At 37.8% G+C, this 144,179-nt stretch overlaps 3 protein-coding genes and 1 pseudogene across 6 annotated transcripts; 1 reads left to right on the forward strand and 3 right to left on the reverse strand.

Moving 5' to 3' along the window:
* The first annotated feature begins 35,094 nt into the window (after positions 1 to 35,094).
* LOC127425383 (T-box transcription factor TBX1) lies at positions 35,095 to 46,569 on the forward strand. Of its 3 annotated transcripts, none has more exons than XM_051671315.1 (8): positions 35,095 to 35,707; positions 37,089 to 37,479; positions 39,943 to 40,044; positions 40,386 to 40,557; positions 41,943 to 42,098; positions 43,829 to 43,896; positions 44,172 to 44,272; positions 45,516 to 46,569. In XM_051671315.1, the coding sequence occupies exons 1-8, from the start codon at positions 35,521 to 35,523 to the stop codon at positions 45,896 to 45,898; spliced, it is 1,560 nt and encodes a 519-aa protein (XP_051527275.1). In that variant the 5' UTR covers positions 35,095 to 35,520; the 3' UTR covers positions 45,899 to 46,569. The 3 variants fall into 3 exon arrangements, with proteins under 3 accessions (XP_051527275.1, XP_051527284.1, XP_051527295.1); XM_051671324.1 differs by having other exon boundaries at positions 37,140 to 37,479; XM_051671335.1 differs by lacking the exon at positions 35,095 to 35,707 and having other exon boundaries at positions 35,719 to 37,479.
* A 4,172-nt stretch (positions 46,570 to 50,741) lies between these two features.
* LOC127425457 (guanine nucleotide-binding protein subunit beta-like protein 1) lies at positions 50,742 to 92,755 on the reverse strand. 2 transcript variants are annotated; one of them, XM_051671486.1, is made up of 7 exons: positions 92,667 to 92,755; positions 75,990 to 76,142; positions 75,705 to 75,830; positions 75,244 to 75,406; positions 69,277 to 69,369; positions 59,690 to 59,899; positions 50,742 to 51,994 (listed from the first exon to the last, which is right to left on the reverse strand). In XM_051671486.1, exons 2-7 carry the CDS (start codon positions 76,100 to 76,102, stop codon positions 51,728 to 51,730), a joined length of 972 nt encoding a protein of 323 aa, XP_051527446.1. In that variant the 5' UTR covers positions 76,103 to 76,142; positions 92,667 to 92,755; the 3' UTR covers positions 50,742 to 51,727. The 2 variants fall into 2 exon arrangements, with proteins under 2 accessions (XP_051527446.1, XP_051527456.1); XM_051671496.1 differs by lacking the exon at positions 69,277 to 69,369.
* Positions 92,756 to 112,967: 20,212 nt separating this feature from the next.
* On the reverse strand, positions 112,968 to 116,060 carry LOC127425476 (thioredoxin reductase 2, mitochondrial-like). Its single transcript, XM_051671535.1, has 3 exons — positions 115,604 to 116,060; positions 113,862 to 113,959; positions 112,968 to 113,152 (listed from the first exon to the last, which is right to left on the reverse strand). Exons 1-3 carry the CDS (start codon positions 115,604 to 115,606, stop codon positions 113,029 to 113,031), a joined length of 225 nt encoding a protein of 74 aa, XP_051527495.1. The 5' UTR covers positions 115,607 to 116,060; the 3' UTR covers positions 112,968 to 113,028.
* Positions 116,061 to 118,893: 2,833 nt separating this feature from the next.
* Positions 118,894 to 144,179, reverse strand: part of LOC127431254 (thioredoxin reductase 2, mitochondrial-like) — a 29,649-nt pseudogene continuing 4,363 nt past the window's right edge.

The raw sequence follows: 144,179 nt of genomic DNA on the forward strand, positions 1-144,179 counted from the left end.
ACAGTACTTTGTCCTAATGATGTCATCAGAGCCAGGGATCGTGGGATAGGCCCGGCAGACTGAAGGTGGGTTGGATGCCAAACTCTCCATCAGTGACTAATGAAAAAGCCGCAGTCAGCCTAATGATCACTCAGGGAAAGTAAATAGATGGATCCAAAACTCTGACTCCTAATTACAGCGCTTTCCTGTGGAACTCTCAATGGACAAAAGCACCATCAATCCACACGTTTCATCTGTACGACGGGAAAAACATCAGTATAAAATGTCATTAGCTTAACATTCTTTATACAATTCATTATTTAACAAGCTGTACTGTTTAGATTTCGATATAGCAAAGGTGTTTGAGATAGTGTTGGGGAGTAGGACTGAACGATTCCAGTTCCGATTCCTCTGAACGATTCAGATTCCTTAATGGTTCTATAAAACATTTTTTTTAGTATTTTTGAGGAAGAATAATTTGGAAATAAGAAATGCAGTTCCACTTATTGGATTTACTGCCCCCAGACAGTCTGTTACCAAAAGTTGAAATCATTTCATATTGTACCAGAACAATTTTTTCCAAACAGTGATAACACAGACTTTTTTAATGAACATAGTTTATTATTTTTCTTTTTTTTTTTTTAAATACCACCAATAAAAACAAAACTCATAATGTGCTTACACCAAAGTCTTTCTAGCAAGTCAGTCCAATGGCGGCCATCTACGGAACACTCTCAGGCACCTATTTTTCTATGTAAACAAGCGGCATATAAGAGCAGCTCCTATCTACTTAAAAGGGGAAAAGACAGAAATTTCCAAAACGGCTAGTGAAGATTACAATCAAAGAACATATTTCACATCAGCAGTAAAATATGACCACACTGGAATCAAAAATTGTGCTTCTTTACCTCAGATTACGCAAAAAAAAAAAATTGATTAACAGGCGATATCTGTATCTAAAAGGTGATTGGCTATTTAACCTTTAAGGCGGGACTTCCTTCCTACACTCAAAAAATTATTTGTGTCCCTAATTAGAGTTAAGCATTTCATTTAAATAAAGTATATGTAAAAAAAGTAAAAAATTAACTTTAAAAATGTTTAATTAACAGTGCGCAGATGCAGAAAGCGAGTGATGGAGGCGAGCCATTTTGGACAGTTCGGCATGAATGTTTTCCAGGTAAGATGTTTTATAAATTAACAACTGTTGTACATTTTACAGAAACAAATTTATGATGTAACCAAGTTTAGTCATTGTGTTAGATTTGTCGTGACTGCATGTTAACATTCTGGCATTTTTATTTTTGACATGCTAAAGCGAATTAGCTTAGCTTACTCTTTTTACTACTATTTACGCAAATATATAAACAGCACAATGTTTGTGGTTTACAATTAATAACGGAGCTAACTTTTTTTCTCTCCCCTTTTCCTCCCCAATTTTGGAATGCCCAGTTCCCAATGGGCTCTAAGTCCTCATGGTGGTGTAGTGACTCACCTCAATCCGGGTGGCGGAGGACGAATCTCAGTTGCCTCCGCGTCTGAGACTGTAAACCCGTGCATCTTATCACATGGCTTGTTGAGTGCATTACCGCGGAGACATAGTGCGTGTGGAGGCTTCACGCTATTCTCCGCGATCCACACACAACTCACCACGCACCCCACAGAGAGCGAACCACATTATAGCGACCACGAGGAGGTTACCCCATGTGACCCTCCCTAGCAACCACGCCAATTTGGTTGTTTAGGAGACCTGGCTGGAGTCACTCAGCACGCCTTGGATTCGAACTCATGACTCCAGGGCTGGTAGTCAGCGTCAATACTCGCTGAGCTACCCAGGCCCCCCAATAATGGAGCTAACTTAAGATATGGATAGGTATGTATGTGCAATGTTTTCGATAGTCTAATTAGTTAAACAATCATAGATTTGTCACACGTCTGAATGCTTGCTGTTTTTAGCTGAAATGTTCAAATGAAAAACAAAAATCGATCAACTGGAAATGAGTGGAACATCCATGTTTTATGTTAGATTGTAATCATAAACTGTGACCATTTTTATTTATACTGAACAAAAATATAAACGCAACATGCAACAATTTCAAAGATTTTACTGATTTACAGTTCATTTAAGGAAATCAGTCAATTGAAATAAATTCATTAGGCCCTAATCTAATCAATGCGTATGGAAAATTTCTGGGATCTTTTATTTCAGCTCATGAAACATTGGACCAACACTTTACATGTTGCGTTTATATTTTTGTTCATTGTATTTAATCCAAAAAATCTGAAAATCCAGTTCATGTCACCATATATATTTCGGAAACAATACCAGTGTGACATTCTCCCAATTTTTGACGTCAGTAGTACATTCAGGGCAATCTCCTAGTTACAGTAAGCATGTGGTTTATAGCATTAATAATTAATATTATTTAATTAGAAGCATGCTGTATTTGTATTTCTTAACAAATATGTTGATAATCTTTGTTCTCAGTAAAGCAGAAGTAAATGTCCTCCCTTGCCTTGAACAGATACAACAGAAAGCCTGGAGAAGAAAAGAATTGCTGTCTTGACTGAAGTGAAAAAAAAACGTAAAGCGGTAGTGAAAAAGTGGGAAAAGCATATTGCCTTATTATATAAGTGACACGAATTGATGTAGGATTCGCCAATGGTTTCAGAATTTCAAAACAGGTGGCTTGCCCTGTTCACAGTAAGTAAAGTAAGTGTTGTTGATATTTAGAGCTTAAGTGTTTAACTTTTTGGATGTTAAACTACTCTCTCTTATCCCAATTCCCACAAAAATGAATGTCATTATTAACTCACCCTCTTGTTGTTCTAAACCCATATGACTTTGTTCAGCAGAACATGAAGGGATGTATTTCAAAGAATGTTGCGATCACTGATTTCTAAGCAAGAGCAGTTAATAGCAACTTACCTTTATGTTGCACATATTTCAGTAGAACTTGGCAAAGGGTCATTGTTTTATTGTTGTTGTTGTTGTTGTTTCTTGGCCTTACAACTGCAACCCTGAACAAGCTGAGAGGGAGATGGCACAGGCCACCTTGGGGCAATACACAAGGAGCCAGAGGATGTTAAAGGGATGACTGATAGTTTAAACTACATAGCAACCTGCCGAGCATTTGCTTTGGATGTGTACGGATTGATTTATACTCTCAACTGAAACTACCGTTGAAGACTCAACTTCAGATTTTTCCAGAAGGTACTGATGAACTCAAATGAGCAGGACGTTCATTGTACACTTAACACTGAATCAGTGTTGAAGATGTGGATCTCCTCTGCAAAAAAATATTTTTCAAACAAATCACCAAAGACAGGGGAAGGGACAAAAGTATTAAAGTGTTTACCTGAGTGATAATATTTTCATGTTGCTTTTAGTTCTTTGATACCACGCATGGGAATTGTTGTTCTGTACTGTCATTTGTACTGTACTTGAAGTGTTGATTTTTGAGTTGGTACAAAATGGAAATGTGCAGCAATTGTTAACTGCAGTGCTAGAAATGTTGAACAGATTGATAGCGACTGTCCCTTTAGTCAACATTCACTTTCATTGGATCTTTTTTTTTTTTTTTTTTGAAACAACATGAGGGTGAGTAAATGACAACAGAATTTGTAATTTTGGGTGAACTGACTGTATAACACTGAGTTCTTAAAATGTTATTACACCATTTTTCATTTTCTCCTCAAACTAGTTTTGGGGGAAAGGGTGAATCAACCATTTGTTTCAACTGTGCTGGATATTCCAGTTAGTGGTGGAGGCACAACATAAGCTGTGTTTATGCAGTGTTTGTTGAATGTTAACATGAGTGATGGCTGATTAGACCATCAATTTAAAAAGTATCTTTCTTTTTGATTCCTTGTTAACTGTGATTGTAATAAATCTCTCTGTTTTTTTTTTTTTTTTGTTCTGTTTTGTTTTTTTGCTACAGTACAATGTATTGGATTTGATGTTACAGTTTGAGGAGGCACAACATTAAGAATATTCACTTAACAGCTGGGCTGCCTTTATTTCTAAAGTATTGCATTTGTGCAAAACAGCAATTTTCTTACTATGTCCTTTTTTTGTCAGCTTACATGTTTGATATGTTTCATCTGGAGCAATTGGAACAGAACAAATATTTGTGAACCTGTGAAAATGTTGTGAACGTCCAGTTATTTGATAGATTCTAATGAAAAGCTAATGCATACAGCAGGTAACAATTAGTAATTTGAAATTAACAGAGTTTATGTATGACACACACACAAATCCCAGTTCCCATAAATTATAACATTTATTTAATTAATGTAAAATGAATGTAAATTGAAAGCATAATAGTAATGTTAACTCTTTCATTGGATTTATGTGATTTATTTTAATAGAAAATGTACATGTAATTAAAATACATAAGTTTGGGTGTTCCAATTTTGCTCATTCATTTTAATAGTGGCCCGTCTCTGCTAAATAGTCTCTGGCATACACTCATGTGCATCTTCCACTACACGTTGTCATATCAACAACCATGCAGTAAATTACTCTGAATTGTTCAGTAAGTTGTTGATTCACTTAAAAGAACAAGTTGAATAGTATTGCAGGAAACACTGTCTGAGTATTTAATACAGTTTTCTGTTCACATCACTCGAAGAATGCACAGAATGTACAGAACCGTTAACGGAACCACAAGTCGTGAAAATCATTCAGTTCTGGCATTTTTTTTTAAAGTGGACCTGGTTCTTATTCAGCTCTCGGTTCCCAACCCTATTGGGGAGTAACTAACTAAAAGTTCTGACTCATAACTGAAGCTATAGAATTTTTTTTTTTTTTTTTTTTTTTTTTAAACAGAGTAGCTTTTTAAGTAATTAGCAACTTTTCCCAGCGAGTAGCGGTGTAGTCTGACAAATGCTACAAATGCTCCATATGTCCACTCTCTTCTATGGGGTTTTGGGAAGTTTGATTCATTTTAGTAAATCAATTCATTCAAACAGTTTATGGAAATGAACTGATTCAAAAGAGTCTGTGCAACAACGTCTTTAAAATCTTGACAAGCTACAGTTTCATAGTAGCTTCTAAGACTGTTTTGAGAAAATTTGATTAAACTGTTAAATGTGTGAACGAATGTTTGTACAAGACATTGAGAGAGAGAGAGGCAGCAAAACCAAACTAATCCCTGCTGTGGTAAGTGTAAAGACCATACAACGTGTTCATGGAGGTGATGGAATTACACCGTGCCGTCATAGCACACACGCACATACACATTTACATAGGACTCGCACTCATAAAAGCCCCATAATCCCGCTGCTTTGAGGGCTGAGAAAGTCAGGCAGCTGCCGCCAACAAGTAAACGTCTAGAAAATGTTTTGGATGAATACATTCTGGATGAATATGTAAGAGTGTGTGTTTGTGTGTGTATGAGTGTATGTGTATGGACAGCTGTATGGAAAGAAACCGCACACCTGGAGTTTGTGCAGGTTCTCATTACCAATGTGTTTCTCAACCTGAGTGATTTTGCTGAATCCTTCATTCAAGGCTCTCTCTTAAGCAGTGCCTTGTCTGCATGCACAAGGTGTATGTATTGTTAGCTTGTCTCAGAGTAGTCCACGGAACTTTGATGCACTTTGGGCTGCTGGAAGAACATGTCTGGACCGAAGCCTGTACACGCAACCAATCTGGCTCAGCTGTGTTTGCAGTGAGTGAGTGATTAGTCCTCACCCAGAAAAAGACCCACTTTAATTGTCTATTTCACTTTAAGAGTCTCTTAAAGCACGTTTTAGCATACACGTAAAGAAAACTTTACTCTGCAAAGATAATGTACTCTATAATAGAAAGCTATATCAGAAGTACAATAATAAAAAAAAAAAATTACACAGCGAGGACGCAAAATATACTCACACAACAGGGCTACAGGATTGGGATATTACTGTGATTATTTTGAAAAATATTGTGATTGAGAATTGAACTGCGAAATTATAAACAAAATTTTGCCCATGTTCTACTGCCAATAAAAAGACTTGGGCTACCCTTTGAGGGTTCTCACTTGAGCCCTCTTAAAAAAAAAGAACCAAACAGAGACCTTTTTCACTTCAGCCACAAACAAATATTCAAAACATATTTGGAATTACGCAAAAGTAAAATGAAAATGAATCTGAAGTGCTTTAAATAGAATGCGCTCAGCGCACGTAAGCAAACGGAACGGAACTCTGAGCACAAGATGGTGTTGTGGAGAATATAACCACTCTGAAAACACTGTAATAATACACTAACACAATACAGACAGGACAGAGCAGCACACTTAAACTTTGAAGCGAGCAGTGCGAGCAGACTATTTATTAATTTAATAGAATCGCAGCCCTTTAATAACTGCACATGATCATATTTTTAGTTAATGTTTTATATTGTTGTTGAGCTGGTTCATTATCTTCCGATTGAGTTTAAAAAACGGCTCTATTCGAGGGGCTGCATGATGTAAGCCAATCAGAACAGTGGGCATTTACATTGAAGTTTTAAGGAAGTGCTTAGGCCAAAACCCAGCGTTTCAGACATAGGGCCAGAAACAGGGTGCAAAATGATCATATATTACTAAATGATGCTTGTTTTAATGCAAATAAAAAAACTTTACTAACATTATCATTGGACCTCAGGAAAGATAATAAAACTATAAAAAAAAGAATTTTTTCCATAAGAAAATTTGTCTTAAATGATCAATTATAAACATTTAAAGACAGACCTACGCTCTAAGGTTTTTAATCAATAGTATATACTTCTGTTAAAGCCATCAGTATGTGTTATTTCAACTTCATTTTTAAAAACTGTGTTTAATGGCAGAACATTTGGTGAAGAACTACGGTACACAAGATCCTAGTGAGAAAGATCCACCAATCAGAAAATCATGGCCAACATAGCATACATCAAAAGATCTCTGCAGCAAGCAAATTTCTGAAATGTAGGATGGCAGAGGAAGTGTCATTTATATTCATGAATAAAACCATACCTGATTGGACAAATCAGTAATATTCCTTATGATAGTGCTACCTGATTGGTCAGGAGAAACAATAACCCAACTCTATCACCACCCCTACACCTAACCCTAATGAATGAGTCTTCACCTGCAATAATCGTACAAATTTATTGTTTCTATACTTATAATAAACAACTTTAAAATCAATAGTTTTATATTTTTCTGTAGGGATTGTATTTCATTCCCATATTAAAGACGGTAAGTATGCAGTCTTGTCCATTTGTCTTTTCGTCAGATTTTCAAATACTTTTTTTCTTCAAATCAAACTTTGTAATGTTGTGATTCACCTCGGAGCTGACTGGTCTGGTTCATAGCTTAGAGCTATTGTGAAGTATTTTATGAAATCCCTATAAAAGAAATGAAGATGGCTGTAGTAGTAGACAATAAATAAAAAAACGTGAATGGCAATTTATTACTGGTGTTCAGCAAACAGCATGAGTCAATCTTTTCTCTACGGCTGTCTGTCTCTGTTTCTTTCTCTTTCATTCCCAGACGTTCTGTACATTTCCTAGAAAATAAACACACTGCTTATTAGTGCCATATAAATCATCTTCTTCCGTACTGACACTATGTGTCAAACTTCATAACCTCAACCACACAAGAAGCGGATGTAGCCAAAGGTGTTTTACCACAAAATTACTACAATTACAGTGTGGACTACACCTCCTGAGTTACAGAAAAACCTCAAGATCCACTTTGTGGCTTTACCAATATAAAATATTTTCAACCCAGATCAGACAGCTCTTTATCATGTGATTCAGCTTATGTTTGCCTGATAAGACAAAAATGGAAAAAGGATCTTCTGGTATCAGTTCAGCTCCGGGCAGAAATGGTGCAGGCCGGCTGAATGGCCTTCTTTGTTGACACCGAGATTTGAGGTTGGTCATTTGCATGTAATGATAAATGTTGTTTACTTTGGGCATACACACAACTGAGGGCGGCAGGTAAGCGGAATGGAAATGATATACGAATGTGCTTAGCCATTGATTGCAAGTCATACATGCACATACTCATGCATCCACAGTTGTTATATTGCACTGAAGAGGGAATTCTAGTTAATTATAACAGTTTTGCATTTGTTTTGTCTGTGTCAGCCAACACAGACAACTAGAATTTTTAAAACAGTATTTACTTTTTAATATGAATCGATTTTCCAATAAAGGACAACCCAAAACTACAGCTAAGTACTGTATAGCTTACTATAGTATGGTGTGGGCAGCAATGATCCAGACCTAGTTCTTTTCACCACTATGAAGATTAAATTTCGAAATTTCTGCCACAGCAGTATGGATGAAAAAGGACAGCTCGTTTTAAAACCCACCACCCCGTTTAAAAGTATCCCACCCATTTTTCTTTTTTAGGAGACCTGGAGAGGCAGTTATGGGATTTAGGTCACTGAAATCACACAGTACCTCAGTCAGCACACTCCCCAGGAACCCCTTCACCAGGACCAGCACCCTCTTTACCCCCTCCTCTCAATAGCTTCCACAGTTCACACAGTGTTGGATGGAAGAGAGCGCATATTTGTATCTGCTTGAGTGAAGCAGGTAATGGCTAATTTTCAGCTTACTGTATTCAGTATATACTGTATACTGCCTACTATTTTTAGGAAATAGTATTGGAAACAGTATGTAGTATGTAATGTTTCAAACAGTATTGTGCTTTATTTAGGGTTCCTGCTGTTTTTGACCCATGAATTTACATGACTTTTCAATTACTTTTCAAAGGTGTTTGTGATTACTGGATACAGATTTTTAAAAATAATTTTGATTTAGACTGATTTGCTAATGAGTCTTTGAGACCGATTTGTGAACTGTTTCATTTAATTGAAATGAACTGACTCGAAAGAACAATTCACTGACAAATCAAACATTACTATGGCTTCTGAGCTTGTTTTCCTCTTCACAAAAAGAGCAATATTTAGCCAATTACATATTTTAGAGCAAAGGAAAACTAGAAAAATGTATATTCACTATAGTAATTGTCATTCCTTTTTAATTAATATCTATGACTTTTCCAGGCCTGGAAAACTTTCGTGATGTTTCGATGGGAGCCATATGTCCTCAATACATTGCATGTTTAATTCAGCAGGTGGCAGTCAGTTCTCATCTTGGATAAATATGGCATTTTTAAGCCAATTAAAAGCCATTTCTTAACTTTTCGCAGCACTCATGAAATTAGTGTTACTAATAAACTTCTGGTTTATTAGTAACACTAAAAATGGAAGGTCAAGTCTTTTGCATAGCTTTGTGGGATACAGAATTCTATGCGGCTTCGATTGTGTTTTGGTTGTATACTGCACATTTTAGCAAATGCGGTAGTAGTAATCTATGCATCTATGCTCAGTATAAATACTGTATGCTGCTGTATATATAATGCCATTCCAAACATACTGCATGATGTACATTATACTGTTTATTTTCAAAGAAATGTACAGAATGTCTCAGAATGAAAGAGAAAGAAACAAATAGAGACAGACTGTCATAGAGAAAAGATTCATTCATAAAAAACTGACTGATGCTGTTTGTTGCACACAGTACTAAATTACAATTCATAGTTTTTATATTTTGAACTCAAGGCACTAACATCTTTCATTTCTGTAATTTAAAACAACTGCTACTGTGAAACAAACTTTAAAAGCTATTTTACAAACAATATGTTTAATGAGCACAATGAAAAAAGGTCAGGTTGGTCTTGAAGTCCCCATGAAATCGTGCAGTTTTTTGCAAGTACAACAGTGTCCGTCTCATTAGTTTTGAACGTGTGCTTGCTATCACACTCCACATCTCTCTCTTTCACCTTAGCGCATCTTTGAGCTGTGAGCAGGAATAATATTGAGATTTCCTGTTTCCCACAGTAGACCAGTGGCAAAAGGAACCCAAAGAGTTGCCAGCCAGGTAGCTGGAGGACTTAGTAAATCATACTTCAGCCCAACACACACATATGCACACACATACGCAAACACTTTGCTTAGCCCTCTGTCTATTTGCGAGAACGATATTTCCCAGCTCTTTTGAGACATCATGAGACTTGTCAGTCCCTACAGATTGCAATAGTGGGGTTCTGGAAGTAAAAATCTGACATGCTGCATTTATATTGTGTGAGAACGTCTCAGTTACGACTCTAATCTTAGGTCACCGAACAGAGGGAATGAGACGCTGCATCAGTAGCTGACGCTATGTGAACTCCTCTCAGGAGTGATGATCTCTAAAGCTCTTTAAAATCACACCAATCTTTTGGCAGATGATGCTTGATGACTTCAGTCAACCAAGGTTACAGTCTTAACCGAAAAGTTCTCTTTCAAGTCGGTCATTTCTACGCTGCTTCATTGGCTGATGCTATGAGAACTGTATACCACACAGCCATGCTACTGATTCACATGCACAAGGCAATGCCTACTAGCCAATAGGATAGTTGAAAGGCATCAGCATAGTCCCCCTTCATATTAAAAAATAGGGAGGAAAGAGAAAACTTGAATAACCTTGTATGTTAGAAAATATAACAATGACACTACATGCAGGGTAGTGAAACATTGTACAGAAATACTCACCCATGCCATGGCGGGGAAAGAGTACAGAACGGTCAGTAACTGACAGAATAATGTAATGCCTGTAACCAAAAGGGTAGCACACATTAAAAACATTATTGTTCATAATGGCAGTTCACAAGACCAACAAACAATATACAATGACACCAGCCCCCAGAGTAGTGAACACAGATAAATTAACTCTCTTTCACAGCAAGGACTTGGGAAGAGAGAGAATAAACATCCAAGTTATAAACCCTGGCAAAGGTATTATGGGAAACCCAGCCTACAGCCAGACAGTTGTCCTCCAAGAACACACCACACAATATGAGCAAACTTACCGCATCAAATGGCTCGAACGGAGAAACTGTAAGCGCATTTAGTACAAGTGGCAAGTCCCACACTGGGACGGTAGCGGGGCGAGGGGGTCTCAGCTTGCTCCTTGCAAGAATTTAATGACCAAAGGGTGCTTCCACAGGCTGCAACAACTTGTCTGTGTCAAACTAGCCCTGTTTAGAGGCTAGACATGAAGTTTCTACAGCTCCAAACGAAGAATGCCAGATCGTGTCTCAAACCTGCAAGAGCAGATCCCATCTTAGTGAAAATTTTCTATGTGGGGAGAGGGGCATCCAAAAGCTCTACCAGCTCCAGAGACCAAGGTCTGTTGGGCCACTCCGGCACAACAAACAGCACAGTTTCTATGTCCTTCAGGATTTTGCACAACACTTGGTGTAGCAAATGAAGGGGAGGGAATGCATACTTGCATTTCACTGGCCACTTATAAGCTAGGGCATCCAAGCCCAGCGGAGCCTGAGTCATGAAGTACCTGAGGCGATGGTGCGTGGTCTCTGGGGAGGCAAACAGGTCCACTTCGGCTTTCTTGAATACCTCCCAAATACTCTGAACTGCCTGAGGATAAAGTCTTCACACCCCCTGGTTGATTCCCTGACACAGTAGCAAATCCGCTCCACAGTTCAGGTGACTGGAGACGTCAGCATACCTAGAAAGCAAGCTGAGAGCCAAGTGTTACGGATGTCATGCTCGCAATGAATACAATCAATCTCAGCATCCCTTGGGGAGCCACAGGAGTTTGGCAAAAGGAGAGAGGAGGGGCTTCAGCTTTCAGAACGAAAGCTAGCAGAAAGCAAAGCGTCATGAGTTTCATGCATTCACAGTGAACACAATCAGTCTCAATGAGTGCCGCTTATATAAAGCATTGCTCTTGCCCATCAGACAGAGGGATATATTGTTCACAAGGTAAAAACCATTTGCGAAAACTCCATCTTAAAAAAGATGTTGTTAAGCAAACGTCTTTTTCTGTGCACAGACAGGGAGATAGAAAATAATCCACTTGTTGTTAAGGTGTGCAGATTCAATGACGAAGCGAGGATTTGGGCATCCAGAGCGCAAGAAATCTCATCACGAACCTGAAGAGACCCTGTCCGCGATGATGCATGCATCGGAGCAGAGCGTCAAGCGCCATTTGCCAATAGATTAGTGTGATTTTAAAGAGCTTGAGAGATTGTCACTCCTGAGAGGAGTTCCCATAGTATCAGCTAATGATGCAGCGTCGAAGTGATTGACTTGAAAGGGAACTACCGTAATTATGAGAAGACAGCTTGGAGTTTCTACTCAGAGTATCATTTGCAATAAAAAAATTATTTGCAATTCTTTATGGGAAAGCACCAAGGCCCCTAAAAAGTGGGTGGTCATTGTTGCGGTCTATTGGGTTTATCACCCTGCCTGAAACCTGAACACAGCAGATTGCATGAGAATTAATGACTCAAATTTAACATAAAATGGATAGAAGCAGAATAAAATGTGGAGAGACATGAAGAAGGAGAATGCTTTAGAAAAAAGTCCACGTCTGTGTTTCTCACATGAGTGCCGAGGTTTAGTGACCTCAAGTGAATACAGACCCTGGGTGGGCTGTCTTACTCCCTCCCTGAGGTCCTATTCTCCAGGAATAAGAGAGAGAGAGAGAGAGAGAGAAAGCGAGAGAAAGCAATGGCCGGTTCTTTAAGCAGAGCACAGTGGCTAGACACTGGTTCTCCATCTCACCTCCTAGCATTCCTCTAAGCTGTCTCACTTATTACTGGAGAAAATTTATGAGGTCATTTATTTAACTGGATTTAAATGACATAGGTTCTGGTTGAGGAAGCTTCATGCAAACTCCAGGATCATGTGGGCTAGAGAAAACAGACAACCATATAAATCAGCAAGAAAGAGGGTGAGAGGGAGAGAGAGATAAAAACAGAGAGAGAGAAAGAGAGAGAGGATCAGAGAGTGAGAGAGAAACAAAGATGATAACTATATGCAACACTTTTTGCCTTCGCAACCATTTCATTACAGGTCCCAGCACCCTTTTGTTCTAGTTGTATGTGGATGTAAAGAGTGTGTATATACAAGTATGAATAAATGTATGTGGGTCAATGGCGTGATGCTCATTGTTTTCTCCAGACATATTGAATTCAAAAGTACATTAAAAATGCAATTCATACAAAACAATTACTTGACTACCTATGATAAACATGTTTTAAATTCATTTTGCTACCTATGATAAACATGTTTTAAATTCATTTTGCAATTTCAGAGTCATTTTGAAAAAATGTCTGGGGCTTAAAGTAAAAAATGGTGTAAAAAGTGGAGTAAATGTTCGGAAACAGTAAAAAAAAAAAAAAAAAAAAAAAAAAATCTTATTAAAAGCTGAAATTCTTGAAAGAATAAAAAGTAGTTTGGAATAATCCTTTCTAGGTAATTTTCTTTTCACTAATCAAACTTATGACATTGGCAATGTAAACTCCATTGAATTTAAGGTCAGATTTTCTTGCTTCCATGAAGCACACAAGATGCTCCATGGAAAATTCTCAAATCATGCTGGATAACATGGATCAATCCATGCCAGTTTGAGTGCATGCTGTCATAAAAGCGATAGGGGGATATACCAAATACTAAGAAATTCATGTCAATTTTTGTTGTCGGCTTTTCAATCAAGATTGTTATGCTGATAATATAATTTTGAATGGAATTTTAAAATTAGACAAAAAATGTAAATAAGAAAAATAATACATTTTAATTTTTAATGTATGGACCACACTATATATTTAGCAAGTATGTGTGTATACCAGTGGCAGGCCGTGAATTTAAAGTCTAGGCCTTCAGTGTGATTCATGCCATTAAGAAAACACAGTTAAGACACCCTATGCCTTTGGGCATCATACATTATGTCGGAGCTAACTAATAATACCAATTGACATTTTAAAAACACGTCCACGCACGAAAGCCATAACTTGAAACGACACTTAAAAGCTTAATTTTAATTGCAGCATGACTGTTTGTGAAATGAACGTCTCCCGAACAGACATTCAAAATCACAATTTTTCATATGAATCTACCAAGGAGGTCTATAATACCTGGAAAAATCTATCTAATAATATTTGCGATTTAAATGTTGCTTGCAATAAATTTCGTTTCGTCAGTGTCCACGGTTATGCTGCGTTCCATTCAAGTTGGATGTGGGATATTCCTACTTGATATCTCCGACCATAAATGCATTCCATTCCCTGATATTCAGAACTGATGACGTTTAAAGAAACAAAATTGCAATGCTCCCGTTAGCTTAGCAGGGGTTTGATTCTCATTAGAGATGTCTCCTAGCAACCCAACTGATAAACAATGCTGCAGTGCTAGCATTTGTGCTTCAGGTGTACGATTATCAAAAGAGATTATAATGTTTTATACACCTGTTTCTGCAAGCGTTTGTTAAACTTTAGTAAAGCTTTAATATCATGTAATGTGGAAACAAACTCATTTATCGATATTACTTAAAGTGATTGTTTATCACTTACTTTGTATATCTCCCTGAGTGTCGACATATTTGTGTGACATCATACCCCTGCATCTTGGCAAAATTGGAGCTGAGAATTTCTGCACGAACCTACAAGTTGTAATTCTGACTTCAAGATGCATTCCATTGCACTTTTCCTAGTAGGAAGTTGTAAAATCTGACTTTCATAGTTGAATGGAATGCAGCACTACTTTTCAAAACTTGATCCGACACTGAATGCTCCAGCAGCCTAATTTACACTTAGAAAACTCCTGATGTTGCTATAACAATGCAAAAAGCACTTACCAATTTGCTTGAAGTGAAAATAAGTCCTCCTTTCCTGTGTAATAAATTAAGCAATCACATGGTCATGCAGAACATCTCGTGTTTTTAAATCCATAAGGATCTCTTTCTCAACGGCAATACCAGCAGTGATGACAGCCGACTCGTCAGCAAGATCTCGCACTCTTCGCTTTCAAATTACGTCATTTAAGTGTGATTGCGTCACTCTAGGCCAGCTTGAAGGCCTTGACCGGGACATATCCTAAAGATCACACCCACCAAGAACAAATAAATCAATCTGACTGGCTGATAAATCTGACAATCTGACAATAGATGCGCATTCATTTGCACTGTTGAGGGATTCTGTGGAAATTCTGAAGGCCTGACGAGGTGGAGCTCAGACTCACACGCTGCTTCGGCTTTGGAATTCGGGCATGCGATTTGTGAAACAGCTGTCACGCTTCGCTTGTTAGCATCAAGGAATACATTCTGACTGGATAAACTTTTCTTTTTCTCTATTTGTTTGTAGATTAATTAAGAATGGAATGCGATTAAAAATACATAGGCAAAAAGGTGATAGAGAATGAAAGGATGAAAAATATTTATTTATTTGGCATGTTAGGCCAGCAGAGAAGGCTTTGCTGGCCCTGAGAATTCGCCACTGGTGTATACACCGATCAGCCACAACATTAAAACCACCTGCCTAATATTGTGTAGGGCTCCCTCGTGCCGCCAAAACAGTACCAATCTGCATCTCAGAATAGCATTCAGAGATGCTATTCTTCTCACCACAATTGTACAGAGTGGTTATCTCAGTTACTTTAGACTTTGTCAGTTCGAACCAGTCTGGCCATTCTCTGTAGACCTCTCTCATCAACAAGGCATTTCCGTCCACAGAACTGCCCCTCATTGGATGTTTTTTTTTTTTTTTTTTTGGCACCATTCAGAGTAAATTCTAGAGACTGTTGTGCGTGAAATTCCCAGGAGATCAGCAGTTACAGAAATACTCAAACCAGCCCGTCTGGCACCAGCAATCATCCATAAGATCATCTAAACCAATCGTGTGGCAGCAGTGCAGTTCATGAAATCATGCAGATATGGGTCAGGAGCTTCAGTTAATGTTCACATCAACCATCAGAACGGGGAAAAAATTTGATCTCAGTGATTTGGACCGTGGCATGATTGTTGGTGCCAGATGGGCTGGTCTGATCTGAGGAATTTAAGAAGTCTCAAACAGCACAGGTGTCAGAGGACAATAACAACACAGTTTCACAATTCCAGATCCAAAGCTGATGTTTGTGTGTGTATCTGTGTTTGGGTTTGGCTTGTACATTAATGGCTGTGTAGGCAAAGAGTCCTGCATCTGCTTCATGTTTTTTACATTGAGAGAGAGAGAGCAAATGAGAGCAAGAGATGGACCACCCACCGACACATTGACAGCTAGACGAGTGATGAGACCCTTAGGAGATCTGAGAGTCCCATCAAGAAACAGCCACCAAGAGGTAGAGAGCTGCTGTATCTGTTTCTATCTCTTAATTCAAATTCAGATTTCAATGTAGTGTGCTTGATTGGCATGACAAGTTTCCTACAATAAAACATTTTGCAAAATAATTAAAATAACAATATTGCAATTAAAACAAACACTAATATTTACAAATGAAATAAAATATCAATAGCTCAAAATGTATGCATTTCATACATGCATGCATACACTTACACTCATACACAAAAACAAACACATGAAAGCTACTAAACAATCTCCTAAAGATTCCATGCATTTTAAAATGGCAGACGCATTAACAAGTCACATCATTGTTTGTCTGAGCCGTAGGTATGCTTTTCATATACTAAACTTAAAATTAAAGGGATAGTTCACCCAAAAAGGAAAATCCTGTCATCACTTACCTTTATGTTGTTCCAAACCCATATGACTTTTGTATGTTAGTCTCAGTCACCATTCACTTTCATTGCATCTTTTTACCATTTAATAAAAGTGAACGGTGACTGAGGCTAACACTCTGCCTTGTGCGTTGTGCTTCATGAAGGACGAAAGTCAAATGGGTTTTGAACAACATGAGGATGAGATAATTACAGAATTTTCATTTTTAGGTGAACTGTCCCTTTAATGTTGATAGTATAGCCCAGAAAGTATTTAATGTGACATGTTTGAGATCATTTGGAAATCTCAGCACAATTGAGAAATTGTCGTGATCTATAAATATCTTACTTGAGATTACTTGGATCTGTTTTCTCAGGAGAAAAATGTGAGAAGAAAGAGACATCTGCAAAAGTCTGATTTTGCTGTCTAGAGATATTGAGATATTAAAGAGATCTAGCCTAATTTGTTATTTGTCTTGCTTAACAACCTATACAGTCAATGACAGGTTCTTTTAGCAACTTCATTACAAGCTTGTACCTCTGCAACTCCACTTTCCTACAGAAACATCCTAACCTCAGGGCAGGGGGCCTCCTCCCCGAGGCTGACCCCTGCCGCTCCGGGTCAACATCCTCAGCGTGCAGTCAGCCTCTGTGGTCCGGCTTCCTCTCTCCATCGAGAAACCAACACACGCAGTGGCTGCAGCCACAGAAAGAAAACACCCGCTGCTGGTTTAAGCAATGGGAGCTCATCTGCATCAGCAATAATGAGCTTAAAACACACTTAAAACCACCACTAAAAATCCAGCCCTGATTCGGCAAGGCTTCTGAAGCTATCACAGATACATTCATCACGCGGAGTTTATTTTTAAGGGCTAAAATTGGGGGTTTTACAAGCCATAAACATTCTTTACCTACAAGAGAATTAACATATGACATAGACTTTATCATTGAATCATATCTTTAATTAAAGCATACGATTTAAGTTTGTGCCTTTAAGTGTGTGTAGATATTTCTTGATATTTATGCTTCATGCAAGAATCAATATTTAGAATGTTTTGGAAAATCAATTTATGCACCATTACAAAAATAACACCCAACTGTTTTAACGTTTTTCACCCAATAACAGGCTCACGGCAGCAGTATGTAAGATATTGGATATGGGATGCTAACAGGTCTAATCCAACCGTCAGTTTTGTGGATCACTAAAAATGTGTCGCTAAAAGGTCAGGTAAGGACATTGTACACATCAGTAATGGTATCAACACTACACAGCTACTGAGAATGATTAAACAATCTCACTGCAAACCTTACAGATGGTATAGACTGAAAAGACTTGTCTGTGGTGGGACCTCCTTCTATTGTTCTAAAATTAAGTTATTACATGGAATATATGTACTTTAGAAAATTCATCTGTCACACCGCAGGACAATTTAAAATGAACAAGTGAATTAAAAAAGGTGATTAAAAATGGTAAAACCTTAAAAGAAAAAGTGACCAGTTACTGGGCATACTGTAAAACATCGTCCTTAAATTAATATTACAGAATTGTTTGTTTTTATGGTTGTTTAAGGATTTTCAACGTTACGTCATCATGGCAACAAAGTTGCAAAATTGGTAAGCGATTTCTATCACTCTAAAATCATCTTAACATGCCTATTGTTTACGACTTGTGGCTATACTTTTGAAACAGTGACTATTTTAACATTTACGATTGGCCCCATTCACTTCCATTTTAAGTGCCTCACTGGAGAAAAGAAGTGCCTCATTTTAAAGAAAAGAAAAAAAGAAAATGAGGGACGAGTCAAAAAATGTTTTGTGGTAATCAACATTATGCCACAAATGCACAAAAACAGTCAATAAATTAACCTATTTAAACAAACAAACAAAAACAAAAAACGTTAATGGACAACTTATGCATTCATTACCCATAGACATATAGCTAACATAACAGTCCCACAATTACACAAAAGCACAAGTAAACAGACTTTCTAATGATTCAGGAACAAATAAAAACAGTAAAAACATACTTAAGAACACGTTTCCATACGTCTGAATTGACTGATGCAGCACACTTAAAAATGAACAGTGTCGGGCTACTAACTACTGTACTACAAAAAAAAATTATATATACATCAGCTAAGCTGAAATCTACCCATTAGAATACATAGCTAGTTACACAACAACCAATATGGCAAAAGTAGCTTACTACACTTTAGCAACTTCATATTTTTTCACATTTACTGTGGTGGTACCATGGTACTTGGATGGTACTGAATGATCACCACAGGTACTTCAAAGTATACCATGGTGCTACCATGGTACATGTCCAAAAACATGGTTATTTCATGGTGCTTTAAATGTTTTCATGATCTGTTTTGATATTCTTACCTGAAGTGAGTTGTTTACAAGCTGCACATGCTGGTGTTGAATTCAGTGAAGACCTCCTTCAATGCTGGCAAACGGTGGGATGCCTTTGCAAGTTTCATTTCAACTGATTGTTGGTATATATTCCACTTCATCCAGCGCTCCGTGTTCTTAGTGTCCTAAAACACCCGTTAATGTTTTACTAAGTAAGAAACCGCTATGGTACATACAGTTCATTGTGTCAGCAGGGATACATTCACTAAAGATTAACTGAATGAATCATTGAGCTGACTGAATGATTCGAACTGAATGGTGAATCAATTCATGGCATTTTGCTCAGCCCTTGGGCTGATTCTTAAGAGTCGATTCAAGGACTTTATTGCTGGGTAGTTTTTTCAACATATATATTTCAATATATTGGCTATATATGTATAAGAGAAAGTAGGCTATATATTTTAAATTATGTAACTTCAATGTTTTTTTTTGTTGTTGTTGTTGTTTTTTTGCATTTCGCCTAAATAGTAGCCTAATGATGATTTTAGAAACAAATATATTATGTAGTCTCTCAAATAATATCCCATAAAGTCATTAAACAAATAAGTAATATAACTGCATGTACAGTAATTATACAAGAACTGGGTGGAAATATTGTTTAAACATTTTTTAATGGAGTAAAGCATGTTTCATTGCTGGACACTGCTTGAAATGTAATCTAAACTACCCATTGGTTGTAAAAAAATTATTATTATTTTTTTAATTAAAAAAAAATAGCAATTTAAAAAAAAATACATTTTCAGTGGGGATTATGCTACACGATAAACTTTTTGCAATGAATTTGTGAAATTTCTATTCAAAGTTTTAAAAGCAAATGCACTAAGCATTTACAGTTGTCTGTATTTTCTATGTCTGGCTGTTCTAGAGAAGGGGAGGCGGGGTTAGAGAGATTGGAGGAAAAGTCATGGAGAGTCAGAGGCCACTGCCCTGCTTAACATTCCATTAACACTGACAGAAAATCTACAGGCTCTGCCTCTGCAGCCTAATTTGCATCAGTAAACATTCATGCAGCTCCTTGAAAGCACTGTGACTGTGGGCAATGAGCCATGATGCTGGAATATGTGTATGTGCATGAGTATGTGTGTTCATTTCTTGATTCTTGCACCAATGTAAATGACCTATGAATTTCATGTTTACGATTCTGCATATGTTTGCGATCCAGTATATATTTTTGCATAAAGATGTGAATTTGTCAAAGTGTTAAAAGACAGAGAAAGAGAGGATACTTGTGCACTTCAAGGGTGTGTGTTTGCACACATGGGCCTCAACTGATGTCCTGCCACCCAGGTTGCATCTTCAGGTGTGTGAAGGGTGAAGTGGTCCATCGCGCGCGAGAGAGTGTGCAATCTCAGACCTGCGTCCCAAAAACATGCGTGTGTGTGTCCAAACACGTCTAATACAGATGGGTCACCTGATACAACATTAGAGAAGAAGCCCTCCTCTGATGCTCACTGCACCACAACGCACCATAAACACAAACTTGAACCAAAGTGCCATGGGCAAACAATTGAAAGTGTGTGTGCGTGCACTAGGGCTCAGTGAGGACAGCAGATTAAAAATAATGCAGTAAATGTGTTATACGTAGTTTTCCATCAAAATTCTTCACGCATCTGCAGATTTACATAGAGATAAACAAGAAATACGAGAAGCAATTTTATGATATATGTTGTTAAAATATCCAATCTGAAATGAAACAAGAATAAAACAATTTTGAATTTCAGTGTAGGCTATTGAAAAGCATTCTCTTGTGGAAAAGAATATACCACCAGTCAAAGTCAAAGAGTACACATATTCTTTCCTATTACTATTCCACATTTTAGAATAATAGTAATGTCATCAAAACTATGAAATAACACAAATGGAACTTTGACAATCATTAAGTTAACCTCAATCTACAGCATTTGTGGTGTAATGCTGGTTACCACAAAAATTAATTTAGCCTTGTCCCTATATTTTCTTTCAAATAAAAGCAAAAATCTGGGTGACAGTGAGGAACTTGCAATGGAAGTGAATGGGGCCAATCCGTAAACATTCAAATACTCACTGTTTCAAAATTATAGCCACAAGACGTAAACAATATGGATGTTAACATGATTTATTGTGATAAAATCGCTAACCTTATATGTTAAATATCCATTTTTACAACTTTGCTGCCATGATGACATAAGGCTGTAAACCCTTAAATGACCATAAAAACAACAATTTAAACATTACAGCTCAAATAATACACAACTACTTTAATAAAATTATAAGCTTCACATTTCTGCATTTAAACTCTACAAAAATTGGCCCCATCCACTTCTATTCTAAGTGCCTCACTGTAACCTCAATTTGTGCTATTTTTAAAGAAAAGGAGGGACAAACAGAATTGTTTTTTTTTTTGTTTGTTTTTTTTTTTTTTTTTTTTTGTGGTAATCAACATTATGCTACATATGCTGTCGATAGAGCTTAACTATTGAATCCACAATATTTCTTTATGTCAAAACTGTCTTATTTTTTAGATTCTTCAAAGTAGCCACCCTTTGCTTAGATTACAGCTATGGACACTCTGGTCATCCTCTCAACCAAGTTCACAAGGTAAAAACCTTACCTTTATTTTTTTTATTTTTTTTATTTTTTAAGAGCATAATGTTGAGTTCCCATAAGTTTCCATGTATGCTGGACACTTTTTGGCTGCTTTACTTCACTATCCAGACCAACTCATCCATTTGAAAAATGAATAACTAAAGAAAACATTTATTTTAAAAAGAAATTTGCACATGGTAACAATTTATATTTGTCTACAAAACTAATGTCAAGCATTTAAGCCTTTAGATGAAAAGGTTTTTAATATCAGGAGAAAGATAAATTCAGTCAAGTGCTTCTGAACTTTTGACTGACAGTGTAAAGAACGACAGAATCTATGACAATTTCTAGCATTTCTGCATCTCTTCATTGGCTAAACTAGAACAGGGTCCTTCATTTCCCTTTGGATCTGAAAATATCCTTCCCTCTGCACTGCAGATCACTGCTGGACCACAAAGGGGAGCTACACTTTTTTGGAATACTGCACACGCACACACACACACACACACACTACATAAACAAACTACTCACAGACACATGTCCCCCTCCCCATTTTCAAAAACAATTAAACAAACTCAAAAATCAAGACTTTCATTGTGTAGCAGGGTTTATGTAACTTTACGTAATAAAACAGACAAAAGAAAGACTAGAAAATGGAAGGAAATCCCAGAACCGTGCTAAATAAGATCTCTTAAATGAAGCTCAGATCCTTTAGCATAACAACAAGGACATAAACACGATCCAGTAAATATCATCACACGTGGGCTGTGCCAAATATCCCATCATTCCAAGTCCCACACAAAACCAATGCTGTGAAGACGAATGGAGAGAGAAATTGGAGCCAAACATATACTCGCTCTTTTCTTCCCATCTCATTACTGTTTTCGCTCCTCTCGTTTTATCCACATGGGAGGTTACTACAACACACTGCAGCAAGAGGCTTCACTATGTTGTCTGTTTTTCTTTTCTCTGCTCACCCAAGATTTGCTCCATATTTCAGTCTGGGTGAGGGTGTAAAAAGAGGTCTGTGTTGTGAGTTTTGTGTGTCTGGGAGTAGAGAAGGAGACAAAAAACAAACAAATTATATGCTCACACAAATCATTATTCTTTTGACTAGTGAAAATAGAAGAAAATCGTGAAAAAAAATCCCAATGTTATTTTCTAATGTACTGGATATGGGAGAAAGGATTTAAGTGAAGGGATTTAGGGTGACATGTCACGACATTTCTCAGGTACTTTGGCAGGTGATTCACAATCTGTAATGCTGAAATCTGCCGGATGAGGCTGAGAGAGGGAATTTTCTTTTTTTTTTTTTCTTCTTCTTCTTCTTCTTCTTTTTTATGACTTTATTTACTTAATGATTTTAAAGATTGAATGTACAAAATAAATGCAGGTGGATATTGGATGTAAATTTGATTGTTTAAATTTTAGAGCAATGGAATCAATGCATGTAAATAAATAGGAACTTATTTTAAAACTCTGAAATTGAAATAATGATTGCTATCCTTTTTTAATTTATAATAATGATCAGTTTCGAAATTCATTTAAAAAGACATCTTGTTTTGCTTTGTTTTTTTGTTTTTTTTTATTCACATAATTTTTTTTTACATTAGACAGTTCAATTAACTTAGAATTCATTTGACAAAATGGAAGTTAGATTTTTTGCGGAAAGCTTGTCTAATATATATATATATATATATATATATATATATATATATATATAGATAGATAGATATATAGATATATACTCAGTATATACAGTATATACACTTTATTAGGAACACCTGTGCACCTACTTATTCATGCGATTATCTAATCAGCCAATCATGTGACAGTCGTGCAATGCATAAAATCATTCAGATACTGGTCAGGAGCTTCAGTTAATGTTCACATCAACCATCAGAATGGGGAAAAATGTGATCTCAGTGATTTCAATTGTGGCATGATTGTTGGCGCCAGATGGGCTGGTTTGAGTATTTCTGTAACTGCTGATCTCCTGGAATTTTCACGCACAACTGTCTCTAGAGTTTACTCAGAATGGTGCCAAAAACAAAACAAAAACATCCAGTGAGCGGCAGTTCTGCAGACGGAAACATCTTGTTGATGAGAGATGTCAAAGGAAAATGGCCAGACTGGTTCAAGCTTACAGAAAGGCTACAGTAACTCAGATAAACACTCTGTACAATTGCAGTGAGCAGAATAGCATCTCAGAATATGTTGAACCTTGAGGCGGATGGGCTACAACAGCAGAAGACCACATCAGGCACTTTATTAGACCATAGTGTTCCTAATAAAGTGCTCAGTGAGTGTATATATATTGTATATACACACATACATATATAAATGCTATAATGATACTTCTAAAGTGATATACATAATCATACAATTGATCTATATCACTTAACAATAAGAATAGTTAAAATAGTTAGAACAAATATATAGCACATTTTTTATTTGTTCAGTTCAGACTATTCCAGCTGTCTGGAACTGGAGCTGTAATATAAAACATCCATTTATAGGCAATAATAACAATTATAGGAGCAACAACAATTTATTCTTAGAATTATTCATAGAAATCACTAAAGTAGAAATAACAGTTTACATATAATAAGGAAAGAAAAATTAAAAAGTACAAAAAAAAAATCTGAGATTCTGCATTGAATTCAGCAATGCAACGTCAGACTAAAATTATTAAATGCAACTGAAAAAAGAATTGACAGAAAGAATAGTATAGAACAAAATATATCTATGATTTATTGTTTATTATTTCATAATAAAAAAAATTGTAAATTATTCACACATTTTTAGCTGAAGGCAAGAAATATTACATTTGAACACACAAAATAAAAAGAGAAACATCTACTACTGTGTGTGTCCTTTCTTATTTTGCTCTAGAGATACACTTCATAAGCTTTGTATTCAGAAAAGTTAGTTTCCACATCATTTGACAAACAGCTTTAGAATCTGAATAATGTATGTGCCACAACAGAGTGAACCTTTAAACAGAAAACGTAATCTGCTGTACTATTTTTCTCAAGTCTCAAATGTTCATGCCATCTTAATGGATGCAAATGAAGAAAGTGTGTGACAAACATAATATATGGGTTGTACATGCTTCGTGAGACACAATGGTCAACCTCCACCTCTCCCATGACACTGCGCACCATAAACAGCCTAGGCACCCATTCTCCTGGGATTTCCTGAACTGACCATTCATGGTGAAGGGTGAAGGTCTGCACAGACCAATGAGCAAATGTCAAAATGCCATGGACACACACAGCATGTACACGCATTTACAGACACATCTACCTGCATAGGTACGCAGTGGCATACATGACATACCTATATACATAAACGCACACAGACATGTGCTTTTACATTCCATGGTACCATAGCTACCTAACTGGACCACATGCTCCCTCATCCCTCACTGTCAGAACACACTTTACAAAGAGATCAAAACAAACGTGTGGAGGCAGCCAGCACTGAGATGATGAATCACTCTAATCTTTATCGGCTGAGCTGCCCTGCAATCTGATTGGCTGAGAGGCTGTTTTCTTTTTCGAAAGCCTGTGCCACGTTAAACAGTCAGCACGTCCTCTGAAGGCCTGAAAACAACATGACCATGGATTTGACCACAATTTCGTTAAACACTTTAATTGGACATCATTGTAGATTGGCACTGATTGAGATCTCATTGATTAAGATTGATCGTCTCATATGCATTTTATTACCATGTTTCGCTTTGTTGCCATATATTTGTTTATAAGTATGGGAATGTTGTATCCATTTACATGTTGGTGAAGGACTGTAGTGCATTCTTCCAAATTAAGCACTCCACTCATATATTGTTTGCAAGCCCATGTGACTTCCTGCTCTTCATCTGGATACCAGAGATGAGGAGCACAGGAAAGAGTAATGCTGATTTCCTGTATTTTCTGCCCTCTGAGGACTACATTTTATGTCATTCTTTTCCCAACAATGTCAATTGGGCAATGTGACTGGATGGGATGGGTACAAGTTTGCCAATCTGGGCCATTCTTCAGGATATCAAAGTGTCTTATCCTAAGTGATACTCTCTGGGATTCACATGGGTCTTTCTAAACAAACAATGCATAGAACGTTTTATAATTCAAAATGGTGATCCTCAACATCAAAACTCAAATACTTTGCATAATGGAAGAGTGTCAGAAGATGACAGATAGAGAGCCAGATGAGAAAATCAGAACAGAATTAAAGAAGCCAAAGAACATTGCAGTCCATATTGCAGTCAATATCTGTCCATCACTCGTTTTTTACACGACCAGCTATGAACAGACACAGGTCCAGTTTTAAGACACAGAGTAAAGGCTTTGTATAGAGTAAGGACAACAACGGTCAGAAGTAGCAGGAGGGAGAAAAAGGAAGAGATGAGCTTACGATCTCTCCAGAATAACAACATGAGACCTTCTCATATTTAAATAAACACTGGCTTGTGTCGGTGAAGAGGTCAACTGGAAGAAAACGAGGGGGGGGTAACTGAATCAACGTTAAAGACTGTTCACTCATGTGAGGTAACCACTGACACATTAATAATGAACAGAGATTGTCCTTATATTTAATCCTGAGCTTAAAATTTATAAGAGGCACAAAAGCATTAGATCCCTCTCAGACTTAGAAAAGGTCTTAATTAATTTGGGAGATCACTGTGGCCCTGATTCCATATCATCGGCTCTTTGTAACAGGAATGCCAGCTATTTACAGGCTGGCCAATGGCAGAGCTGGAGAGGGGTTAGGTGATGATGGGCTTGCCGCCTCTGCTCAGATAGGAAAAGGATACTTTTCAAAAGCTAAAAGCTTTCCCATTTTAAAACAAAGCTGGGGGAGAGAAGGGAAACCTTTGTTGATTGAACATTCCAGGTTCTCTCTGTGTTCTGTGAGAAATTTGCTTGGCAAAATATGTTTTTGTGATCCTTCCAAGACTGCCTGGATTTACAGTAAATGCAATGTGAACCTGTGGAAAACCATGTGTGGTCACATTTATTATTTGATTGTTTTTCTGCACTCTATTGTGTCAATACTTTAAAACAAGCACCTAGAAAATCAACCTACCAGAAACTCTTATATCGAAGGCAATATAGGGAACCACTAAAGTGGTTTTATGTTACATTTTGATTTTTAAAGCCATTTATAGCTCTGAGAGATCAGTTATTAACTCCAAGTAAAGGCTATCGCAGGCTATCTGGTAGATGTTTTGGGTGGTTGAGGGGGTATTTGCCAAAGGGTCCAGTTGGCAGTGATATGGAGCTTTTCTTCTTCACAACAAAACGAGTCTCATGCCTTATTATGAGTCTGAGGGAAAACAGTCTGTCCGTCTGTCTGTCGTGGGAATCGTGTAAGAAAAAACTGATTTTAAATGTGACTCATTTTGCTTTTGGATTTTACAAAAATGAAATTATTGGATGGCTCATTATTTATTTGTATTTATTTATTCTCATAATATATATATATATATATATATATATATATATATATATATATGAGACCTTAGTTTAAAATAAAATTTTATTTTAAATAATATTTTGTCTCAATTCTGTTTTCCCGTACAGTAATCTGATATATGGCCATGTATGAACATATACTGTATATAAAAACTTTGAGTTAATATATTTGAGCATATATGTAGCCTACATATCCAGTTGTGATTGCGAATCAGTACTAGTATTTGGGGAAAATATATGTTTTGAAATATAGGCTATGCTGCATATATGTACAAGTATGTGACTTTTTATAACAGTAAAAACCAAGTATGATTATATGTTTTATTTGTGTTTTGCATATATTGCCATACATCAGATTTCTGGAAATAAAATCGAAATAATTTTTTATATAATTAATACATCTAAATAAATGTACTATTTATTTAGACAAACAGACATCAGTAGTTCTAGACTGTATAGTGACTGTAGATGACACCTGTTTTAGTAAGTATTACTAGTTTAGTGGTCTGATAAAATCCTTGACATTACAGAAAACTGCATGTGGAGAGGTGATAGAAATATAAAGGAATAATAAAATTTTTTATTATTATTATTATTATAATAAGATAAATATATAAAAAATAAAAAATAGAAGTGTATTCATTTTTAGTTGATGATGACAAATATGATAATTAAATCTTTACAAACAATAAGACAAACACTTGAGCATGACATTCTCAACTTCAGCGTTAAAAGATATAAACCAAAATCTAAAAGGAGTCAACAGTAATCTCATCATATCTCAATGATCTTCAGCCTGTGCGTGACAGCAGTGGAGTTTGTCGTCCAAGGTTAGTGTTCGGCTGGACACAGGGGGATAACGGTTTCATTGTCCATGCCCATTGTTTTTTTTTTTTTTTTTTTTTTTTTTTTTGAGTCCCCATACTCAAATGACAAAAATAAAAAATGAACAGTTTAACAGGAAACCTGAATTTTTGAGCCAAAAAGGAAGCGTGTTTACAGTAAATGTTCTTTAACCATGCCCAGTTCGTGTCCCCAGTTATTGTCCCATTTCCCGACAGATTCCATGACAAAACTATCAAAACTCCAATGATACGTGAAACACCCTTCTGTATGCAGCTTATTTCGTTTTCAAATATATTGATAAACCCATGCAAGAGATCGAGACCTTATTTCAAACATATATTATATTAATAATTATATGCATTTATAAATATGTAACTTTACTATTTCGCTTATAAAAGAACTGAATTGCAGTTGTTGCGTCGATGTTTTTTTTTTTTTTGTTTGTTTTTTTTTTTGTCTTATTGTTTGTAAAGATTTAATTATCATATTTGTCATCATCAACTAAAAATGAATACATTTGTATACGCTTTATATCATACTTCATATTCTAGAACAAAATTGCATTGCCAACATCGTCCAAACCCACACAGAAATCTGATATATGGCCGTATATGAATACAAAATCACAATGTAGGGTACATATATATGGGCATATATGTACATAATCAAATTTCACTATGATTTTGGGAAACATATATTATGAAATTTGGTAGTATTTTAAAATACATGTACAAGTACAGTATGTGACTTTTTATTTCAGTTAAAACCATGGACATACATATTATACTATGTGTTTTACACTTTACCATTTGTAAATTTTCTGTATGGGAAAAAGCTCTATTTCTTCATACATCACTAACATTCTTTCGCTTGCTTTACACATTAAATGCATGCAAGATTCGCAAAAAGGCATTTTTACAAAGTCCGACTGCTATGTGAAACCAGCCTGGCGATCAGGGGACATCTACTCAGCAACTCAACTGTCAGCGGTCAACTGCTCACTTCCTGCGGGTCTTATTCGGGGATTTGGGCTAATATTTAGATAGGATTGGATTTTATATACCGTCCCCATATATGAATGGTCAAAATCAGCTCAGCGCACTCCTCTGGCACAGCATGATTTATTATCTGCTAATTGATCTCGGGTTCTAATTAACATCTGACCGCTATTCTCCCTCCAGGGTTTTGTCAAAAATGGATAGATATCTAAAAAAAAAAAAAAAAAAAAAAAAAAAAAACGCCCGGAGGCTGTATGCTGCAACTGTGAGCTACATGCAACGATCCGCTTCATAAATCTTATATGTTGATAGAAGCAAATATCAAAAACAGACCCTAGTGAAAATATTCAAATAAGTCCTTTTTCGGTTTCAAAGGAAGGCATGAATTAAGGGACTATTTTTGTTTGGGTGTTTGCGATGTTTTCCCTGCAGGTTAATCATCCTCGCACCTTTGAAAGGGTACGGAACATGTCTTAACATATGAAAGTTTCTCGTGAGCTTTCTAATGAGGCATGGGTGCGAGCTCAGGTCTCGTGTTACTATAGCAGAACCCAAACCCCGAGCTCAGGACCACATAGTGCACATCTCCCTCTCTTTAATACATTACCAAGAAATGTATAAACAACTGCTAGACTTATGCCCCTTCCATATCATTAATATTCATATGAAAATATCAATATCCTTCAGCATAGTTTTCTTTCCTTTCTTTCTTTTTATTCATTACTCTTCACAAGTTACTTTTAATATCGTAAGTAATAAGATAAAAGTAGCACCAATAATAAATATATAGCGTTTGAAACAATAGGCATATTTGTTCTTAATTTTGTAATATGTGAGTGTGATATAACGGGTTGCAGTATAAGGAAAGTCAACTGATTTGTTTTTATTTTTTTGTTTATATAATTATTAATTTCAGTGCTTTGTTTAAACGGCGATGAAATGGGGGGATGGAATTTTGTCAGATAATTGAGTCAAGTTGGTTAACAAACCCTGGTGAGAATACAATGAAGACCTACATGCAACGCTTTTCTCAAATATGATTAATATTTAAAAAAAGAAAAATATATAATATTAATATTTAAAAAAGAAAGAAATTATATATATATATATATATATATATATATATATATATATATATATAATATTTATAAAAATATTAATATTAATATTTAAAAAAACATAGAAAAAATATATAATATTAATATTAATATTTAAAAAAGAAAGAATATATATATATATATATATATATATATATATATATATATATATATATATATATATATATATATATATATATATATATATATATATATATATATATATATATATATATATATATGTGTGATTTTTTTTTTTTTTTTTTTTTTTTACCGGAATAATAAAGGTCGCCAAAATTCAGTCAAGCAAGCAACTCCTCGACGGAGTTTTGCAGTTGGCTACTGTTTCCTGTGTAGCTATAACACACCTTGACTTGGTGTCAACCAATTTATAAAAGGTCGATTATTTCATTTAAACCAGCCTGTATAAAATAATCCGAGTCAAAAATTTCAAATTTACCTCGGCATCCACTTGCTTATGTTGCGTATATGAAGGGCAAGTCTCATAGTTAATTTAGAAAATCAATAATAACAACAACAATAGCCCAATAATAATGTTTATTATTATTATTATTATTATTATTATTATTATGGATGCATTATTTTGATAAAAAAATAAAAAAAAAATAAATAAAAAAATACAAATTTCATGGACATTTACGTATTTTACTATTTCAATCTCATTATTTGCATAAATGAGCACTATTTTCGTTTAGATTGTTCTGTTGTGATAAAATCGCTGTCCAGAGGACCGTTTGACTGTCGACGAAAGAGCAGCGAAATAAAAGGCGCATCATTCCCCTCAGAAATACAATAAATGATAGTTATGCGTGTAAGAAAACTTAGTTCATTTTAGCATTGCAGACCGATCCAAAATGAAATGACAGCAGTAATCTTTGCTTTACTGTTATCTGGCTTCATTATTTTTGGCTGGTAGCCAATAGTGTCTAATAGTGTTTAGTGACTGATGTGAGTCTAAAATATCATGATTGGCTTGGAAAGAGTTAAGGATTTTTTTTTTATTAGGACATATTGACTTGGTATGTGGTTATTTACTTTTGTTACTGTAATAGTACAAACGTTTAATGCAATTTTCAGAAGAAGAAAAAAATCTAATTACGGTTCTCTCTAAAAGGTGCTAATTAAACTGAGAATTAAACATTTGCTTTTCATTAACATTCAGTCGCCAAAATATAAAGAGATACGGTGTCAAAAAGGTCCTTTCGATCAAAACAATGAATTTAAAGAATTTACAAACCTAGAAATCTGTATTTTATATCCTCTAGCAATACCTACAGGTTATGAAAATCATATGGATTGAACGTGAACAAAGGGTTACAAATAGTTCAAAACAAACTAAAGAATTGGGAACACTTAGCATTAATAATAAATAGCATTACCGATCATTATTATTTAAACTTGGTCTTCAGTTAACGTACAGCACATTGAAATAGCAGGCCTGTCGAAATAACCTATCACGAAACTTTGATTCGTGTATTTTATATATGTCTGAATGTACATGGACCATCTGTGTACTAACAATATATATATATATATATATATATATATATATATATATATATATATATTTTTTTTTTTTTTTTTTTTTTTTATTCAATTATTATAAAGCGTTGCCAAACCTCCAAACAAGAGTATTAGCTAATTAATGTAAAGACTTGACTTTCTAAATTCTATGTACTAGTATCTTGAGAAAGAAATGGCTTGTATTTTAGAGGTAAGCATCAAGGGCGTACAAACCGCGGGGGACGTGGGGGACACATACCCCACACTCTTTAAAAAGGTGATATTGTCCCCCCTACTTTTTCAAGCTAAACCCATACCAAGCCCAAATGGTGGCTTTGTATACAGTATTCTTTGCGTTTTGTTACTTTGGGGTGATTGAGCAACCATCCAGCCAATCACAGGTGAGTTCCATGAGCCAAAACAACCCTTATGTAATAGGCCATCAGTCAGACAGTCAAATCAACGTGGCTCATTCATTTCTAAAGTTGCTCTCAACAAAGCTCATTTATCCATGTTTTTTTTTAACAGCATTGATGTTGATCTAAATTAATAATCTAGAGATGAGGAACACACAGATGAGAGTTATTCATCAGCATATCATTCTTGATTGGCAGCATTACATGAAATGCACTGCAGAAAACAAAAACAAAGGACAGTCCTTTTTTTTAAGCACACATTGTAAGTGGAGTTTATGTCAGCGCCTGTGTCTTCATTAAGTTATTCTTTTTACATTATGTTTGTGAGGTAAAAGTTTGATCAGTTCTTTTTGCCAATTTAAGTAATTACTAGATCTGTGTTAAATATGTAAAGCTATTTTTAATATCAGCTCCTGTTTTTACCTCTATGTTGGTGTGCAGTCGACAAACTGTAGGAAAAAAATATAGATCTGCTGTGCTCTTAGAACACTTGTGCATTTTACGGAAGTGAATTGATATGTAGACACCCTTTTTTATATATGAAAACGTACGGACGTTACTGAAACTCATTATAATTATTATAAGACTATTATTGTTGTCTTTTGATAAAAGTCATGCTCAGCAGCTCACAAACTGAAGGGAAATTATAGATATGCATTGTTCTTACAATGCTTAAAACCTCTACTAAAGTCTCTTTATAGGTCTGTAGGCATACAAATTATAAAGGATTAAAATGTTCTTATGATCGTTGATTCAGTGACTTACTAATTTCACACAAGAAACTCATTTGTCACCACCTTCTTGCATCACCAGATATGGTCACTGAACAAATCATTAAATGGATCTGAACAAATTCTGGTGAATGTAGTCAGAACACTCAAGCCACTTGGATAAATGTAAATCCCATAATGCATAAGCACAGAGTAAAAAATTAAACTGTGCACATGCACAGCTGTCATTGTTGTAATGGATTAAATAATTTATTCAGGAACAGCTTGTACTGTCTTTTATTGTCATGTGTGAAACAGAAGCAAGTGATCCACAGGATGCCCTTTATATTTGCAGCTAATTTAGCTAAATTTTGCAATTAATTTGCAATACTTGAATCTTTAAAATACTACATATACAAGTATATAATACGTATATATTAATCATATTCATATATTCTGTAATATATTAATACTGCACAGTGAGGGATCTGTGCAGTCACCTACTGACAGCTGTGCCCCCCACCCCCACACACACACACTTTTAAAATGACCGCTATGCCCCTGCTATATATGCAGATAGAAATTGTACACACACACACTCACACACCTGGTGGATTCTGTAAGGCGCCGCAGAGACAAAACAGTTAATATGCCTCCGTTTAAAACAGCATCCAAACCACAGATTTTTTTTTTTTCATTGCAATATAACCTATGCTCTTTTTTTATAACTTAGATTAAACTTTAATTGTCTGACATCCCCAAATGTCATGCATGTAGCAAAATAAACAAAACAAAATAAAATAATAGTATTAAAATAATTAGTATAAGGATTAGTTTAATAATAGTATATTATTTTACTACTATATAATTAGTCTAATAATTTAACAATAATTTAATAATTAGATAATATTAGTTTAATTAAAACATATAGGGAGGAGTTTGCCAAGAAAATAAACCCCCAATATATATATATATATATATATATATATATATATATATATATATATATATAATATATATATATGCGCGCGTGACATATTTTGTCTTTATGTAGGCCTAAACTTTTTATTTACATTTCAGTGTGCAAAGTCTAGCATTGTTTTCCATTGCGCAACTTGTACTTGCCTGTAATGGCAAAGTGAAAACTTTACGGTCTGTTCTTTTTTATTATTTTTTTTTTTTATCAAGCTCTGAATTTTGTCTGTTATCACCTGTGTATTTACAAAGGACGCTTCCGACTTGTCAGTGACGAAGTGATCTGGAATCAGACGCATCTGATAAAAGAAGGAAATATTACGCATGCACGTCTGCTGCTTGATCTTGCGCAAAATCACTGCACATAACCCATTTCTAAAAATAGAAAGAAAGAGAGAGAAAAAAAAAATCAATCCAATCTAGTCGGACAGGCCGTGTTTGATAGATGTGTCACCAATGTAACAGTTTGGTTTACATATTTTTCTCTTTTAACATCAAAATCTATTAATCGGAGGGATATAAAAAGGGAAATTTAAAGTGCCATGTAGCCTCTGTGTTAAAGAATTGAACTGTCAGAAAAGCCACCAGGAATTGGCTTCAAAACTAACTTATAATAGCCTAATTATTATTATTTGAATTAACAGCCCACGTATCAACTCTTTCCATATAAAGAAACCATCACGTTTGTTTTTTACGACAGATAACATGCTAGGAGTAAGATAAACATCCAAAAACAAATAGTGTTAAGCTGCAGTGAAAACAGTGGTGTAGTTAACTAGGTTATCTCATTAGTGCCCCGTTGCTTTTGCCTGTTATTCAATCGACCGAGTGTAAATTAGATTAAATCCGGTTGCTATCGCTGCTGGTCAACAAAACAACTTTTGTTACTATTCATTAATTATGAACCTTGAAAAGCCGATAACCAGTTAGATATTGTATACCAGAGAGAAGGGTCAAGTGCCAAAGGCACGCGCTGCACTCCTTGCGTTACACGTGCACTTGGGTCATTTTCTGACTGCTTGCGTTGACTTGGTTTGCAAACAGGAAAACATTTTAACCCAGCATTTAATGTCTGGCTTACCGTTACTTCCCAATGAGAACAGCCGAATTGCATCAGTCATTTAAATATTTTTCACTTACTTTGGACTGGTGGATTGTTGATTGCATTAGAGAAATTACAACTAAAGACACGAATGCGACTCGAGCAGAAAGTATAAATGCATTATAAGTCTGCAAGGTCATTGTCCTAATGCACATTAAGGGATTTCAGACCCTGCAAAATGTGTAAGAATAACAAATTGTATAGTTACTGTACCCATGAATCAAAGCTGGATTCATTTACTGAGTAGTTCAGAGTGTCTGCATGCAGTTCAATGTACATTCAGACTATGCAATGTTTTCCACTACCAGGGGAAATGCACAACATACAATTTGCTATAAAACTGCAGCACTTTGAAGCCGGACATCCTCGTGACGTTTTCTTTTTTTTTTTTTTTTTTTTTTTTTTTCTTGCCCGTGAATTCAAATTTGGTTCCGTGATTGACAAGGTCCTATTCAAATAAAACACCGCGGAGATCGTGCACACTTTTTTTTCCCAAGCCGTGCACAGGAGGCGTGGAGCTCGCGCTTCTGACATTCTTTCCCGCAGTAGCTCTTCTCCATCGAGCCCTAATGACATCAGCCAGGCAACGCGTCTGTAGAAAAGTTTTTTTTTTTTTTTTTATGTTTTTTTTTTTAGTGGAAGAACGATGTTTTAACACGGCTGGACGTGTACGAGCAGATCTTTTTAATTGGAGCATATGAAGCCGACCATGCCTTGCCAAATTCCGTGGGAATAGTTTGTTTTGAAAACAGTGGAGTTCACTAACATCGCCAAAAGGCCCATTCCCAACGAAAGCAACTTCGAGTTATTGTTTAAACTGTCTGTATTCTCGACATGGAATAGCTCGGAAGGGGGAGTACAGGGGGAAACGTCGTTCCTTGACTCGGTTTCTCGCTTATGGACGACAGCAGTCCCCTTTCTCCAAAGGCAAATGCTTTCAGTATTGCTTCTCTGATTTCAGCGAGGGAGCAAGCAGGAAACGCAACATTTGACAAACACGGCATTGGCCTGGACAAGCAAGTGGCGCAAAACTGCTCCGGATCCTTTAAAATGCATTACAGCACTGTCACGCGGGAGATGGAAGGTACGGACACGATCTTGACAACAACCTTGTAATTTGTCGGGCTCGCGCAGTTTGTTTAACTTGACGCGTACAGCACTTTCGCGTCGAGACACTTTCAGATAATGCCACATCAGAGACACGTGCATCGCAATATTTTAATACAAACATATTCACCACAGCATGCTCTCTCCATTCACTATTTTACGCCTAATGCATAAAATAAATGAAATGTTGTGTTGTTGTTTTTTCCGCACATTAATTTGTAGAAAAGCACACAGTTTGTTCAAAGTTGCATATTACAACTTCGATGTTACATGCACGTATAAAACAGCCATTGCATGGTCCCCAGATAACAGAAACTTGCAGAATAAAACATTAACTCTATAACTCAAAATTCGCGCGTGGTAGAAATAGTCTCAGAAAAGTCAGAAAATAACTCTGATTCCACCTCCAACCAAGTGTAGCTACAAAAGCATGATTCTGTCAAACGAGCAGTGTCACAGATAGCCTAAAACCGACCGCAAATCTGTGAATAATAGGAAATAACATTGGACCGAAGAGTTGTGTCTTCGCTTATCCAATGAACATCCCGTGACATTCGTTGCTTTGTTTGTCCTTGTTGCGCGGGTGTTTGCTTTGCAAATAAAAAAAAAGTTTACTCTCCGCTGTGCCAGCTAACCAGTCTATTGTTAGAGGAGGGTGATGTGGGCGATACACTTAGCCAAAAGTAAATGGGTGCCGGAAAGCCCATTATAAGGGGCGCACTTCTCTGTCAATCAGTCTCGTCCCAAGGCGAGGAAAGGCACATTACCTGCAGTTCATTATCTAAATAGAAATAAGAACCGGTTTTATCGCAAAGGGGAGGCCCTATGCGAGAGATAAGAGAGAAGTCTGGATTTCAGTGTAGCTTACAGCAGTGGTGCAGGAGAGAGGCCGCCTGAAACAGTTCAGCACGCAACCCTTTGAAATCAACGGAGCGCGTATACGCATGCGTTTATTGTAATCGGTAATCAATTTAAACTTACTAAAATAGTTTAGAAAGGCGGCTTTCTTTCTTCTTTTTTTTCTTCTTTTTTTTCTTCTTTTTTTTTTTTTGTTTTTTTTGTTTTTTTTTTTTGTTTTTTTTTTTACAGATTCAGCGAAGAAGGGACATTTCTTGAGCGGGGTTTTCATCTTAAGCAAGCTACGCCCAATGTGTTAACCTAGGAGACCATCGTTCGTAAAGTTCTTGGATACTCTGAATTTCCCATAAACGCGAGGAACAGCGTTTAATCTCTTGGGGACATCGTACAATTACTTTCGGTTTGATAACCATAGGCGAACCCTTGCATTCACTTTTACATTTTTGCTTTGAGCTCGAGTGCAGCGCAAATTGTAAATCCAATTTTTGGAATGATTTCAGCAATATCAAGCCCGTGGCTGACGCAGCTGTCCCATTTTTGCGATGTTGCAGCCTTCACGACCAGCAGCCTGAGCAGTCTCAATACGCCCGGGAGTTACCATCTCTCTCCTTCCCCTGGGGATCCGTACAGCCATCATGAAAGCCAGTTCGAACCGTGCCCTGCAGCCCAGCACGGCTACAACTATTCCGGACCCAACCCAGCACAGGCCCCGACGCAGGGAGACACCGGGACATCCAACTGCTCCTCGTCGTCGTCAAGCTCAACGCCGAATAAAACGCTGGTGAAAAAGAACCCTAAAGTGGCCAATATTAATGTACAGTTGGAAATGAAGGCGCTTTGGGATGAATTTAATCAACTTGGAACTGAAATGATTGTCACAAAAGCTGGGAGGTGAGTTGACAGGCTTCTATACTAAACTTTAAATACGCTGACATTTAGTTGTCTTTTTTAATTACGAAAAGGTAACACTATATAATCACTTTATTAATAGCATTAACACATATATAATGCTTAACAGATCATTAATGTAGCCTACATTTAAATATAGTTAGAAATGTAATGTAACTTTGATTCAAATATATTCATGTTTTAATGTACTTGTATTACTGACCTGTTAAACATTATAAAGTTTGTTAGTGAATTAAAAGTGTCACTCCAAAAAAAAAAAAAAAAAAAAAAAAAAAAAAAAATCTTGCGTGAAGCTAAGCAAAGCCCTTCAAACGCACTTGTACAGGGGAAGATAAATGTATCATATTATTGTCCGTTCAATAGCTTAGAACAATAATGGGCATTTACAATTGAGTGTAAATAGCTCATTGTGTGTATTTACTCAGTGATAAGACAGGATAAGCAGATAGCACGAGATAACGTTAAAACATGTTTTGCTCACCATTCAATAGCAATTGCATAGCTGTAGTGGCTTATTCAGGTGAATGTCGAAGGCCATGATTAAATGCATGCATCATATACTATACGACTAAGATAATAATCAAAATGTGCGCGCGAGCACATACACATTTGGATATATGACCAGGCCTCAGCCAGAAAGGAGCATTGTATAAGGCTAAAGGAACATGTAATGTTATATTTTAGTTATTTGTTTATTTTTATTTTTTACAATTAAATTCACACTGGGAAAGGCAAAAGGGAACAACGATTAAGTCATTTACCCTTATTTAAAAGCATTGCATCTGCTGAAATGCTGACAGTGAGGTCACTAAACCCCTATATGAACCGTTCATTTAGTTTAGTGTTAATTTCCTGCAGCTGCTGTGGCCTACTAAAACTCAAAGATTGTTTGAACAAATTGGGAGTTTCTTCCAGTAGGTAGCATTGCAGGAACACTCATCCGTTAATATTATAACAGCCTCCAGACAGATGTTGCACATAAAAGTTACTCATGGCCTAAACATTTGCACTGAATTATAGTTTTTCTTTCACGATTTTACAAGCGACTCTACCCATACTAATTAGCATGCAGTAGTAGGAGATTGCTGCAGGCCTGAATAGGCTACATCATACATTTTTCGAAATAAAGGATAACTTTCGTGAAACTTGCATTTCGGCAAAATACAGAGCAGTTGAGAAAGTAACTGACAATACAATTTATTTCAGATCTGTAGCGTATTTGAAGGTCAGCAAAACAGGCAAGGTATTTATTGGTTATATTACTATAGTTAAGACGAAAAAGAAAAAGAACAGGAGAGGGGAAAAAAAAGAAAAAGACAATAATCTGGACCTCTAGTATATCAACATGCTAGAAAAAGAATTTTATTCAAAGGAAAACAACAACATACTCCATTGCCAATTTGCACCTTGCATAATATGATTTTACATTGTATTACTTTTTGCACTTGTTAGATGCTAACTGTATTTCACTGGCTTCGTATTTGTACTCTGAACAATGACAACAAAGTAATTCTGCATTCTACAGTATATTCATCTGCGAGATGGCATACTTTTATGGAATTAGTTGGTGCTTAGCACTGGTACAGATACATTGTAACTGCTATATAGCCTATTTATTTGTGAATATAATATTTTAAAAACTTTATTATTAAGGTTCATTCATGACACATGGCCTATTTTATTCATAATGATTTGCGCCATACTCGATGCCAAATGGTGGCAGTTGTGGCAGAAACAGATATTTTAAAAAGTCATAGTGATATATTTTATGCTGGTTGTCCGCTTGCCCGTGTGTGTGTGTGCGCAAGGTCATCTGTCATTCCAATGGTTCTCGCTACACTGGATCTAGGGAAGGCTCTTTAAAAGCTACTTTAGCTTCACCTATCCACAACTGGCACCCTGAAAAGACACTCACGTTCACTGAACAATGATTCCAGTATCACTTTCACTGCTATGCAACATGTGGTCTGCCTAAGCTTAAGAAGGTATCTTTGTATTTAAAGAGGCTTACTACGGTTTCAGTTTAAAGTTTTTGTCAATCCGCTTTTGACAACAACTTCGTCCTGGTATGTTTGTGCTGCATAGGAGACAAATGCATGCATGGTTGTGTGTAGCCTTATCTGCGTGTGTAAGAGATGCTTCATAGTGGGTATGATGAAGTGTGCTGGAGATAGTTCCTGCGCGTAACAGTAGGCCTAAATGGAAAAATAGTTTTACGAAAGGCTTATTTTCATATCAATATGTAGCCAAAATAAGAATGCATGAACAAACTGTTCACGCCAAAATTATCAGCAAGATTTGCACAAAAAAAAAAAAAAAAACTTGGGAATTTGGTATCGAAAGATTTATCTTGATTGCATGGAGAGAAACTGCAATTGATTAGTTTACTCATAAATGCAAAACCTTAATATCAATAACCAAATGGATTCTATCTGCATTCTCCAGGCGAATGTTTCCTACGTTTCAAGTCAAAATATTTGGAATGGACCCAATGGCAGATTACATGCTCCTGATGGATTTCTTACCAGTGGATGATAAACGATACAGGTATGGCATAGGCCCACTATGTACTACGCGTACGCATGCCACCAAAAATTACTAATTGCAGACACTGAAACATTACGGATAAACGTTGTGCTATGCATTTGATAAGAACAGCAATAGTAGCCTGTATATAGTAACAGTCATTAAACATTTATTTTAAAAAAAACATTAAGAAGAACAAATCAGTTCAATTCATGCACATTCAAATATGAATATAATTGAATCGTGCAATAATGCGTAATGGTTTAAAGTTATTATAATTGTTACAGAGCAGCACACCACAAATGTGTCCCTTTCCAGCTGGCGCACTGAGTTAGTTTTCCATTCTCTTCCCTATGTTAAAGGTATGCCTTCCACAGTTCATCGTGGCTGGTGGCTGGGAAAGCTGACCCAGCGACTCCAGGTAGAGTGCACTACCACCCCGACTCACCTGCCAAAGGAGCACAGTGGATGAAACAGATAGTTTCCTTCGATAAACTAAAACTGACCAACAATCTGCTGGACGACAATGGACACGTAGGTGTTATTATTTGCCGGCCCTACTCTATGTTTTTGAATATTGAGGTATTGAGGTGTTGTCATCTTTCATATTTATTAGAGAACAGCACAGACCAGTGGAAGAATGTGAGTAAATATCCTTAAATTAGTTCTGTGACAAGAATGCATTTTTAAATGCAGTAATTAATGGCGTTATTCGTGTATATAATGATTTAGAAGTGGAAATAGTTCGGAATTTAGGCCTACAATTTTAGAAGTTAAGTATACGGTCATAATTTAAAGGCGTAGTTAATTATTAATAACGAATTAATTCATGATTAATTGTCGTTAGAACCTTTATTCGTTTGCTTGTTAAATAGATTATTTTTACTTTAAAAGAATCACATTTTTACATTACAACAATATTTAAATTGTAAATGTCCCTGATGAGTATTAATGTAAATGAGTAAATATGAAAGAAAATTAGCATAATTTAAGCGAAAAGAATGCTTAAAGTGAGGCATGTAATTGGCCAATTAAATTCGGTGACATTTAAGTCCCCAGTACAAGTTGTGGTGTGTGTATATATATATATATAGTTTAATTTCACCCGATTACAATTTTAATAGGCTTGGTAAAAATTATTATGACAATTTATAATGTGACACACAGTTCAATTTATATAATTGAAATAATTTTCAACTATTGCACGGTATCATTTCCTTATGTCCCGAGCTGCATCAGGTTTTTTGTGTGTCCCTTGATTTATTGTCCACCCTCTTATGTCATGATTCTATGACCTTTAATTGAAGATATATGTTATGAAATGACATTACACACACTGGAGTTGGACATCAGCAATTCAACTAAATTATTTTGTGTTATTTGAAGTTTGTAACTCTTTTGTTTTATTTATTCCTTTATTTTGTGGTGTTAGTTATATGTGGTCAAGCATAACATGTCCACCCTCTTCTGGGAACATATATGGGAAATGAATGTAATTTGAACATTTCAATATATTTGTTAACGGAAATAAAATGATCAATATAAGTTTACAAATATGTTTGCTAGATATCATTCACAGACAATGTAGTGGCTCATTTTTTTCACTAAATGTCCACCCAGTTATTTTCCACCCTGGCTAAAAGATGTAAACTGGATGGACATCTGATTATTTTATTTTATTTTTTATTATTATTATTATTATTTCATTTAGCTTGAACAGTATGACTATTAATAAAATCTCTAACATATCCCTTCAATGATGAAAACATAAAGATAGGTTGTTTGTAAAAGTACGTTTTATTGTTAAAAAGTTTCAAAGCCGAAATGGCACCAAAGTAGGATTAGTTTAGTAATATAATTAATAGTGATTTACAATGACATCATTTTTTTAATCATGTGAAACTCTTTTCCTATTGCAGATAATCCTGAATTCAATGCACAGATACCAGCCCAGATTCCACGTGGTATACGTAGATCCTCGGAAAGACAGTGAGAAATACGCCGAGGAAAATTATAAGACTTTTGTTTTTGAGGAGACCAGATTCACCGCCGTTACCGCATATCAAAATCACAGAGTAAGTCCTCATCTCTGACGATAATTACTACTTTTTCCTGTTGTCATTTATATATATAGTCAACTGAACAATCAACGCCGCTTTAAACAACGAGTATAGCCCATTTAAGAGACTGTAAGTGCTCACAGCCTCGTTTTAATTACCGTCAAAAATCAAATATGGCGCTACACTGAAGGTCTGTGAGCAGCTATATTGTTTTGTGTAGAATCATAACACTTTGTGTTCATTAAAACAAGAGAAAAAAAATATTGCAGAAATAAAGTCAAGATAGGGTATTATGGGCTGGTTATATTTTTAGAACTGACTTGAACAAGACTTCTTTAAAATGTAAGAACTTTTTTATTACTTAGCTTAAATTACCAATTTTCATGACTTTTTACATTTAATTTTCAATGCAAGAAATTTCGAAGGGGGCACAGATTTGCCACTTTACCATAAGATTTAACATTGCTGAAAATAATGTTTAACCCGTCTATCCATTTATCAACCTAAATAACGTTTAAGCCAACTTCACTTATATTCATTAACAAAACACAGCAAAAGTTAGTAATACTCTGTACTCACAATTAGAACAACTGAACTCACCGAGTGCTGGTGTTAAAACTCTTGTCTTGAGGACCGCATCTCTCCACGTATGCTTGCACTTTCTAGCTACATCATTCATTCATCCTTACCCTAGGTAAAATTTCTTAAATCAATTTCCCTTCTTTTAGCCTTTGAGCCTTTGAGCTCTGACTGAATTACATGGCAGAAAAAAAAAATTCTCTCATTAAGAAGAGAGCAGTCAATTGGCCAGACAGCATAACTCCTGTCCCCAACTTCCACCTGAATTGTTCAATTACTCATTACAAATAGTTTAAGGATTAATTTGCTTAATTTAATTTAATTTATTTTACAATTTAGTTGAATATTTAGGCTTGCAAAAAAAAAGTAAAACACATTTAAAAGACAATAACTAAATAAAAATTGGTTCAAATACAACATTTTGACAGAGGGGGCACAGTGGTCTGGCTGAGGGGGCACTGCCTCCTGGTGCCCCCCAGTGGCAAGAGCTATTTTTTTTTTTTTTTTTTATCGCTTATATTTAACACAGCTCTAGTCATTTTATGTATAAAAAGCAAAACATATTTGCAAATACAATACATTTTAAAAAGGTACACTTGACTTTTAGAAAAGAGTTGAGTGCTGAATAAAGACTGTGGTGTCAGACTGATGCTCCCGCACAGCTGTCCAGTGTTTTTCTTCTTTTTTTCATCAGTCTTTCCTGCTCTGTCTTCTATCAGTTTGACCTCTTGATCTCCAACTCTCACCGCGGGCTTTACATTTGTTTTTCAACTCATTCCGGAAAATCACGCACACATATCTTCATCCAGTGCTTTTCCACAGCCAAGAGGCACAACGGCGCACCTTGATATTTAACATAAATAGCTTTCAATCTGTCTAGAAATAAGTGTTTAAGCATGTTAATATAAATACAATCGTCAAGCGTCTACGCTATTTCACATTCATTAAAGTTGCTGTATACGCTATTAATTGGAGCGTAGCATCGCAGAAAAATGAGTTTACCATTTAAAAACGCCTTATAATAACACACACTCTGGAATGGACTTTGAGAAATGATTACCTGTATAAACAATTTCATTGTCTGAATAAGAATAAATTAACAATATTTGAGGTCAATAAATCATTTGGCAACCCAAGTAACAAAATGTTCACTCTTTCTCTCTCAGATAACACAACTGAAAATTGCCAGCAATCCATTTGCCAAGGGTTTCAGGGACTGCGATCCAGAGGACTGGTGAGTTTTTCAATTTGCTTCTGTGTTTTTGCTACATACTTTTATGGGGGGAAATTTTATGGAAATATTATAAGGAATGTGCCATTTATCTTTATATTGTCCTACAAAATGTAATGCTAAATATACAAACTAGAAAAGTACATTAAATATGAAGCACTACTGTGTTTGAAATTTGATTCGTTCTGCTATACTGTTTGACAAAGCACTTATTCATACACACTGCAAAACTATGTATATGAGTGCACATCACTAATTCTATTTCGTCTACTTTTCAGGCCCCGGAATCACAGGCCTGGCTCTTTACAAATCATGAGTGCATTTGCTCGAACCAGGAACCCCATGTCCACTCCCCCACAGCAGAATGGCACAGAGAAAGGTCTGTATATGAAGCACAGTTAACAAAATCTAATTTAGTACAAAAACAACATAAGCATTCAAAAAGCTTTAGAACTATATTGTTGAGAAAATTCATACTAATACGTAAAAAAGGGTGAAAACCAGGATATTTCCTTACCTGCTTGGAAAACAAACCCTATTTTCAAATTAAAATCATGGTAAGGGTTTCAACTTTATGGTTAGGTTTAGGTATAGGGTTTGGGTTAGGTGGTTAAAATTAGGAAAAACGTCTCACGAATGTGCGGTCAAAACCTGAAAACTTCTCTTTTTTTTCATGGTACACAACAGGGCATTTTAAATTACGAAAATAGTCATGTTTAGGGTCTGGGTAAGGATTTACAATTTATTTAGTTAGGTTAACAATTGCATCGCAATACATTTTGTGTACCATGGAAGAAAGTAAATATTGGGGTTCACAACGAGACTAGGGAAGCGTTGGTCTAGGAATACGCTTTTGTCAAAGTAGGATTTCGCCATCTTGTACTATTCTTACGACTTTTCATGAGATGGGTTTGAATACACATTCATACTCATTACTGATAATATAGTTAGTTCAGGAACACACACTAATATATTGTACATAAACATTAGACTGTATTAATCTGTGGTTATGGCACAAAGGCCAATCTACTAGAACTTACAAAAGGCCCAAATAAAGGCAGTTAGGATTTTTAGTCAAGTAATGGATCCAGTCTGTTTGATTTCTCTGCATCTACGTTCCAGTGGGCAAAACATTTACATTTGTCTAGTTGAGCACTGCAAATTTCAATACACAAAGGTTTGAACAGCTGCATGCCTGGAGGACATGCTTGGACTGAAATCTCTACACAGAGCTTTTTTTTTTTTTTCAGTCCTGCGCTCAGTGTAAAATGATTTCCTGTGAGAATTTGCCTCTTTGGCAGAAGGACACTTATGACTTATCCTGTCAATCAACCACAACACATCTCATTTGACGAACTAACTAAATTACACTGCTTTTCCATTCAAGCTCAACTCACAGGTCTCTAACTCATTGTTTGGCCACCTACTGTACGTAGTTTTTAGAGAACCATTCAACTGTTAATGTGTGTCTATGCACAAACATGTCTCTAATCAGCAGTTTGATTGTTTGAAATAATCCAAAGAAAAACACATCTATGATCACATACACCTGGTTATAACCATGTATTAATATTGTTTAACAACTTACACCTAAAACGATTATTTTTTTGTCCTGAACACAGAGGACAGTAGACGAGAATATGACCGTGACCCCAGCAGCACTCCCCTCCATTCTGATCCAGCTCACCAGCTGATGTCGCGAGTTCTCAGCCCTGCGCTTCCTGTCCTTGGTGGCCTACACGCTGTGCCCCTCACAGCTGGCCACCGCAGCCCACCCCACGAACTGCGCCTCGACGGACACCCCCAACCACCAGACACCCTGCACCACCATCCATACAAGTACCCCACCACCTATGAACATTATCTGGGAGCCAAAACCAGGCCGTCTCCATACCCCTCACCGAGCATTAGAAGCCACGGTTACCACCCCCACATGAACCCCACCACAGCCAACATGTACTCTGCGACAAGCGCGTCGACTAATTACGACTATGGACCTAGATAATGACAGAACCACCACTCACTTGGGTTTCCTCAAAATATAAAGAAAAAACACACATACCTTTGTGTCCCAGACTCACGAAGCACGAGTTTTGGGTTAGGCACATCTTTTGAAGTGGCTACTGCACACAGAAAGCTAAACTGCCATATTTATTGAAGGGAGAAATGTCCTTGTGGAACTTAAGGATGAGCTCTGTGGACCCAGCATTAGCTCTGGCATGCCTGGGAACTGAGAATCAGAACAATACCTGGGCAAAAGTAGACCTGGAAACCACAGTATAAGTGTTCAAAGTAACAAGAAGGGGAAATACTTTTTTAGACAAATAATGCATTATCACAGACTGGAACTGATTTTTTGTTTTTTTGTTTTTGTGTTGGATGCACTTTTTGTTTTTGCTTTTAAAAAGCCATAAATTATATATTACCCTTGAGCCATCGAGCTTCTAGATAGATGGAATATCTGCATGTTGCGCTGTTTTGAAGGTGCTGAAATGCCCTGAATTTTGTATTTTTTTTTCCTGGTTGACAATGAATTGTTTTTGAAAATGCTAGACCACCTTTAGCAGGTCCGTGAAGCTTGTAACGTGGCACTGACTTAAAGCAACTCAAATAAAAAAAATAACAGAATGACTGTGCTGAACTTGTAAAATAAAAATGACATATTTTACCTTTGAACATGCCCATTACTGTTTTCAATTCTTCTCCAGTTTTACAAAAAGCTATATATATAATTCAACCTCATAAAGCCTCATTTTGAGGGGGGCGAATACACTTCCATTCTTTCATTCATCTGGACTCATACACGTTTAACTTTGAAAGGAATTAGACATTAACAAATCAGAAATTGTGATATTGTTAGTTTGGGCCCATTCTGACTTCCAAACATTATTGCCACTTTAATAACAGACATTTCTCCTTTAAAAGTAAAAAGAAAGTGCACAATTTTGATTGTAAAATATTCATCAAACCAACCAAAAACAATGTGAAAGATCAAGTCAGATGATGTCATTTTTGGTTGGCCAGATTAATATTTTCATCTCAATGCCATCTTTATTTATTTTTATTTTTTCCCCAAAAGGTTTAGAGTCCTTTTAATGCTTACTTTAACCACAAAGACTTGGCTAAAGTCAGTGTGCTAATTGCTTACCTTTTCTCTACAAAAGTGATTTAGGTAATCCCATGGTAGAGGAAAGGAAAGCTTGCACACCATTTGACCTTTGACAGCTAACAACTATTTTGAGTATCAAAGGTTAAATAATGTTTCCAGCCATTTGAGGAACGACTAATTGGTCGTATAATTTTTAGTTTGAGGTAACAACTGCATGCACTGGGATATAGCAACATGTTATGGCCAGCGTTTGTATTGCGTTAATAGTGTTTAATTAAACAGGTAAATGAAACTCTAATGGGGATTTCATTACTTTTTACGCAAAACAAATGGTAATTCAATAAAGCTGAATATCCTGCCAAGGTAGTCTAACGTCGAATTATAAAAGAAAACATCAAATTAACAACAACTGCACAAATTTGAAAATAAAAGTTGTATTTAAAAATATATAGGCTATATATATATTTTATTTGTTTTTATTATTGCAACAATTTCTTGTTTAGACTTGTAGGCTATAGTTAATCTTATAGGCCTAGTATATGTTCATCCTAGCTTTACGATGAACTGTAATAAAATCTTTTAACAATACATCCTTTTCAAGTAAAGCGCGCATGTTATTTCCCTTCTCTAGTACATTTGGGGAAGGAAGAGTCCGTTTGGAGGATTGGGCCTCCCTTCGCGTGAGCCTGTTCCCGGTCAGAGGTAATGAGTTTGGCCCGTCAGGAAGACGGGGACACCGGGACCCATGGCTCTTCCGTTAGGGGTCTACCCATCTGTATTTTCTCTGGTGGTGCTTCGCCTTGATGTGAGGGGCCGACATGGGGCCCACGGTCGCGCAACCTGTATACCTGCATTGCTGAATGAAGATTGACGGCTGTTTCCAACAATGACCGCTTCTAAAAATGATGAGTATTTATGGACCGAATACACCGAAAATTGCGTCTGTCTTTGAAGTTCAAAACGATGCGTGAGAACTTCAGCATTGGAACACTGTTTGATCCCACAGGAAATACCCGCGCTTTGAAAATATAGGCAAATACTATGACAGATCGGAGTAATTATGTGTAAGCCATACTGTTCAGCATTTCAAGGGCATAGATGCAAAACATGTCAACACTTGCGATAAAAAAATATTTTAATGGAAACAATATTAAGAAATAAGAAATATTAATACTAAAAGATAACCTAAAATATGAAATCATTTAATTTGTAATATCTATTTCGAAAAAATAGTAAAGGTGTGCATGTAAATACGCAATACGTTTTTATATAAATATGGTTTTACATTTTTGTACGCAGTTTAAATGATTTAAAAGGCTAGAGGTTCGTTTAAAAAAAAAAAAAAAAAAAAAATATATATATATATATATATATATATATATATATATATATATATATATATATATATATATATATTAAATTTAATAGCCTATGCATTCCAATGGTTTGGTGATAATTGTAGTTTTAGGCAAAGCAACAGTTAAATTTTTGCCCTACTGTTGTAAAATTAACAATATAAATATACATTATTGTTCTTTTTGTGGCTTAAATTTAATTTCGCAATTAGTAAATATTCTTTTTGTTAAAAAAAAGCTTGAACTTACATTGACATTTTCGATTAGTTAGCCGCGTTTGTTTTATTTAAAAAAAAAAAAAAAAAAAAAAATAGCCTATATAAATACCAAAATCCTCTTGCAGAAAATAACTTGGCCCTATATGAAAACCTATTTAAAAGGGTGAGAGAATACGTTGAGACTACTGGTGTAACTGACCGCGCACGGACATTTCTTACCTGACAGCTTACTAAGCGCAAAGTACATACAACACACACAAGTTAAGAAAAGAGATCGCCAATCATCTGGCAATGGGTCGCATCTGGAACATCTGTTGTGACAAGCCTATCTTATGTACAATTCTTTCGCTTGGCACAACCAAAGCCAGCCTTTAAAAAAAAAAGAAGAAAAAAATATGTTTACCTCAGATGTGCACGTGTTTCACGTTTTCGCGCCTTTTTCAACAAGTGGTAGGAATACACCGATCAGCCACAACACTGAAACCACCTGCCTATTATTGTGTAGGTCCCCCTCGTGCCGCCAAAACAGCGCCAACCCGCACCTCAGAATAGCATTCTGAGATGCTATTCTTCTCACCACAATTGTACAGAGCGGTTATCCGAGTTACTGTAGACTTTATCAGTTCGAACCAGTCTGGCCATTCTCCGTTGACCTCTCTCATCAACAAGGCATTTCTGTCCACAGAACTGCCACACACTGGATGTTTTTTTGTTTTTGTTTTTGGTACCACTTGGAGTAAATTCTAGAGACTGTTATGCGTGAAAATCCCAGAAGATCAGCCATTACAGAAATACTCAAACCAGCCCATCTGGTACCAACAAACATGCCACGGTCCAAATCACTGAGATCAAATTTTTTCCCCATTCTGATGGTTGATGTGAACATTAACTGAAGCTCCTGACCTGTATCTGAATGATTTTATGCACTGCTGCCACACAATTGGCTGATTAGATATTTGCATAAATGATTGTTGGTGCCAGAATTTACTCAGAATGGTGCCAAAAACAAAAAACATCCAGTGAGGGGCAGTTCTGCGGATGGAAACGCCTTGTTGATGAGAGAGGTCAACAGAGAATGGCCAGACTAGTTCGAACTGACAAAGTCTACGGTAACTCTGATAACCGCTCTGTAAAATTGTGGTGAGAAGAATAGCATCTCAGAATACTATTCTGAGATGCGGGTTGGAACTGTTTTGGTGGCACAAGGGGGACCTACACAATATTAGGTGGTTTTAATGTTGTGGCTGATCGGTGTATGTAAACAGATCACATTCCTGCTGATATCTGAATACCAAAATCTTTTCATATCAGCTTACCAACACTGAATAATTTACATTATCCAAAGTTCAGTTCCCTTAGACATGATTACCTGGGATTATTATGTGTTTTACAAAACTAACATCTCAACTGGTCTAACCATAGGAACCCAAGGGTATCCTTTAATCTAGTAACACAGACATATAGAGTCCATTGTGGGTGAATGTGAGTTTGTTTAAGCTGCTGTAGAATGGTCAGATGACCTCTGACCCCTGGAGCAGTAGAGAGGCATGTGTCTGTTGTTCAGTGAGCCACAGGTTTTTGTCAGTGGCCCATGTCGAGGTTCTGCTTATATTGACTTCTTATGTGATCTATCATTGACTTGGGAGATATAAGTCCAAATCTCTAGCAATGGACGCTTGTGTGCTTTTCACAAAATGGACGGAAAGGACCCCCCCACCAAGTCCACAGAAGTAGGAAGTGATTACCAATCAGACAAGCTCCAAAGAGGTCATGGACAAAGGTACGTAAGGGTCCACAGATGACAAGGAGTGAGCTAATGACTAGGCAGACTGTGAAATGAACTGTTTTGTCTTCCTCTCTGGCCGGCGACTCGCCCGCTGTTGTTTTTCCTTTACAAGGATGGCCTCCAAGTTCCCTGAGCTTCCTGTACCATTTGATGTGATATTCCAGTCTGGGTCCATCCCTAGAGACACAAGCTTTATGGGGCAGAACGGCTGTGAGCCATTTGATGTTCTAGCGCCATGGATTTTAGACGCATGGATTCCCACTTAGCTTAGTACCATGGATGGCTATTATTACCATACACACTGAAAAATATATCCACTTAAATTCTCTGCATGATGTTAAATAAGATCATGATGAGTTAAATGAAAATATGTTTATTGCATGAATATTAAAATGAACAATTTAAGCTAAACGTATTAATGAAGCTGTCTTTGAATGTTTTCCGACCACTCAAGAACCTAATTTACAATTAGTATAAACAACGCTAGATATCCGTTTACCTAAAGTGTTGGTAAAAATCTTTGTATTAACAAGATATTATAAAAGAAAAATAATCCAAAAAGAAAAACATTACAATGTAAACCAGAAATTAATTTCTGTAACTACTCTGGTGAGTGAGCTGTCCAGCATTCACAGAGCAAAGGAAATAAATGCAAAAATAACCAGTTTGTCCTGTGGCCACATCCAAACACAAAGGTCAGCCTTGTCTTCAGACTGAAAATAGTCTCCTTCATTAGCTCATGCACTTAAAGGGAAGAATGAACCGAAACTTGTCCAATGAATCTTTCTAACAAACAGGCCTGTCGGTGCTGCCTGAGCCCTTGTGATTAACCCTGCATGATATATGCAGGTCAGTCCAGAGGGCAATCTTAAACTCTGAGACAAATTGGGAAAAACAGCGGTGGATTACTTTGCCGCTCAGGTGCGACTTCAAGTGTAAATACACGCCTACTGAAGCACATCACCCTGCAGTAAAGCAAACAGATCAGAGTGGATGGTTTAAGCTGTGCCTTTGACAATAAAACTATCGTCCATTGTGACAAACTGCAACAAAACACGATGATGGAGTATGTTTATATGATCTGCTTTTGTTTGGTTTGCAATGAACACATTTTACTAAGCCAAGCTTGTTCATTTGGGGTAAAACACATAACAGGGTGTTATAATGTAGTCTTAGGACATGTAAATAATGACAGTCCTGCTAAATGAGACCATGCTGTAGGCCCGCCTTTAAATGGCAGTCAGCCACTATTTTAGGCATTTGAAACGCTTTCATTCAAAGAAAATATATTAGCGCCATGCTCAAGTATGTAAATATAGTCTGAGTAATTTGCAACAATAAGTTTGAAGGAAAAGGTAAGGAGGCCTCAACTTTCTCTATATATAGACCACACACTGATCCGTTGATCTTTGGACCCTGCGGCCAAAAGTCTCTGTTGGGTGTCCTGGTGTTCTGAGAAGGCCACACTATTCACCATGTCAGTATGATGCTGTAGAACAGCCAGTGGCTTTAGTTTCTTCCAGCCAAACACTCTGATGTTGTTGTCCCAGCCTGCCGCTGCTAGGATCTTGCCATCTGCACGGATACGCAGCTGGGAGACCCCAGGATTGGTCAGATGACTGGAGTTGTGCATCTGTGAGGGAACACAAGTCAGGATCAGTGTTTGTTGGACAAGGCTGACAGAAATCCAAATTACCCATGATAGACGGCACTTGAGAATGCAGAACCAATTAACAAATGCCCCCATTGATATTCCTACAATTTAATCATGGAGGTAGAGGCATAAATTGAATATCAGATGCAAAATGAATCTCGCCTCACCTCATGCTAATTGTCACTGCGCTTGATAATTCATCCCCGATGGCTAGAATGAATTACGGTTAAATTTGCAATACACAAACTATTTAACTGAAACAAATGAGCTTGTTGTTTAATGATCTGAGCGAGAGTACATTTAAATCCATAAAAAGAACAGGGGAAAGAGAGAAAGCAATTCCCCTCTGCCACCTTCAGCTGATCTGATGATTGAGCCACAAATGAACAGCTAAATAGCTGTTGAACCTGGCAGAGGAAATCCATGCACGACTCCAGCGCCTCAATCATCGGCCGTAAAACATTCAAGCACGAGGGGCGCGAGCGAAATACTATTTGGTTTGGAGTATAAGGAGGTAGGGGCAGGGTATGTTACCTTTGTCACTTGTAAGAGAGGGCCATTTTGCTGAAATCTTTGTTTGTAAGCACTTGTCGTTTTAACAGTCTATAGTGAATTACATTTAAATTGAAAGGTCTGGTCAACAGTGCAAGAAACCAAATGCTGTACTGCTCGCTGGCTAAAGATTACCCTTTCCTTGCTTTCTGTGATCTACGGTGGCCAAGAGACCAGATAAATCTAAGTAATAGGCAACAATGTGACATATTATAAAGTATTACTGAGAGCTCATTATCTGTGGCCCCTCTCCTTTGAGGACATTCTGGAGGTATTTCCTGGAGAGACGCACAGGTTCTACACGTGTGCTAAGTGTGTGTGTATTGTCTCTCTGCAAGAGGCATCTGTTCCCAATGCTGGAATCAAACTGGACAGCATAAAATTGACTTCATAAGCATTGTCCAGAGAGACTAATGGCTCTCATGCAGGAGAAGACAGTGAAGAATTTGTCGGCATGGTCCTGTTTCTGCTTGGAAAATCAGAGCCATTCACTCCTGCATGTGGAAGACATAAGCCAGTCAGGTATTCCCGACCCGAGCGGATTGAAGAATCCACGAGTAAAAACCGTCCCATGAAAAGCCTAAATCACTCTTTTACGGAAAAGGAAAAATTGCATGTTTGACTTGAGCATTTGTCCTATTTATATCAGAATATTGAATAGAAACCAAATCAGACTTCTGGAACACAGCAGTGATGTCACCTGCAAGACATGGGCTGAAACTTTCCCACAAAGGGAAAGGGAGAGACGGGGTGGCGTGTTGCGCTCAAGAGGGACCGGAGAGAAAGATGAATCGCTCCGAGTTTAGGTTGGTATGCCTAAACTAAATGGCCATCTGGTCCATATTACAGAGCTGATAATGATGGGTTAATGTGTCTGTCTGTGTTTGCTATGCTTCCCATAGTTTGTGTCAGGAAAATACATTAATTTAATTAAGAGGTCACAGCAAAGTGATAAAAAAGGTAAATGGGTGTTTAAAAAGTGAGCCATGAGGCCTGTATCGTGGAATAACCATTAGAGGACGGTGACTTACAAGGCGTTCAAAATTACATAATGTCAGATAGCATTCTGCCTACTTTATCAGTACAACTACTTTCACTATTCCTTGGAGTCTGAAACTGTTCAGATGTGTATGGATTGCAAACTGAAAGCTTTTCTGTATACTGAAAATCCTGAGTATATAATCTCGGTATCGCTTGCACGCACAAAGTGTACACCATAATGAACATCTATCAAATGTACTACAAGTAGTATGGAGTTTGAGAGTGGTTAGATCATTAACTTTCATTTACGGAATCCATTCTCCATGGGCTCAGATCCTGTACAATGAACTTCTAGACATCAAAGAGATCAGTCTTTAAGAACTATCCTTCATTTCTCTGTTTGAATATTGTTTCCTGATGGGGATACTTACCAAAAGGTCCTCTATGCACGCACTGTACATATATACCCAGTTCCATCGACGATTAACCAGAAACAAACCTCAAAATGCCCTAGCTTGCCACAGGCCAAGTGGTGGACTGGAGGTTAAGACATTTAAATGGTTTTGATACAAAAAGGCTAATTAAAAAATTAAGTTTGATTTTTGGCAGAAATACAATAGGATGAAATTATGCAAAGACATTTAAAATTTTTCCCTAAACAAAGGCGAATTAAAATGGCAGCAATGGAACAGAACAACTGCAATAACTTGCAAAACACTTGGAGGATAAGTGATTTCACTGTTTTCTCTTACCAAAGGCCATTAAAAAGCAAACTGTGTTGGATTTTTTTGGCAGCAATGCAATGGGATGAAAGTGAACGATTACTCGCATCACATTTGGAGCTCAAGAATTTCCTTGGTTAAACTACATGAAGGCCAATTAAAAAGTTAAATGCAACTGATTTTTGGCAACAATGGAACAGGACGAAAGTGTACAATGATTTGTAGCATGCTTGGATGTTAAAGCATACACTATTTTCGCTAAACAAAGGCCAAATAAAAAAGCTAACTATGTGCAATTTTTGGCCGCAAAACAACGGAACAACTGTACGATAACTTGTAACACACTTAGAAGTCAAGACGTTTCCTTGGTGAAGCTACACAAAGGCTAATTTTAAAAACTACGTTACATTTTTGACAGCAATGCAAAATGTTTGATGATTTGTTCCACGTCTGGAGGTTTAGACATTTTCTCCGTTACACTACAAGAAGGCCAATTAAAAAGCTAGTTACGATCAGTTATTAGCAGCAATACAACAGGACAAAAGTGTTGACCTGCAGTACACTTGGTTTCTTTGGTTACTACATGAAGGCCAATTAAAAAGCAAACTGTAATACATTTTTGGCAGCAATGCAACAAGACAAGAGTGTGCAATTACTTGCTTTACACTTGACGAACTTAAGACGTTTAATAGTTTTTTATCTAACTGAAGACCGATTTCTAAAAGCTAACCATGTTAAATTTTTGGCAGCAATGCAACAAATAATACGCAATGACTTGCTGCACAATTGGAGGTCAAGACGTTTTATTGGTTACACTACACAAAGGTCAATTAAAAGGTAACTACAATCGATTTTTGGCAGCAACAGGATGTTCAAAGTGTGTGATGACGTACAGCACCTATGTAGCTTTCGTCGGCCTGAACTTGGCAGGCAGAACTAACTTTACAATGATCCACAGACACCAGTTTTCATCACTTGTCCACTTGAGCCTGACGTTCCAGTACAGGCGAGAGGTGTGTTTGCCTTTTCCTGCGACAGGGTTTTAGGACACAACCCTTTTGCTTTTAATCGTGCTACAAATCACAACTTTTTTAAAACCTATGCTATCCAATTTAAAGCTATACATGAGTATGCACTTGAGTAAAAACGTCTCGGTGCAATATCATGGGAAAGGAGATATCAATATTTAATAATGTGGATGACAACAAAGGAATTTCAGTGGGAATTTACAAGCCATTCCACTTCCCCATTCCAGAACACCACTTGATTGGACAGCCTGATCCATCCACTGGGGTGCTGACAGATGCTGGATACCTGAAGCATGGAGCCTTGTCTGGTGCAGGATGGGTGGGGAAAAGGAGGGCCATTTAATTGAGGAGGGTGGTAGGAATGCAGGGACTGAAATGTCAAGAGATGGAGAGATCCACCTCTGAGTGCTGTCAGCACTTCTCAGACAGCATGCACAGACAGCCATGCCTGATTTACACTAATCTTTGCGCGCGCATACATACCAACCATCGCAGTCTTTAGGATCTTGTCAGTCTACATCCGTCAATAGATAGGAGCACCGCCAACAACCCATAGCTCATCAAAAGCCAAATCTTGATTGGCCAACTTCTTTCTTTTAGGCATCCCACAGACACAGACATACTGTGGCAATCACACATGCAAAGTGATATACAAGCATAATTACTCTTAGTCAAGCCTGTGACAGATGCGGCTGCTAAATTCCACCACCACAGCAATCATAACCATGAACGAGTGGTAAGATCGGCAAGCCACTCTGGATGAATCGCAGTTTATCTTTACTTGAGAAAAAAAAACTGGTTCCCTGTCTCCACCTCTGTTGCGGCTTTTGCAGGGTTCCAAAATAAGGATGGCCCAATGGCTCAGGGAAAGTGTGAGAGATTATCAGGCCAGTTGACGGAACTGCCAATGAAAAAGTTACATTCCAATACATTCCATGTTCGCAGTACATTCCAAGTCTTGCAAAATTGCAAATTGTGAGAATAAATTGTGATAGGCTTGGAAGCATCAGTTAGATTTGGTTGAAAATTATAAACAAAACAGTAATGTTTCACACCACATCCCATAATTTTCCAGCAAACGTGTGTTGAGTTACAAAATCAGAACACTTAAAATTTTATGAAACCTCTAATGTTATGTTATATACTCAATATTGTCAACACTTCACAATAAGGTGTTTATTACTATTATATAACTACATTAGTTAACATGAATGAAAAACTATCAATAATATTACAGCACTTCTTAATCTTGGTTAATGTTAATTTCAACATTACTAATATATATATTTTGTATTAAAATTATACGTTAACGCTAGTTAATGCATTATGAACTAAAAATAAACAATAGTATTTTTATCAACTAACATTAACAAAGATTAATAAATGATGTAAAAAATATATTGTTAATTGTTTGTTCATGATACCTAATGCATTAAAGTTAACGAATGTAACCTTATTGTAAAGTGCTACCCATTTTAAAATAAGGTTCTATTTAATAACATTAGCAAATTCATTAGGTATCGTAACTAACAATAAAAAAAAATATTTTTACAGAATTTCTTAATATTGGTTAATATTAAACCAACATTAATAAATTCTGTAAAAATATTTTTTAATGTTAACAAATACAACTTTTGATTAGAAAAATGTGTTACTATATGTTGAAATTAACATTAACTAAGATAAATAAATGCTTAAAAGTATTGTTCATTATTAGTTCAAGTTAACTACTGTTATTAACTAATGTTAACAAATGGAACCTTATCATAAAGTGTTACCATAAAATGTTATTCTAATCAGTAATATTTTTCACCACAAGCCATTATTTTCCAGCAAGTGTTAATTAAGTTTAAGGAATAGCACTAAAGATTTTTTTTTTTAAATAAATAAATAAATAACATTTAATGAAAAATATACTAAATACACAAAAAACATTTCTGAAATATAAAATATGCTGCTAAAAATAGCTATTTTTTATATATGTGGTGGGTCCAGTGAACATGTTGGCAGGGCAAGTAAAGATCTGGCTAAACAGGGCCAGTGGTAAAATATCCTTATTGTTGAGCCCTGCTTCTGTCAGGACTACTGTCAGTTTCCCTGCAGCACCTTCTCCACAGTGTCTGGATTTCAGCAGCAGGTTATGGTTTGGACAGTGAAGTCTCAGGCCTTGTTGCACAAACTCTCCTCAGCCTTTCGTGAAGCCTCCCACTGTGAACTACTGTTACTTTTATTGCAGATGTGTTTTTTGTTTGGTTAGCAGCCTGCAAGGTTTTGATGTTTTTATTACCTCTCATGGGTCGTTCATCAAGCAAGCGAGCGGGCCGAGCGAGAGGAGCAGCCACCCGGCAGATAACCCCAGCACTATCGCCACACAAAAAATACTTCTGTGGGAAGAGCTCGCAGCGGCTGTCTGGACGTCACACTGCGCTGCACTTCGGGATAATTTAAAATCCCCAGCACACATCTTTTCCAAACCCTCTTTTTTTAAAAGCACTCCCCTCCAAGAATTACATTCTAACTCAATTTTTTTTCAACATTCAAAATAAACCAAACCATCCATCTAGCGCCTATTTTGAGAAATTCTGAAAAAATGCCCTTGCAGTATTATTGCAGATTCATTTAGCAAGCTAGACAAAATAGGGAGCATGGTTTGGGAATATTTCTAATTCATCCATTCATGTGTAAAAGACTCTGGAAAGAACAACAATCCCTGCACAGGGCAGGAGTGTTGTATATCAGACCCTTTCAATGCAGAGTTTCTGGACGAATGTGAAATATACTGAATCTGTAAGACCTGAAATCAGTGGAGAGTATAGTCGCTAATGAGGCATTCAATTTCAGATGAGTAAAGTGTTATGCAAGATAAAGCACGGCTCCGGTGCAAGCTCATTTTTTTTTAAGAATGTTGCATAAATGTAAATTTAAAAGCATATGTATGTACAGAGTATTGTAGGAGAAGAGATATTTTTGTCTAGGAGGCACAACTTGGCACAGAGCTACACTATGACATCATCACAATGTGGCTGAGTTGCCAATCTAAAGTAAAAGAGAGTCTGATTTATCACCCCGCAGACCTGTGGAAACTTTATTCTAGCCAAATACCTTCATATACGGCCACGTACACACTGCAGATAAAGGAAGTTGTCACTTGACAATAACAATAATTTAAGGCATAATTTTTAATTGCGTTATTCATTTAAATAGGACGAGGGCTTCAGCAGCATTTTCTTTTACAGCATTATTTTCTGAAAAGGTGCTTTAAAACAATGTGTGTTGTGAAAAGTGCTATACAAATAAAAATGACTTCTCTTCTAAGTGCATAAAGGGTCAGTTCACCCAAAAATAACACTTGTCTTCATGTTGGTTACAAACCTGTATGACTTTGTTTCTTCCATGTAACACAAGAGGTGAAATTTTGAAGAATGTTGACGCTGCTCTTTTCTCCCTACAATGAAAGTCAATGGTGACTGAGGCTAATATTCTGCCTAAAATCCTGTTTTCAGCCATGAGACGTCAAAACGTTGTTATGGTTATCACTATGTTAACCATCGTGAGTTTGGGGAAGTAGAAGTGACTTTTGTGTTCCCTAAATATAGAATGATAACTTATAGAATTTACATTCGCATTAAGTCAAGTAATTTTTATTTGTATAATGCTTTTCACAACACACATTTCAAAGCAGATTTACAGAAAATTATACTTTAACAGAAAAAGCTGTAACATAGTAATGTCTTCGAGTCATAATAGTGTGGTTTAACAAAAAAAATAAAAAAAACATGACTGTAAATTGTACCTTAAAATATATAATAAAAATAAGTAAATAATATTTATATTTAGATCCCCAGTGAGCAAGCTTAAGGCGACTTTGGCAAGGAACACAAAACTCCATAAGATGTTGGTTAATGAAGAAAAATAACCTTGAGGGAAACCAGGTTCACTGTGGGGGCCAGTTCCCCTCTGGCTAAACAGCATGAATACAGTATAATGCCAATATTTGTTATTTATGTGTAGTTCAAATCAAGATTTAAAATGAGTAAACTAATTAAGTGTTAGGGGCCAGTGTTTAAATAAAAAGATTTTGTATTAACTGTAAGATTAATGACTAAAGTCTTAGATTTACATCCTGAATTAACTGTAGAAGTGCAAACAGATGCATTGTCCTATGTTATTTGGCTAATGAAGGCTGAAATTAATTTATTATCTATGTATTCCATTTTAAGAGTGTATTCCATACTTTGACCAAGATGATGCAGGCAGAGGTCAGTAAGGTGCACTGCAGTTTGACTGTAAGCTTTTTATCCATTTGTCCCTCACTAAATATCAATGTACATGGCCTGTGTGAATGTATACAGGAGGGTATGTGAGACTGTGTGAGTTGTGGCTTTTCTGACCTGAAGAATTTGCTGGTTTTCAAGTGTCCAGGAGTGGAGGATCTTCTCTGAAGACCCTGAAATGCCTTTCTGCCTGTGTAAATCAATGTCTAGACACATGACCGGCTCAGGGTGGGCCTTTATACAGCTGAATGGACGGCGATTGGAAACATCCCATAACACCAGAGAGCCGTCCTCATAACCAGCACACAGAACCGGACCAGAATCTGCCTACAGAGAGAAAGACCGAAAGAGGAAGGACAATGTAGCACAGTCTGAGGTAGAGTTGGAGAGAGAAGGAATGCAGAAATAATTTATGGGATAGTTCTACTGAATAAAATAAGTCATATACACTGGCGGCCAAAAGTTTGGAATAATGTACAGATTTTGCTGTTTCGGAAGGAACTGGTACTTTAATTCACCAAAGTGGCATTCAACTGATCACAAAGTATAGTCAGGACATTACTAATGTAAAAAAAAACAGCACCATCACTATTTGAAAAAAGTCATTTTTGATCAAATCTAGACAGGCCCCATTTCCAGCAGCCATCACTCCAACACCTTTTCCTTGAGTAATCATGCTAACTTGATAATTTGGTACTAGAAAATCACTTGCCATTATATCAAACACAGCTGAAAGCTATTTGGTTCATTAAATGAAGCTTAACATTGTCTGTGTTTGTTTTTGAGTTGCCACAGTATGCAACAGACTGGCATGTCTTAAGGTCAATATTAGGTTAAAAAATGGCAAAAAAAGAAAGAGCTTTTTCTAGAAACTCAATCAATCAATCATTGTTTTGAGGAATGAAGGCTATACAATGCTTGAAATTGCCAAAAAAGTGAAGATTTCATACAAAGGTGTACACTACAGTCTTCAAAGACAAAGGACAACTGGCTCTAACAAGGATAGAAAGAGATGTGGAAGGCCAGATGTACAACTAAACAAGAGGATAAGTACATCAGAGTCTCTAGTTTGAGAAATAGACACCTCACATGTCCTCAGATGACAGCTTCATTGAATTCTACCCGCTCAACACCAGTTTCTTGTACAACAGTAAAGAGAAGACTCAGGGGTGAATGCCTTATGAGAAGAATTGCAAAGAGAAAGCCATTTTTGAAACAGAAAAACAAAAAGAAAAGCTTAGAGTGGGCAAAGAAATGCAGACATTGGACAATAGATAATTGGAAAAGAGTGTTATGGATCTCAACCCCACTGAGCTTTTGTGGGATCAGCTAGACTGTAAGATGCGTGAGAAGTGCCCGACAAGACAGCCACATATATGGCAAGTGCTACAGGAAGTGTGGGGTGAAATGTCACCTGAGTATCTGGACAAACTGACAGCTAGATGAGAACTCTTTGAAGTAGTTTCAGAAGTTCTGAACATCTTTTCAAACTGTAATAGTAATTTTTCACATTATGAATGTCCTGACTATACATTGTGATCAGTTGAATGCCACTCTGGTGAATAAAAGTACCAATTTCTTTCCATTAGAGCAAAATCTGTACATTATTCCAAACTTTTGGCTGCCAGTGTAGGTTTGAAACATCAGTGAGTAATAGTGACAGAATTTTCATTTTTGGGTGATCTATCCCTTTAAGGGGAAGATGGAGAGCGAGAAACAGCACAACAGAAGCTTATGGCAGCAGTGTTTATCAGAGGTTATCTGACTGCTTATGCTCTGATGAACCACAGCATAAATCACCTGACGCTGCCATCGGCCTATCACAGCGCACCTCACTATCAGCTTTATGTGTGTCTTCTCCAGCTCTTAAACTTCTGTCATCATTTACTAACCCTCGTGTTGTTCCAAATCACTATGGCTTTCTTTCTACCATGGAACACAAAAGTTGATGTTAGGCACGATGACAGCCTCAGTCACCATTTAGTTTCATTGCATCTTTTGTCCACACAATAAAAGGAAGTCATACAGATTTGGGGGAGGTTAAGTAAATGATGACAGAAAGGTAATATTTGGGTGAACTATCCCTTTAAAAGTATTTACTAGAAAAATCATGAGATTAATCGTATTTTTAGTATACATGAAAACATACAGATGTATTTACATCTTTAGAAGAGGGTCCCTTGCTAAAGGATAATCATATTTGGGGGTCCTTGGCATTAAAAAGTTTTAACCCCCCCTGCTCTAGACCATGGCTTTGACAGAGATGGCAATATTTAAATATGAAACTACATACAGTTGCTTGAACACTGTGCTGCAATTTCCTTGCGCGGAGTCTTTTTTTTACAACCACAATCAGTGTGACCTCTGACATTCTGTTTACAATCTGTGAACTCTTTTCACTTAACCTCAAAAAACTGACAGCTCAGGTGTGCATGTGTTTGTTTACTCAGATTTACAGCACCTCTGAGGATCCCCGCTCATTATCTCTGAGGAGGAGCGCTTGCGCTACACAGCTACACGCAGTAGGTTGTCTCATAAATCAGTTTAGCAGATAAAAGCAGAATGAGGGAGCTGATAAAAGCCTACAGTCTCATAACTCACAAAAAAGCTGCAGGCGTGCTGTCTACACAACAAGATTTACAATGGAGATGTTCTTCCCCTCCATTCCCCATCCTTCTCACACACACACACACACACCTCCTTCGACAGATCATTCATCTCCTTACGCAAGTGATAGCACAGCTCTGCCAGATCTGCCCAGTGGCATACATCAATGTATACAAATAGCAATCCCAATAAAAACATATTAAGCCTAATAACTATGTTGCGGTTATGGCGGACATTGTATGTTTTACTAAAATACCTGGTGAAAGCTATCCGTTAGCCTTCCCACTCATTTCCAAGGCATCTGCTCAGCTAGCACAGGGCTCCCCAGAAGTACTCGAAATGGAGGCTGCCATCTTTGCTCATGGGCACACAGTTAAGAAGAACTTAAAACATCTTTTTTTTTAAACACATCTCAAGACACCGGCGTTCTGTTCTTTTATTCGTTGCACTGCATTATTTTTTAGCACAAGAACGTGTTCGTTCTGAACGGCCCCATGGGCGCTGAATTATTTTTTCACGCTTTGGGTTTTACCTCATGAAGGATGTCGAATCTTTACAAATCATCTGTCTGCAGGCAATGGTAGTGTACCGGGTACAGGCGAAGCTGGTGAAGAAAAATTCTTTCCATATGTGTAAGGGCCAAAAAGTGAGGACTAATTTTTCTCCTAGTATTCGTATTCCCTTACTCCCTCTCCTCTTTTTTTTCACACAGGTCATCCTCTTGGTGCGTAGTGTATTTCTTTTTCCTCTACACTTAAATACATTTTCACCCAAATCACGAATGCCATGTAAACATATCACCAGCAAGGCATATTGTAGGATGAAATAAAAACAAAACAACTGGAAATCAATCCCCAAGCCTCATAGACAGTGGTTAAGCGTTACCGTCTGTTGCCCTCTGGCCCCTGCACTTCAGCTAAGTGTAGGTGCTCCTTGATTGATGATGTCACAGGTCAAGGGTCACGGAACCCTGGGTAGACACCTAATTCATTATATCCTCCATGGCTGGTCTACAAGAGGGCGCTTTAGCTGGATTAGGACTCAGGCTTCAGGGAAAGATTCATCATCCCAACAGCTGCTTCAGATGGATGCTCTACACTGAAGCCACAACAGAACAAAGTGGAGGAGAGCAGCGGCGTTCCACTGGATGGCAACAAGACGCCATGCAACAGCGAAGCCCCTGCTGAGCTGGAAACCACAGAGTTGATCCTGGCACAGACCCTCCTTGCATCTCAGGGGCCTTCAAAGGAACATCAGGAGAGAGGAGCTACCCCAGGTCAAGTTGTGTGAAGGACTGTGGGTGGTGTTTTGTTTGTAAGCCACACCTAGAACAAGAGTGAACAGATGTGCGGCAGGGTTAGTAGAGTATGCAACACATTGATGAAAGCGATGATGCCATTCCAGGGGCTATAATGAGGAACCTGAGGAGGCGAGACTCTGAAATATGGACACGTTGGTTCTTCGGAGGAGAACGAGTGGTAATGCTCTAGAACGAGCATTCAAGAGGCAGTACTTTGAGGGAGAGGATATACGGAACCAATCGGAGCAGAGCTGGTTGAGGGTGATATCATAGCCCTCATGGGCAATGAGCTGAGTTTGACAGATATCTGTACAGGAACATTTCCTTCCCGTCAACAGCCTCTGTTCATACTGAAGGCCCTCTCACGTTGTACATCACTGCATCTCTGACACCAGGGCCTGCATCTCAAAGAGGTGCTCTACTTGACCATCCTGACCAATCAGAAGCCACGGGGCACTTTCAGAAGCAATCAACACTCTGAAAGTGTAAAGGAGAAGGGACAAAAAGCGGGCAAGTGAGGCCCAAGCCAAACCCAAAAGAAAGCGTTACTTAATGTGGCATTTAATCCCTTCCAATAGTCCAGCACAAAACACTTAAAGAAGGACAATAAATCTGTTGTCAGGTCTGCTGCCAAGCATGATGGACGGAAGAGGAACAGGTGGGATGAGAGTGAAGAGGACAGTGATCATCTATATGCGTGTGAGATTGAGGAAACGGCAGTCTGCACTGGCAAGGATCATGAGGATAACAAGACAACTGCTTCTTGATAGGGTTTACCGCCATTATATCACCATGGCAACAAAGTTTGGATATAACATTACACAGATAAGGTTAAGCGATTTTATCACACTAAAATCATGTTAACAATTATGTTTACATCTTGTGGCTATACTTTTGAAACAAGTTCAAGTTCTTTTATTTATATAGCACATTTAAAAACATCATCAAAGCTGACCAAAGTGCTGTACAATACAAAATTATAAAAACACACAACGATTCAAGACCAGGACATTACATACTATTAAAGCCAGTGAAAAGAGATGAGTTTTAATAGAAGATTTAAAAACAGATAATGAAGCTGACAATCCAATACTGATAGGGAAGCTATTCCATAAAATAGGACCCACAACCGAAAAGGCTCTCCCTCCTCTATGCTTTAGCCTCAAGCATGGGACATCGAGGAGATATTGATCACTGGATCTCAGACTTCTAGGTGGATTGTGAGGATGTAGTAAGTCTAACAAGTAACTGGGAGCTTGGTTGTGTAACGATTTATAAACAAACAAGAACATTTTAAAATCAATTCTAGCTTGAACCGGCAGCCAGTGAAGTGATCTTAAAATTATTTCCGCAATCAGCATTACTGACATCAAAACTGTCTGTAGGACCAAAGACAATCACTTCTGTCTTATCTTCATTCAAAAATAAAAAGTTTTTGGCTAGCCAACTTTTTATTTCCTCCAGGCAAGCTAGAAGAGATTGTATTGCAATGTGATCATTTCGTTTAATCGGTAAGTAGATTTGAGTGTCATCAGTGTATAAGTGGTAGGAGATACCATGCTTTCTGATAATGGAACCCAGAGGGAACACATACAGAGAAAAAGAGCCGGCGCAAGAATAGAGCCCTGTGGCACACCACAGGTAAGGCGGGCCACAGAAGAGGTAAATTTGTCCAGCTTGATAGAGAACGTTCTATCAGTTAAATAGGATTTAAACCATTTTAGAACATTCCCTTTTAAGCCCACACACGATTCTAGTCTGGAGAGCAGTATAGCATGATCAACAGTATCAAATGTTGAAGTCAGATCTAAAAGAACTAAAATCACAGTATCACCTGAATCTGTAGCTACTAAAATGTAATTTAAAACTCTAAGAAGAGCAGATTCTGTGCAATGTGAAGATTTAAAACCAGACTGAAAGGTTTCAAAAATGTGGTTGTTCTTAAGAAATACCTGAAGCTGCATAAGCACAATCTTTTCAATTATTTTGGAAATAAAGGGTAAGACAGAGATTAGTCAGAAATTATTTAAAAAAGATGCATCTAGTGAAGGCTTCTTGAGCAAAGGAGTGACAGTTGCAATTCTGAGGCAGTTGGGGATGGACCCTGTAAACAGACATTCATTCAAAAAGGACACCAGACCAGGACCTACTGAGTCTACTATTTGTTTGAAGTACCGATGATGAATAATATCATGGGGGCAAAAGGAGGGTTTAAGACTGGCCGTTATTTCTATAACTGTGTGTAACGTGATAGGGTCAAAGGCATCCCATGAGGCTAGTGACTGCACTGAATTTAATTGATCTTCAGCGCAAGGCATTAACTGCGATCCTAAATTTTGTCACCAAAAAAATCTCAAGAAACTTTCACATAGTACAACAGAAAGATTAGGTGTAACATTAACAGGGGGGTTCAAAACAGAAGTTATAACAGAAAACAAAACCTTGGGACGATGGTGATTATTTGTAATTAAATTAGAAAAGTAAGCAACCTTTGCTGATTTTACAGTTCTCTGATACGCCAATAAGCAGTCTTTCAATATTTCATAAGAAACCTGAAGTTTGTCCTTTTTCCATTTACTCTCAGCTCTTCTGCACGGTTGTCTAGAAGAGCAAGTAATGGAGTTGAGCCATGGTTCAGATCTGGATTTCGATTTACAGTGCTTAAGTTGTGCAGTAGCATTTAAAAAGTCTAACCATGCAGAGTTTAGCAACCTGAGGTGGTGCTCAGCATCCAGATCGTGTAACGGAGATTCAAGGGACAGTGATGTACTGGTTATAATAAAACGCTGATTGAAGACCTCACAGAAATGAGGGGAGTAATAACGGACCAGTTTTTCATCTTGAGTTGCTCTTTTTTCTTTTGTGGATTTTTCCCCTTTTTCTCCCAATTTGGAATGCCCAATTCCCAATGTGCTTTTTAAGTCCTTGTGGTCGCGTAGTGATTCGCCTCAGTCCGGGTGGCGGAGGACGAATCCCAGTTGCCTCCGTGTCTGAGATCGTCAACCCGCGCATCTTATCACGTGGCTTGTTGAGCGCATTGCCACGGAGACATAGCGCGTGTGGAGGCTTCACGCCATCCACCGCGGCAACCACGCCCAACTCACCACGCGCCCCACCGAGAACGAACCACATTATAGCGACCACGAGGAGGTTACCCCATGTGACTCTACCCTCCCTAGCAACCGGGCCAATTTGGTTGCTTAGGAGACCTGGCTGGAGTCACTCAGCAAGCCCTGGGACTCGAACTAGCGAATTCCAGGGGTGATAGCCAGCGTATTTTACCACTGAGCTACCCAGGCCCCCTTGAGCTGCTCTCAGGAGAGCATTGGGAGAGACATATAATATCGGCAGGTGATCGGATAACAACGTATCCGAGACTTCTATATCAGCAATGGAAAAACCATATGAAAGAACCAAGTCTAGAGTATGACCATGAATGTGTGTGGGGTCCTTTATCCACAGGACTAGATTAAAAGAGTCAATAAGGCTGAGGAATGCCTTCGCTAATGGTTTTGACTGACAGCACACATGGATGTTAAAGTCACCAACCAGTAAAAAGCGGTCACATTTTGTAGTAATACTGCCCACGAATTCTGTGAATTCATGTATAAAATCTTTCACTGAGTGTGGAGGACGATAAACCACCGCTAGCATCACCGGTCCATTCCACTCCAGCCGTAATAGCTGAGCTTCGAAGCTAGAATACACAGTACAAGATTCAGCCTGGCAGGGTGTCTTAAGAGTTTTTTAAAATGACCGCTAACCCACCCCCACGTCCAGTAAGTCGGAGGCATTAAAAAATTTACAGTCTACTGGAATCAGTTCAGCAAAAGGACTTAAATCTCCCACCTTTATCCAGGTTTCCGTAATGAACGTGAAGTCCAACTTGTGAGTGGAGAAGTCGTTAAGTAAAAATGTCTTGTTGACCAAGGATCGTGCATTGATCAAAGCCATTTTCGGAGGAGAAATGATGCTGGAGGAGTCTGGGCGGAGGTTTGCAGACCGACTTGGGGAGAGGGATTTCGGGAGGACACGTTCAGGATTTCGGGGAGAATAGGTCGAAGCCAATAGAAGGGTAAATCCAGCGGGCGCCATGCAAAAGAGCCACTATGGTCCATCTTCCATGCATACGAAGCAGGGCTAGATAAGTAACTAGCCTGCAAATGTGCTTTCAGTCTGATGGTGATCCCCCCCTCATTTTCCGTGTCTTCTCCCGCGTCTTCTCCTGCGCTTTCTGCGGGAAACATCGAGCGGCCACTGGCGTAAGTCGTCAGGAACATACAATTCAAAGTTCGCCCTCGGATTATTAATAAAGTTTTCCAAATCTGCCTGATAATTATCTAATAAAGTGGTTTGAATGTCCAGGAGCATCTGGTGATCGTATACCCGAAGCGACCAGCAATTAGAGACACATAGAGACATCCAAACAAACACACAAATCTTGGGAAAGAAACAGTGTGTTTTAACATTTATGGACTGGTCCCATTCACTTCCATTGTAAGTGCCTAACTGTAATTGCGATTTTTTAATATTTTTTAAATAAACGAAGGACGAGTTGAAATAATGTTTTGTGGAAATCAATATTATGCCACAAATGCTGTCATTTGAGCTTTACTTGTACTGAACCCGGAGCATTTCATTAACACATTAATTCATGCTTGACTCATTCACACTCTCTCCCTCTTTCCAGGCTGAAGTCTGCCCCATGTTCACAGCTCCAGCTGAGCAGGCGGGTCCCTTGCAATTGAACTTGTCGGCCCTATCATGACAGTAACAGATCTCTCCTGTCTGAGCAATGAAAGACGATAGCTTAAAGTGATTCACAGCCGCCCAGTATCCTGTTAGCTGTCACCAACTACCTGTGGGGCATCCAATTAATACTTCATAATTATCCATTCTAATTCAGGCAGGCAGCATTAAGAACGCCACTGTCTACCCAAGACCTGGAAAAAGGATGAGGGTATGCTGGTGAAAAACAAACGGAATTACAACACCATTTTTTCTTTGGATGTTATTAATACAAACACCCAAAGTGCCTGCAGCCAATGCCGCCTTCATCAAGTGCTTTGATTAGCACTGCCAATTAACTGTGAGGAAACCCCGCCTTGCTCTCAAATGACCCGAAATTTTTACTTCAAGGGTACAGATGAAAAACACAAATACTACAAAAAGAGATATTAATTATCCTTAAAAAAATAATTATAGGTTGCTTTAAAGGTGGTTGAATACAATTTTCAGCAGTGTTTACCAAACACACACACTGAGAAACAGGCAGTTGATATATGACGGTGAACCGAAGCTTTTCCAAACACTATGATTACAGTGCAGGAAGGGGAGGGGGGGAACAGCCCGGACAGGTCGCACATCCATAAATCAGTTGAATAGTCCCGCTATGCACTTGGCAACTGCTCAGCTCAACATTTGCTGATAACGACGAAAATAAAACTGTTTAGAAGAACGTTACAAAAAAAGTTCTACATCTACGACAAACTGTCATCATTTACTAACCCTCATGTTGACCCAAACATGAATGACTAGGTACTGGCAGCCTCAATCACACTTCACGTTCACTGTATTGAAAAAAAGATACAATGAAAGTGGATGGTACCTGAGGCTAACATTCTGCGTAACATCTCCTTTTGTGTTCAACGAAAGAAAGTCGTACAGGTTTTGAACAACATGAGGGTGAGTAAATGATGACAGAAGTTTCATGTTTGGAACTATCTTTTAAAAATGGTAATCTGGGAAATATAGGTATATAGACATTTCAGGTGTAGCGGAATGGTGGAAATCTTACCTGGCACATCTTCATACACATGAGCATGCCCAGTTTAGAGTCTGACTTAAGAGTGCACACTGGAGTCCAGCTCCTCATCTCCACCACACTCACCTGAAAACATCATACATATGAAACACTCAATATACAATTATTTGATTTCATTATTTAATGCAATACACTTTCAATAATTCAATGGTCTGTTGTCACTTTTCCCTAATTGTTCAAACAGTAAAATGAGTGGTACTCTCCAAATAATCTAGAAGCACGAGCTTAAAGGTAAAGTTCACCCAAAAATGAAAAGTTCTGTCACCATTTACCCATTCTCATGTTGTTCCAAAACTGCATGCATTTTTTTTTTTCTGTGCAACACAAAATTAGATGTTAGGCAGAATGTTAGCTTCAGCCACCATTCACTTTTATTTGCACCTTTTTTTTTTTTTTTCAAACAATGAAAGTGAATTGTGATTGAGCCTGAATAACATATTCTTTACAGTATTGGAAAAACATGGTGTATACAAGGTGACATAATTTTTATTTTTAACGTGAATCAGACAACTGTCCTATTTGTTTGCCATTGATGTATTTGTTCACAGGTGGTGAGTGCAGCCAACACTGGGCTGATTACCAGCAGCTTCCCGTTTTCCTGCGATCTGCCTTATCAAGTCTTGACTTGACTCGCCCGACTTCAAACAGGGACATCTGAATCAAAACACAACACTTTCCAACAGAGATGGGCCATGTCTATTAGTATGCAACTGGCACACTAATGCTGCCCGCTATCAGTTTAAAATCTGCTGTGATCAATTTAGTCTCTTATGAACAAACATGCAGATTTTCCTTTAACTTCCTTTCCTTTCATTTCTAAAACACTTAAGTCAAACTTAATGTATGACAAACCAAGTTAAAGTATCATACCAAGAAGCATATGCAAACAAATGATGCAAGACTTTTTCTCAGAACTAACTTTTCTTTTCTGGCAATTTATCAAATGCAATTTAACCAACTTGTTTCAAGGTAGTTTTAGTGAACGTATGAAGTCAGTTCCCCTCAAGTTCACACAGGTGTAGTTCATCACATTGACTATGGACATGTTTTGTCTAATCATTTAAAACCTAACAAACTTCTTTTGTAAAATTTTCTATTTCCTTGCTTTAAAATAAATGCCACTTGGTTTGATAATTTGTTATCTAATGCAACAACATTCACACACTTTTTCAGTGTGGCTTAAGTGTTCAAATACTGTTTGCGGGCACTGTATACTGTATAATACACATACAATGTAATAACACCCATGAGAAACTGGTCCAGGGCAATGCATCTTAAGTTGACTGCAAAGGCAGCCATGATTAAGAAACTTCCTCATTAAGTTCTATTTAACATCTCTGATTTCAGACCAATTCATACTTTAACACCAAAACACATCTGCACATTACATATGTTTACGTCTGTATCTATAAACAGCAGAAAAGGGCAGCTCTCATCCCCTCAGGTTAAAGAGAGAGGGAGAAAGAAAGAGAGATCTTGACTTGAGTTAAACAGTCAATAAATAACAGTGAGTCTATTAATTAATGCCCTGCTTTGTCAGCCTTGCTGGAACGCTAAACATTAAAGTCTGCAAAAAATATCGGTAGACATGGAGATGGAGTTTGTTGCTCCAGTTCCGGGCTCCCAGCATGCCTTGCAGCATTGTTATTTGTTTTAGGAGATGTATGGTGGTGAAGTTTGCCTGCAGTGATCTTGTGATGGTTATTACCTTGAAGGGCTTTTGACAAGGCCTTCATCAGTGAGTGTGAAATGGGAAGGAGCAAAGCTGTAAAAGTGTTGTAAAAGCCAGAGCTAAAGATATGCTTGAGTACTAGGGGCATTAAGTACACTAAGTAGTGTACACTATGTTGCATACTTAGTGATGAAAGCTACAATACCCCATTTCCACTGAAATTGTGTTGTTGCTGGTACTTGGCCAAATCAGTACAAATTACTAATTACTACTCTTAAAGTGTAATCACATTACTGACAATAATGATAACTTCATCAAATAAAGTAAATCACATTATTAATTAATTTTAAGTTACTTTCTAAAAAAAAAAAACACTTCACAGAAAAGCTTTTGTTTTTCCGCTCAACGAATTTGAAACAATGTCTATATTTCCACCTTGTTCATTGATTAATTAGAGGATGCACACCCTCCAGCTGTCACAAAACACATACAATGAAAGTGAATGGTGACTCAGACTAACATCCTGCCTAATATCTCCTATAGTGTTCTACAGAAGTAAGGATGTCATAAGAGTTTGGAACAACATGACGGTGAGTAAAAAACCGAAAAAAGAATTTTCATTTTTGGATGAACTATTCCTTTAACCTATACATAAATACATCAAATTCTAAATAAATCTCATAGCAATCAATTCATACATACACTAATTTGTTAATAAATTAATTTTATTTCAGATGGACTGGGAATATAAACTGGCTGATGTAGTAGCTTTGCAGCATGACGAAAACAGCATTGTTTTTCTGGCACAGAACTGCCATTTCTGTGGTGGAAATACATGGACAAGGGTTAGATTGGGCACTGGCTTAGCCGCCAGCACCCTGTCAGTAAAAAGTTGTAAAAGTGGCAGGGCATATGGAGTGATGAAGTACACATCAAACAGAGAAAAAGAGAAACATATTCACTGTCACAGTGAAAAGGACGAGGATAATAGCAATACTGAAGCTCTGTGTTTGGTCTGGCTGCAGAGCTGCTGGGAGCTGAAGCATGGTAATGCAGATCGAGTGACAGCTCAGACTCTCTCAAGTGAAGAACTGGCAGAACGGATGGTGAAACATGAATCTGGATGCAATAAAAGCCATGACAGACCAGAGCTCACACTCTCTGCTCTCTGTAGCGTGCTTCACTGCACAGATCACACATACAGTCTGACTAACACCACCTTACCTAAAAGGACCGCTACCAACTCTGATTTAAAATATTTAATCAAAAATGCATTTTGGCTTTTGCCTTTTTTTGGATAAATATACAGTGGAGTAAAATAAAATTATTGGAAAAGAGAGAAGAAATGAGATCTGGACATGTTGCAGGCACGACTCGAACCTGGGTCACCTGCACGAGCACTGCGACACAACATGTATGGAGAATGTTCACAAATCACTGCGTCACAGCTAGGCATGTGAAGATGGTATCAAATTTTCACATCACGATAATTGCTGAGGCTTTCATGACGGTATACGGTATTATCACGGTATTGAATTACATTATAAAAACAGGTTGAAAGATAAACACTTTATTAACAAATTTAATAACTTTTATCAATACCAAACAGGCCTTTTAAATAAACAGATAACAAAGAACTTTGAAAAAGAACCCTGAACATTTAAAAAACAAATGCATGTTTTTTTTCTTCTTCTGGATAGCAAGCCGGTTGCCAATAAGGTACTAACTACAAATTGAATAACCTCAAGTTCACTCACACTGTATGGCAACATACGATTGTGTTGCGTACCAACTTGAACTTAACACTAAAATCATCATTGTGCCACACTGCCATTATTAATTAAAGGACTTAGTATTAGCTGATTACAACTGTATTTTAGTTGTTACTACAAGATGCAAACATTACTGTGTAGCTAGCTGAGTTTTAGTGATCTCTTCGGCCAATTGAAAGCAAGCTACATATTATCTGCAAATGGAACAACAGTTCACTTTCTTTGTCTCCTTAGTTGTCACTTTGCTAGTTGTCTGTTAGAGTGCTGTCTCTCAGTTTTCAAAAACAGTGGAAAAATGAGTAGAACTGTCACAACTTACCTTTATCTAGCTGAATTGCACGAGATGATTGTCCAGCAGATAAGCGAACATGCTGGAGGTGTTCCCATGTTTTGCTGCCACTTTTCTGCCACATGTTTTATACTTATTTGACCAACAAGCCCTCTGCATTTTTATGCAACACAAAATACATCCACACTTCCAACTTAACTCTTTTAGACGGCGGATAAGCGGTCGGCTGTGTTGCTCCTTCAGCCATGCTTCGACCACGCTGGTTTGTTTACATCAGAGTGTGCATATGCTGCATACACAGTGTTATGAATCTTGATTCGTTGATGGAAAAAAAAAAACTACTGTGCGATCAGAAAAATCTAAACAATTTGGCTAAAAGGTTATCTAGAGATATTCACGGTATTTTGAAGTGCCCACGATAACAATATTGTGCATGTTAATTACCGTGATATACCGTATTATCGAATACCACCACATGCCTAGTCACTGCAGAGACTATTCAAACAAATATTAAATGAGTCATGCAGTACTTTTTTTTTGTGCCCAAAATGAATTCCCAATGCGCTCTAAGTCCTCGTGTTGGCGTAGTGACTCGCCTCAATCTGGGTGGCGGAGGATGAATCTCAGTTGCCTCTGCGTCCGAGACCGTCAATCCGCGCATCTTATCACGTGGCTTGTTGAGTGCATTACCGCGGAGACGTAGCGCATGTGGAGGCCCACGCTATTCTCCGCGGCATCCATGCACAACTCACCACGCGCCCCACCGAGAGCGAGAACCACACATTATAGCGACCACGAGGAGGTTACCCCATGTGACTCTACCCTCCCTAGCAACCGGGCCAATTTGGTTGCTTAGGAGACCTGGCTGGAGTCACTCAGGAAGCCCTGGATTCAAACTTGCGACTCCAGGGGTAGTAGTCAGCGTCAGTACTAGCTGAGCTACCCAGGCCCCTCATGCCATACTTTAAAAAAAATGTATTATCATTTTTCCTTCAGTGAACTTAATACGTAAAGTTTTTTGCACCAAACCCAGCCGTAATTTAGCAATTTAGTAGCATTTTTCTTAAGGTGAACATACAAAGTGAAGTTATTTGTATGTCATAATTTAGTAAACATGAGCATTTTCAACCCTGTCTCTGGCCCTCTGATTGAAATACTCAGTTTTGGCATTGCATGTCTTTTAATTGTCAATATAAACATCCACTTTTATGATTGACTAACATTTTTGCATGGGAAATAAGACTCGACAACACCTCGCAATACATATGAACTCCAAACTGTAATAAAAACAGCTTGAATACATCATTATACACTCACTGAGTACTTTATTAGGAACACTATGGTCCTAATAAAGTGCCCAATGAGGTCTTCTGCAGTTGTAGCCCATCCGCCTCAAGGTCCGACGTGTAGTGCATTCTGAGATGCTATTCTGCTCACAACAATTGTACAGAGTGGTTATTTGAGCTACCATAGCCTTTCTGTCAGCTCAAAACAGTCTGGCCAATCTCCGTTGACCACTCTCATCAACAAGGAGTTTCTGTCTGCAGAACTGCCACTCTCAGGATGTTTTTGTTTTTGGCACCATTCTGAGTAAACTCAAGAGACTGTTATGCATGAAAATCCCAAGAGATCAGCAGTTACAGAAATACTTCAACCAGCCCATCTGGCACCAACAATCATGATGGTTGATGTGAACATTAACTGAACCTCCTGAGCTGTATCTTATGATTTTATGCATTGCACTGCTGCCACACAGTTGGCTGATTAGATAATCACATGAATAAGTAGGTGTGCAGGTGTTCCTAATAAAGTGCTCATTGAATAGAATGAACCAGCTACACAACCACAAAAACTAGATTTCGGTGTTAACAGGACACTCATATTTGAAACTAGTGCACAAATAAAACTACGATAACAAAAAAAAAAAAAAAAAAATCGACAAAATATTGTTAATCCTGAATGTATCCAACAGTTTACTCAAGCTCAGATAATTAAAAAAAAAAGTTCTTAAACTTTTTAGAGCACAATAAACTCTTATGCCACAAGATCAAACATTTTACTCCTCATGATATTAATAAAATAGTCATTGCATTGTCTAACCTACATTAGTACCACATTAAAGCTCATATAAGTGTTACTCTGTGTACTGTGGTTTTGGAGGGATTTAAAGTGTGTGTTGTAGTTAGGATCTCTCTTTTGTCTCTCACCTGCTCCATCTGTTCTGTAGGGTGAGCCAGTAAAGTGGATCCGGCTTGGATCTCCAGCAGAGAGCACTGACAGAACCCAACACTGCCTGTGAGGAGAGAGTCTGTCACTGTACTGCGGCCTTCAGACAAATCCCACACGCATACCCGCATGTCACGACCCTGACTGACAACATACACACAAACAGCCATAGACACACATGCGATCACAAATTAATTAACAGAATTATTTTGTTTGCTTTTTTTTTGTTTAGACAGAGAAAGGAGAAAGGGAGAAAAAGGGTGGAAAGAGATGCAGGCTGGATTCAAATCTGTGTTTCACTACATGCACCAAGGCTCATCATGTCTGGACCGCTAAGCCACAGCTCCGACACATTTAGATCAACTTAACCATACTGTGCTTGAATGAACCAATGGAAATAAACAGAAGTGTTAATATGCTTAGGAAACAGGTCATGACATACCTGATGAGGGTGTTGCTGTCACTGAAGGTCTGTAGCCAGATAACGGAGTTGCCAGCATGACTTTCTAGAACACGTTCTGCTCTCCTGGTGGTCAGGTTCCACACATGAATTGCACCTTTACCTGACCTAAAGCACATCAATGTTACAGGATAGAGGTTGCCAAAAAAATTATAATAATAAAAACATAGTTATTACCATGAAATTGGGCTGTGACTGCTAGTGTAGGAATAACATCGCTTTCCAAGACAGTTCTTTGACTTGTGATTTTAGTTTTTGGACACTAACCCAGAGTACAGTAGTGGTGCCCCCTGTCCACTACAGCAGAAGTGCAGGGTGTTTACTGCTGCCCCTGAACCCCTCAGGATATACAATGGGTCAGGAGGAGGGCGAGCCATCATCCAGGTAACTCCTACGTGTGCAATATCAGTAGTCTGTATCCTAGAAACAAAACATCACTCTTAACATTAAATATAAAATAATTTACTGCCTCCTTTCAAAAAACACAAAGACAGATGCACCAATATAGAAATTTAAGCCGATTCTACTAGCCAGTAATTAAAGGAATATTCCGGGTTCAATCCAAGTTAAGCTCAATCAACAGCATTTGTGGCAAAATGTTGATTACCATAAAAAGTATTTTTGACTGAGCCCTCCATTTCTTTAAAAAAACAAAACAAAAACAAAAACAAGTAATCAAGGTTACAGTGAGGCACTACCAACAGAAGTAAATGGGGCCAATTTTTTTAAAGGCCCAAATGTGAAGCTATAATTTTATAAAATCACTTGCATTAACGCTGTTAAAACCCTGTGCAATATTTAAAGGTGCAATATGTAATATATTTACTGTACTAAAGCATAAAATTATAATATGTTATCAGAGATTTAGGAAACATGCTAAGTTGAAATACTAGCTTCTCCGAAAACAATGCTACAGCCAGTATATTCTACTTTGAAATGTCCTGTGTGATCCCGCCCACTGTCCATTTCCCAATAGTATTTCGGGTTGCCAGATTTGAAACAAGTTAGCGGGCAAACTTAAAAAAACAGCGCACTGCAGCCATGGAAGCCAGCAATACATCTAGCTAACATTGACAGAGTTATAAAAAATCCACTTGAGCTGAATTTATCATTTGCAAACAATAAAAATATTGCAAACGTATACATTAAGCTGATCAAATTACAGTGTAAGGCTCATCGCTTGCCATTGTAAGTTTGCTCATTCCTGTTGCGTGTCCTCAACCTGGCAACCCCCGTGAGTTTTGAGTCTGGGGAGGAGTGGGCAGCGGAGAAAATTCTCTCCAGTATTTTGAATTTGGACTGCAGTACCCATTTTAAACGCATGATGTAAATGTTACATATTGCTCCTTTAAGCAGTAAAGTTGTTTAAAATGGTTGTTTTTAGGTTGTTTTAGTGTTTACAGCACTATGTCGTAATGGCAAAAAAAGTTGTAAAATTGGATATAACTTAACACAGAAAAGGTAAGCGATTATTATCACACTAAAATCAAGTAAACACGCATATTTTTTACATCTTGTGGCTATACTTTTGAAAAAGTGAGTATTTTAACATTTCCAATTTAACGTTTCCATTGCGAGCCCCTTACTGTAACCCAGATTTGTGCTTCTTTTAAAAGAGGGACAAGTCGGAATACATTTTTGTTGTAAACAGCATTATGCCACAAATTCTGCCAATTAAGCTTAACTTGTATTGAACCCAGAATATTCCTTTAACATGTTATGGCTTATTACCATTATGATGGCCAAAATTATACATCTATAAAGTACTTGATATCCAATATAGAAAAGCTTATATCTTGATTTTTACATTATAATGTAAACATTAGAAACAGGAAAACTATTAAGTACTTTGAAAACTTGACAAAGACACCAGTATAGTTTGTAATAGGGGGAAAAATAAACCCCAAAATTATCTGCTTCCAATATAAGTCTAATTAGACTGAAAATGAAGAAAAAAAAAAAGAAAAAGAAAACACTAATATTAGCTGATACCAATATGGTTGTTGTTATGTTGATTAATATGGATTGTGCATATCTTTCTACCGTAGTCAAAGTTCATTTTTCTGATTTAAAATATATATATAATTAAACAACTTTGCTGAATGAATAAATAGTTTGTACAGAAATGTTCAGCATTTGTGTTCAAGAGCAGTGCATCAGTTCAACCCACGTCAATCTTGATCCATTTGCAAATTTGACAATTTTTTTTTTTATTATTATTATTATTAATTATTAGAATAATTCCATTAAAAAAGAATAATAACATCTATTGGAGATCCTCAGTTAACACTGTAAATGTCAAAAGCCTAAGGGCACTAAGGTAGACAGAAAAAAGATGTCATGTTTCTTTGTTTTTTTTTGACCTCTCTCTTCCTTCTAGTTTGTAAAAGCTCTTACTCAGAATTTTCATAAATCAAAAATGAGACAGCTTAATTACTGTAAACAGACTGGATTTTGCCTTTTTTAATTTTAATTTTATCAACAAAGGTTGTTAAAGCATGCGGAGAGAGAGTGCAAACAGTTCTGTCTGCTGCAGGGAGGGCCACAGTAGAGATGCAACAGACCACAAAAATCCAGACGGAAATTAGATGTCAAATTCTTTTTAACTGCTGCGTGAAGTTGAATCTCAAGACAACTTGAGACACTGATGTGGTTTGTAACCAGTTAGACTGCAAAATAAAAAACAAACAAAAGAAATTCAATATAAAATCTCCTTAAAGGAATAGTTCATCCAAAAAATACAAATAATGTCATTATCTAATCTTCCTCATGTTCTTTCAAACCCTAAGGGCCGTTCAGACCAAAAAATAAATAAATCTAGATAGCTAGCTACATATATAATAGAACACTGGTGTCTCTTATACGTTCTTTTATACCTGAAACTGCATTTAAAATAATGTGCTACTCTTGAATGAGATGCTGAAAAAAACAGCGAGACCCCACGAAGTGGTCAAAGATGTCAATCTAGCACGTTTACATGTGAAGTGCGAACGCGTTCTCATACGTATACATTTTGGCGAACTATTCATATAAAACTGCTTCTGATGTTTGACTATGATGAAGACTTTTAAACTGTAAAAAAAAAAAAAAAAAAAATACCACCAAAGGACAACAAAAACAACCACATGCACAGAGACAGAGCAGGTTTTCTCCTTTGAATGGCAACTGATATTGCTGATTTGAGATATGGAAGCTGCCTGGTTAATGAATACCCCTTGTGCTCAGTGTCATTTCTGGTCACCTCTGCCCCTCGTGCTGAAACTGGAGCCACAGGTACTTTGAGTGAGCTCATTTCGGAAGGTTAGTGGTTAAATTGTGCATGTTAATCTGTCAAGCAGAGATTCTTCACTGCCCTACCTTCCTAATTAAGAGTCGAGCCCTCTGCCACCACATACCTGCTCCTCACAAAGAGGACAGTCACTAAACATCCCTATACCTTCTTACAGGAGAGCAGGGAGGAGGCAGAGGGATTAAACCTGTGACTATCAGTAGCCATCAGGCCTATATAGGAGCCAGACCCTGTCTACTGCACATATAGGGGCCAAAATGAAACTTTAAGTTTGGGTAACTGTCGGAATAATCATCTCTGCGTGTCTGTTTGCTTTTTGGCAAACCCTAAACTGATTAGAGTGCTATATACCTTTTTTATAGTGCACTTAGAAATGTCAAGAGTTGTTGTTTCCTGTCCCTTTGAGTAGTTTTTTTTCTGCAAAAAAAGCTTATGCAAGGGTGATGGAGTGCTCTGTCAGAGGAATGTGTGTGTGTGACAGCGAGGTTTTTCTTAGGTTTAAAGAGGATTAACATGCCCGTATTGTGAAGCTCACAGCACCAGGGCTGCTTGACACATGGGTCTGGAAATGCATGTTCTTGTTGTGCAAACACAACGCATCAAAACATTCCTCTGCCAGTGCGGTGCTGTCAGACAAAGATGTGGAGAAAAAGAGATAGGGACAGAGTGGAAAAACAGGCTGAGGAACCAGATGGAGTCAATCATTGTTGCATTGGCAGGGCAACTTTGAGTTTTTTTCTTTTTGTTTTACTTTCGATTGATAGAGATTGGGGTAAAGGAGGGGATATGCGGTCTGGACAGGGCCGTTTCTGAGCATATAGTGGCCCTAAGTGAAATCCCACTTGCAGCTTTTAGTATATTTAAAAAAATAAAAATACCTTGCTTTGCTGGGCCACCTGGTGGCTTGGGGGGCCTAAGCAGCCGCTTATGCCGCTTGTAGCTAGAAACGGCCCATGGTCTAGATTTGTCGATTAGACAACGTAAGTCGGATTTGAGCCTGTTCCCCCCCCTCATAAGCTTCACGACTCAACATGTCTGGAGCATTTGCGCTTTCCACCAAGCCACGGCTCCAACACCAGGGCCACTATTTTTAGGCTAGTATTTGGGATTTTTACAGTTCCAGTCACACTGAACTGAACTTTCAGGGATTCAAAATCAGCACAGAATATGCAAAAAGTCCATTGATTCTGACCGAGCCTGATCATTAGTCACCAGTTTAAGGCAGTCACAACGGCAACCACAACTTTGACTAGCCCTTATTCAAGTGACCCACAAAAACCCCTTTTCAGGCTTGCAAAGGCTTGGGACAACACAAAATCTATGAACAAGCTTAAACTACTTGCCGGTAATCATTCAGCCTTTTTAGCACAACCATCACACTGTTTAATGCAAATAGGAGGCGGCAAAAAAGTTGCCATCAGTATGGGTGTAAAAATGCATTGATGCATCGCAACACATCTATGTGATACTGAAAAATCAATGCATCTATTATAATTTGTATTGATTTAATGTAATACCCAATGCATTAAACATTCATTTACTATCCAATATAATTTAATTTACAATAGGGCTGGGTAAAAATATACATTTTCAGCTTAATCACTATCTTCATTTGAACAATCCTGATATTGATTATTAAAATCCCAAGATCGATCTTTAACTTGTACTTTAGTATACTTCAGTTTGGATTGTGTTGATTATTACTGTATACCTATTAAATGAATAGTAATTTGACTCCATAGTTTTGGCCCTGACACCTGTTGTTCATTTCATAATGTACTAAGTCAGAAGGTTCCCTGTATAATTCACAGCATTAGCTGAGAGATAATTTTTCATATGTAAGCAACATATACATTATAACTGAAATATACCCAAATAAATCAGAATCGAATCAAATCTTGAAATGAATAAAATCATATCAAGAAATCTGTATCGATAACCAGCCCTAATTTACAACCTAATTTCAGTTGTAAAAAACACATACCCAATTCACTTCTGGTACATACAGGTCCGATGGACCAGGGCGAGAGAGGGATAGGAAAGGTGTGTTCAGGGTAAAGAGCAAATTTAAAAGAAGAATTGTAACCAAATTTCAGATTTAATGATGTATCATATCATTAATCAAATCAAAAAGTCAAGATCATGGCCGAGTATGACTATCAAAATTTCAGATTTCACAATGTATTGCATAAACACTTTATTAGGTACACCTGTACACCTACTTAATCATGAGATTATCTAATCAGCCAGTCATGTGGCAGTAGTGCAATGCATTAAATCATGCAGATACGTGTCAGGAGCTTCAGTTAATGTTCACATCAACCATCAAAATGGGGAAAAAATGTTATCCTACCAGTGGGCCTACCATCTGTGTACCTCAGCAGAAATCAAGATTCATCAGACCAGGCTATGTTTTCCCAGTCTTTAACTGTCCAGTTTTGGTGAGCCTGTGCCCACTACAACCTTTCAAGCTTTCTGTTCTTGGCTGACAGAAGTGGAACCCGAAGTGGTCTTCTGCTGTTGTAGCTCCTCTGCCTCAATGTTCGACATGTTGTGCATTTTGAGATGCTATTCTGCTCACTACAATTGTACAGAGTGGTAATCTGAGTTACCATAGCCTTTCTGTCAGCTCGAACCAGTCTGGCCATTCTCCGTTGACCTCTCTCATAAAGGCATTTCCATCTGAAGAACTGCCGCTCACTGGATGTTTCTTGTTTTTGGCACCATTCTGAGTAAACTCTAGAGGCTGTTATGCGTGAGGAGATCAGCAGTTACAGGAATACTCAAACCAGCCCATCTGGCAACAATCATGCCATGGTCGAAATCACTGAGATCAAATTTTTTCCCCTTTCTGATGGTTGATGTGAACATTAACTGAAGCTCCTGATCCTTATCTGCATGATTTTATGTATTGCACTAATGCCACACGATTCGCTGAATAGATAATTGCATGAATAAGTATGGTAGGTGTACAGGTGTTCCTAATAAAGTGGTCAGTGAGTGTATTAATTGTTTTTATAATGAATCGTATTGTAAGTATTGTCAGACCACTTATTTACACCCCTACTGGTACACCACCAGCCATAACAGATGTGGTTCTGAATGTCTAACTGGAAACGCCATGAATACGACTTAAAAAATTATGAATGTCAGTATTATTGTGCCAAATTAGGAACAGTCATTACATTTTCAACAGCAGAAATGTAATGAGAATGCCTGTTTCTTCTGATGGGATTATGAAGAAAAAGAAAGAAAGAAAGAAATAGAGAGTTTTTCAGTTCTCTGTGTAACAGATAAGACAGCTCCAGTAATCTGACTCTAAGACTTGGGATAAAGGCAGTTTGTCTCTTCTTGGGCTGTCTGTCAACACCTGCTTGATAATTAGGCCTAATTATGAAAGAGAGTTCGCTTCCCCTTCATGTTATTAAATAAGCAGAAGCCACGTCAGCCAGGTATCTCTCAACACAAGCAAAGGGCTGGCGACCTTCAGATCAAACACAGGCTCTATCTGTGCCCCCTGCGCTGCAACTTATACCAGCGGAGGGGGAGCAGCAGTCATTTTATTGTAGGCTTCAAAGATCGAGGATAGGCTGTCCGCATTCCTCAACTCCCCCTTCTTTTTGGAGTCTGTGGAGCCAGTGATGGGCAGCCACACACCTCTGCCCAAGACAATGTCATATGCTGCCATTCATAAATAATCCCCAATAAATTTCTGGAGATTGTGGGAATATAGAATGTCATAATTGCTGCCAAGATTGAAGCGCAGATCAGGTGAATGTCATCCCTGAAGTATTACACGGGCAGTACATCATGTCAGATGTAAAAATGGCTAAAAATTAAAGAAGGCTCAACACTCTGTTTCATGTTTCAGAAATGTTTCTTAGGCAAGCACCTTAGAAATATTTTTCTTATTTCTTCCTGCATTGCATGCCACATGTTTACTATAGCTTCTTCCATCAGCAGTTAGGGATTCACATGTGATAAATGTAAGGAATTAGTCAGGCTGACGGAGAAGGTTAATGAGTTAGAGACATGCATCCAAATGCTAGTGGAGGTCAGTGAGAAAGAGAAGCCGGTAGATACTGTTTCGGATGCGGGTAGTACAGCGAGCAGCACACACACTTTGGTTCCGGCTGTAGAGTCCCTGCAGCAGGGATTTTGGGTGACGTCTCACTGGCATACTCGCTCAGCAAAGCAACACCACTTTCCCGTTCCTGTTAGTGTTTCCAATCGATTCTCCCCACTCAGTGATGCACCCAATGAGAATCATGTTGAAAGAGCCTTAGTAATAGGTGATTCTATTGTAAGGAACATGGAAATAGAGACTCCAGCCACTATTGTTAAATGGATTTCGGGGGATCGGGCATCTGACATCAGATCAAATTTATAAATGCTGGCTAATACTAAACTTAGATTTTCTAAAATTGTTATTTATGCCAGCACTAATGACCGGCTTCACCAGTCGGAGATCACTAAAGATCATTTTAAAGAGGTGTGTTAAAACTATTTCAGACACTGTAATATGCTCTGGCCCCCTCCCTGCTTGTCGTGGTGACGAGGTTTATAGTAGATTAGTGTCACTGAACGGCTGGATGTCTGAGTGGTATCTGGAGAATAGCATAGGATTTACAGACAATTGGAAGAGTTTTTGGAGTAGACCCGACCTGCTAAAGAGAGACGGACTCCAGGTCTCCAGGGAAGGTGCCACTCGCCTCTAGTAATTTGGCTCACAGTCTTAATAGTGATAGTGTTTGACTATCTGGGGCCCAGGTCAGGAAGCAGACAAACTGATTAAATGGAACGTCTGCTAGCTGCCTTGAGACGTCACACAGGTCACATAAACTACAACACATAGAGACTGTATCACCTAGATATCATATAGAGGCTGTGTCTATTCCCCAAACTACTAAACACAAACCCCTCACTAAATCATTTAGAAAAAATTTGATTAAGGTCAGATTGAAAAAAAAAAAGAAGATAAACATCATATAAAGGTAGGGCTACTAAACATTAGATCTCTTTCAACCAAAACACTAATTGTAAATTAAATTATTACAGATCATTGTTTGGATGTGCTCTGTTTGACTGAAACCTGGTTTAAACCGGATGAATATATTAGTTTCAATGAATCAACTCCCCCAGTTTATTGTTATAAACATGAGCCTCGTCTGAAGGGTCGAGGAGGAGGTGTTGTAAAATTTACAGTGAAGTTTTTGGTGTTACTCAGAGGACAGGATATAAGTTTTAGTCTTTTGAAGTAGCAATGCTTAATGTGACACCATCAGGTATAAATAAGAAATCTCTGTCGTCTTTTGCCCTTGCAACAGTATATAGATCACCCAGGCCATATTCTGGTTTCCTTGGTGAATTTGCAAATTTTCTATCAGATCTAATAGTTACTGTAAATAGAGCTTTAATTGTTGGTGACTTCAACATTCACACAGATAATGAAAATGACACATTGGGATTAGCATTTATCGATATTCTCAACTCTCTTGCAGTCAGACAAAATGTGACAGGACAAACTCATCGCCATAATCATACGATAGATTTAATTATGTCAGATGGAGTTGATGTTAATATTATAGAAATTCTATTGCAATGCGATGACATCCCAGATCATTACCTCATCTCTCGTTTGCTGCAATCAGCTAATGTAACTCAATCTACACCATGCTATCGTTCAGGTAGAATTATTCTTTTGACCACTAAAGATAACTTCACTAATAATCATCCAGAACTGTCTCACATACTCAGTAAGCCAAAAAGTCTAGAAGAACTTGATGTAATAAAAGAAAATATAAATACAGTCTTCTCTAACACTCTTGATAGTGTCTCCCCCCTTCCATTAAAGAAAATTAAAGAAAAAAGCCACGAACTATGGTACAATGATCATACTCATGCTCTCAAGAGAGCAGCTTGGAAAATGGAGCGCAAGTGGAAGAATACAAAATTAGAGGCATTTTGCTGTGGATACAAGGTAGAAGTCTGCAATCCGACCATTGCCTGACGGGACCCGAGAACCCGACGGGTTTCAGGCCGGGTTCGGGTATGTAATGAATGAAAAAATAAACTGGTTTACTGAACTTGTTTAGCGCATGTGCTTTCACTCACAGACACGCGCGAATGGACGAGTTAGGGGCCGTTCACACGGAACGTGTTTTTGCATCTGTTCTGTTTTCCCATTTTTTCCTATGTAAACACATGCTGGACGAATGTCTTTGACATCTGCACTGAGTCTCGCTTTTTCTTCAGTGTCTCGTGTAGGACCGGCACATTTTAAACACCATGTAGAGTTAAAAAGAAGTTAAAATTTTCAAAAATGCATGTTGAGACACCTGCGCTCTGTTTTATTCTTTGCGCTGCGTCTAGATTTTTTTTTAGCGAAGTTGTCACAAAGATTCAACATTCTAAACAAGTTCAGGCTGCATAGAGGGGGCCATTGCAGTGTTTCATATTATTCCAGATTGTTCTGTACCAAGTGAAGTTTCAGCAAATAAAGGCAATGCTCTTGTGTACTAAGGGGCTGCTGTGCCTTGTTAAAACTGTGTATGTTAACGGTTTAGGTACTGTTATGAATGTTGCCTATATGATTACATAAAATACAGCCTATTGCAACAGTACTTGCTAGGAGAAGAAATTAGATAGCAAGCAATTTCGGGTTTGGGTCGGGTTCGGGCTTAAAATCTGACTGTATCGTTCGGGCCGGGTAGGGTCTCAGGTACGGGTCGGGTTTCATTTTAAGGCTTGTGCAGACCTCTAATGGAAGGATAGTGGCTGTAGCTACAGACAGGCACTAAAAGATGCCAGGTCAGCATACTTTAGCAAACTCATAGAAAATAACCACAACAATCCTAGGTGTTTATTCAAACTGAACCAGATATTCTGTCACAGCACAATAGTAATGACTTCATGAATTTCTTAACTGATAAAATAGAAATCATCAGAAATAAAATTGGAATTATGCAATCAATTGTCACAGCACCTCAGAAAACAGTGTCTCATCATTTTCCTCAAGAGCAACTTCAATCCTTCACTGTCATAGGTCATGAAGAGCTAACAAAACTTTTCAAAAAATCAAAAGCCACAACATGTTTGTTAGATCCAATACCAACTAAGCTCTTAAAAGGAGGTATTGCCTGTAATCTCAGAGCCTCTTCTTAATATTATTAACTCCTCGCTATCCTTAGGACATGTCCCAAGAAACTTTAAAATGGCAGTCATCAAACTGCTTAAGAAGCAACAGCTTGATCCTGGCAAATTGGCAAATTATTGACCGATTTCAAATCTCCCATTTATATCAAAAATTCTAGAAAATGTAGTGTCCTCCCAACTATGTTCATTTATACAGAGAAATGGTATATACAGTTGAAGTCAGAAGTTTACATACACCTTAGCCAAATATATTTAAACTCAGTTTTTCACAATTCCTGACATTTAATCGTAGAAAACATTCCCTGTCTTATGCAGTTAGCATCACTAATTTATTTTAAGAATGTGAAATGTCAGAATAATAGTAGAGAGAATGATTTATTTCACATTCCCAGTGGGTCAGAAGTTTACATTCACTTTGTTAGTATTTGGTATCATTGCCTTTAAATTGTTTAACTTGGGTCAAACGTTTTGGGTAGCCTTCCACAAGCTTCTCACAATAAGTTCTGGCCCATGCCTCCAGACAGAACTGGTGTAACTGAGTCAGGTTTGTAGGCCTCCTTGCTCACACATGCTTTTTCAGTTCTGCCCACAAATTTTCTATCGGATTGAGGTCAGGGTTTTGTGATGGCCACTCCAATACCTTGACTTTGTTGTCTTTAAGCCATCTTGCCACAACTTTGGAGGTATGCTTTGGGTCATTGTACATTTGGAAGACCCATTTGCGACCGAGCTTTAACTTCCTGGGTGATATCTTGAGATGTTGCTTCAATATATATACATAATTTTCCTTCCTCATGATGCCATGTATTTTGTGAAGTGCACCAGTCTCTCCTGCAGCAAAGCACCCACACAGCATGATGCTGTTACCCCCATGCTTCACGGTTGGGATGGTGTTCTTCAGCTTGCAAGCCTCACCCTTTTTCCTCCAAACATAACGATGGTCATTGCAAACTGTACTCTGGCTTTTTTTATGGCGGTTTTGGAGCAGTGGCTACTTCCTTGCTGAGCAGCCTTTCAGGTTATGTCGATATAGGACTAATTTGACTGTGGATATAGATACTTGTCTACCTGTTTCCTCCAGCAGTACCTTCAGGCATTTGGAAATTGCTCCCAAGTATGAACCAGACTTGTGGAGGTCCACAATTTTTTTTTTTCTGAGGTCTTGGCTGATTTCTTCTGATTTTCCCATCATGTCAAGAAAAGAGGCACTGACATCATTTTCTGGAATTTTCCAAGCTGCTTAAAGGCACAGTTAACTTAGTGTATGTAAACTTCTGACCCACTGGAATTGTGAAATAGTCTATTAAATGTGAAACAATCAGTCTGTAAATAATTGTTGGAAAAATGCACAAAGTAGATGTCCGAAATGACTTGCCAAAACTATAGTTTGCTAATATGAAATCTGTGGAGTAGTTAAAAAATTTGTTTTAATGACTTCAACCTAAGTGTATGTACTTTTCTGACTTCAACTGTACAAAGCTTTGAATGGTCTAGCTCCACAGTACTTAAGTGACCTTCTACTAGGGATGCAATACCTGGATCGGTATCAGCTCCGATACTGACGTTTTTAAACGGATCGTGTATCGGTCCGACAAGCCCGATCCAAATCCGATACTGTGTGTTAGTCATGTTTGTTTATCAAGCTTAAAAAATGACATAAAAGAACCATAAAAACACCATTAAAGTAGTTCATATGACTCGTGCATTTTATTCAAAGCCACTCGAAGACATGCAATAGCTCTGTGAATCACAAAAGGCTGTGTTTTATAAGTAAATATATAAAATGCATGTGCAGCTCCAGTGCATCGGTGAATGGCGCTGCTCTGTTAACACACACTCGCGGCTATTTTTAGATGTAGATGCTCAAAAGTTCGGTTCACTTATAATATGCATTTAGAACGGCACTGGAGGTGCTTTTTACCAGAATTTGAATAAGAAGCTAATTAAACTACTGTGAACTTGCCTACAAACAGATACCTACAGGACTTCATGGAGAGTTCAGAATGTTAAAAGCCAGATGGTTTTAAAGTTAAAGGTGCACAACTGAGATGTATTACTTTATATTACTATAATATTATATAATTATTATTATCATTTGTTTACAAATTATAATAATATTTAAGTTGAATGGGTGTGAATGAAAAGTGAGCTGATATCTTACAACTAAACTGAACAAAAAAGAGATCTGAATGCTTTAAAGTCCAGATGCAAGTTGACATTTTTTTTCCAAAAAATAAATAAAATAAAAATGGCTTCTTTTCTACTGATGACTTATACTGGAATTGCTGTTAATTTTGCTGAGCTACATTATCCAGTATACTAGTTAACAATAAAGTTTTTCTTAATAAGCTATACATTTATATTGAAATAATGTGTAGTTAGAGGTTTGTATTTCTTTACATATTAAAGAGTACTCCCAATTAGTTCCACACAATAATGTAAAGATATTCTAAACTGATTATGCAAAAATAAAACAAAAAAACACTGGTATCGTATCGGGATCGGTATCGGCTGATATTGAGATTTCTGATATCGGAATTGGAAGAGAAAAAGTGGTATCAATTCATCACTACCTTCTACCCTGCTATATTCCATCACGTTCATTACGACCACAAAATGTTGGCCTGTTAATAGTTCCTAGTATATCAAAATCCACAAAAGGAGGTAGATCCTTTTCCTGTTTGGCTCTAAAACTATGGAAGAGTCTCCCTAACACTTTTCGGGACACAGACACACTCACTCAGTTTAAGTCTAGACTAAAGACTCATCTATTTAGCCAGGCATACACCTAATTTATCCATCAACTCACAATTAGGCTGCTTTAGTTAGGTCTGCCAGAACCAGAAACATTTCTCTTAATCTATATAATTGAATGGCATCTACGCTAATATTATTCTATTTGTCTCCCTGTCTCAACCTCAGGATTCATAACCCGAGGTTAACAGAGCTGGCCAGATCCAGCTCCGTTCCTTCCTGGTGTCGGACTCCACTGCTACGTGTCGCTAAGTGATGATGACAAACTACAGTTGGTGCTAGCCAGACATCACTTCAGTCTTTTACAATGGACTTCAGAGGATGAACTGATGCCAACTCCAACTGTAAGACATGGGATACTTCATATGCCACTGCCTGAACCTTGGACTTAGGATGGACCCCACCGAACCTCACCGAAATGATCTGCCAGTTGAACTGCGACGCATCTCTTTGATCTCTATCTGCATCACCTTTGTTTATTGATGTACTACACTCTTGAAATGGAATCCATAGACTATCAATTAACTGCCAATCAGCCAACTAACAAAGGACAATGCATCTATGTGAACTTCTGCAGTTCATCCAGGACAGACTTCAAAGACATTAGTCATTAATCTTACAGTTCATACAAAAAACTTTGTTTAAACACTGGCCCTTAACACTTACTTGTTTTCAAAAATTTCAACCATGACTTACACTGCACACAAATAACTAATATTGGCATTATATTCATGCTGTTTGCCAGAGGGTAACTGGCCCCCACAGTGAGCCTGGATTCTCCCAATGTTATTTTTCTCCATTAACCAACAGTTTATGGAGTTTTGTGTTCCTTGCCACAGTCACCTTCAGCTTGGTCACTGGGGTTCTAAATACAATTATTATTTAACTATTTAATTATTCATTTTTATACACAATTTACAATTACACAATGATGAATCTAAGACTTTATAGATATTACAGTTTCATGTTCTGTTAAAGCATGATTTTCTGTAAAGCTACTTTGAAACTATGCGTGTTGTGAAAAGCACTATACAAATAAAAATGACTTGACATTATTACTTCTGCACATTCAGGTAGTTAAAGGGACAGTTCACCCAAAAAATTAAAATTCTAACATCATATACTCATCCTCATGTTGTTCCAAACCTGTAGATATTTGGCAGAATGTTAGCCAAAGCCACCTTTCACTTTAACTGTTTTTTTTTTCTTTCTATATAATGAAAGTGAATAAATGAAATTACTCTGGCGTCACATCGCAGGCAACCACACTTCTGGGTTCTTTTGAGCAGCAGATTTCAATAGTGGATATGGGCAGCGCTGCTGTTTTAATAATATTTTACGCATTACATAATGTAAAAATGTTTGCTGATGTTAATAAAAGTTATTATAAAGGGATATCTATGGTTAACAGTGAAATATTAAGCAGGTTTTTTCAGAATTATCAAAAAAAGTTTTATCTTGATTCAATATGCCTATATGATTATGTAACAGGTTGATGAATACACATCTTCACACACTTAACACACTTGTAAAGCCTGAAAAATGTGGCATATGAAAATAAAAACTTCTACCAGACATACAATATGCGTCTTTACTAGGGATGGGCACGAGTACTCGAGTACTCGGACGTGGCAGTGATGATCGATCATGAAAACGATGATCGATAGTGATCAAGCATGATTTGACTTTTCACTTAATTCAAAATCCATTGACAATTACCTGACAACTAAACACAAAACGTGTCAAAGAGGGAGCTTATTTTTAATTTTGAGATTGATTACTTTGTGATTTTGAGGCGTACACTGATTGTCAGAGACGTCTCATAGCAGCCGAACTGATATACAATGCTGAAATGCTATCATTACGATAATCAAAACAAAGAGTGTAATTAACCATGTTTTGAACACCTGTCTCTGCAAAATGTTTGCTAAACATGTTTTATTATAATTTAATGTAAGAAATTTGACTTGTTAATGGATATTATTTAATAAAAGTGAATGTTTGTTACTGACTGTAAACCTCCATGCCCTGCATGACATAACACATTCAGCAACAACAATTCGGAGCATCGTGGCTTTCCTCACAAGAGCGAACATTTGTGGACACGCACACACACACACACACAAGGTGCATGCGGCACTGGACTCAATGCACTGAAGCAGCGCATATAGCTTACAGCAGGCGAGTGTTTCAAACAGCTATACAGAGCGCAGTTAAATGGAACACAACGCAGCGTCCTTAAAACTGAACTTCAACTTAACACACATATTAAAAACGCGATGGTTTTGGTGTCTCCTGTTAAGTCATCTGCGATTTTAAAATGCCACAAATGCTGTTGATTCAGCTTAACTTATTGGACGTATTGAACTTGGAACATTCCTTCAAGAAAAATGTGGCAAATGGGCCATTCTAAAGCTCAGTTAAACAAACAGAGGAGGAAATGAGGGGTACACACGCCCTTTATTGTGCGGGGGGGGGGGGGGGTGGTTCTGGACTGGAAAAACAGCCCTGTAGAAGATAGAGAACTGAAGTCAGGCACAAGTGCTTCCACACCCTCTGTCACCCCTGTCACTCAGAATGACAGAGCCGAGCGACGGGCTGCATTGTTCCCGTCCAAGGCGTGAACGCCACGCTAAGGCTGAGACAGATAAGGGCTGAATGCATAGCTGCTCTTAGTGTGGGTGTGTGTGTGGGTGATGGTGGCCACTTTGTCATTGCATCCTGACTTAAGGGGTTTTAGTGCTGATTACTAAAGAGGCCTGCAGGTAACACTTGTTTATCAGTGGACATTATCACCTGTTCCCTTCCAGTGGTGTACGACGAGATTAAGTAATGCAGGATTACTGGACGGAATGTGGCAGGTTCATGTCCACTGCTGACACCACTTACAGTATTTGGACAGATAAGCTACTTTAAAATGTGTGAATTTCACTACATTAGAAAACATTAAAAAAAAAAAAATAAATAAAAACAAGTGCATCTGCAAGCAAATGATGCTGCCTTTTTTTATGAAAACTAACATCAGTTATCTTAAGCCATTTTTGCAATTACTTTTAATCAACTCATAACAACTTAATTTTAGTGGATTTATGAAGCCCATTAACTATGGACATGTTCTACTAAGTCTGACAACCATAAAGTGTCCAAACACTGCCTTGATTTTGAAGATTATATGTATTGTTTTAAACATGAAAAACTTTTGTGAAATGTTTTGCTTGAAATGTTTGATTGTGCTATCTTTTATATGAATAAATACCCCTTGTTTTGTTGTCTAATCCAATGACATTCATCTATCTAAAGCCACTGAATGCACATGGATGCAATGTGGGATTATATTTCTAAAAACAGCACACCAATGCCAAAGAGTTTGATGCAAATATATGCACCCTGATTTAAAAAAGCATTATACTGCAGATTAACCATATGGATTAAGTCCTGCATATATCCTAACCTTTTAATCCATGCACAATAAATTGCTGATATGTCCCTAAAGTGTCTGGCAGCATGACAGCAGTAACAGTCTGTGTTGACAGGAATGATAAACCCTTGACAGCTTCATACAAGAGCACCAAGAATACTACACTCTCTGCTCACACTGACGCATCAATACTGCCAACTAAAGCATTAAAAGTCACAAAATATCGCGCATAACCACATATATATATATTATGCGATTATTTTGCATTAAACAATAAGGTCAAAACATAACCATTACGCAATCCGTTAAAGGAATGTGAATGTAGTACCTGAATAAACTGAAGCACGGCACGTGTAAGGGATGAAATCAAAACATGCGACAGTGAACCTGAAAAGCCCCTTGCCGGAAAAGTGGCGGCTTCGGCGCTGCCTGATTTTTTTTTTTTTTTTTAGATTAAATTAGATTAGATTACTCTGCCCTCACAAAAGTTTACTATGGTAACCATATTTCAGCCAATGTCATAATAATTTGATACATATATGCTACTGGAAAAATAGCATATTCATGTACCATGGTTTTTACATGGTATTCCAAGGTACTCTGTAAAAATGTAAACGACTAAAAGCTACTTGAGGCACTATTTGGGGATCCTCGGACATCAGGAACACTCTCCTCCAGACAATGGTTGGGTTCAGAATGGCACACTACCATACTTCTTTTACTTACAGTCATATGTGGCAGAAGAAGTAAGAGTAGTTTGGGTAGTAGAGTACTATGGGGCAAAAGGCTCCTTTGATTTTATTTTCTCCCAAAACACTAAATAGCACCAAAAACTACCTCAGTACTTTCCTAAACACCTGTTTGTCACTATGAACTGCACATTTTTCCTCACCCAAGAGATAATTTTCAATTTTGTCCAATAACTGTCCAATAAGTGAAAGAATAGTATTTGGGGTAAATAGCCCCCTTGTTGCAAGGGCTAAGGCCCCTGTTAAACTAATTATTTTTCTTAAGTGGGGTGAATAGATTTGATTTGAGAAATGTTTGAAGTGGGCTCACACTGACTCATCCAATCACAATGGAGATTCATTTCTTTATGGAATACTTAAGATGTAATGAAATGTCAAATGTGATTGAAATGAACTAGAAATTATGCATCCTTTTCTGAAGTGGTTATTTTGAGTAAGCATGATCTTAATTTGTTACAAAAAAAACAAAAAAAAAAAAACATCTTGTTGTCTCAAAAGTATTTGCATAAGTTGACAAATTGTGCATTATAACTTTTGCCCCGGTATGTACACTATATCAGTATAACCCCCCCTAGGGGCCTTTTACCCTAAGTGATGGAGCCTTATACCCCAGGTGTGGGGTAAAAGGATCCCTCACCACCTTTTTTTTATTTTTATTTTTTTATTTTATTTTAACAAACTGTATTCAAAACAACCTTCTGTTTTCATTTCTTTTCACTCAAATTATGTTGCTCCATCAATATTCAATAGAAATAAATGTATTTCTTAAATCTTAAGACCTTGTGACCAGAAAAAAAAAGCTAATTTTCCTTAAGGTGGGGCTTTAGCCCCATTGTACCCTATGCCAGGGGTGTCAAACTCAGTTCCTGGAGGGCCACAGTCCAGCAGAGTTTAGCTCCAACCCTAATTAAACACACCTGAAGCAGCTAATCAAGGTCTTCAGGAGTGCTTGAAGATTACAAGGAGGCATTTTGGAGCAGGGCTGGAACTAAACTCTGCAGGGCTGCGGCCCTCCAGGAACTGAGTTTGACACCCCTGACATAGGGTACCTGAGTTTGACACCCCTTGAGTATGCCATTCCGAACTCACGTAATAAGCCACAAATATCCTATGCTACTCAAGAAAGCCTATTTTTTTTCCTCTAAGGATGGGGTTACTGAAGACTGGTCTATTCAAAGACTGAAGAGACCAGTCTCTCTCATCCCATTCATGGCGAAAACACTTCAAAGGACAGTTTTCAATAAGATCTCTGCATATCTCTTACAGTACAAGCTGCTGGATGACAATCAGTCAGACTTCAAAAGTGGACACTCCACCGAGACTGCCCTGCTGTCTGTCACTGAGTCGCTGAGACAGGCGAAAGCTGGATCCAGATCATCCATCCTGACTCTACTGGACCTTTCTGCAGCCTTTGACACAGTCAACCATCAGATCCTACTCTCCACCCTCTCTACTCTGGGCATCACAGGAACTGTACTTGACTGGTTTAATTCCTATTTCTCAGGTAGGTCCTTCAAGGTAGCCTTGAGAGGTGAGGTGTCCAAGTCACATCAGCTATTTACTGGAGTACCTCAGTGCTCAGTGCTTGGGCCACTTCTCTTCTCTATATATACAACATCACTGAGACCCATCATTCAGGCACATGGTTTCTCTTACCACTGCTACGCCGATGACACGCAACTCTACTTGTCTTCCCAGCCCAACAACACCACGGTGACTGCTCGAATCTCTGCCTGTTTGGCAGACATCTCGGCCTGGATGAAGGAACACCACCTGCAACTTAACCCAGACAAGACTGAACTCCTTTGTCTTTCCAGCCAATCCTGCTGTTGAACACAACATCACCATGCAGCTGAGTTCAACTACAGTAACGCCTTCCAAAACGGTCAGAAATCTAGGGGTAACCATCGATAACCAACTAAATGTCACAGACCACATCTCAAAGACAGCACGATCATGTAGATTTACACTCTACAATATCAGGAAGATAAGACCCTTCCTCTCTGAACATGCCACACAACATCTTGTTCAGTCACTTGTCATAACGAGACTGGACTACTGTAACACTCTCATTGCAGGCCTCCCTGCATGCGCAATTAGACCCCTGCAAATGATCCAGAATGCAGCAGCATGTCTGGTCTTTAATGAACCAAAGAGAGCGCATGATACACCACTCCTTGTCTCTCTTCGCTGGCTGCCAGTTGATGCACGTATCAAATTCAAGGCTCTGATGCTGGCATACAGATCAGTCACTGGGTCTGCTCCAGCATACCTAAAATCATTTCTGCAGAGCTACGTTCCTACCAGAAGCCTGCAGTCAGCTAAGGAACGGTGCCTTATTATACCAACACAAAGAGGCACCAAAACACTTTCCCAGACTTTCGGTTTCATCATGCCATGCTGGTGGAATGACCTTCCCAACTCCATCCATGAAGATGACTCACTTTCTGTCTTCAAAAAATAGCTAAAAACACATCTTTTCCATGAGCACTTAGCCAGACACTAAATAAAATAAAAAAATAAAAATTCTTGTTGCACTTTAATCTGTCTTGAATACTACTTATTCTGATGCTAGCGAAACTTTGTAATACAGCACATTTCATACCACTGTCTCCTTAAGATGATTCGCTTACAATGTATTCCTCTTTTGTAACTCGCTTTGGATAAAAGCGTCTGCTAAATGAATAATGTAAATGTAAACGTAAACCATTGGTAATCCTTAGAGATCTTGCAGAAACTAAGAGTAAGTTTCTCAGAGAACAGAAAGGGTGTCTCTAGACGAGGATATCCAGAGGGCTTCGCTGGTGTGGCAGCTGAGAAACCCCAAACGGTGCCTCAATTTACTTTTCATTTCTACAGTCCATTAAAGAAAAAAATAAAATACTGAATTCATATGGTAAAATTGGTCCTTTTTTGTGAATAGTGTAATAAGCCTCTAGAATCTTTCTGTCATTTTATTTATTTATTATGGCAGTGGTGGCTAATACCAGGATAAAACATTATTTTGGTTATTGAAATTACAGTTGAAGTTAGAAGTTTACATACACCTAAACCAGATACATTTAAACTCAGTTTTTCACAATTCCTGACATTTAATCTTAGAAAACATTCCTTGTCTTAGGTCAGTTAGGATCACTACTTTATTTTAAGAATGTGAAATGTCAGAATAATAGTAGAGAGAATGATTTATTTCAGCTTTAATTTCTTTCATCACATTCCCAGTGGGTCAGAAGTTTACAGTACATACACTTTGTTATAATTTGGTAGCATTGCCTTTAAATTGTTTAACTTGGGTCAAACGTTTGGGTAGCCTTCCACAAGCTTCTCACAAGAAGTTGCTGGAATTTTGGCCCATTTCTCCAGATAGAACTGATGTAACTGAGTCAGGTTTGTAGGCCTCCTTGCTCGCACATGCTTTTTCAGTTCTGCTCACAAATTTTCTATCGGATTGAGGTCAGGGCTTTGTGATGGCCACTCAAATGCCTTGACTTTGTTGTCCTTAAGTCATTTTGCCACAACTCTAGAGGTATGCTTGTGGTCATTGTCCATTTGGAAGACCCATTTGCGACTGAGCTTTAACTTCCTGGGTGATGTCTTGAGATGTTGCTTCAATTTTCCTTCCTCATGATGCCATCTATTTTGTGAAGTGCACCAGTCCCTCCTGCAGCAAAGCACCCCCACAACATGATGCTGCCACCCCCATGCTTCATGGTTGGGATGGTGTTCTTCAGCTTGCAAGCCTCACCCATTTTCCTCCAAATATAACAATGGTCATTATGGCAAAACAGTTTAATTTTTGTTTCATTAGACCAGAGGACCAAAAAAGTAAGATCTTTGTCCCCTTGTGCACTTGCAAACTGTAGTCTGGCTTTTTTATGATGGTTTTGGAGCAGTGGCTTCTTCCTTGCTGAGCAGCCTTTCAGGTTATGTCGATATAGGACACGTTTTACTGTGGATATAGATACTTGTCTACCTGTTTCCTCCAGCATCTTCACAGGGTCCTTTGCTGTTGTTCTGGGATTGATTTGCTCTTTTTGTACCAAACTACGTTCATCTCTAGGAGACAGAATGTGTCTCCTTCCTGAGTGGTATGATGGCTGCGTGGTCCCATGGTGTTTATACTTGCATACTATTGTTTGTACAGATGAACATGGTACATTCAAGCATTTGGAAATTGCTCCCAAGGATGAACTGGACTTGTGGAGGTTCACAATTTATTTTATTTTTTTGAGGTCTTGGCTGATTACTTTTGATTTTCCCATGTTCTCAAGCAAAGAGGCACTGAGTTTGAAGGTAGGCCTTAAAATACATCCACAGGTACACCTCCATTTCAGTGCACCTCCTATCAGAAGCTAATTGGCTAACTGTCTAAGGGCTTGACATCATTTTTTTGGAATTTCCCGAGCTGCTTAAAGGCACAGTTAACTTAGTGTATGTAAATGTCTGACCCACTGGAATTGTGATATAGTCAATTAAAAGTGAAACAATCTGTCTGTAAACAATTGTTGAAAAAATCACTTGTGTCATGCACAAACTAGATGTCCTAAAGACTTGCCAAAACTATAGTTTGCTAATATTAAATATATGGAGTGGTTAAGAAATTAGATTTAATGACTTAAAACTGTGTATGACCTAAGTGTATGTACATTTCAGACTTCAACTGTAAATCACTGTTATTACAATACAACATTTGACCACATTAACTTGGGCTCTGTTTGATAAAATGGGATTTAAACCACAATTAATATTGATATTCAGTATGAAATGCCTCCCTTTTGAAACACAAAACCAAAAGGAATCAAGCACGAAAAGTACCCCACTGTGCTTGGGTAAAGTACCCGCTCTGTAAACAGCCAAGTTCCTTTTTGTTTCCCTCCTCTATTTCATCCTTTCTCTAATTGAGAAAAAGGGAGGGGGAAAGTTCGCTCTAATCCACAGAGCACATAGCGGCCTTTCATACATGCACCGGGTGAGAGAGACCTTTTTTTGTACATTTCGGTCATGGCAAAGAGCTCTCAGGCTCAGCTGGGTCTGAGCAAAAAGATTAGATGTAACCAGAGCATTTTAAACCTCTTTAGAGGCCCTGGATTAATTCAACTGAGGGTTACTCCATGCATCTCCCCATCTCGCTTAAATAAGACAATAAGATCCACAAGGACGCAGGTACTGCGTAGAATGTTAAAGGAATGTGAAGGGAATCTATGTCAAGGAAATTTAAAAGCATTTTCATAGTAGCTCGGAAAAGCCATCATGGTGAGAGTCGCAAACAGCAGCATGGGAACAACCTTTACCTCACTGTGCAAAGGCAACTACATAAAGTAGTTAGATTAAATTAGGAAGCATTAAAGTGGTAGTTCACCCAAAAATGAAAATTCTCTCATCATTTACTCATCCTCATGCCATCCCAGATGTGTATGACTTTCAATATTTAAGTCCTTTTTTTTTTTTTTTTTTTTTTTTTTTTTTACAATAAATCTCCAGTTTTACTTTTTTCTTCTTTTGTTTTTGCCGATTCACATTATTTGTGCATATTGCAAACTGCTGGGCAGGGAGAAGAATTTATAGTAAAAAAGGATTTAAATATCGGTCTGTTTCTATCCCACGCATATCATATCGCTTCTGAAGACATGGATTTAACAACTGGAGTGTGGGTTACTTTTATGCTGCCTTTATGTGCTTTTTGGAGCTTCAAAGTTCTGGCCTCCATTCACTTGCGTTGTATGGACTTATAGAGCTGAGATATTCTTCTAAAAATCTTTGTGTTCTACAGAAGAAAGAAAGTCATACACATCTGGGATTGCATGAGGGTGAGTAAATGATGAGAGCGTTTTCGTTTTTGGGTGAGCTATCACTTTAAACAGTGGCTAACATGCTACGCTTACTATTTCTGCAGTATATAGCATGTACTGTATACAACCAGAGTACACTGCTTGGAATATTGAATCCCACAATGCTGACTTGACTTGACCTTCAATTTCCAGTGTGACGAATGAACCAGAAATAATTACAGCTGCAAATTGTTTCTTTATGGATTGGACTGCCTAAAGTTAGAATATTTATTAAAACATTTATTAAAAGAGCAAAATAACTGTATTTATTTTCTGAATGGTGAGTTGAAGTGACAACAGTGTAACATTGACAACTGATTCAATTACAATTTTTTTTTTTTTTTTTTTGAAGTAGAAAAGTGTAAAGTGTATACTTCACAATGTTCAGTAAGTAGTAATCTAGTGTTCTATTCCGAACATTGCCTTGTCATCAGTCATGGAATAATGAGATGGACACTCAGGCCTCAAATCAGGCAATTAATGTAAATGGAAGGTGGCAGGCCATTGAACCCACAGAGGGGGCCATAGAAACACATCTTTTGCACAGGCTGGTCAGATGCCATGCACCACGTTACCATGAATTATTGGTGCCATCTCAGATTACCCGCAATACACCACAATGCCAGTGAGGGAGTGCTGTGGTCTCCCTGGGCCTAAGGAGGGGGGCCGAACATTGTCCTTCTTGATGGTAGTGGAGGAAAGGAAATCCCTTGGCTCTCTCTTACCACAAGGGCATGTAGGTCAGCTTACAGCTCATCACTAAATTAGATAAGCTTTTAGTCAAACAACCAGGTTCTCTTTTAGACCAGTCAGGCACGACCTTGATATAACTGATGATTTAGGAAAATAACTAAATATCATGCAAAAAAATACAATAAAAAATATATAAAAATGTACACAATGTGCTTCATTAATTTAATGAAGTTTGACATCTGTGCCACTCCTTTTGATTTTCATACTGTATTTTGCTATTTAGTGCTGTCTCTACTGCAAAGGCTTGTTAACTAGCAAGACTACCATGGTCAACCAAGCTATGGTGGTTTACTCTAAACTGACACCTTCCTGTCGCAAAATTCTCAGTGTCTTTTCTTATAACACAGCAATTTTATCGTAGTAAACTCCACACATACATGTAGTTCATTCCAAAAGGACTGTTTAGTGTAAAATTAAATGGTGAGCTGTTTCCTCACAAAAGCAGTTTATTCAGCGTAATGAACCATCTCCTCCATAGACATCCATTAAAAAAAAAAACTGCCTCTTATCTCCTCTCCAGTATACCGCCCATAGAATGTCTATGGGACCACAGCGTTATGCTATTTTAGGCTAGGCTTGTAGGTTCTCCTATGTAGAAGGGTTCTGAACTGGGCAGGGGATTTCTATTTCCCAGCATGCATTGCATGGCACTCGACAGGGAGAATAAATGTTAAAATTAAGTGTTATATCATGTGTCTTTATGCAAATGAATGTAAAGAGGGAGACTTGTTGCTGTTTAATTTTCATTGTGTTATTTAGAAGAGTTTCTGTTATGTTAAAGTTTTTTGGGGTTACCATTACGCTGAATAGTGGAGCTTGAGCTTATTTGAGGACAAGTACAACTTAATATTGCTCTGCAATGTCTTGCTTTACTCCTTGAACAGTTGTGATGCCAATCAAAGCATAGTATTTTACCACAGAAGGCATTAAGCATGCTAGCATTCACTATACTATCTAGTTTATTTCCCTTTACTTGAAGTATTTAAGTTCAGCTAAAGAATCAAATATAAAATTAAGTGCCATTAAAACATACGAGTTAGCTTACTCAGTATTTCAAGTTGAGAGCAATTAACATGCATGTGTAGTACAAAGTCAAAAAATTGGTTCTATTTAAGTTCTATTAACTTAAATTTGAGTTCTGCTAAGTTATTAGGGTGTACAGTGCAATGAAACCAGCACAAAACTAGCACTGATTGCCATTTGCGAGCCTAGAAATTCATGCTAGTCTAGGCTGTTTTTTTGCTTGTTTTTTGTTTTTAAAGAAGGGGCACAGACAACCTGGTCTAATGACGTCATAATAATAGTACGAAATGGTGAAATCATAAGTGTTGGCTTCTACAAAATTCATTTAGCAGATGCTTTTATCCAAAGCGACTTACAAAATGAGGAAAGATACAGCATAAGCAGTTCAACTTCCATAGAGAAACAAACAATGTTATTATTTTTCCTAAGTTTAACCCTTAACCCAAACCTAAACCTAACAATAAAGGGGTTTGGAATGAGACATGGTAAGAGTATTACAGGTTAATGACAAATATCTGTCATTTGTAGCCTATTGCATAAATAAATATGGAATGAGTAACCAAATTTATTCCCAAATGTTTACTTTCTTTAAATAAAGTGTAAGATAGGATGCTAGCCGCAATTATATGTCTATATTGTATCGATTTAAAATTCTGATTGTTGATTGGTTGGTCTCAATGGGAATTAAAGTCGAGTACAAGCCAAGTCGTACGATATATGTTAAGATTTTGCCATCTAGTACAAATTATTATGAATTGTCATGACACTATATTGGATACAGATGATCAGCTGTTAAGTGCTCCACTAAAAGACGCAGATGTGATCATGCAGAACCGTGTTCTTAGTAAAACCTCCTGTTGTTGGTTCACTTCCATTCTCCAGCAATCTTTAAATCAAACCTCCAATCTTTCAACTTGTAGGTCAGAACCCATTTATGCTGTTTAAGTTTTAACAATGCATCACAATCCTTATGAATCTGCTTTTTATTCACAGATTTCTCAGCAGTTGAATTATAATTGTCCTTCAGGCAAAAAAGCACATTCAAATGGAACCACTCAATCAATCAAATGAATATCTCTAGATATTACTATCTCCAAATGAATATATCTATACAAGATTGTTTTATAAAAGGGATATACTGGAAGAAAAGCTTGGAAGTTTGGATGGCACAGCAGTTCATATGTCCCAGCCATGTGTTTGTCTTGGGGGTTGAAGTGTGTAGGTGGACGTCTTTGCGGCGATACGCCCCGTGTGTGGGTGAAACATCTCAGGGAGGGTGTCGATGGACTGCTGGTGTCTGTGAAAGGCAGAATCTAATAACCCCCCCTCCAGTGAGGGCATGGCTGAGGTCCAAATCCAGGCAGATAGTCTGTTCCTCTCAGCACAAGGTTAAGATCCTCCCTGGAGCTGCTGAATGGCATTAGAAGTTCACGGTCTTATCTCAACAGTTTTACCCTCCCTGCAGCTCTTGCTGATGCCCTTGCATTGAATGATTTCCCATAGCCCTAAAAAGTATTTGTACTCTACTTAAGTAAGTCACGCTTAAAAATATACAGTATGCATTAGAAATATAAACAAAATATGACACTTCCTGGTATACATGTCTGATCCACAGTGAGGGGGACAATTCAAGAGAGAGAAAATGTAGTGTGTTTATTAAAGTGTGTCTACCCTCAGCCATACAGCCCAGGGTTAATGTTTTGGCTGTAAAGTGGGAAGTATTGTCACAGGCTGTTAAGATAAGTTGATTTATGACAGAGAGTGTGAGGATAATAATCATAGTGCCACAGGGCAGGGAGAGAGGACAGGGAGAGTAGGGAGATGTTTTGGCAGTGATTGCTCAACACTGTGGACCTGGAGACTTGAGTGAAAGAACACAGAACAAGAATCAATGAGTTTTTAATAATGTGAATTCAGATAGTATTGTGAGTAAGTGAGCTCTTTGTGGAAAATTAGATTCAATTTAGATTCAGAATGAATAATTTAAAGGTTTGCTCCAAAAATTTTAATTCTGTCATCATTTATTCATCTTCATGCAATTCCAAATCCTTCCGAGAAAAAAAATAAAAATAATTAAATGTTTAGTAGAATATTCATGCTGCTCTTTTCCATACAACAAAAATGTAACTGGGGCTTTCATGTTCAAAAAAATGACAAAAATGCCATAAATGTATTTGTTTTGACCAATCAGAAACTGAACATAAAAACTTTACACATTTTATCATGCTTTTTTTTTAATTTTTTTTTAATTTTATTTTTTTTTATGAATGACATACAGACTAATTTTGTAAAAAAAAAAAAAAAAAAAAAAATTGCACAGAAGAGAAAAAAACAGATGGCCAGTAATTAGCTCTATTTGAGACATTTATTTGCTCAGAATTATTAAAAAGGATAAATCTTAAGTTGCCTTTCTGTTTCTTACACTAACCACATGCACATGAATATACTTGGATGAATTTGATCATTCAGCCTGTTTAAGTTATAATGACTGTCAAAAAGGAGAAAGTGGCCAATCAGTGCTATTCTGGGAACTTTAAGTTTAGTGTGAGATACTGGAGGGGGAAATACTGTTAGGAACAACATAAAAAGAATAAAATTAGAATTTAGTTTGTAAGTTAATCTTCCAATCAAGTACTGGTATCATTCTAATGTTGCTCCTTTCCTTTTAAAATCACTACAACCACACAGAAAAAGATGACTTGTAATGTGAAAGATATAGTGTGGCATAATGGTTCAAGGTCTGGGCTGGTTTTTTTTACGAGTTAAATGCTGTATCAAGCACCACTAATGTCTAATTTTGTTATTTGAAAGCTGCAGGAGTCTTTTGGATTTACAGTGTTAAGCTGAAGAGAAGACAAAGAAAATCAGGTAGGAACATGAAACAACAAGCACCGAGCAACTACTTCATTGATAAAAACAGCTAAAACAAATGTTGAGCAAAGACAATGATCTAACTTTTGCAGAACATAAATCTGTGCCACACATCTGGACTGTAATGAGAGAGTGGAGTCTACCCTAACCACACCCTGAAGCACCTGACATCATCACAAGTCACTGAGTGCAAGCTCACTCGTCATTTTTGAGTGTGTTTGTGTATGGCTGTTTAGAATGGAATACTAGCGTACTGCACTTTGTTTTTAGCAGTCTTGGTTCTGGAAGTATTCCATAAGGATTTCATAAATTCTTCTTAAAAGACTTCTAAACCATGAATCAAATCAACCAGCTCCGAGATGAATAAAAAAATTACAAACTTTGATTTGATGCAAAAAAGACAAAGGTACATGACTGTGTACTTAACATCTTTCAAGAAGGGAATGAATTGCAATCCCATGAAGCATTGCAAATTATGTAATTGAATTAAAAACGATGGAAAAATATTAAACTACTGATTTAAAATTGTTCACTCCAATCATATCAGTAACCTTATAAAAACTGTTATATTCTACACGGAGAGGGTCCGCACATGGAGGCTGCCTTGTTAGAATCACATGACCAGCCGAATACTACTCACTTAATCTCAGTAACCGTCCTGTTATTTGACACTTTCACTCACTGATTAAAGTAATCATGACTGACTGTGAATAATTTTTTTTATTTTTATAATGGTATCTGAAACTAAAAACTATTGATTTTAAATGATGCTGCATCCAAGCCTAAGGGGTCAGTATAAGTCCAAGATGACACAAAGACAAAAGTTACTGAGTAACTTGGGGGGGCCTGGGTAGCTCAGTGAGTAAAGATACTGACTACCACCCTTGGAGTCACGAGTTCAAATCCAGGGCATGCTGAGTGATTCCAGCCAGGTCTCCTAAGCAACCAAATTGGTCTGGTTGCTAAGGAGGGTAGAGTAACATGGGGTAACCTCCTCGTGGTCACTATAATGTGGTTCTCGCTCTCGGTGGGGTGCGTGGTGAGTTGTGCGTGGATGCCGCGGGGAATAGCGTGAAGCCTCCATGTGTGCTATGTCTCCGTGGTAACACATTCAACAAGCCACATGATAAGATGCGTGGATTGACGGTCTCAGATACAGAGGCAACTGAGATTCATCCTCCACCACCCGGATTGAGGCGAGTCACTACACCACCACGAGGACTTAGAGCACATTGGGAATTGGGCATTCCAAATTGGGGAGAAAAAAACAATTAACAAATTGCCATTATTGGTTGAGTACATAAACAATCAGTGTTCAGAACAATGTCCTCACCTTACCCCAATTCACTACGGTAAACTATAAAAATGATTTGTATCTTGAGCTGTTGGGTCGGATTTGGCACGAAATCGCTGGCTTATGTCATACATCCTAGCATCATTAATTCATGTCCGTAAACACAGGAAAGAAGAACCAAATGATTTGTATCTTGAGCTGTCAGGTCAGATTTGGCACAAAATCACTGGCTTATGTCATATATCCTAGCATCATTAATTCATGTCCGTAAACACAGGAAAGAAGAACCGGCTGTCTCATTTTCCGGCTGGGGAAACTATGTTCAGTTCAGTCAGTCACACTCACACAGTTCAGTACAGCATCACAGCAGTCTGAATGGATGTTATTCATTTATTGTTGTTTACCTGCTATAATGCTTTGATATGTTTTCTGGAACGGTTGTTGAAGCTAAGATTGAATGTATGAATTGAACATTACTTGTGAGTTTACCGATCGCGTTATATCTACGTTGTCAGGGGAAGTTACCATGGCATGTTTACTAATATTTCTGACTTATGAAATTGACTTCTTGTAATTGTTATATTGCATATTTAAGCAGAATATTTTATGTTTAATAAAGCATATTTTATCCCTATCATTATTAGTCGCGTTCGCACACACAGCCTTTTCCAGAAAATTACATAGAATTTCCATGGTCATGTGTGAACATGACCCTTTTGAAAACACTGGTAAATTTTGCTCTGCAATTTTCCTTAATGCAAGTTGTATCATTACCTATAAAATTCCTTATTGATGGTATGTGTGAACAGCACATTTGGTACATTTACCAGTAAAGGCAACCCAACGATTTTCCAATAATTTACCTGGTTGCATGTGTGAAAGGGGCTATTGAATCCTCATTTTATTTTTTTAGTTTGCATTGTTATTGTGTTCATTACATAGACATACTGAGGCTATACAATATAGCCTAATATAAAACTAATAAAGTATTCCATTGAAGTCATATCACAGGCGATGTCCAGTTAAGCTCAAATCATGAGATTCATCTGCCAGAAGAGCAGTGCCGAAACACGACTGATGTAATGTGTTCTTCCGTTTCAACCACAGATGTCGCTAGAGAGCATAACATTTAAGAAAAGTAGTCAAAATCATTTTTTGTGGTAATCGTCACAAATGTTGTCGATTGAGTTTAACTTATATTGATCCCCGAATATTCCTTTAATTTAGTAAGCATCTACCAAGTGTCAGATGAATTTGCACCAAAAAACGTATTGGACGCACAGCCTTTGACCTCAACAACAAAAATTTGAAAAGCATTTCTCATCCCTTTTCAAAGCTGATCTATTTATTTTGTCATCCTATGCACAATTATATGGTTTTTGCATTATATTGTTTGCGACACACAAGTTGAAACCACTGTCCTAAAGATTTCTTAATCCAACATGGATCAGGAAGACACCATGAGCTTGCTGACCGGGCAATAGTTGGCCCCAATTCATTTTACCAATAATTCCACTTTTCTGTGGCAATCTTCATTTTTTCGCATATGTTTACACAGGCAGATATTTGTTTCTACTCCCAGGGCTTTGGACACAAACACAGGGCTGTGCAACCAGCATGAGTGTAAACCCCCCGCAGAACAGGCGATGAGGACTGTCAGACTCTCATCCACAATAGACACCAAGCACATAGACGCTGATTCCGACTGTCAAGCTACAATAGAAGTGGATTAAGATGCTAAATATCCACCCAACCCACTCTGACATGTTGACATGTTCTGCTAAGTGTGATTCAGGGTGGATTTATGCACATTTGTTCCATTTCGAAGGGGAGAGAGAGACTAAAAGCATGTCATCGATAAAAAGGGCACTCTATCCTTTTCTTTCGGTGGGTGACGGGGAGAACTTTAGTCCTAATGGTTATGGAGAGAGCTCGGAGTTAGGAAAGTTTTAGGGGTGACAACATTAATAGTTTCAGGGTTTGTGAGAGCCCCGTCCTTAAGTAAACAAACAGAGAGGAATTTCTACCATTGTTGTTGTGCATGTTTGATTGACAGGTCGGCATTGCTGAGGAGCCTGTCAGCAAAGACAGCGAGAGGTCACACCGTGACCACCCCTGCTGAGAGGAGCTCCTCAGAGGAGCTGACCTTACACACATTCTCTAACACATGCACACAGAGAGACAGCGTTAAGAGTAACATTCTGCACAGATCTCAAATAATACACAACCACATACGTGAGCTCTGTTCCAATATCTAGTGAGCTGCCTAACTAGACAGCATTTTAAGGCATAATAGGTGTGGGAATACCAACACAAACGCTGAAAGGTACGCATCAACATGTTGACTTCTAAGATACCTAATTTTGGCTAAATTCAGCTCAGTGGAAAAAAATAATGATCCAAGATGGTGGACAGAGTCGACGAAAAGAGATATGCCAACTAAAATGAAACCTTATTTCATTCAAGACTGAAAAATTCATAACAAATTGCTCAATTTAATAATTTTCTTATTTTATGTAACATTTGTTTTACATTTGCACTCAGTAATTTCTTCCTCATTAAAAAAAATTGTATTCCATAAGAAATTAATTGTAATTTTGAAACATAAAATTATGAGTACTCACATGGGAAGAAGACACCAATCATATTAGTAACCTTGTAAAAGCTGTTTTATTCTACATGGAGAGGGTCCACTCATGGGGGCTGCCATGTTAGGATCACAGGACCAGCCAAATACTACTCGCTTAACCGCCCTGTTATTGGACATTTTCATTCGTGGATTAAATTAACCATGGTTGAGTGTGAACAGTGAATTTCTATAATGGCATCACGAACTGAAAACTATTGCGTTTGAATTAGGCTGCATACTAGGGGTCAATTCAAGTCCAAGACGACATGCATATAAAATTATGCATATGCACCTTTAAAGACAGCATGAAATGGAAGTTGCGACCGAACTTGTTGTGACGTTTATCAGAGTAAAATGGCTTATCGAACAAGAAAACAATGTTGGGCGGGAACTTGATTTTATCTATCGGTTGTTGATTGGATTGTGAAAAGTGGCCGTTGCACACCTGAATGGGGGCAGATTTGAATGCGAGTTTGCAGTCCACACAAACCACTTCTACCGTGCTGCTTGAGTCAGTTACTGGCAAATTGAGCAGTGATCTCAACACACTGATGATCAAACTGACAACATAAACACACAAGCACATCACATCACAGTCTTTGCTTACGATGAGGCTGTAGCCATTGAGAAATGATATCTCAGCAATTCAGGCATGAAATGTCTCGAACACATCCGCAAATTCGCAGTTATTCCTCCTTCAAAAAGTAAATTCAAGCCAGCTGGCCCGTAACCAAGGAAGTTTGGAATAAGGGACGGGAGTTTTGGAGGAAACAACCGAAAATGCACCTTTTCATCTCTGCAATAGCTTGCTTTGACGCCAGGTTTGTGTCCATAACTCTTGAAGGGGTGGGGTTAAAACTGACCTACTCTTGCATACGTCAGCGGAGAAGAGTCAGTCATTTCACTGGAAGAGCAGCTATGACATTTTGATTACAGATTACAAGGTCAAAATGTTTTTATAAAATAGCAAATATGCATGGGTGAATCATTCATAAGACCAGTAACATGCATCGATAAAATAAATAGTGTCAATTTTGATTTCATGCCGACTTTTGAGTATTTATTTGTTAAGCGTAAACATCCAACTCTATTGGAATCAATTGTGAGTTGAGTCTCCCGAGCAGTTCACATGCAGAGTTTGGCAATTTTATATGGCATGTAGAGCTGCTGCCTATGTAGAGCGTTCCAAATAAGTCACTTAAGATTTCATGGGCCGTTCAGAACAAACACGTACTTGTGTAGTAAAAAAAATAAAAATAAAAGATTCCTTGCAACTAATGGAACAGAATGCAGGTCTTTCAAAGTCGTGTTTTTAAAAGTAAAAGTTCTTTTAACACTCAAGTTTTTAACGTAAAAATGTGGCGTTCCCACGCAAAACAGAGAGACACACCGCTACAGTCAAAGACGAGCATCTAACAAGTTTTCATAGACTCCAAAAATATTTTAGCCTATTTTTAACATTTCTACATTTCAATTTCATAACAAAATTCCATCAAATTTAATTATGTAATGTTAAAAAAAAATTAAATTAATAAAACTTAAAATATTTAGGATTTTACAATTTGATGAAAGTTTGTTATGAATTTGAAATGTGTAAATCTTAAAATAATTCTTTGAGTGCAGAAAAACAACAATAATAAAAAAAACAGCACACACAGGCACAAAAACGGTTATGTGGCTCTACTGAACCGTTCACACAGGACATGTTCTAGCATTCAAAAGCGGCAAGAAGGCGTGCAACAGAATGAAACAGAATGCAGGGGCTTTGAGATGCATTTTTCAAAGTTGAACTAATTTTAACTTACATAGTGTCTTAAAAACATAACAATAATGGGACAAGATGCTGCAAAAACACTGAGATGCAACAGACAAAGACGTACATTTGGCGCATGTGTACACGGACCAACAATTATAAAACAGTGCAGATGGAATACATTTCTGTGTGAATGGCCCCTTAGAAGGTAGCAGCTTATGTAAGCAGCAGTAGTCAACAAGACAGCTCACTGAGATTTATAACAAGGCTTATACATATAAGGCTCTAATAAATACACACCATCTCAAAAAACAGAAGACAGAATACAACTGTCCATTATTATATTTTATTACACACAAAAATGATCCGGTACGAAGTTTAATGGCAAATTAAGCTTCTCTAATTACAGACATAAAATTGGATGCCAGGTGACATCAGACTTGCCCTCTCCAGTTTTGGCTTTTAGTGCAAGTCATCATTATCTGGGCCCTTGAAATTTGAACTCTGACCCTTTACTGAGTGTATAGGGGTTGGAGCTGCTGTCTCAAGTTGGTCTGCATTTTATGTGTCTATAGAACATGTTATCATTTAATTTTACATTTTAAAAGCAAGTTTAAATGATACATTTTAACTTAAAATGCTCAACTGAAAAATATATAAACATTAGGTTTAAGTATCAAACCGGTCACATGACAAAACTGTACATGATTTATAAAAGACATGGAGAGATATGCTGGTCATAATGTGAATATTTGAGAAACGTTTGCATATTTTTGTGTTGTGGCGCAGCCCCGTCTACCAGCTGTGTGTGTGTGTGTGCTGATAGAGCCAAGCTGTTGGTGGTGCTGTGTTAGGGTTAGGGTTCTTCAGTCAGCACCCCATCCCTGAGTCGAGCACAAGGTACCCCCCCGCCCATCAGCTGTGGGTACAAATAAACCTGGTAGCGCAGCGCTCCTCTCTATCGCCACAGCAAGCTGTCACTCCACTCTCAGGCTCATTAATCAGAGCCAGGGCAGATTAAACTTCAAACAAAAACAAACTCCAGCAGTACCGTTCCTTACACCATGACCCTGACTACATCATGTAATGCAATGGCATTCTCATAAATCCAATGCTGCTAAATGTTTACGACCATCTATGTCTAACATATTTATATAACATATAAAGTTGGGTATGTTGGGAAAGTAGTAGTATGGAATCATACAAAATTCGTCCCTAACATCATTAAACAAAGAGAGTACTACACGGATATTAAATACTGGAAAATGTAGAAATTGGCATTGAAATCATGGTTTTAAATGATATAAAACTGATCTAACATACGCATAACCATTGCACTAGAGCATTAATTGGTTTTATCCCACCATTAAGGGCTCTGAAAAATCTGGTAAAGTAAATTTTAATGCAGTTCTTGGACCATTATTACTGCACTGCATTTTGATCTCAGTAAATTTAAAAATACACATATGCTTTACATTATTTGGTTTCAAAGAAAAAAGATGTAATCAGATTTTCTATCTTGGAAATATAAAATTGGGGAAATACTTGCAGTGACTTGGTGTTCATAAAGCTAAATATAATAGACATTTTGTATAATTATTGCTCAAGAGCAAACAGAGAAAGACTGTGATTGGTTTAATAATATTAATATTACATAGTAACAAATCTGTTGTTTTTCACTGACTATGTGACTGAAACTACAAATACACTATTTTGATTTTATTTTCGATTTCAAAACATAGGTAAGGACTCCAAGTAAATTTTCATGCACTTCTATTGACTTTGTATATATGCTTTGAATACTTTATCTGGTTTGACAGTGAACAGGAGATGTCATTGACTTCCTGTCACAAAATTAATTGAACTTTTGGGAATAGATGCAGTGTAAGTACCCCTGCCTCAAAGCGGGTGTCAGCACCATGGGCCAAAGCTATTAGCCAAGCACACAAACAAGAGATAAGCTAAACCTATGAAATGCAAAATGCCCAGTAGGTGTTCAGTTAACCTTAAATTCTGCCAGTGATTAATTGTGACTTTAATTCATAATGACTAAATGGTTCAGATCTCATCCAGAGATTTTATTCTCAGGTCTGTGTGTAAAGCAGGAAAAGGAAGCTAACACTGCCACCTTCAGGAATACAGCAGTACATACAGTACCTAAACTGCCCTGGCCTATTAGGCTTTACTCACAGATGACAAAGGAGTAGTTCACCCCAAAATGAAAATGCTGTCATTATTTATTCACCCCTCATGTCGTTCCAAACCTGTATGGCTCTCTTTTACATGGAACACAGGTGAATGCTTTAAGAAATATACTGGCTACTGTTAGCCAGTGAATGAGGACTGCTGCCAGGTAATAAGCACCACAACTCTATTCCAAGTGTTCTGAAGCCATAAGATAGTGACCGGAGGGGAAGATTATCAGCGAATAAAGACTTAAATTTTGGTCTTTTTGTGTGGTTTCTCACACAATGCTAATTTGCTGTTAAGCTAAATGTTATGGTGTTTTTTTCTCATTTTGGATCTTGAGAGCCACAGTCCCCTTAAGATTGGCCAGGATATCAAAAATGCACCTTTTGTGTTCCACAAAAGAGAAAGTCATATGAGTTTTGAACAATATGAGGGTGAATATATGATGACAGAACTCTCATTTTTGGCTGAACTATTCCTTTAAGAGCAGAAAAAAGTATGTTATTGCTGTGTACTCTCTGTTCCCTCTGTGCTCTGGGGAACCTTGTAAAGTCCAGGACTAAACAAGCGCTCACTCTGTCCACGAATGGGTTCTGGGTTTGAGTGACACGGCGCTTACCAAATGTTTGTCTACGTCCCTGGGAAATGGGGTGGTGTCACCGCGGAGACGGGCCTATCCCATCCATCAATGTCAGGAGTGGCACAAGACTAATGGACAGGAACTACAGCCAGAGAAATAACAATATTTGCAGAATATATTTCAGAAACATTAGGCCATTTCCTCCTACGGTTCTCATTTCAGCACACTGTAATGGGGCCTTAATCCTGATTTATGGCTGTGTTTATCTGTTCGTAGCGGCACTTGCGGTTAGTGTCGCTCCAACCTGGACCTACAATCTTATTCCGTAGAGCAAACACGAGGACGTTATTGGATTATCATGAGCCACATGGACTCCCCTGGAAACTGTTTCACTGCTGATGTAAAGAAGAGATTACTTGTTAGCGTTGGCCTCTGGAATGCAATATCATAAATGGTTAACATCTAAAATATGGACCTTCAAGGGAGATATCAAGAAACTGACATTCACTGCTTTTTCTTGTTTTAAGCATACATTTCACTAAATTTTCTTAGATTTACTTAAACAAAACAAAAACTATTTGCCAAATGGGGTATGAAAAAGAAACCTAATTCAACATATTCACTGAAAACAAGTCATATTATAAGTAAATGTATCTTATTTTAAGGAAGTTTAGATTGTTTTTTGAAAACAAGTCAAAATGATTAATTAAGAAAAGGATTTTCAGTGAAGTACTGCTGTGTTAGATTAGCATTTGTTTTGTGGCTCAAAGGTCAAAGATACACCCACAACGTGCATAGACAGAAGGTAAGAATGGACGCAGAAGAGCTTGTTTTGTTTTTTTTTAAACAACAACAACTGAAAGACACACTTTCTGAATTTTCATAAGACTCATCCTGCATCTCCAGAATGCTGCACATTCGAAATGGCCTGTGGGTTACGCTTCATTTTGCACCCCATTATGACATAACACCCTCTTCTATTGGTTCCCATGTGCTCATGTGATCAGGGAGTGCTTAACCTCAGCAGTCTGTTACTGTGGCATCCAGACAAGAGCGTTTAGTGATGTTGACTTTGGTCAGCTCCTCTACGCAGGTGGGATGAATCCCGACAATATTCCTCAGGTGAGCGTAGGTAAGCCCATACCTGCAAATATAAACACACAGACTCTTTTCATTCATTCACTGGTTTGCATTCACTCAAAAGAGCATGTAATGAAACAGACACCTGGGCTATATATCAGAAAAAAATCACATTTATACTAAATCTAATTAATCTAATTTCATCTAAATATCTGCTGGAAAACTGGGGATGTACAGTACTGTGCAAAAGTTTTAGACACTTAAGATGTTTCACAAAAACATTTATCTTAAGATGGTTATTTATATCTTCAGCTTTAGTGTGTCAATAGGAAAAATAAATTTTAGACTCCCAAACATTACTTCTGCAAATAGAATATATTAGAACAGAAAAACAGGGTGCCCTGTAAGAGATGGCATTGCTTCCACAAAGCCCCCCACTGAACATCGAGTCAGTCTGAGATTACATAAAGAGACAGAAGCAATTGAGACAGCCTAAATAGACAGAAGAACTGTGGTGAATTCTCCAAGAAGCTTGGAACATCCTATCTGCCAACAACCAAGAGAAACTGTGTCCAGGTGTACCTAGGAGAATTGGTGCTGTTTTAAAGGCAAAGGTTGACCAAATATTGATTTAGGTTTTTTATGTTTACTGCACCTTGTATGATGTTAATTGATAAATGAAAACTATTTATGGCATTATTTTTGAAGACATCCTCACTATGCAACATTTTTCACAAGTGTCTAAAACTTTTGCCTTGTACTGTAGAACTTACTGGAAGCCCAGAGAAAAACCCTGCGTGACCTCGCCAGCGTTTGGCCCAGTAAAATGCAGACCCACAACATGCTGCTCACCTTCCAGTAGACAAACAACCTAAGAGGGAAAAAATGCCAGTATCGATAAAGCATGTGTTCCAAATATCAATGTAAATACTTGTAAATAGTACAAATTATGCAAGTAAACAATAAACATGTAACAAAAATATATATGCAACATAATATGTGCAATTTCAATTGATAGAATAGACTGAATATGAACATTTTTAAACAGCTAAATGTGACCAATTTGATGAAAAACTAATGGTAAAAAATATGATTTGTAAAAATAATATTTTCGAATTGTACCTAGAAGGTTCCTTTATAATTAAGAGCATTAGCTGAGGGAGAATTTCTTTCATATGTAAGCAAAATGGACGAGTTGAACGTGCTGAACACCAGCAAAATGAACGGCTTTAAAACAAGTTATTTACTTAACATGAGATTAATCACTGTATCCACAACATATCTGTAATATTACAACTTACATCTGCAAGCACAACGTAGCGAATGAACAGGTGAACTTAAACTAAGTTACACGATAGTCACAATATGCGTAACTTGCATTGTGAATACGCTGTTATTGTAAAAAACACGCTACATGCAATGCAATATCCTAAACTAATTAAGATGGAAACTAAATAACTCTAATAGTCTCTATAGTATGAAGAATCCAGAATGCAGTAGGCTAACTTCTAAAGAGTATTTAGAATACTAAATATTAACTAATTTTAAAAGGAATTTTTTGTCAAAAGACTAAAACTAGGACTAAAACAAAAAACTGTGTAAAAATGAACACTGATGGTACTGACTACACTCTATTTGACCACCTAAAAAGTGAATCAATGAAAATTATTGAGTTTAAATTTAACAGAAAATGATATAATGTGGAGGAATAAGGACTTTGCAGGGACTGTGTTTAAAAGGTCACCTTTTAATGCATGATAAACCTATTAATACACAAAACACAGAGAAACACTGCTGTGCCAAAAATGACATCATTTCCTGCATCATCAACCACATTAACTTGTAATTTGGTGTTGCTCTCTCTTGGCTTTCTTCATAACGCATGGATAGACAGTTTTACCTTTCAATGCAGGATTATCAGTCGCCTACTGTCTCCCTGAAATTAGGTGTCCCAGGCCCGGGTAGCTCAGTGGTAAAAACACTGGCTACCACCCCTGGTTGGGCTAGTTCAAATCCCAGGGTGTGCTGAGTGACTCCAGCCAGGTCTCCTAAGCAACCAAATTGGCCCGGTTGCTAGGGAGGGTAGAGTCACATGGGGTAACCTCCTCGTGATTGCTATAATGTGGTTCGTTCTCGGTGTTGGGCACGTGGTGAGTTGAGCATGGTTGCCGCGGTGGATAGCATGAAGCCTCCACATGCGCTATGTCTCCGTGGTAAAGTGTTCAACAAGCCACGTGATAAGATGCATGGGTTGGCGGTCTCAGACGCAGACTGGGATTTGTCCTCCGCCACCCAGACTGAGGTGAATCACTACGTGACCAGGAGGACTTAAAAGCACATTGGGAACTGGGCATTCCAAATTGGGAGAAAATGGGGAGAAAATAAAAAACAAAACAAAAAGGAAATTAGGTGTCCCTCAGAGATTGGTTCTTGGACCTCTACTATTCATTATATATATATATATATATATATACTGCCTTTATGTCAACTCATTTGCCACCATGGTTTCAGGTACCATTGTTATGCAGATGACATTCAAATATGTACAGCTTGTAGATCTCCTCCCACTCTCCAGAACGGTCCACGATCAGCACATGCAAATTAAATAAAAAAAATGGCTTAACTCCAACATTCTAAGATCATTATTATTGGAACACCAACACTTATGAAAAAAAACCTTTATGACTTTAGTTGTGATATTGATGGCACTTTCATTAAAGCATTCAGTACTGTAAAAAATGTAGGTATCATCTTTGATCCCTCCCTCACTTTTGAAGCTCATATTAACTCTGTCACTAAAATTGCCTTCTTTCACCTACGCCACATTACTCGCCTTCGTCCCTTTATCAGTCTCAAAGATGCCGAAACACTGGCTCATGCATTTATATCCTCACGTCTTGACTATTGCAATGTCCTCTTCATTGGTTTACCTGCTAACTCTATTGCTAGTTTGCAATATATTCAAAAGTCTACTGCTAGAATTCTTACACATACCAACCGCTCAGCTCATATTACTCCATTCCTGTTTGAACTTCACTGGTTACCAGTTTCATTTTGCATCATATATAAAATAATCCTGCTCACATGTAAATCACTTCATGGTCTGGCACCTCGCTATCTTAGTGAATTGCTTCTCCCCTACATCCCAATCCACTCGCTCAGGTCTTCTGGATCCGGACTCCTTTCTGTCCCTAGATCTCGCCTATCTACTATGGGTGGCAGGTCATTCAGCGTAGTAGTACCCAATATATGGAATGAACTCCCTCTGACTCTTCGCAGCATCTCTACAATCTGAGTTTAAATCTCAACTTAAAACTTTTTTGTTTTCTCAGTGTTATTTGTCTTAATGTGTTATGTATTCACTCTTAATGACTGTACTATCTGAACTGTGTTTTTGTGATTGTTCCTTGTTTATGTATTATTGTGTTACTATTGTAAAGCGTCCTTGAGCGCTATATAAATTAAACATATTATTTGAGAACAAGCAATTGAAAACAAGTGCTGCTACTGTTATGTTTTGTCTCTGTGTTACTGTTCTAAAAAATGTAGGGGCCAAGCACTGAAGGTATCTGTTAGTATTATTATTATTCTGCTTCTTTTTCTTCCTCCCAATGGGAGTCTATGGCAGCCCATAGAACCATTTGTAGGAAATTATGAAATTTGGCACACTGATAGAAGTGGACATGAATAGTCCCCATAGCAAATTTGGGACCTCTAGGGAAAACTCCATAGCGCCACCACCAGTCCAAAAATTCAATTTTCTTTTGCATGTATCTTTTGAACCATTTGCCCTAGAAACAAAATTCTTTTTTTTTTTTGTCTGATTACTCTGCTCTTAATGATTAAAATGAACTCCAACCATTACAGTAGCTGCCATCTGGGATAATGATGTTTACAGTTCAAAAGATTAATTTCCTTCAAACTTTGTCCAATTTGCCCAAACAATGGCTCAAAATAATCTCCAGACTAAGCCGCACAGAAATGATAGTAAATAATTTTGATTTTCACCTTTGTTTAAATGTTAGGGCAGCGCTAAAACGAGGCCGGTGTAAAACTGGATGTGAGGCTGTATCTCGGTTTGTGCTATGGAAACTAAAATTGGTATGCTTCTTCAGGACCATGAGCTGAGGGTACATGCAAAGTTTGGAGACAGCGCCATCTATGGGACAAAAGATGTAGAAAATTGCTAATTTTGCACATAACTTTTGTACTGTATGTCCTAAATTCATGGGGTTGGTGTCTGTGGATTTCTTAGGTCATGCAGATATCAACAATACCATTTTTTTATCATGTCAGCCATAATGTCCCACCACCACATTCAATTTTATTAAAAAGTTATACATCTTTTAAATACATGGTCGGATTTCAAAGAAAATTTGTATGCATCATCGACATCATGTCCTGATGATACATAAGCAGTTTAGAGATAACACCACCTATATTTCAAAAGACAACTTACACTTGCGTGCTGACTCTAACCTTAGGAAGTCTCTTTGCCACTTAGTGGCCATGTCAACTTAGTGGCTCAGTGTATTAAAGCACTGGCTTATTGTTTCAAGGGTTGTGGATCCAAAACTTCACCTCTGCAAGTCATTCTGTAAAAGGTTTTGTTGATTTTTGTAATGTGCTTATTGAAGAGTTGCTAGGCTTTTCCCACAATAAAATTCTGAATTTGATATCTGCTGAAACATTACAATACAAAGTTGATCATGGTGACTTTTGTACTGCGCTGTTAAAAAACTTCTTACCCTACTATGTTCCTTTGGGTGGCTATCAGCCCAGTGGTTGAGTGGAACAGTGGTTAGAGCCGTCAAATGGAAGGTTACTGGTTTGATACCCACCTCGGCAAGTCATGCATTAAAAATGTGTGTAGTTCTGAGATTTCTGTATTGTGCTTACTGAATAGAGGCTGGGCTTGCATCATTGTTGAAAAGTTACATGAATAGAAAGTTGATCATGGTAACAGGTGGCTTGGCTGTGATTCCTCTGTCAATGCTGTGTGATACAGTGGATAGCACACTGAATGGTAGACTAAAAGGTCATGGGTTCAAACCTGTTCTGGTGTGATGTGGTCTGTGCCTACTTTGTAAGATCTTTGGGTTGTGGTTAATGCTGTGTGGTGCTTGGCCCCATAATTGCTGCTTGCAGCTATATTTTCTTCATTGAAATCATCAATATTGAACATGCTTGAGAGTGAACGTATAAGCGTGCTGACACAAGCTGCTCACAGCTGTCATGGCCAATGGGATGCTGCATTGCCATCATCTCTCATCAACCTCTGCAAGCATCAGTCAGCTCTCTTGCACACCTGTCAATTAGTCTAAAGGCACACCTTGAGTTACGCCCTTCTCTGAATGCTTTAGGTTTTACAGCCATGCAGGTGTGCAAGGACCCAAATGTAAACATACACACTTATACAATGCAATATACATAACAACACACATATGCATAAATACTTATGATGAACAATCCATGAGCCTCCTTATTTTAAATGAAGAAAATCTAAACTCAGACTTTGTTTGCAAGTTAGATTAAAAAAGCAACTGAAAAAAAAAAAAGATGGATTGTTCTGATTGACATTTTATACAGAAAGACCTTTGCAACACAGTCAATTGTGTCCATCCAGCACATTTACATAAAAAAACAATATAAAACAGATGGACACAAAAATTAATTTAGCATGAACGGCCCCTAACAACACTCAAAATGACATTTTGTTCCACTGTAGTATATGGATTGAATTAAATTAACTTGATTTTGCTACTAAACCGTGGTAAAATACTGTAACGCTTGTCCGCATATAGCTTATTTTACCTCAATCTGGTCTTTGCCATATCTCTTCTCTGCCTCTTCTTCAGACAGACCTACACAGCCATATTCTAGTGGAGTGAACACTGTAGTGGCTACCTACACATACATGCAAACATATAAAAACACACATATGCAAAATACACAAGTCATCCCACCACTTCTCATAAGGCATTTCTTTTAATAACATGTCAGCACATTTAGATTTTTATCTGGAAAAGTCTAAACAATTAATTATACAAAGTTTCACCAACTTAGGATAAAAAAATTATAGTAAAAAAGATATATCATTTGAGAGCGTATGTGTGTAATGACATGCATTATCATAGTTCATGAACTCAGTGGAATGGCCCTCCAGTCTGCGGGCCAAGAGCTTTCCGGCCTTAATATCTGTCGGGGTCAACTCGGGACGACCCTGAAAGAGAGCATGAGTTGGCTATGCAAAAGAACATTTGCACACACATTCAACAGCAAATCCAGTATGCAAAGTCCCGGCAAGGCCTAGTGCCTTGGCGATCCCTGTGCGCAACAACTTAAACGATTTCAACGGCAATTAAACTTAATGCAAAGCAAACTGCTGTGCCATTAAGTGTAAATCTATGTGCGATTAGCGTAATTAGACATTTTCAAGATTAGTATCACTTCTAGATCACACAGCTGCCAGTCTCGATGCTGATAACAGCGAAGAGGTGGACAGCTGCCAATCAGCGCTATGGTAAACATGCCTACAGTAACAACACAGGAACAAGCAGCACCACAGGGCGAATTCTCATACACTGACTAATGGCATAAGCAATCTACCTGATAACTTCTGTACATCCTGCTGTCCAAGAAACCACCTCAGGTGAGAGCAAAAGTGTGTGGACGCCACCCAGGAAGCTGCATTGTAATGCACTTCTTGGCAGTAACCAGGTGCAATTCAACGTCTCACTTTCTTTGTGTAAAAAAAAGAAAAGAAAAATAAATGGTGTACTGCGTTTTGATGTGAAAGGAAAAAAAATGGAATGACAGAGGTAAAGAGTAAAAGGCTCTTGACTAGTTCTGTAGCGGTGTGTGCGCCAATAATCACACAGCTGCTTTGGGTGACAGGCAGCTGTGATATTTGATCCAAGCAGTGAGTTGTGTCGGAGATTATACAGGGCAACGACCTTCAAGCAGAGCCATTGAACTGAAAGACAGGAATATGTTGTAGCTCTGTGGCTTTCCAGCTGGGCAGAATGTGCATGTGTGTGTTTATGGGTAAATCTCACAAAAAAAAGTCCATGTCTTACCTCCAAAATCTAAAGAAAGATTTTGCTTAAAGAAAATGAAGTGATCACATTTACAGTTGTAACTTTTTTTCTTTGTTGATTCACCCAAACAAGATCTCACAATAATTTCCAGACTAGTCTACACAGAACTCAGCAAACAGAATTTTGATATGTGCTACTGTTCAGAAATTATGCCAATACAAAATTAACGAGGTAGGCATAAAACAGGAAGTGAGGATGTGTCTCGGCAACGCTTTGCCATATCGAAATGAAACTTTGGATGGGTCATTAGGACCATTTTCTGAGGGTAAACTCAAAGTTTGGTAGAGAATGTCAAGAAATGTCCACATTTTTTATTTTCACCTTTAACTGGTATGTCCTACAAATCATAAGACTGGTGTCTAAGATTCCTTGGGTCAGGGGGATTTGGTCGATTCCACATTTTCCCCACATTGGCCATTTTGCCTCTCTGCCATATTGAATTTTATTAAAAAGTGATGAATGCTTTAAATGCTTTGTCGGATTTGAAAAGAAAATCAGTATGCATCATCAACTTCATATCCTATGAGTACCCAAGGAGTTTGGAGACAGTACCACATATAGTTCAAAATATATCTGAACAAAACTTTTGTGTGTTGACACTAACATTGGAATGTCTCTTTGCCATCTTGTGAGCTGTATCAATTGAGTAGCACAGTGTGTGAAGCTGTGGACAACAGATCTAAAGGTTCATGGTTCAATTCCCACCTAGACAAGTCTAAGATTTGAATTTCTACTGTACTACAGTCTTTGTATTGTGCATACTGAATAATTGCAGGTCTTGTCCCCAATTATTTCTACTTGCAGGTATTATTCTTCTTCCTCTTTCTTCCCTTAAGGAAGCACAATGAACCGTACATTGGAAAATTATATTTGTCACACTGATATGGGTGGGTATGAATAGCCCATTAAACAAGCTTTGGACCACAACCAGTTCAAAAATGAACTTACTGTTGCATATAATTTTTGAACTGTTTGATCTAAAAAGAAAATGATTGCTTCTTCTGATTACTCACCTATGGTAATTGCAATGTTCTCCTTACATTAAAACTCTGGCTATTACGGTGGTCGTGATATTGGATTGTGATGTTAACTATTTTTAGATACTTATTTTTAGTTAATTGTCTCAGATGATCTTCAGACCAATCCGCACAGAAATGACTGAACAGAATTTTGAACTTTGTTGAAAAGTTGCACCAAGACAAAATTGACCATATGACCGCTGTGCTTGGCTGTAATGACTCTCAGCTTGATATATCTCTTTAGTGTCATTTAGACTTGCCGATTGTGTGGCGCAGTGGCTAAAGCTCTGGACTACGGGTCCAAAGAGTTCGAGTCCAGCAAAGAATGTTTTAAAATTGTATTTCTTTTGACCTTTGAGTCTTCACATTGGGCTTCCAACAACATAGGCCTATTCAAAACAACTTAGCTGCAACAATAACATTTTCTCAGCAATCATTTCATACTCTCAACGTAGTTTTGACTTTGTATTGACTGTACATTTCTGACTTTAGATCAGAAATGTACAGGTTTGAACCTTACTTGAGGTGACCCATAAAGCAATGTGCATTTACAATGTACATCATTGCCACACATTTAGGTACTTGGCCCTATAATTGCTGCTTGCAGCAATATTTTTGGTTAATATTGTTTTATTTCATCATTTTATTTATTTTCTATTTAACTATTAGACAGGGTTCGTGAAATTTACCCATACTGTATGTGAGTTCTTGATTGAGTTCAATTACTCCCACTTGTCCGTTTTACTTGATGGTATCCATCCTTGACACCTACCTAGCCGATGTCCCCGATAGCGTAAATGTTCGGCACAGATGTCGCCAAAGAGACATACCAAGCTGAGAGTCATCACAGACAAGCACATTGGTCATCATGGTCAATTTTGTATTGGTGAAAGTTTTCAACAAAGTTCAAAATTCTATTCAGTCATTTCTGTGCAACTCGGTCTGAAGATCATCTAAGACAATTAACTAAAATTAAGTATCTAAAAAAACTGTTAAAATCACAAATCCAATATCATGACCACCATAATTATCATCAGCGGCCACGATTTTATTTTCCCTGTTTCTTTGTTGATCTCCACGCCAACCTTCTCCAGATTGAGAGTCGTGGATTCAAGAGCTCTGCCTAAGGTCAAAGAGAAGAAAGCAATGACAGGTAGAAAGATATATTGGATGACAGTTTTTGATGGTGTGAGGCTGCAGGAAAACTTCTCACTGTTTCTGTCACTTCCAGAAGGGCCAGGGAGTATCGCTCAGCCTGCTGGGAGAATGTAGGGGTGGCTTTATGCTCTAAGATTAGAGGCCAAAATCTTATCCAGCGATTAGAAAACACATGGGTAGAGGCTGGGTAGAGAGGGTGAGTGAATGTGTGCACAGTGGTCTGAAGCTGGACTGAGTCGTGGTTTTTGGCCTTTGGATTTTGGCCACAATTTAGCGAGAAAAATTTCATGGATCATAAAATTTTTCTCTTGTCGTAGGGCAAAGTCGGCAGTTTTTAATCGCTTAGTGTGACATGTTCACCAACAGCTGATTAATCGCCTTTGCGAAGAATCTTAGCCATCCAGTCAGCGCTGTTAATCAGGACGACTGGGACCAAAGTCTTGGCTACGATGTACAGTCTGACATAATGTCGTGGCTTGTACCCAAGATATCACTAGGATCATATTGTACAGTCTGACATGCAACAATTGCAAAAGACCATACAAATAATACAGTGTGCACCCTGCTTTAGCTTTAAGTTTGTTTGTTTGTTTTTTTGTTTTTTTTTTGGTGTTTCCAGTTTCAGTTGAAAGTTTGTTGCAGTTTTTCCAGAATATTTAGGTTTTAGTAGTTATGTGTTGACTGATATCAGTAGAGCCAGTTTTATTATATATCAAATACTAAAAAACTACAATTAATTTAAAATAAAATAAAAATGTACTTGTTTACTTTCAACTTTTTCCAATGACATTTTTATTTTTATTTTAGTTAACGGAAAAATTATTAAGTGTTAAGTTTTTGTTAATGATGATAACGGAGGAATGATTAATGGGCCTGCGATGTAATTTCTGTCACTTCCTGTCAGATGGCTGAGAGAGGCTGTCGACACTTGTCCATCTACGCAGTCACACTGCCTTCATAGATATCACAATAAACAATGTTTGCAGCAGAAGCCAAAGGTAACCATGTAGATGCTATCAGCCTGCAAGAACAACAAACCCTAAGCCCCCTTTCCTGCCTCAAGCTCAGAAACAACTTCCTTCTGCACCACCACAGCGAGACCTGAGACAAGTAAGGTATCTGCCTAATACTTAAAGAGAGAGAAAGTGTAAGAAAAAAGGGGAAGAGAAAGAGTGAGAGATTACATAAGAAGTGAGAAAGAGAAAGTTAGGAGAAAACCAAATGTAGCACTTTAGAAGTACAAACACCACATTTAGTTCAGCCTTCTTGATAGGCTGGCCTTCATTCTGAAGTTAAATAATATTCAGCGAGAAATAATGTAAGGAGGTAACTGACTTTATCCAGTTGGATTTGATGGGCACATAAAAAGTAGGCTATGTATTTACTGACTAATATTATTTTCCCCACACACGTGGCCTTGATTATATCACCAGAAGTTATTTTAGAGGTGGAAAACGCTATTACATCTGAGGAATCGTGCACAAAAACACCAGGAACATTTATTAATATTCATATTATGTATTCATGTTGTAGGGTCAATTGTTGTAGGGTCTATTTTGATTTCATGTTGTATTTGAAAAAGGTGCTTTACACTAGGGATGGGCAATATATTTGAAAGAAATCTCAATATTTTCAGCCTTTTGACAGTATTCATTACATCTTAATTGTAACGAAGCTGCTGACGCTGGCAAAGATGAAGATGAAGATGATGATGATGACGAAGTGTAGAACCCAAGTGCAATTAATTAATAAACATGGAACATGAACTTGACTTGACTTAAAACTTGACTTGACATAAACATGGCTTGACATAAACATGACTTGACATAAACTGAACAACGTTACCAAACACCTACACATTCAATACTTGACAAGGGACAATGGAAAACATGAAGGCTTAAATACAAGTCATGGGAGAACATAAACCAATGAACAAACAGGACTCTAACAAGATAATTAAACAATAAACCAATGAAAACAAGACACATGAACATGGAGGGGAAACAGGACATCACATGACTAGGGATGAAACAGGAACTAAACTTTTCAAAATAAAAGATATGAAATACATGAACACACACATTAAACATTACATATCCCCCCCCCCCCCTCCCCCCCGACTAAGGGGCTCCTGATGCCCCAACACATGAACAAACACATAAAACATGACATCATTTTCCAAAGTTCTGTAAGGAGCTGGGGGGGGGGGTGTCTTGAGGCATGGTGTGGCAAGACAGGGCATGGGGCATGGGACCAGGGCAAAGTCAATGGAAGGTGGGGCCCTGAGAGGCTCGAGGGTTGGAGCTGTGGAAGGTGGGGTAGTGAGAGACTTGAGGGGCGGAGCCGTGAGAGACTCAAAGGGCGACACCATGGAACTTGGTACCCAGAGAGTAGCCGAAGACTTGAAGGGCTAGGGTGGAGCCGATGGCAGGGAGGACCAAGGCAGCGCTGGATGCTCGGAGGAGCAAGGCGGAGCTGGGTGATCGGAAGACTGAGGTGGAGCCGGTGGGACTGAGGACCAAGGCAGAGCCGTAGGGAAGGAGGTCCCCGGTGGAGCTGACAGATCAGAGGGACAAAGCGCAGCCAAAGGATCAGAGAGCCAAGGCGGAGCCAGGTGACCAACAGACCAAGGAGGAGCCGGAGGGACGAGTGACCCCAGCAAAGCCGACAGGCTGAAGGACCACAGTGGAGCCGAGGGAACGCAGAGCCGAAGTGATGTCAAGGGACCAACAGGCCAAGGTGGAATCCAGGGCTCGGAGGGTCCAGACGGGGTTGAAGGGTTGAAAGTTCCCCTTGCCTGCTCAGGAGAACTAAGGGTGGGTACAAGGGCGGGAACCATCTCCAGGTCCAACTGCTCAGATGTGGCCATGACATGGCATGGAGCAAACTCAGGCGTGGCTGTGACATGGCTTGGAGCAGGCTGAGGCGTGGATGTGACATGGCATGGAGCAGGCTGAAGCATGGCTGTGACATGGCATGGAGCAGGCTGAAGCGTGGCTGTGACATGGCATGGAGCAGGCTGAGGCGTGGCTGTGACATGGCATGGAGCAGGCTGAGGCATGGCTGTGACATGGCATGGAGCAAAAGATGGCACTAGCTCAGCGACCATGATGTGGAACTCTGGCTCGGCGGCGGCCATGACGTGGAACTCTGGCTCGGCGGCCATCTCTTGCTCGGCATCTGCTCTCCCCCACAGTGAACGTGGAACCAATGATCTGCAGGGCGAGGTCGTTGATATATTGAGCCAGGCTGAGGGAACTGCAACCACCAGGCATCAAAGTGGAGATTGGCTCACTTAACCCCACCCTAAAAATGTCCTTGAGGGCGACCACATTAAAATCCACCTGGCTGGCCAAATCGCAGAAGTCCTCCACTTAGTCCTCCAAGGGACGATTCCCCTGACGTAGCCGTATGAGCTGAACGGCTGGGTTCATAGTAGGTCAAGTATTCTGTAATGAAGCTGCTGGCACTGGCAAAGATGAAGACGATGACGAAGTGTAGAACCCAAGTGCAATTTATTAATAAACGTGAAACATGAACTTGACTTGACTTAAAACTTGACTTGACATAAACATGGCTTGACATAAACTGAACAATGTTACCAAACACAAGACACGTGAGCATGGAGGGAAAACAGGACATCACATGACTAGGGATCACATGACATGAAACAGGAACTCAACTTTTCAAAATAAAAGACATGAAATACATGAACACACACATTAAAAATTACATTAATATTCATGCATTTTCTCTGAAATTGCTTAAAAGGGTTATTAAAAAAAAATCAGTTTGGAGCCATAATTTGGACCAAGGCCCAATAAAAACACATTAAAAATAACATTTTATAATATCTTTATCATGGTGCAGTAAATTTTATACCAGCAACAAAACAATTTTGAATATATTGTAAATAATTGATATATTTCGCCTAGGCCTACTTCATTCAAGACTAACATTATGCACTGTAGATTCACATCAGAAGCTTAACTAATAGCCCACAAAATATGGTTCACTTTTCTGTTGTTATTTCCCCCACATGGGCACATCTTACAGTTAAAGACAGCCTTTGTTTTACGCCACATTCCATCAGCAACAAACCCCTCAGAGATAACCTTCATAATCCATGGAAAAAGAATGTCATTGACTTTGTCTGGGCATAGCTAGTCTAATAATAGTGAGGACAAGCGTTTTATTATTTCATCTGAAAAAAAACAACAAAAAAAACACTGAAACGATGATTATTGTAAAGTGGGAAAAGTACCAATCTCTGCGTCAAACCTGAGCGGGGCATTTCTGTATTGCACTTCCTGTCTCTTTCTCTGTCTGATTTGAGCTCCTGGAACTTCGCTGGGCATTGTTAAGGCTGGACACAACAACACAGTCACCCTGATAAGGACTAAGCCTGAGAATTCAGACCCAACACCTACTCATACACACACACACACACACACTGACAACTGGCTCTGATAATGCACAAGAACAAAGCCTGGTGTTGTACACAGAAGAAATCTCAAAGCCTACATGCTAATTAGCCATAACAATCTGCCTGGCAAAACTTTAAATGAGCCTTATCGACTCGACTGCACAAGAGAAAAGAATGGATGAAACAATAAGGGAGGATTGAGCTGCCTTCTATTCCCAGCCTCACACAAAAATCAGTGAGAAGTCTGAAATTCTCCACAGTGATTTTACTTAAATTATGCAGCACAGTAGCTCAAAAAAATAAAAAAATAAAAAGCTCCTGGCAAAGATAAAATAAAAATAAAATGCCTCAGAAAATCAGAAAGTATGACCTTACATTACTTTTACTGAAATAATGTCCTTGCCTTTGCATAAAGGAGCATTACCCTTACAATAACTTACCATGGTAAGTTATAAGACATGGGTTACTTCATATGCCATTGCCTGAACCTTGGACTTAGGATAGGCCTCACCGAAATTACCAGCCAGGTTGAACAGCAATGCACCTAACTGATCTCTACCTGCATCACCTTTGTCTATTGATGGACTACACTCTTGAAATGGAATACATAGACTATCATTTAATTGCCAACAAAACCCTTCATCAGCCAACTAACAAGGACAATTGCATCTATTTGAACTTCTGCAGTTAATCCAGGATGAACTTCAAAGACATTAGTCATTAATCTTACAGTTCTTACAAAATCTTTGTTTTAAACACTGACCCTTAACACTTACTTAGTTTAATAATTTTAAACCATGACTTGCACTATAAATAAGTAATATTGGCATTATATTCATGATGTTAACCAGAGGGAAACTGGCCCCCACAGTGAGTCTGGTTTCTCCCAAGGTTATTTTTCTCCATTAACCAACATTTTATGGAGTTTTGTGTCGCCTTCGGCTTGCTCACTGGGGTTATAAATACAATTATTATTTAATTATTTATTTTTAAACAATACACAATCTTATTTTATCAAACTACACAATGATGACTCTATAAGACATTATAGATATTACAGTTTTATCTTTTGTTAATGCCTTATCTTCTGTACAGCTGCTTTGAAACGATGTGTGTTGTGAAAGGCACTATACAAATAAAAATGACTTGACTTGACTTGGTAACCTTAGTTCTTACAAAATACCTTAGTAACTAGTTGTCAGTGGTGCTTGCTAAAGTGATTCAGCGCAATGGACATAAATGACACCTTACATTGTGAGGCTTGTTGTTTAAAGGTGTGCTATTACATTACATAAAAATCTGAACATATTTTAAAATGCTAGTCATCACATACTTAACGACTTTGAAAATCAGTACAGACCAAAACTGGGCATCACACACTACCCATTTAAATGGGTTGCTAAAAAACTTGACCTGACTCTGTCAAGTTTATCTGATCCAATCCAATCACAAACTCATGTAGAAACAGTGTTGCCAGATTAGTTTGATGTTTTACTGCCCAATGATTGTTCAAAACTAGCCCGAATGTATTAAAAACGCGCAAAGCGTGCATGAAAATCAAGCGCATTTCAACCATAATATCAAAGCATAGTCTTTACAACCTTAATGACACAATTAAGCAACGAAACGATAAAGTTCCCAAAAACCTTTACATTTATCCCTCTTTTTTTCTTCTTCACACAATTAAACAAATAAGTACTGAAATAGAACAATATGCTGCCCTGGCATATCAAGAAGCTAAATAATGTACGTTGTTAGGGGTGGGTAAAAATATTGTTTTCCTGATGCATCACGATCTTCATTTGAATGATCTCAATATCGATTCTTAAATCCCAAGATAGATCTTTTACTCTATGCGCAACTAAAGTCCTGGCACAACCCTTTATTACAAGAGGAAATCACTTGCACTAGCAACCCAATTTCGCACTATACGACTAAAATATATATATATTTGGCAACTGGCTGGTAAATATTTACATTTCACTCACTAGTCCTTTCACTGCGTGTTGAGAGTAAAAGTTGCTCCGAGTAATGCGTGTCCAAAGATGAGATCAATGTGACCCATTTGTCATTGAAAAATGTCTCTTTAAATACCCTTTCTATTCTCTACAGTCAGTTGTTAATTAAAAAAAAATAAAAAATCCTGCATGGCACAGGTAAGATAAAAACATTTGGGTCTCTCTTTAACATGTGCACATCTACAGACGCTCTTTACAGAAATGCCGGGTTTGTTAAAGAGACAGTATCGGTTTAAGCCCGTGTTCAACAAATCAATATAAATACTTGTAAATAGTACAAATTATGCAATCAAACAATAAACAGGTAACAAAAAATAAAATAGAAATATAATATCTTATTTATTGATTGAATACATGGATTTGTTCATTTTTGAAAAGGCAAAATGAGACCAAAATGATGAAAAAGTAATAAAACATTAGTATAATTAATATTTTCATATTGTACCTAGTTAAAAGGTCCCCTGTATAATTAACAGCATTAGCTGCAAGATGATTTCTTTCATATGTAAGCAAAAGGGACATCTGAAATATGCCCATATGAATCGATATAAAATCGAAATCGAAATCATGTGAATTGGAATAGAAAAATAACCAGTCCTTTATATTATTTGACATGCTATGACTGAAGTTATGTTTTTGCCATTCAATATATTAAGAATTACTATGTAATATAAATATTATATATAATCTGCCCTACCTTTTTACGCTCTTATGGCTCATTCCAAATTCCAACTTGAACATAACTGTAAATCTTTGTACATTCAGATGAACTGGCTAATATACAGAACAGTCAAAGTTTCCAGACAGCTCTCAGGGAGGATGGAAAACAGCTGATGTTCATCCAGTCCGTGTTCAGGCCTGTGCGCACATCCATGAGTCTGTAGTGTCACTCATGAAAATGCTCTCTCCGCATGATTATTAGATGTGGGAAGAGTGAGCAATATAATCACCATGAGTGCTAAAATCTCAAAATATCATCCAACATCATTAAACTTCTAGCAAAAAGGCATAAATTGTCACAGGAGAAATTCTCAGGTGCAATTTCTTTATTGGGTTGCAAGAGCATCAAATTGACATGAGACGGCCAGTATGACCTCTAATGAGGGCAACGGGAGTTGAGGTGAGTCCGTGTCATTAAAAATTAAGCTCCACTTGAGTGCTTGTTCGCCATCTCTGTTTCTTGTGCTTCAGGGCCTTGTGCATTCGATTTCCATTGGTTGCTCGCTGTATGAGCTCAGACTTGAGTCGTTGAGCAACATACACTACGAGATTTCCTCTGTAGTCGAGGATAGTCGGCTCAAAAATATCAAACATATTTTATATATTCGACTAGATGGAATTATATTTTTAAAAAAAGTCGGTACCCATCATATACTACGGGATTTTCTGTGAAATCTATCAACTCCGACTTGAGCTGTCTAGCATCAATTAGCGCCATCTAGCACAGACTCGGCCCAACAGAAAATCGGGGCTGAAATCTGTGTTCAACCAGAACACCCTAGCAACCACATTGCAACACACTAAAAACCACTCAGAAAACCTTAGCAACTGCATAGCCCTGGCAATCACCCACAACAACCAAGCAATGTGAAGGGCAACTATGTGAAATCATAAAAAATGTATGGTCACAATGGAAAATATAGTAATTGTAAGGGTAAGGAAAGAAAAACATCATATTTTTTGTGTAAATTTGCGTCATTTTCTCAGAACAATTATGTGCATTGTTGACGCAAAGAATTGTGGGTTGTGAGTGTCAACGAAGGATACACCTCCTGCATCCTCCTAATTCCTGTGAAAGAAGGTCACATTTGAAGGCTGCATTCTGAGTTTCCTACTTGCTTTCTGAAATGAGAGAGCCTCTGTGACGTATATGGCTCAGCAAATGCGACCTCCGGAGCACATAGCCTTCAAAATGAGACACAGTGATTATGTGCATAGACTGTTGTTTATTAGAACGCATATTTACACAATGTATATTACTTCCTATCTTCACTACCCATAAAAAGCAGTACACCTATGGAGGAAATGTTATACTTCCTGGTGTTTAGCACAGCCACCTGCAGAAGGGTGCAGCCCAGAGGAAGGACAGAGGATCGGAAGAGTGGAAGAGCTCCTCTGGGAGTGAGAGGCATGAGGAGGAATGGGGCTATTTCACCAGTCGCCATGAGGGAAATAAAAATTCCCATTTTTAACATTTCCACTAAAAGAAACAGAGCAGGAGAGCAGATATGCCACAGCATCCTCTCAAGGGTGTATTAGAGGATATCAGCATCCACTGAAAGTTCTCTTTTCACCATGACGACAGTCAAAACAAACACTACTTGATTGTGAAACACACAGTTTTAGCTCTAAAATGTGATTGGATATGCTATAGAATGCACACCTGTATTGTTATATAATAATACTTTAACTACACTGCCTGGACAAACAATAAATAAAAAAAAATGCCATTTGGATTTAAATAAGCAGATACTTAAGAGCCTATGATTGGATCATTATTGCAGTGCTTATTAACATGTTTCAGCTGGCAACAATTATTTTAACCCTAACTGATGCAGTGTGTAGCTTCTCATTTCTTAAACAGCCATGTTGGAAGACATATCCCATGGTCGTGGAAAAGAAGTTACTGTGTTTCAGAAGGGGCAAAGTATTGGCCTGCATCAAGCAAAGAAAACAACTAAGGAGATTGCTGAAATCACCGGAATTGGGTCAAGAACTGTCCAACGCATTATTAAAACCTGGAAGGATAGTAGTGAACCACCATCTTCGTGTAAGAAATGTGGTCAGAAAAAAATCTTGAATGATCATGATCGGAGATCACTAAAATGCTTGAAGTCACATCGTAAAAGATCGACAGTAGAACTCACGGCTATATGTAATAGTGAAAGTAAGAGCATTTCCACAAACACAATGCGAAGAGAACTTACAGGATTGGCCACTTGTTAGTGAAGCTAATCGGAAAAAATTACTTCAATTTGCTAAATGTGGTCCAACGAAATATTAGAGTATGCAATTTTTGATTTTTTTGGCCAGGCAGTGTATATACTAAAGTTGATTGACAACTGTAAACAGCCTATAGTTAGGCTAATTAACTATATTACTATATTATAACTATATTATTACAGAAGAATAGTTTATTGAGATCTCACTATTATTCTTATTAATAAATGTAATTATGTATTGAACATTGCTACATTGCTGTTGCCACAGATTTATAAAAGCAATAAGCCATGAGAGGCCAAAATCTGTCTTGGTCAAGTGAAAGCAACAGAACAGGCTGTCTTGTCAAGCTTGTCAAGCTGCTGCTATGCAAGAATAATTCACGGCACTGTGAACAGAATAGGATAGAATTGCACTAGCCCACTTCAAGCACTGCCTTAAAGGGGAAACAAAGGCTTGTATATAACACTCAACACATCAAACACCCAAGGCCAAAGCTTTCGGAACAGTACAGAGAAGTAGGCATCACTGCAGATCAGTAAATCTCTATCCGTCTCTCTGTCACACACACACAGACAGGAAGTTAAAGTCTAATCCACACTGTACCACTGTTCCACACCCTCTTCTCACACCATCAATAAATAAACCACCACCAGCCAGACGGATGTTCCTCTCATTGTCCCAGTAACCGGAATGAGAGAAATCAGATGAGTGAAAGAGAGACACAGAGAAGAGCACGGCATCTGCAGACAAAGATGTTGAGAAACCAGAAAAGGGGAAAACCACAGCCGCTCTGGGTGGGTTTCCGTACAGAGAGAGACGGTCAACTCCAACAGGAAAACCCAGAGCAAGAGAACAAAGCAGGGAATGGGCAACCCCAGGGCCCCTGGTGCATCCTGGTGTTGAGGAGCAATGCTCTGTCCAGTGATTAACACTTCCCCCGATGATTCCATCCCACTCTCTTTATTACTTTGTTTTCAGGCCTGATAGTCCTGTTTTTTGCTGACACAGCAGCAATGGGGTGTGTGGAGCGATGTAAGCACAAACATATACTATATGCATGAGGATTTATGCTTTTGAAATGGGATACCGGGTCTGTGATGAAAGCATTATTGATCGCAGTGGATGACTCAACTGTAGAACATGCTTTGGGATGTGCTGGAGAAGACTTTACGGAGTGGTTTGACTCTCAGCTAGTCATTAACAAAAAATCTAATAAAATAGGGTGATCAAATCATGAAGCTGCTTGTATCACCTTGAACTGGTCTATTTTGTGATAATGACTGCTCTTCTGCTTATTAGCTAAAAAGGACATGAAATATTGATCTGAGTTGATATTATTCTATTATGTGAGAAGAAAGAGAAACTAGTATTAAACTAGCATGTAGGAAATTGGTTGCTTTGGACAACATTCAATTACAGTTCATCGGTCATTATACAAAATATATTTTTTTGTGTCTATCACCTGGCCAGAGGTGGGTAGTAACGTGTTTTTTGTGTTTTTCCTGTTCACTGGTCACTGGACTTCCTGTTCCTGTCTCTGTCGGCACGCTGCATGAGTGTTAGTAGCCTGCTAGCCTGCTTAGCATTGCTTATTCTTATTCTCATACGTTCATTGTTTTATTTTTTGTCGTTTTACCGTGTGTTTCGGGGTTTTCTGCTTTTCTACTGTTTCATCTGTGTGTATTTTACCTGTTGCTGCTGGCACCTAGCGCGAGTCTGTGTTGTAACCTGCTAGCATTTTAGCATAGCTTATCTATCTGTTTTCAGCTTTTAATCCTTAACATCTGCCATTTTCCAGCGCACATCGGGTTTCCCCCCGCATTATTCTCTTATCGCGATTCAACTGCGTGCATTTTTTGTGTGCATCCACTTTCTATTAAACTGCGCTCATTTTACAGCGCGCACTAGTTTTTCTTCTCTGTGTTACATGGAATATTATTGCATCGATCTCAAAGCACCGCTTATCAGGAACAACCATAACAACAAACATTTGCGGTAAGTCATGGCATCTGTTAATGCTATTTCTTCCTGCATTGCATGTCACATGTTTACTATAGCTTCTTCCATCAGCAGTGAGGGATTCACATGTTATAAATGTAAGGAATTAGTTAGGCTGATGGAGAAGGTTAATAAATTAGAGACATGCATCCAAACGCTAGTGGAGGTCAGTGAGAAAGAGAAGCCGGTAGATACTGTTTCGGATGCAGGTAGTACAATGAGCAACACACACACTTTGGTTCCGGCTCTAGAGCCCCTGCAGCAGGGCATTTGGGTGACGTCTCGGCGGCATACTCGCTCAGCAAAGCGATACCACTCTCCCGTTCCAGTTAGGGTTTCCAATGGATTCTCCCCACTCAGTGATGCACCCACTGAGAATCATGTTGAAAGAGCCCTAATAATTGGTGATTCTATTGTAAGGAATGTAGAGACTCCAGCCACTATTGTAAATGCATTTCTGGGGCTCGAGTGTTTGACATCAGATCAAATTTACAAGTGCTGGCTAATGCTATACGTAGATTTTCTACAATTGTTATTCATGTCGGCACTAATGATGTCCGGTTTTGCCAGTCGGAGATCACTAGAGATAATGTTAAAGAGGTGTGTGAACTTGCAAAAATGATGTCAGACACTGTAATGGCCCCCTCCCTGCTTGTCATGGTGACCAGGTTTATAGTAGATTAGTGTCACTGAATGGCTGGATGTCTGAGTGGTGTCTGGAGAATAGCATAGGATTTACAGACAATTGGAAGAGTTTTTGGGGTAGACCTGACCTGCTTAAGAGAGACGGACTCCATCCGTCCAGGGAAGGCACCGCTCTCCTTTCTAGTAATTTGGTTCATAGTCTTAATAATGATAGTATCTGACTAACTGGGGCCCAGGTCAGGAAGCAGACAAACTGGTTAATCTGAATATCTGCTAGCTGCCTTAAGTCGTCACACAGGACACATAAACTACAACACATAGGGACTGTATCACCTAGATATCTCATAGAGTCTGTGTCTGTTCCCCGAACTACCACACACAAAACTCTCACTAAATCATTTAGAAAAAAATTGATTAAGGTCAAACTTGAAAAAAAAAAAAAAAATTAAAGATAAACATCATATGAAGGTAGGGCTACTAAACATTAGATCTTTTTCTACCAAAGCACTAATTGTAAATGAATTTATTACAGATCATAGTTTGGATGCACTCTGTTTGACCAAAACCTGGCTTAAACTGGATGAATATATTAGTTTAAATTAATCTACTCCCCCAGGTTATTGTTATAAACATGAGCCTTGTCTGAAGGGTCAAGGAGGAGGTGTTGCTACAATTTACAGTGAAGTTTTTGGTGTTACTCAGAGGACAGGATATAAGTTTAAGTCTTTTGAACTAATAATGCTTACTGTGACACCGTCAGATATAAATAAAAAAAAAACTCTGTCGTCTTTTGCCCTTGCTACAGTATATAGATAACCCAGGCCTTATTCTGATTTCCTTGGTGAATTTGCTCATTTTTTTTATCAGATTTGTAGTTACTACAGATAAAGCTTTATTTGTTGGTGACTTCAACAATTAAATAGATAATGAAAATGACACATTGGGATTAGCATTTATCGATATTCTGAACTCTCTTGGAGTCAGACAAAATGTGACAGGAACAACTCATCGCCACAATCATATGCTAGATGTAATTCTGTCATATGGAGTTGATGTTGATACTATAGAAATTCTTCCGCAGAGCGATGACATCTCAGATCATTACCTTCTCTCTTGTATGCTGCGATCAGCTAATATTACTCAATCTACACCACGCTATCGTTCAGGTAGAACTATTCTTTCGACCACTAAAGATAGCTTCACTAATAATCTTCCAGATCGATCTTATACACTCAATAAGCCCCAAAGTCTAGAAGAACTTGGTGAAAAAACAGAAAATATAAATACAGTCTTCTCTAGCACTCTTGATAATGTCACCCCCCTTTGATTGAAGAAAATTAAAGAAAAAAGCCTCACACCATGGTACAATCATCACACTCATGCTTTCAAGAGAGCAGCTCAGAAAATGGGTCGCAAGTGGAAGAATACAAAATTAGAGGTATTTCGTGGTGCATGGAATGATAATGCACTAAATGGTGCTAAAAGCTGCCAGATCAGCATATTTTAGCAAATTCATAGAAAATAACCACAACAATCCTAGGTGTTTATTCAGTACTGTGGAACAATTGGTTAAGAATAAAGCCTCAACTGAACCAGATATTCTGTCGCAGCACAATAGTAATGACTCCATGAATTTCTTTACTGATAAAATTTAAATAATCAGAAATAAAATTGGAATTATGCAATCATCTGTCACAGTACCTCAGAAAACAGTGTCTCATAATTTTCCTCATGTGCAACTTCAACCCTTCGCTGTCATAGGTCATGAAGAGCTAACAAAACATCAAAAGCCACAACACGTTTGTTAGATCCAATACCAACTAAGCTCTTAAAAGAGGTATTCCCTGTAATCTCAGAACCTCTTCTTAATATTATTAACTCCTTGCTATCCTTAGGATATGTCCCAAGAAACTTTAAAATGGCGGTTATCAAACCGCTTATTAAGAAGCCTCAACTTGATCCTGGAGAACTGGCTAATTATAGACCGATTTCAAATCTCCCATTTATGTTGAAAATACTAGAAAAGGTAGTGTCCTCCCAACTATGTTGTATTTCTACACAGAAATAGTATATATGAACAATTTCAGTCAGGATTTAGGCCCCATCACAGTACAGAGACTGCACTTATCAGAGTTACAAATGACTTGCTCTTACCATCTGATCACGACTGCATTTCACTTCTAGTGCTTATAGATCTTAGTGCTGCCTTGGACACGATAGATCACGACATTCTCTTAAATAGGCTAGAGAATTATTTTGGCATTTGTGGACTTGCATTAGCATGGTTTAGGTCCTATTTAGCAGACCGCTACCACTTTGTCTATGTAAATGCAGAATTGTCAAACCAAAAAAAGTTAAGTATGGAGTGCCACAGGGATCAGTTTTAGGGCCTCTGCTTTTCTCCTTGTATATGCTTCCCCTGGGAGATATAATCAGGAATCATGGAATAACTTTATATTTCTTCAAAACCTGATGAGTGTATCAATGAAATCAAAGATTGGATGGCCAGAAATTTCCTTCTACTCAATTCCGACAAAACAGAGGTACAAATTATTGGACCAAAAAACCTCTAAAAATAAGCCGCTAAAATAATTTGACTCTCGATGGATGTACCGTTACATCGTCTTCAACAGCGAAGAACTTAGGTGTTATATTTGATACCAATCTTTCATTTGAAAATCAAATTACCAATGTTTGTAGAACAGCATTCTTCCACATAAGAAATATTGCTAAATTATGACACATGCTCTCTGTTGCTGATGGCGAAAACTAATTCATGCGTTCATGGCCTCAAGACTAGATTATTGTAATGCATTACTGCGAGGATGTCCAGCAAGATCAATAAATAAACTTCAATTGGTTCAAAATGCAGCAGCCAGAGTGCTGATTAGAACCAAGAAATATGATCATATTAGCCCCATTTTATCGTCATTACATTGGCTACCTGTTAAATTTCTAATTAATTTTAAAATTCAGTTAACTACGTACAAATCTTTGAATGGTCTAGCTCTGCAGTACTTAAGTGAACTTCTACCATGATATATTCCATCACGTTCATTACGATCACAAAAGTCTGGCCTGTTAATTGTTCCTAGAATATCAAAATCCACAAAAGGAGGTAGATCCTTTTCATATTTGGCTCTTAAACTATGGAATAGTCTCCAATGGGATACTCATATGCCATTGCCTGAACCTAGGATTTAGGACAGACCTCACCGAAATGACCGGCTGGTTGGAACTGCAGTGCACCTCACTGATCTCTGCCTGAATCACCTCAGACTAATGATGGACTAGACTCTTATAATGCAATAAATACACTATGAATTAATTGCCAACAAAACCCTTCCTCAGCCAACTAACAAAGGACAATGCATCTATGTGAACTTCTGCAGTTAATCCAGGATGAACGTCAAAGACATTAGTCATTAATCTTACAGTTTTTACAAAAACTTTGTTTAAACACCAACCCTCAACACTTACTTAGTTTAATCATTTTAAACCATGACTTGCACTATGCATAATTAAGTAATATTGGCATTATATTCATGATGTTAACCAGAGGGGAACTGGCCCCACGGTGAGCCTGGTTTCTCCCAAGGTTATTTTTGTCCATTAACCAACATCTTATGGAGTTTTGTGTTCCTTGCCACAGTCGCCTTCGGCTTGCTCACTGGGTTTCTAAATACAGTTATTATTTAATTACTTATTTTTAGACACAATTCACAATCATATTTTATCAAACTATATGATGACTCTAAGACATTATAGATATTACAGTTTCATTTTCTGTTAATGCATGATTTTCTGTAAAGCTGCTTTGAAATGATGTGTGTTGTGAAAGACACTATACAAATAAAAATGACTTGACTTGACTGTGTGTGACTGACCAAACAGAACCAGATATTCCAGAGAGCTATGTAATTATAATAATAAGTGATAAACTGATATATTTGCCATGGCCTTTAATTGGCCCATATTTGGCAATTATCGGCATCAGCCGATAACAGTGTTCACTTGACCTATTAACAGAAGTGTTAATTTTCCATTGTGTCCGTTCCAAAATCAACCAATAGATTTGTCAGTGAATAGCTGACAAACAATAAGGTTTTTTCTTTTCAAGTTTATGCAAATCAGAGTAAACATTGCACTAAATAAGTGTTTGTTTCACTTTAGAATTGTTTTGTACATCTGATTTACTCATGTTAAATTTTATTATGGTTATCGGCATTTATATTGGCCATCGACCACTGAAAAACCCATGTCGGTCGACTACTACTACTACTAATAATAACAGTTATAATACAGCTAAGACAGGTGTTTATTTATTTTATATGTCTTGGTATATAATTTTGACTTCTGTTCCTCCATTTCTGTAAGTAATAAGGAGACTTTCAGCTCTTTTTTCACATCTATTTAGAAATTTGAAAAAAAAAAAAAAAATTTAAGTTAGCTAAATCTTAATACACATAATGTTGTGGACATACTTTAAAATAATTGTGTGTTTGTGTGTGTGTGTGTGTGTGTGTGTGTGTGTGTTTGTGTGTGTGAGAAACATAGAGATGTCCTCACCTACTGCCTGAAGTACTGAGTTTATGCTCCTCTTTAGTGTTTAGATCTGTCCGTATGACCTAAAGAAGCCCAGATGGGAGCTTTTCTATTCATTTCGGTGTACACTTCCAAGAGAACTTGGTGCCATATGCCTCCATGTAGTCTGTGACTAACCCAGCCATTTGCCGACAGACAAGGAGAAAGGCAATACACAAGAGAAGAGATATTAAGGCTCTGTGACCTCAAAAGCATTTTTGTAATCTTAAACTGTCATGAAAGCTACAGAAGAGTTAAAAAAATATTCATTATCCAAAAAACTTTATCCAAGACACAACGACCTATCAAAGCAGGACCTGTACAGAAATATATTCTAAAAAAGGGCTGTTAACTGTATTAAAGGTATTTCATTGTCAATTGTTTTCTTAAACACTTATTTTACTTTTCAGCAATTTGCTCTTAGTTGTCATCCCATGTTACTCATGCCAGCCTATATCGCTGGTGTAATGTTTAACAACAACATGACAAATCTCCTGTCAGAACACCATAACCATTAATTAAAGATGAATGCATTAAAAACAGGGTAATAAAACAAGTCTGGCCAGGTCCCTCATCCTGTTTTTGCCATGCAGTATGACAGCTTTACCAGGGTGAGTCACTTCAAAGAATGCCCAAACCAAGCTGATGTAAAATTGTCATGGGATATTTGATATCTCAAAAAGTGTTGCCATGGCAACATTAATTCTTATTATTCCTTTCTTCCTATATTTGAGTGTTTTTGAGGCATTTGGCATGCTTAAAATTTCATGAAATTTAGCACACACATCAGAGTCGATGGCCATTAGGGCTGGGCAAAAGTTGCAGGAGGGGGTGTGCGGGGGGGCTCTGTAGCACCCCCTTTAAAATGGGGATGTAACGGGGGCTCTGTAGCACCCCCATTTTCACCTAGAATCACCAAAATTGGTACATATATTGTTGTCATCAAGCTGAACAACTTTCATAATTACAGTCATTAGCTCCGTTCAGCAGGAATTCAGCAATTTTAGATTTTTTTTCAAAATCGCAGGCTCTGAACTTTTAAATACTCCTCCTAGGGGATTCATGTGACTGGCACCAAATATGTGGAACATCATGCCAAGACATTGTAGATGCTAAATTGTGAATGGATTTTTGATACATCAAACAGTGTTGCCATGGCGAGGCAATAAATTAATGGCAAAAATGTGAAACAGGAAGTGTCTCATATCTTCTGTGCATTGTGTGATTTAGATCAAAATTGAGCTGTATTTTCGGTCTTGGGGGCTGATCACTGTTCACTGGATGTGGCTTTTGTGGGTAATGGTCATAGCGCCACCAACTGGCAGCAGGAAGAGTGGCACTTACAACAGACTTTAAAATAGTCATTTTACATTTACCCAAATCGCTTCAAAATTGTTAACAATAATGTCAAGCACCGCTGGTGTAAAACTGTGAAGGCATTCTTGATATCTTGAAAAGTGCTGTCATGGCAACGGATCAAATTACATGATGTTGTATTGTATTCGGGTGTATTTGACCAACTCAGCCATATGATTAATAATGCTTAAAACATGAAAGTAGGCTACAGTGGGTCATGGTCATAAGGCCTCCAGCTGGCAACAATAGATGTTCAAGGGTATTCCAAAACTTGCCAAAAATATCATTTATTTCATTTGCCACACACATCAAAGTTGTTAACCATTGTGTCGGAGCAGAAGGTAAGACATGGTGTCTTACTTGTTTACTTGACCAAACGCATGCATCCATCATGCATTGTTTTCCAAAAGCCACCAAGTGGAAATGGACCAATAGTGCTTGGGCCTTTCATCGCTGCTTGCAGATATATTTATTTATTGCTATTATTATATATAACAATATACTATTGTTATAGAATTATTAATCATTATAGATTAAATATATTCTATTACAGTCACTGGATGATTAAATGAAAGAATTTTTGTTATGTGGGACAACACCATGAGATTAGCCAATTACATGTGTTATTGATTAATAACAGTGCTTCTAAAAGTCTCTTAAAAAAAATAAAAAATGAAAAAGCCATGATTTGTGTCAATGATCAATAACATTGCTTCTAATAGTCTCTTAAAAATTCAGTCATTTAATTCTGAGTGGACACTCCTCCTGTGGGTGCTATTTATGAAGTATACAACTGGCACCAACAACCAACCTAAAAAACACAAAAAAACAACAATTAATGAACACGCAACTATGATGTCACATCACAACAATGACAAACATGATGTGCAATTAGTCACAGGGCATAACAGATATTAAAGTATGACAACAAAACTAACAACAATTTTGCACCAGTTAAAAGAGGGAGGAAAACATGTTAAGGATGAGTTGAGAACAAATTAACAAAGAGAAATATCTACGTGTGTGGGCGATGTGTACAGCCTGCTATAATCTGCCCTGAGTTTCATGGTCATGGTGAAATGTAATTGCTGGCAGAGAGTCTAATCCTGGATGTCCCCACACAGTGCTGCTGAGTGATACCCACTTACACCAAAACAACATCACATGCATTCATTGTACAACACTGCTAATGCACAGCTACACTTAGTACCCTTTTGTGTGGCTGGCTTATAGAGAATTAGGTGCAAAATCTCAGACCTCTTTTTTGCACTTTTATCAGCAAACATGTCCCTGAATTCCCACCTGCCACACTGCAGCATGTCTGATAATCAGGATTGACCTGCACTAAGAGCCTCCAGTCTGGATTTGGATAGAGGACATTCCTGTTAGAGCACCAGTTTAACAGCAAAGTACAGCTAATGTAGGATAAGCAAGAATATTTTTTTTTTTAAATAAGTAAACAAGATACACCATCCAATGATTGTGCAGCTAGAGCAGAGCTGATTAGCAGTAGGGCTGGGTGATAGGACGATGTAATTGGATATCGACGATATCTTACAAATATCCCGATGCCGATTGTGACAGTCCTTGACAGACAATGATCGACAATATCAGGAAATGGCAAAACCTTGGATCTGGGAAGTTGCCAAATATATTGAACAGTAGACCAGGATGTGAAATTAGCACCCGCCACCAGCCAAATGTGACGAGGATGAATCCAGCTCTTTATTCGCAAGCTACTAGTCCAAATGCAGGTAATTCATGCGCAGGTAATTTTGCTCATCTACCCGCCATTGTGGGTTGGGGGGATGGTGGTTGTTGGTGTAGAAAGTGGCGGTGCGTGGATAGAAAAACGGAGAGGAGTGGATACAGTGACACCCAGATGGAGAGGTGCGGCAACCTTGGTGTACGCACATGTTAAGTCTCCTGTGTGTTGCGGTTGTACAGAGACGGTTCCACCTCTAAAAAACGAAATTGTGCCCAAGACAAAAAATGATCAAAACGGCAATTGCGAATGTGGTGGCCAATGGGGTAGCCAGGCTTCGGTCCATGGTGGCCACGGCCACCCCCTAGCTCCAGCACTGACATAAGGGAATTTACAGCATTAGGCTTACATATAATATGAAAACTGGTGTTTTCTATTCGTTTAAGCACATACTAAGTGAGGTAACAAACTGGCAATTATAAAATAGTAAAGAGGTAATGATTTATTTATATTTTTATTATTATTTTTTTTATTAATATCTTTACATTTTTAATTGTCTTTAGTTCTTAATTTGTAGGCTATTAGTAATTTTCCACCTGTTTATTTTACGTGACAGCAAATCGGGCTGTTGGAGAATGTAAATGTTTGGATTTGGGGAGGTGTTCGTTATTTTCATTGCTTTTTTTGTTTCATTTAAAGAGCAATTTTAATTTAGAAATATCTTTTAAATTTTTCGTGTTTCAATAAATGAATCTGATTTTTAGAGCAAAATCAATAAAGCTAAAATATTCATCAACCCTTGGCAGGGTGTTGACAATGTAATCGGATATCGCAATTTTTTTCTATAAAATATTGTGAACATTTTTTTTTGCATATTGCAAAGCCCTATTTAGCAGTCATTACACAAAAATATTTGACTGCAGAATGATACTACTGACCAATTAGAATCAAGTGTTCCACAAAACTGAGTAATTATCATTATTGTTGGGACTAGCATAGCTACAGTATCTCCTCAACTGTAGTTTCTATATTTATACATAAACTCCAGATGAGAGTTTATCATGGGCAATGTGTGGAAATGGGATTACTGTAAATGCAGTCAACCTTAGGTAGCACTTCTATAATAAACTCAGCCACAATAATATCAGCAGTTTAATGCTGTGCCTTACTAAATGTCAGCCGAAACTAAAACTCCTTTCATTTCAGGAGAGTCGACAGAGATAAGCACGGAACAGAGGAGTATGTTCTGACAGATGTTCTGCTGCTGTGGTGGAAATGACTGCACAAGTAAATGTAAAAGTTTTTGCTTTGTCCTCTTGGGTGTGTGTGCCAATGCCCTTGTTCATGCTCGTCAGTCACCAAGCTCTTGACACTTCCACAGGATGAGTACTCTTACTGGCAACAGTCTAAAATTGCACCTGTACAGCTGACAGCTCAACCGCAAAATAACATCACCTGCCTAAAAGGATGTGGTCGTGATGGTAACTAGCATGACTTTAAAAGAAAATGGCAGGGAGGAATTGAAAATATATTCTCAGTTTCAGCTGAGTGCCTTGGTTAGCTTTTGATAATGGAGAAATTAAAATCCTTCTATTGTTTATTGTGCATTCTGAAGAAGAACTTTAAAAAATAACTTTTTAAAAAATATAAATGTATTTACTGACATCTATAACTGGAGGACACAAGGACAAAACAAATGCCACCAGCTGCATTTGCAGTAATTACAGCTGTTGGTTTCCATGGTCACAGCATAGGTAAATGTGACTTACATTTTATATATATATATATATATATATATATATATATATATATATATATTTTTTTTTATATATACTGATGTTACATAACAAATAATATTTCAAAAATATTGTTACAGTTATCATACTATAATAAATATAAAGTTCTACACATATTAGATTTATACTATAATTCTAAAATGACTATTATTACAATTGTAAATAATGACAAAATAAAATTATTTCAATATCAAACAATGTCAATCCTATCAATCCTTGATGGTTGAATCTCACAAAAAATGTCTGGGTTACATTTCACCCCAAAATAAATAATATTTTAAATAATATAAATAATACAAAATAATATTTGCATAAAGAACATGGTCTATTTTTTGGGTGTGAA

Source organism: Myxocyprinus asiaticus, chromosome 3 (assembly GCF_019703515.2).
Source record: "Myxocyprinus asiaticus isolate MX2 ecotype Aquarium Trade chromosome 3, UBuf_Myxa_2, whole genome shotgun sequence".
Lineage (NCBI taxonomy): Eukaryota > Metazoa > Chordata > Actinopteri > Cypriniformes > Catostomidae > Myxocyprinus > Myxocyprinus asiaticus.

Bases quoted from the DNA above. Each gene is read 5' to 3' on its own strand.
- LOC127425383 (XM_051671315.1), top strand. From the start codon at position 35,521: ATGGACGACAGCAGTCCCCTTTCTCCAAAGGCAAATGCTTTCAGTATT. The intron at 40,045-40,385 runs GTATGGCATAGG...CCTATGTTAAAG, and splicing joins GTGGATGATAAACGATACAG to GTATGCCTTCCACAGTTCAT. The intron at 40,558-41,942 runs GTAGGTGTTATT...TTCCTATTGCAG, and splicing joins TGCTGGACGACAATGGACAC to ATAATCCTGAATTCAATGCA.
- LOC127425457 (XM_051671486.1), bottom strand. From the start codon at position 76,102: ATGATGGCTCGCCCTCCTCCTGACCCATTGTATATCCTGAGGGGTTCA. The intron at 75,407-75,704 runs GTATGTCATGAC...GTATGTTGTCAG, and splicing joins GACAGCAACACCCTCATCAG to TCAGGGTCGTGACATGCGGG. The intron at 51,995-59,689 runs GTCAGAAAAGCC...GTTCCCTCACAG, and splicing joins AAAACCAGCAAATTCTTCAG to ATGCACAACTCCAGTCATCT.
- LOC127425476 (XM_051671535.1), bottom strand. The intron at 113,153-113,861 runs GTAAGTTCTACA...TTATATTTGCAG, and splicing joins GGTTTTTCTCTGGGCTTCCA to GTATGGGCTTACCTACGCTC.